The following is a 144,179-nucleotide window of genomic DNA, read 5'->3' as shown; positions in this document are numbered from 1 at the left end:
TGAAGGCGAAGAAACACACAAGCAACATGTCATCCAAAAAATGAACTTGTTGAAATGTCAGTGCTGCCTGGGGATGGAGGAGGAATAGAAATAAGCAAAATGAATAAATGAATCCCGTATGCGGCCGCCATCCGTTCCCCGAATACCTTTTGGCAATTAAAAGCAAACAGGCATGACTTTTTTTTCTCCTCCAAAGTTCTACACAGATCACGATCGCTACCTGATAAGTGGCGGATTTAATGCGCACTCGCTTCCCTCCTTAACAGAATATTAATGTAGGCTGCCATCCATGAGAATGACTCATTTACAAGCATGCAGAGGAAGCTGAGGACTCAAACCTGGATGAGGTTTGTCGCCCTGCTCGTTTGATAACAAGCACTCGAGTGTATTTACAAGGCAGAGTGAGCGAGATAAGTCTGCGGTGTAATGACACTAAGCAGGTCAGGAATGTCTCTGCCTCTCACTGTGTTGTTGCTCATCTCCTCCTGCGGTTATCCCTCTTTCTGTCAGCCAGCTAGACTTCCTCGTGCAGCCCGACGCCGCACAGCGCTGTCATCTGCACTGATGCAAAGCATGAATATCAAATGCTGCCATTCTTTAGTTCGACTTGTGAAGGATTTTTACCGCTCTCTCAACTTTCATCGCATTTGTGTGCTTAGAGCTAAAACCCAGTCCTGCCGGTGCACGCCCAACGGTTAAAGCATTGTGTTGCTTTCTGCCTCGGCAGAAAGCGCAAAACCACGCTGACATGGCACTCACATTGCGATATGTGACCCCACATGTGGTCTCCATTCTCGGAGTGTGTGGGAGTCAATCCGGAGGTGTGAGGTTAGATACAAATTGGCTTGTTCGTGTCAGCCCTGCAGAAATGGAAAGCAACACTCTAAAAAGTCGTGAAGGAGAAATAGCTGAAAGGAGTTTTTTTGTGCTACTACATGTTTTTGTGTTGGAGGCTGAAATAAATTTGTATTTTACTTTTATTTTCCCCATTTCAAGCCATTTCCCCCGCCTTTATAAGCCTGCCAACCTGTCCCCTTACATCCTGTTTATTCACCTCTCCCTGTATCCGTTCCTTACTTCACCTGCATCATGTCCTTTTCTGCTAAACAGCCCCCCTCTCCCCTCATCAAATAAAGCTGCCAGCTTCTGTGTGATCTTCCCCAGAAGTGTTTTATGCCTCACATTATGACACATATAATCAGGCTGGCTGTTTGCACTACTTTGTTCAGCACAAATTGCTGCACCGATGGTCGCGGCAAAGCACAGATGGGACGTGGACAGTTTTTCATCGGCTGTTCCATACCACAGAGCCCAACACATCTGGTATGCAGCGAGAAGCATCTTTGCACTAATTTGTTTGTCACTATACATTGAAGGGACTATCTGTCATCCTGCCATGCTTTGGTTGCGGCATGATGTTTGAAGAACATGGCTAGTCATAAGTTTCAGGCGGCCCGGCTGGCTGGCCGCTTGGGACTCACTCACAGGAGCCAGCTGACTGCTGGAATGAAGGCGAGAAGGGAGGAAGAAATGGGATGCAGGAGAGGAAAGGAAAATAGAAAGATGGGAGGGATGGGGGGGAGGGGGGGGGGGGGGGGGGGGGTATATTTTACTCTAAAGCAGCTCCTTAACCCTCAATATCCAAAGAGAAGTGAAGCCACAATCTATTTTCACTTCTAAGTGCATCACAGTGCATGAATTAAAAAATAAACTCTTCAAACGGTTACATTAGAAGTGCAAATTGTTTGTATAGAAGTCTATGAGAAAATGACCCTACTTCTCACTTGATTTATTATCTCAGTAAACATTTTGTTAATGAGTTAATTGCCTCAATTGCTCGTTTCAAGTCTTCTTCAATACAGCATGATGTCTATTTTATAAATTTTGGTCCTATTTAGAGTAAAACAGACAGTAAAGCAGGGTGTTGTTTCGGGTACAGCTACTTTGTGATGGACAGTTCACTACCGGGGTGTTGGTGGTCACTTAAAAATGGCTTGTTCAGCTTTTTAGTACTAAAAGACACTTGGACTGTTTAGTTTTGCATCTTGCTAACAGCTAGCACCAGCTAATCGGCAAAAACCATAATGGCTCCAGCTAAAACGCCAAACTTGAGGCTTATACAGAAGCAAAGTTGCTGCTAAAGATGATTGAGCCCATAAAGTCATTATAAGATTGTTAACTGAGGTAACAAATAAAGTGATATTTGTTGTCATTTTCTCATAGGTGTCTGTACAATTCTGATGGCATTTCGAATCAGCTTTTACACAATGGGGAAAAAAAACTACACAGTGAATGGGATATTTGTGTATTCCAACTTTATCTGTACAAAGGAGGAAGAAAGTTGGTTTGGGGCAGATGAAACACTGTTTAATCCATCATTACATTGTGCTTTAGTTGTGAAAAGGCTACAGACAGCAACACGTCCAGACCTGCCGTGCCGTTACGACTTCTAAGCTTCGGTTAGACGTTTGCTGTGTTTTCCTATGCCACAACATTTCACACTCAGACATGAACAGTTGTGGGATTCTCTGAGGTTTCTCAGCCAGTTTTTTCAAACCTTTCTACACAACCTCAGAGTAAAAAAAAGAAAGACGAATGTGATGAATGCAATCTGACAGCTCATAATATCCCCTTTCCCTTTCTATGCTCTACATTTAGTGTGATTCTAAGTCAATTAAAGAACTGTTTGATGTTGATGCATTCAGACCTGGAATTAAGCAGCAGTCTGCTAGTTTGTTAGTTGACAGCGTTGGTCTTCATGTCCCGCCTTTATACCAACAGTCTCCAACACGCCATATAGCTTTGCTGGGATGTCTCCTTTGCTATTTGCAGATAGGAAGGCATATTGTAAACCTAGCTTTGGATAAACACACTGGATGAGATGCAGACTTTTGAGTATATATTTTTATCCAAAATACAATAAAAAACAGGGGAAAGAAGACTGGAAGGGGGAAAGGAAAAGTGGGGCTTCTGAGTGAAATGCAAATGGATCGGTGCTTGCACAGAAATCTATTTTTCAGGGGAAAAAAACACTTTTATCTGACGACAAGCACTTTCCTTGGCTACTTAAGAATGACATTAATGTTGCAGGGGAGGATGACGCTGTGGTAATACTGGCTGCAAAGGGACTTGGAAAGTTCCAGGGCACTCATCTTAGAAATATCAGTTTGACTGTTAGGTAAATTGAAAAAGGAAAAGCTTCTGCATTTTCTTTAGAGCTGGTGTGAGCCCAATCTAGTCCTAAGTAACATAAAAACATTTTCCAATTTACCCAAATTCATGTAGAAAAGTACATAAAAGGGTAGAGCAGGAAAATGTGATTTCTTATAATTCAATGGCTTGAATTTGTCTGAAATTGAGGGTTTGGCACAATCAGGACAGACAGCATGTTCTCTGAAGGATTATTCACATTCATAGTGTTCTAAAATCTAAATTATACATTAAGAAAAATAAGGTAGAAAGCTCTCATGTACCTCGTATGCTAACACACATTGGTCACTGCTTTGACTCACTGAATAATTGTGCATTTAAAGTCCCCACAGAGAAACCTGTGGCCTCCGCTTGCGTGTTGCATTCAGGAGCACATCAGCGTACACCTGGGTTAAACCTTTGCATGAAACACATGTACAGTCAAGCAGAACGGGAGCGAAAAAGAGAAAAAGATATATTTAGTTCTCAAACTGTCACCAATTTCTGAGGAGTGTGCTGAATAATGGAGCGCTAGAATGTGGGCAGGCAGACACATTAAAAGGTTTTTGCTGTATTTCTTTGATTTGGTGCCACTGAGATGAAGGTGTGTGTTGTGCCATCATGTAGCAGTCTTTAATGTTTTCTGCCCCCATGTGCTGAAGCAGATCTTCTCTATCACCATGTTTTTAAAGCTTTAATTCCCTCTGGCAGATTAGCAGTGATATCCTATTGACCTGAGAGAAGAGGTCATGGTGGCAGTCAGTGGAAGGTCTTTGATTTACATTTTCAGAGTGTGGCAGGCTGGGAATCTGGAAGAAGTACAAAAAATATAGCACATTCACAGCTACCTGTTCTCTTATTCTAATATGTGTCGTGTAATGGCATCACATAATATTACAGTGGTAAATATCAATGTAAAGATTTTTCTTTTTTGTGCTCTATAAGTCAGCTATTCTCAACCTTGCGGTCGGGACCCCAATTGGGGTAGCGAGATGATTTCTGGGGGTCGCCAAATCATTTTGGAAGTCAGCTCTGTCTCCTCTGTGTTAAAGTGTTCATGTGTTAATGTGTTTTAGTCTTTTTGGTCAGTTCATGTCTTTTTTTTGGTCATTTTGTGTGTTATTTGGTCATTTTGTGTCTTTTTTTGTGTCATTTTTTGATAATTTTGTGGTCAATTTGTGTCTTTTTTGGTCATTTTGTCTTTTTTGATCATTTTGTGGTCAATTTGTGTCTTTTTTGGTCATTTTGTTTCCTTTTTTTGGTAATTTTGTGTCTTTTTTAGTCATTTTGTGTCTTTTTTTTAGTCATTTTGTGTTTTTTTTGGTAATTTTGTTTCTTTTTTTGGGTCGTGTGTGGCGGGGGTCGCGGACAATATGCATGTTAAATTGGGGGTCGCGACTCAAAAAGGTTGAGAACTACTGCTCTAAGTTATTGTATTGAATTTCCTTTCAAGTTCTGAGTGAATTTAAGTTCCCTCTGGTTAGCAGTTACTCAGCGTACACTCACTAGCCACTTTATTAGGTACACCTGTGCAATTGCTCATTAACATAAATATCTAATCAGCCAATCACATGGCAGCAACTCAATGACATGGTGAAGATGAGCTGCTGAAGTTCATCAGAATGGGGAAGAAAGGTGATTTAACCCTCCCGTTATGTTTCGGGTCAAATTGAATTTCGAAATCTAAAACAATATTGTTAAAATTATTTTTTCTTAAAAAAGAAAACATTTTAAAATGTGAAATAAAATTTAAAAAATCAATGTCATGTAAAACAATTTTATTTTATATTCTAGTGTTTATAAAAAATGTTTTAACATGCATTTTAACAAAAAAACAAGTGAATTATCCTCATTGAACCATGATCTGTGAGAGGTAAAGAACACCAGTGCACTGAATATTGATTGAGATGGTTAGTAATCCCATTGAGGATTGGGATTTTTTAATTTTTTGGATAATTAAACATGCCCTGGGTCAAATTGACCCATGAACATTATTGCTGTTCCGGAGAAACGAACATAACAGGAACAAGTATTTCACAAACTGCTGAGCAACCGGGATTTTCACACAACCTTTTCTAGGGTTTACAGAGAACGGTCCAAAACAGAAAATATCCAGTGAGCCTTGATGCCTTGTTGATGCCAGAGGTCAGAGGAGAATGGCCAGATTGGTTGGAGATGATAGAAAGACAACAGTAACCAAGGTCTGCAGGAGACCATCTGTGAAACACGTCCATCCTGGAAGCAGACGGGCTACAATAGCAAAAACTAGAAGTTTGGAAAAACGTTGAGTCTTGATTTCTGCTGCAACATTCAGAAGGTAGGGGCAGAATGTGGCAAGGTGCAGCAAGGTGTACCTAATAAAGTGGCCAGGAAGTGTTTATGTCTATGGCTAAATTATAGTGTAGATTTTGAATATGTCCTGGTTCTGAAAAAAAAATTCTGACGCTCTTCTGCTGTGTAATATTAGCATTCTTTGTGAAGACAAGAAGAAGACAAGTTTTCAACCTTTTTGAGTCGCGACCCCCAATTTAACATGCATGTTGTCCGCGATCCCCGCTCACTGAACAGAATCTCACACTCACAGTTCAGATCACCAAAAAAAGAAACAAAATGACCAAAAAAAGGAAACAAAATGACCAAAAAAGACACAAAATGACCCCAAAAAGAAACAAAATGACTAAAAAAGACACAAAATGACTAAAAAAGACACAAAATGACCAAAAAAGGAAACAAATTGACCAAAAAAGACACAAATTGACCACAAAATGATAAAAAAAAAAGACACAAAATGACCAAAAAAAAAGACACAAAATGACCAAAAAAGGCACAAAATGACCAAAAAAGACACAAAATGACCAAAAAAAGACATTAAGTGACCAAAAAGACTAAAACACATGAACACATGAACACTTTAACACAGTGGAGACAGAGCTGACTTCCAAAATGATTTGGCGACCCCCAGAAATCATCTCGCGACCCCAATTGGGGTCCCGACCCCAAGGTTGAGAACAGCTGACATAAACAATATATAATATATAACATAACAATATTGCAAGTTGATTTCTTTTGAAAATCTTTAGTGAAACTGCTGAATTGAATATGTTATGTACAGAAGTAGCTTCCCCCTAACTTTAACTAAGTCGTTTTTTTGTCTAAACATAACCAAGCAAACCAACCATAGTTTTTTTCAACTTCTAACTAACTTTTTGTGGAAAAACTATTTTGGCTTCTACAAGTCATGAAACCTGAGGCAATGTTTAAAAAGTAAATCAGCATCATGCATTGATGTAGTGGAGGGTGAACACACCCAAATTCAGCTGCATAAATAGACTTGATCTCCCTTTCAGGCCGACATAAAGCATTAGCAGTGACATTCAAAGTCTTATAGTCGGAGCATCAAATTGAAATAAGTATTGAGCAGCAATCACACAGTATTTCAACTAAAGATAAAAAGCAGCTGATGAAGCTAAACATAACAAGTTAAACGTCACATGGAAGTTAAGACTATTATTCTGAGGGGGCATCATGAATCACAACTACTCTTAAAATTGCTTTCATTCACACAGGCCTCCCACCCCCCATCACCTACTGCGAACCTCAAATCTACAAGCCAACACCACCTTCCCTCCACAGCAGCAGTGGCTGAATGAATGGTGAGTAATCGTGTAGGAGCATGAGGTCATTATCGAGATGTGGAACTTTGAATCGGCACACCGGAGGCTTCATTTGTGCCGCATTCATGACTCCTTTTGACTTTGAAGTGTGCGGCACACCTGACTCTTAGTGGGGAGACTGGTGTTTCTGCTCATTTCCGTTTCGTCTTTTTGAAGCTCCTGCAGGCTGATCTATTTTGAGTAGGGCCTCGACAATACTTCCCTAAATGCTGGATGGAAGTAAAACTTAACGTTAGGGTGTGTGTAGATGTCTTTCCTCCCTCATCACGGGGATATTAGAGAAACAGCAAGAGAGAAATGTGTGTTTTGTGTGGAATCATCATGTGTGTGAGTACAGTACAGGCCAAAAGTTTGGACACACACCTTCTCATTCAATGCGCATTCTTTATTTTCATGACTATTTACATTGTAGATTCTCACTGAAGGCATCAAAACTATGAATAAACACATATGGAATTATGTACTTAACAAAAAAGTGTGAAATAACTGAAAACGTGTCTTGTATTTTAGATTCCTCAAAGTAACCACCCTTTGCTTACTAGAATATAAGACATGTTTTCAGTTATTTCACACTTTTTTGTTAAGTACATAATTCCACATGTGTTCATTAATAGTTTTGATGAATCTACAATGTAAATAGTCATGAAAATAAAGGAAACGCATTGAATGAGAAGGTGTGTCCAAACTTTTGGCCTGTACTGTATATGGAGAAAGAAGAACGGTGTATCTTTTAATATTTTATGATTTTTCAAGATCATAACAGGTCAAAAATGTCAGTGTTCTCTGCCGCCATCTTGTGGACAGAGTAGTAATGATCGCCGGCGTTTAAATGAAGCCGTCGAACAAATGGCGGCCTTTCTAATAGGAGATCAGGGTTTGTGTCCCATGTCAAACTGTAAACTTACTTATCTTACGTGAATTACAATTTTTTTTAACGTAACTTAAGTTGTTTACTTAATTCAAGGTTTGCGAATCACATTTTTTTACACAACTTCTGTGCTTCACATCACCCTCGTAACTACTTCACTTCCAGCATTTACGTACATTTATTTACTGTTTAAACCAGGGGTGTCAAACTCAAATACACAATGAGCCACAATTTAAAACTTGAATAAAATCACGGGCCAACATTGAACAAATAAACCTTTTAATATATACCAAACATGTTTTGCTTTAACATTAAATATGGAACCAGCAACGCTTATAAACATACAATATATAACTAAATAGTGCAGACATGCAAAATCAAATTTCAAATAAAAAACACATCAATGTCATTAATTTACAATAATAATATAATAATTTGGTATTGCCGCGCGGGCCAAATAAAATTACACTGCGGGCCAAATTTGGCCTGTGGGCCAGAGTTTGACACCCCTGGTTTAAACTGTCTTCTATACCGCCTAACCAGGACGTTTTTTTTTACCACAAACCTAGGTCAGTGGTTTTCTAGCCTAAATTCACTGACACTGCAGCCTTTTTTACAACCGCGAAAACCGTACGTGAATGTATGATGGGTGTTATTTTTAGAACAATATGCGATACTGAAACTCATTTTGACATTCTCTCAAATCATTCATCTATTCTGTCATTTAGGTTGGAGATCTTGTTGATGACCTCTCAACATAGTAAGTAGGTTTCAATATAAACACATGTAATCTTAATAAATTTGAGTTTGGCGGCCATATTGGAGGTCCTCACAACTAAAACTCACATCTAAGACATATTTTTTGGTACTTTTTGCTCCTGTTACATTGTACTAACTCATCTCTGCCAGGTATAAGCCTGTCTGTCCTCAGATACTCACTCATACTACTGCACCAATCAGTTCTGTTTTCTATATTTATGACTGTATACTCAAGGACCTTCTTCAGGACCTGTGTCTGGGTGACTGCCCGTACAGTGCTACTACATCATCATGGACCCACAATAAACAGATTTTGTTGTGATTTAATTGAAACTGACAGAACTAAAACATGATGCCACATGCTATACAACCTAAACTTTTAACCTCTCCTCTCTGATCTGTGTAAACAGCCTGCATCCAGGAAGAACTGCATTTCTGTCATGTGAATGTTGGACTCAGGCAAGTCATTCATGGCTTCGCAGTTGCACTGAGGAGCACAGAATTATTTTTATTTTAATTTTTTTTTTACAGCAAACTAATATTTTTGGCTAAATTTTAAATGAGATGTTGAAACATCATTTTTAAAGCATAGATTAGTTGCTTTTACTGACAGAAGTAATCATCACACATGATTCATTCAAGGGCCATCACAAAGTTGAAAACCTGATGATAATACATGTTTTGACAGTTTCAGTCTATTATAAATGATGTCATTTGGGCCATAAGCGTTAATTAGCCTGCTATATAAAGTGAGCTACAACTTTGCATGTCTTGTAGAAGATCTACATATTTGTGTTGTGTAGTTTAACTTTTTACACGTGATTAAGGCTCTAATGAATCTTATTTTGGAAACATTTACGGCATCAATCTTTTGACGTTTACTTTCAGCGCTCCTCAGTTGACCTAAACCCACACTGAGACAACTGTTGCTAGGAAACCTGTGATGCAACTCCACAGTCTCAGCCCAATATTATTATTATTTCTAACAGAGGTGTTTTTGTGTGCGAAAAGACATCAAACTCACTCAGCAGCAGTGTGTGTGTGTGTGTTAGTGTGTCTCCTTCTGTTTCCTCCCTCAAATGTCTGAATCATTCCATGGTTTTATTTTCTTCTTTTGATCTCAAGTGGATATCTGCTATTTGTAGCTCGATACCACACATTTAGTCATTCCAAGGTTGTGCTTGTTTTTAAGCTATAAAGAAGTTAGTGTCGTCATACCCTCCGCGATGTAATCAGGTTAAAACAGATTTGTTTTTAAAGAAAAACTTCCCAAAAACACACACACACACACCTCAGAGGGAATGTGTAAGTCTTCCACAGAGTAAATAATGGGATCAGAGATGTTATCCGCTGTCTGTGTAGGCAAAGCATTTTGCTTCTGGTGCATGACCCAAAACAGACAAGCCCATGAAATGGAACACCAGCTTAGTATTGCTCTAGTAGACTCTGATGCGTGGAAACAAATGGAGTTTGGCACTGCTACCCAACATAGCTGTGTATGATACAGTGTGTCCTAAATGCTGTCTGACAGTAATACAAGCCTTTGTCTGTTTAGATCCATACAGCGATACGGATCAGAGGGAGGAGAGCGCTACGTCCTTACAGCCTCCATTCTAAGCGTTGTGAGGCCTTTTGCTTTGTTTTAATTCTTTTGTGTGCACCCGAGGAAATACAACTTCCTATCCTGCATGGACTGATCACTAAGCCCCTCCCTCTCCACTGATAGGCCAATCAGAGTTTAGTTTTCTCCACGTGTTAAAGTGGCGTGCACGGGGCTGTAGTAAGAACGTTATGAAATAGTTTGGAGAGTGGTGTCTTTGGGCCAGTGGTGGAACGTAACTAAGTACATTTACTCAAGTACTGTACTTAAGTACAATTTTGAGGTACTTGTACTTTACTTGAGTGTTTCTATTTTCTCTAAATATATACTTCTACTCCACTACATTTTGAGGCAAATATTGTACTTTTTACTCCACTACATTTAGCTGACAGCTTTAGTTACTTTTCAGGTCAAGATTCAACATAAAACATATGATCAATTTAAGGTGATTAGACTTTTTTTATTTAATCAAATCTTATAACAGTATATTAAGTACTTAAATGAGCCATATATTTACAAAATTAAAACCCTGCTTACATAAAATCATCAATACAAATAATGTAATAATATATTTAGAATATATAAAACAATCTGAGTGGGTCCATTCGGCATAACAAGTACTTTTACTTTTGATACTTTAAGTACATTTTGATGCTGATACTTTTGTACTTTTACTTAAGTAAGTTTTGAATGCAGGACTTTTACTTGTAGTGGAGTATTTCATAGTGTTGTATTAGTACTTTTACTTAAGTAAGGGATCTGAATACTTCTTCCACCACTGCTTTGGGCTAATGTTAGCATCTCCGTTAAGCTACACTCCATGGAATTTTGGTTCTTCAGAAACGTTTTGTTAGGATGGCAACCAGATCTGAGTCACATGATCATCTGTTCCTCTTTCAGAAACTCCAAATACTTACTGTTCATGACATCGATATTTCTCAAATATGTGTTTTTATTTTTAAGGTACATTCACATCATGAAAACTTTCCAAAGCACTTTAAGACTTATTTTAAATTTAATTCTCAGATTCACTCTTATTCAATGTGTCAATCTTTAGATCTTCATCCTCCAAGATTTCTGACATGCAGAGGTCAATTTATTGTTCAATTTAGGGACTAAATTATGGATAAATACCTTTTCCCATCTGGCAAAGGACTCCATCTCTGTAAAATGCTTCAAAATATGTCTAAAAGCTCATTTAACTGCTGTTTTAAAATTATAATTCACACACAAATACACTTTTTAACGTGTTCATTTTTGTTTTTGTTTTTGTTTTTGTCATTATAACTTGTTGATGTTATACATGTGTTTTTTCTATTATCAGTTTATTACTTTCTAATAATTATGAAATTTTAGGTGGAGGCTTTAAATAAGCCCATCTGGGTTTTCTGCCTCCCCCTGCACTTTACATTATGTTATCTTTGTCATTTTATGTAACTCTAACTGTGCAAATAAATAAAACCTAAACCTAAACCTAAGCTCTTTATTGGATTTGGGGAAGTTAACAGTCCTGCAATACAAGCAAATGTTGCACATGAAGCTGATTCTTTATATGCTTGATGCAGAGTTTTCGAACATCCCATGAAGCTAATGTTCAATCAGCTAGCTAGTTATGGTTGTCATCCCACCAGGCAAATACAATGAGCCTCAGGCACAGATAGTGTGTGCACACAATTTGATATTAAATTGTGCTTAAGAACAATATTAGAATTTAAGAACATACCAAAGCCTATTGGCACTTAATGCTGGGAAACAAATGTTCTAAATTGGAAAAAAATATTACACAAGATAATTAGGTGGAGGCCTCAGTTACAAGAAAATTAGACCAATATGCTGCACACACACACACACACACACACACACACACACACACACACACACACACAAACACACACACACACACATTCTTGTACTTCTATCTTTGTGAGGGCCCTCATTGGAATAGTGAATTCCCTTGCAAGGTTACAAGTTTTGGAATTTTCATTAGTTTTGGTTTTAATTTTGTTGTGAATTTTTGTTTTCGAGTTTTTAGAGTGAGTTTGCTCATTTTAGTTTAGTATTTATTTTATGAAATTCTTAGTTTTAGTCGAGTTTTTATTAGTTTTAGTGTTAGTTTTAGTTTTTTGTAATGGGGTATTTGTTGGGTGGTAGATTTAAAAAGGTCACAGTAAATTTTGCCTTTATTTCTCCCATCTTCAATACGTATGAAAAAATATGTATGAAGGACATTTTCACTATAATTTTAGTTAGTTTTGTAACGACACAATACAGTTTCAGTTCATTGTATTATCATGTAACCTTTAACCCTTAAAACAAAGTCTGAAATCTCAAAAAAGCCTTTAAAGAAGTGAGGACCGGCCGAAATGTCCTCACTTTGCAAAAATGTCCTCACTCTGTTGGTTAAAAACGTGTTCCGGTCCTCACAATGTAGGAAGTACAAGTACACACACACACACACACACACACACTCCTTCGTGCTGCACAACTGTTCAGTTGGGTTGTGATTGGTTGGCTTATTGGTCAGTTTTATTATTATATGATGGATTATTATTACTTTCAACATCAATCTAGCTAATTTAGGTGATTACCTCAACACTCACACAGTACATATTGTTATACCAAAGGTTGGGTTATACACCTGAGCAAAATACTCATGGCCTGCTGTGTTCTGCACCACCACCTGAAGATATGGAGGGTTCTTGAGTTGAAACCAGACAGCGGCTCATTTCACTTTTTTAACATGATAACAACGATCTCTTGTTAAGCTGTGTGAAATGACCTGCTACACTCAAGTCAGAAAAATATAATGGCATTTACAAAGGGTATTTACTTGTTGTTTTTTAAAGTTGAATTTATTTTTGGAGAGTGCCATTAATTTGTGAAAAAGAGGATGGCGTGTGTTGAAAAGCCTATTCTGCCTTACAAAACTTCATATTGAAAGTTTCTATCTCTGCAGAACAGTTTTTTTCTTATGTGGTTTAGGTGGCATTTCCTTCCTTGCCTACCTCTTAGTTTTCTCCTTTTGTGTGAGTTTTTACGTTGCTTATCAAATGTCAGTGGCTTGTTAGTTTGTGGTTTGCACACAGCACTTAGGCCTGCTGCCTTTATGTTGGTTTTTGGAGCATTTCCTTCTACCTACTGCAGACTGCCTGGCACACACGTCCAATATAAGATCAAATGTGATTCATCAACATAATCTTGTGGTTAAGAACAGACTCAGCTGTCAGCACGTTTCATGAATCACAGATAGGAATTTCTTATCCTCTTCTTAATGCTTTCTGAAGAAAATATATATGAATAAGAAAACATTCATGTATAAGGCCTATTCTCTCACAGAAGTTGTACCAGGAACAAACCATATAGCTCACAAATGGTGTTTTTAAACAGCAAATGTAAAAGATTTCTAAAACTGACTGCGTCCTGTTGTGATAAAATCTGAGAAATAAATAAAATAAAATGTGGTAACACTTTAGATTAGGGCAGTAGTTCTCAACCTTTTTGAGTCGCGACCCCCAATTTAACATGCATGATGTCCACGACCCCCACTCACTGAACAGACTCTCACACGCACAGTTCAGATCACACAAAAAAGAAAACAAAATGACCAAAAAAGGAAACAAAATGATCAAAAAAGACACAAAATGACCAGAAAAAAAGACACAAAATGACAAAAAAAAGACACAAAATTACCCAAAAAAAAGACAGAATTACCAAAAAAGACACAAAATTACCAAAAAAGACACAACTTGACCACAAAATGACCAAAAAAACCACACAAAATTACCAAAAGAAACAAAATTGCCAAAGGAAACAAAATTACCCCCAAAATTACAAAAAAAAAAAACAACTTAAAAAAAAAAGAAGACAAAATGACCAAAAAAAAGACATTAAATGACCAAAAAGACTAAAACACATTAACACAGTGGAGACAGAGCTGACTTCATAAATGATTTGGCGACCCCCCAGAAATCATCTCTCGACCCCAATTGGGGTCCCGACCCCAAGGTTGAGAATAGCTGGATTAGGGGACACATATTCAACATTAATTAGTTGCTTATTAACATGCAAATAAGTAACATATTGGCTCTTAATTAGTCATTATTAAGTAATTATTACTGCCTTATTCTGCATAGCCTTATTATACAACCAGTAAGACATTAACTAAGAGTTTTCCCTCAGTAACCTCAGAATTATTGCTCATTAGTGGTAAGTAAGGAAGTTGTTGTATATGAGTTGATTGTGACTGGTCACAGTCACATCAAAGGTCTGGAGAAGGTGCTATTTGCCGTTTCCATGGTTTCGTTTCGCTTGTAAAGTCCATACAAAGTAAAGCATATTAAGATCGTAACTCATATACAACAACTTCCTTACTTACTACTATTAAGCAATAATTCTGAGGTTATTGAGGGAAAACTCTTAGTTAATGTCTTACTGGTTGTATAATAAGGCCATGCAGAATAAGGCAGTAATAACTACTTAATAATGACTAATTAAGAGCCAATATGTTACTTATTTTCATGCTAATTATCCAATCCCCTTTATTTATATAGCACAATTTTAGCAAACACAAGGTTTCCAAAGTGCTACACAAACAATAAATACATAACACAATACAAAGAGATGTAGTAAACAATAGAACAGTTAGACACAATAAGATAAAATAAATTAAAAATGGGATAAAAATAAATAAAATAAAATGTAAAATGTACTGCCCGCACAAAATAAAACATGCATGAATACAATAAAAACAAAAAAATCATAAAATCGACATAAAATCAACACTCTACGTCAGGGGTGTCAAACTCTGGCCCGCGGGCCAAATTTGTCCCGCAGTGTAATTTTATTTGGCCCGCGAGGCAATACCAAATTATTATATTATTGTACTATAAAATCTGACCCGCCGGTATTATACGGCACATTTACCGCTAATACTAGATTTATTAGTTATTTCATTTATGTATTAACCTGTTGAAAAACTTTATTTTGATATTTAAATCAGAAGGATGCAAATAGAAAAGAGGCATGCGATTTTTATTTAATTTTTATTTAATAAATTAATGACATTGATGTGTTTTTTATTTGAAATTTGATTTTGCATGTCTGCACTATTTAGTTATATATTGTATGTTTATAAGCGTTGCTGGTTCCATATTTAATGTTAAAGCAAAACATGTTTGGTATATATTAAAAGGTTTATTTGTTCCATGTTGGCCCGCAATTTTATTCAAGTTTTAAATTTTGGCCCATTGTGTATTTCAGTTTGACACCCCTGCTCTACGTGGTGTTAAAAGCCAACGAGAAGAAGCAATATAATAAGCAACTAGTTAATGTTGAATATGTGTTCCCTAATCTTAAGTGTTACCTAAAATGTTTTTGATGATTCCAATTGTATTAATGAGGATCAAGTCAATATGGAGAGTGAGACTTGTAACCAGTGTCCTTGCAGCGTGTTATTGCCTCCCTGTGTCTACCTCCTCCCTGTGTGTGTGTGTGTGTGTGTGTGTGTTTCTGTAAGCCTCTCTACCTGGCTGCCTGTCGCCCTGCCTGTCAGAGCCACTATCTACCTATCAATCTGTGAGTGTGTCCGCCTGCGTGTGGTGATAAGGAGCCGTGGGTGTCTGTAGCCCTGACACCAGCTGATTTATGCCGGCCTCTTTCCCTTTAGGGGGCCGATTTGTGAGAAAATCCCCAACGAATCATGCTGACTTTGTGTGCGTGAGTGTGTGTATCTGTTTGTTTGGCTGTTTGCATGTGCGTGTGTGTGTGTTGGGCCAGGACCGTCTGTCAAAACAAAGATGACAGCGAGCTGTAACTCTTTTATTGCCATATTTCAACTCCTGTACATCACTCAAACCTGATTTAATATTTGAATTGTATTTTTAAAAAAAACAACCTAAAGGGTATTCATCTAGAGGAATATGCCAGACTGTCTGCCGTTCACGTGGCTGAAATCAATATGCAATAAAAGATAAATAAGTAAAAACACAATGTATTGCTAACTTAACTTAAAAGTTGATGACTTCCGCCTAAAACATGAACACAGTTTGATTTGCAGTTAAAAATTCATGTGAGAAACTGCCTGAAATGTGTTTCTCAGTGTGTGGGAGTGCATGTCTTTCATATTTTATGTTATTCAATCAATTTAGATTATTTTTGCCCAGCTTTACTCATTTGTTGCAAATGTAGAAAACTATCATTGGTAACTTTAAATCAAAAAATAAATATATTAAACATCCACTAAAGCTTCCACTCCACTGTAGAGACTAAAACAATACATTTGTGTGAGCAACGAGGAGATTTGTGTTTCTTAAATTAATACACTGAACAAACAGGAATGCTATATTTGTATAATGTTTTCTACATTGTTTTCCACTGTAAGAGGTTGATTAGTGTTTTTTCCATAATGTCATCTCATTGTATCGTCTTCTGGTTGAACCTGCTTTGCCTCAAGCACAAAACCGACCGTTTATCTTGAATCTCACAACTAGTGATTCATATGAAAGTAGCAAATAGAAATTCATATTAATTAGCATTTTCTTTTTCTCATTTCCTGGATATTTAGTGAAATGTTGCGCTACATTTTGAGGGACAACTGGCTAATTTTCCATGGCTCAGTCCAATACATCATTTCACCAATTGTTACAATCCTACAAGTTATATTTGCAAGTTATATATAAAGTTGGAATAAAATATTTTTTTTACCTCTTTCCATTAAATTATTGTGACAATGTGATTTATTCTTGACGAATAAAGTGTTTAAGTTCTGAAAACTTTATTAATTAATCTCTTCCAAACATGTCACAATGAAAATGAAATCACAATTAACAGGATTGTGTCATAAAAGTGAAATAAAATTAATCATTTTACTGTACTTGAAGTATAATGTGCAGTTGTTGTATTATTTAGGTAAAATTATGACTATTATTACACATGATTCAATGAAAACTACCTCACTAAAATGTCACAGTCCAACAGAAGTTCATATCTAAAGAAACCATGTGAGGCATGTTAACAGCTACATCAGTGAGAACGTTTTATGAATCACAATTCAGCCCCCAAAAATAATTAATTGTAATTCTCTATTTTGTCAGTATCATTACAACCACTAGCTTTTACCAATCTGTTAGAGAAAAACTTTTTGTACAGAACTGAATTTTATTTTAAAAGCTATTACAATGAGTTTAATCACACGTTGATTGGTATACGTTTTAGTAAGTATGAGTAATATTATATTATGTTCCTGAAGTTTTCTAGGGAGTATATGTTCTTTATCAAAACCAAAGGTCTAAGGGTGTCCTAACCTGTGCAGACTATAAAGACCTGTTTTCTGAACGGGAGGGAGGGTCTAAGCTAAGGGGACAGCTAAACTTCAAGGTCCACCGCACACGCAAAACCAAAAAGAGCTTTTGTATCAGCATTTCCGGCGTTAAATTGTGGAATAAGTTAAGTGTGGAAGTACAGAAAAGCCAAAACATAAGACAGTTTAAAAACAAATATAAAGACATCATCTTTACAAAGTAAATTGTATTGTGTTTGTACAAAGTAATTGTATTTATGTTTATAATATTTATATATATATATAGTAATTTACAATATATACATGTATAGGTATTCACAATGTAATATAAATTGTTTATAGTATATGTATATATATATAATTAATTGTCTGTTTGTTTTTTTGTTTTGTTTTTCATTTATTCATCTATTAATATTTAAACTTGTTTTTTTTATTGCCTGCATGTTCGAAATAAAGACAATCAATCAATCAAAAAAAACAACAACCTTTGAGGCAAATCTGTGATTACTGTCTGTGAAAATAAATGAACAGACGTGACTTCTGTACCACTGGAGAGAGAACGCTGGATCACCTATAGACCTGGTTGCAACACAACCAGTGTGGGAGTAAATGTAGAAATAGAAATATTGATGTACTCGCCTGTCAACTCAAACAAAGATCAGTATAATTGTTGTGGTTGGAGTCATGCTAACTGATCACTTCACCATGCACATGAATAAAATTAGCTTGGATGCTTCACATCAGGAAATATGGCTCTGACAGTGTTCTGCTTTCTGAACGTGACTGATCATGACGGGTCAAAGGAAGTGCCCTCGGTTCACTTGGGACTGACCTGATGTGAACTCAGTTCTGTATCCATCTGTCGGTTATCACAGGATGACTGTCCTCTAAGTGGCTCTGCCTCCATTCGCCAAAATCTACTCTCAGAAATCCAGAGCTCTTAGGCTTCTAGATTGACTTGGATCAAGTGTGCTAACGGTGAAGTGAAGAGGGGACTCTGGCCGAGGAATGGATGGACACTCTGGGTGCAATTGAGAGGCAGCGGCTGTGTTATTCAACACTCAATGATATTATCCCTACTTTATCGGTCTTCTTTTTACAGTTTTGTTCCCTTGTTCGCAGCGAGCGACTGCCTGGAACGACAGAGGAGTCAGAATGAAACAACATGTCTCTGTACTGGTTTGGCTTCAGTACAACTCTGTTGATAGAATGTATATTCAACACACCCAGAGCCTGTTTGCTGAGATAATTAAATTCTCAAAGGATGCGAGGAGACGCAACACGTAAATTAATTTGAGCTGCAGCAACAGACAGGATTTATGCCGCTTTGGCGGGAGCATTCACTTCCAGAACAAATAAATGGGATGTTTTTGAAATTAATTACTGTTCCAGTGCGCCATTAAAGAGTATCAGTTATCAGATGACTTTGAAATACACACTTGGCTCTTTTGATGTGTTAATGATGACAAAGTAAATCATCCTCCCTGCCATGGAGGAGTTAGACACACAGGAGAAGAGACAGGAATAGAAGAGCAAAGAGCATCAATGAGTGAAAGAAAGAAAGAAAGGGAGAAAAGTGTAAAAGGAATAAATGGCAGAGAGCAACAGTCAAAACTCATGTAATAATGTCTATTTTATATCAAACCTATTATAATGAAGGTTATGGCCTTCATGGTTCAGACACTAAAACATTTCTGCTCCTGTTTTTATTCCCCATTCACCATCCCTGAGAAGGTTTCAAGTGGAGGTTCAGATCATGCCTCAGGCTCGCTCAGACTACTCTACAAAATACAAGCTCCATTCACTTCAAATGAAGCAGCGTGTCTCTGAATGTAGGCCAGAATTACAGCAGATATGACTGATTGTGTTTCACTCTCTCCTCTGTTGTAATGTAGGGCTGGATTTAATAGTCCGGCTGTTAATCCGTGTCAAGGAAGGCAGAAAAGGCCCATTTGACATGGGCTAACTTCCCTCTGTAATTAGAAAACCTCATTAAGTTCATTAAGTCATTCCTTGTGTTGGGGGATTTGTTTTACATGCGCCGCCAACAGACTCAGGCCACCGCTAGTGGAATGTGGGCTAACAGGGGCTGGACTGACTGAATGAAATATAGTGCAAGAACCTTTTAGAACAGGGGTCTCAAACTCAAATTACCTGGGGGCCGCTGGAGGCAGTATCAAAATGACCAAAAAAAGACACAAAGTTACTAAAGAAAGACACAAAATGGCAAAAAAAAAAAAAAAAACAACTAAATTATTTAGAATAGACACAAAATGACTAAAAAAAGACACAAAATGACTGAAAAAACACAAAATTACTAAAGAAGACAAAAAATAATAAGAAAAGACACAAAATGACCAAAAAAAGACACAAAATGACCAAAAAAAGAAACAAAATGACAGAAAAAAAAATATACTCAAAAAATACACAAAATTACCAAAAAAGGACACAAAATTACCCCAAAAAAGACACAAAATGACCCAAAAAATACACAATATGACTAGAAAAAGACACAAAATTAGCCAAAAAATACACAAAATTACTAAAAAAGACACAAAATTATTAGAAAAAGACACAAAATTAAATGACAAAACATTTCCACTTCTTCCGGTAACAACAACACGGAAACTTTCATATCAAGGTGGGGGCCACAAAATATCGTCACGAGGGCCGCAATTGGCCCGCGGGCCGTGAGTTTGAGACCCCTGTTTTAGAATGACAAAAAAAGCATAAGGAAAACTTTGAGATGCTAGAAGAACCTCTAATATCTGTGAAAACCTTGAAAAAGAAAAAATTCTGATGGTTTGCTACAGCTTTTCTATCACCAACTTTACTTCTCTTGGCTGCAGCTATCAGTCTAACAACCACAAATGGAGAATATCATAGTAGCAGCAGTTTGATGGGGAGGGATATCAATGTGACACATTCCTGAAAGGCCCTTTGTTTTTCTATTTATCAGAGGCCTTGAGCACACAGAGGGGGGGAATACCTTGTGCGGCCTCGGAAAGCGTCACAGTAACAGATGACTAGACGCCACCGCCAGAGGCACGGCGTTTTTTTTCTTTTCTCAGTTTTGGCTCCCGGACCCAATGATTCCAATTTGGGTGTCAGTGAGAGCAGCGATTCATCATTGGCTGGATTACTTAGTGGGTCGAGAGCAGAGGGCTATTCATCTCTGTAGCTGACACAACCCGGGCCAGAGAGACGCCATGCTGCCAGCGCTACCACGGCTGCTGCAAAACTAAGTCCTGGAGACACACACACACGTGCACGCAAGTACAGTCTATCACAGGTGGAGGAAGGAATGTGCATTGTCTCTTGGGAGCAGAAACTCAGTCAACAGAGTTAACATTTCATACACAATTCGGGTTGATCTCTGACATTTTTTTTTTCCACACTTTAAAAAATATTTGTAGAAATTACAGTAAAACACTGTCAAATTGCATCAGGAATGGGGCGTAAAATTAAAAATTGTGTATCACCGTAGTGGACACTTTTAATTACCGTAAATCAAGGAATAGCACAATTTTTATTTAATTTTTACTTTTACTGTCATGAACTGTAGGAAACGCACAGTTTTGCTGTAAAAATAACATTTTCATGTAAAGTTAATGGAGATTTGCCATGATGTGTGAATGAATGACACAATTACCTTAAAAATAACGAGAATATTCAGTCTAAATTCGTTTTTGCTGATATTTAAATTTACAGTAGAAAACCCCCTCACTGTATTTTTTACGGTGAAGTTCTGGCAACCACAGCTGCCGGTAATTTACCGTAAATTTAACAGATTTTTTTTTTTTTTACAGTGCAGTGGTGTGAAATTGTAGCTTCAAATTGGTTAAGCGATGAAGAATTTTCCTCCATATTGATAACATGACGCAGTAGGTGTGTGGGGGTGTCTCTAGCTGTAGAGACCCTGCACTCTGACTATTTTCTCTCTTTTTGTTTTGCTGTGTTTCGGACATTTCTGGGCACAAAGCTACGGAAATTGCCTCACAGCACAAAAAAACCCCACAAAAATATCGAAGCAGAATGCCCAACGGACAAAGCTTGTTCCAAAATAAGAGTGAATTGGTGTTTGCTTTCACTTTTGTCGAGTTGAGGAGGAAGGGCCAAGCTTGAATGTTGTGTTTACAAACAGTATCCGGCAATTCCTGCATAGTATGCCTTTAACATTTTTATACTTAATGGAAATATGTAAACATATGACGGAGAGTGAAATGAGAAGACTGATACCACTCACATGTCTGTCTGCTAAGATAAAGGGTATAAGCATCAGTTGGTTAGCTCAGTTTGGCTCAAAGACTGGTTGTAAGAGGAAACCTCTGTCTAATGGGGATAAATTCCACCTATCTAGACTTCTAAAGTTTACTGATAAAAACACTGTATGTTGGTTGTTTAATCTGTAAAAAAATATAATTTGGCGTTTTCCTTAGGGTTATGTGAGGTCATATGTCTGAGCCATAGACTGTATACAGACTGTATATCATGAGGGTGGTGCCATGGAGAAGGAAGCCAAGTTATCAGCTAATGCTACTGCTAGCTAGTTAGCTTGGGTAGCAATGTGCATCCCTAATTCAAATTGAAAAGCATACTATTGAAGTGTCTTTTAGTCCAACAGAACGCTGAAAAATACATTTTGGGTGGCAAAATTCTTAGGTATCGGTAGCCATCAATCACAAGGTTGCCCCGCCTTAACGGTGGTACCATCATTTACAAAATGACTTGAAACTAGCGATTAAGACCATTACCTCATTAGGAAAATGTTTACTGAGGTAATAAATAAAGTGAGAAATAAGATACATTTCTTACAGACTTCTATACAATCTGACTTATTTTTTCAGCTAATGGAGTCGCCCCCTGCTGGCCATTAGGAAGAATGTAGATTTTAGACACTTTGGCATTGGTTTCACATTACTAACCCTGAGCTTGCCGCTAAGTCTGAGCAACTGCTTGGGAAACCAGTTAGTACTCCCAGCCGAGAAAAAGTCTAGACCATAGCCAGATTGTCAATAGAAAAAGTCTAGACCATAGTCAGATTGTCAATAGAAAAAGACCAGACCATAGCCAGATTTTCAATAGAAAAAGTCCAGACCATAGCCATATTCTCAATAGAAAAAGTCCAGACCATAGCCAGATTCTCAATAGAAAAAGTCCAGATCATAGCCAGATTCTCAATAGAAAAAGTCCAGATCATAGCCAGATTCTCAATAGAAAAAGTCCAGACCATAGCCAGATTCTCAATAGAAAAAGTCCAGACCATAGCCAGATTTTCAATAGAAAAAGTCCAGACCATAGCCATATTCTCAATAGAAAAAGTCCAGACCATAGCCATATTCTCAATAGAAAAAGTCCAGACCATAGCCAGATTCTTCTCAATAGAAAAAGTCCAGACCATAGCCATATTCTCAATAGAAAAAGTCCAGACCATAGCCATATTCTCAATAGAAAAAGTCCAGACCATAGCCAGATTCTCAATAGAAAAAGTCCAGACCATAGCCATATTCTCAATAGAAAAAGTCCAGACCATAGCCAGATTCTCAATAGAAAAAGTCCAGACCATAGCCAGGATCTCAATAGAAAAAGTCCAGACCATAGCCAGATTCTCAATAGAAAAACTCCAGACCATAGCCAGATTCTCAATAGAAAAACTCCAGACCATAGCCAGATTCTCAATAGAAAAAGTCCAGACCATAGTCAGGATCTCATCAGCAAACATGGTTCATGGTAGACACAGTCTGGCTAGCTGCTGCACATTGTTTCCAATCTTTATTGTGAGCTAAGCTACAGGCTGAAGTTTTGTATCTTATAAAAAGATACAAAAGTGGCATCAATGTTCAGTGAGTAAACATATTTCTATGCTCTCAAGTACATTCACAAGCATAGAAATAATTGCAACAAGTATGTATGAAAGATCAAATACATCTGTGGAGAAAAAAGATATGGACAGTACTGCTACAGCTCTGTGGAACCTCCACTTCACAAACACACACACACACACACACTCTCATAAACACACATCTTCCCCCCCTGCCAGGCCTAAACACCACTGTGTGCTGATAACACAGAGGAACCACTTGCTTCCCTGCAGGTGGAAAACAAGGTGGACATCCACATACTGCGCCTCACACAGTGTGCTGCATTTACAATGCACCTCTGTGGCATCAACATAAATCTGCAGTACGTGCTCGTCCAGGATACGCATGATTTAATGCCCTGGAATGAATGTCAGAGCCTCTGTTCGTTTTAGGGGCAACAATAGAACGAAACACATACGCACAGGGGGAATAAAAGGGTTACTTCAAGATGGTAAATGGGGCACCTCGAGGTAAAATAGAACATTTCTCCGTCTTGTGGTGGCACACTTTTACTTTGGCCAGGAGTTAGATAAAAAAGGAAGAGAACAAAAGGCAAAGGGCACATATTCTTTGAGCCATGCCAGGGGAGTGCAAGTGTGTGTCTCCATAAAAGCAAAAAACAAATCTTGTTTTGTTTCTTTTGTCTTTGACACTGCCCATGGAGGCCCAAAAGCACAAAAGTGTTTCCTCTGACTTCATTTAGCTGCACTTTTACCACAGGCCACCTCCACACCGGACAACAAAGCTGTCTACATGTCGTTTGTACTCTGCAGCGCCTGAGCAAACTCACACACACACACACACACACACACACACACACACACACACACACACACACACACACACACACACACACACACACACACACGTCGCCACCGAGCCTGCGCTGTGAACTGTGCACTCCATAAGCTGTATGACAAGTCAGGGAAATGGACTTCAGAGTCATGCCCAGCCATCTGAAATGCCACAACTAAATTATCAGCTATCACTGAGGACGGAGAAACACAGAGAGAGAGACAGAGACGGAGAAAAGAGAGATTCCATCTAGAGTCCGCTTATTCTTGTGAGTCGCATCAAAAGGAAAAGTAATTAAGTCGTCTGAGGATGTTATTGGAAACGAGAATTCTATCAGTGAGGCTGTGGGCTTGTGATGCCTGCAGCTTATCCAGCCTGTGTGTGTATGTGTGATAGAGAGAGAGAGAGAGAGAGAGAGAGAGTGTGTGTGTGTGTGTGTGTGTGTATTTCTGTGACTGACACGCCGCCGTGCAGTAGAAGATGAGACCTCTGTTGTGCATTTGTAACAGGCGCAGCCAGCCGCTCCTCATTAACCTTTTGGGAGATAAGCCTGTTTTAAGTCCATGTTTGAACAGCCTGTGTGAAGTATCTCCCACTGATATGTGGCTAGCCAACCACCCAAACCGTCCTTCCCTCCCCTTTCACATTCAATATTCCTCTTCCCTCACCTCCGCCAGATTACCAGAATTAAATTTCAATTTTAATCACAGGCCCGCAAATCTCCATAAATCTAGCACCTGAGCCACCCTTAATTACGGAACAAGCATTCTGGGGCGGCGTGCTGCCGTGCCCCGCTAACAAGGTTAAAAGGTGCAAAGTGTGTGTAATGGGAAGCAGAGGAACTCACTGAGCAATTGTTAACACCATGTTAGCTACTCCACTTCTTTGTCTCTTGCCATGTTCTCTTCCTATTTTCCCAGCTAGCGAAATACACAGTGCGCCTTGTTAGAGGCGCTAGGCTAGAAGTAATGTAATTTAGCTAAGTGGTGAATGTGGAGGTGCCAGATGTGTTTTTTGCAGAGGATGGTGCAGGCAGCGGTGATGGAGCAGGCACACAGAGGCAAAGCTGTTACATTATCTGCTGCTCGCTGGACTGCTGCAGAAAGGAGCTGATAATTGGCAAGGAGGGGGAGCAGTGTTCTGAAGGGACCGAGTTTTTTATTTATTTTTTTGTCAATACATTAAACAACATAAATAGTGATGTTTATAACAAATGCAATTTTTATTAGAAAAAAATCCTAGGGGAATTTGATTTTGATTTGATTTTGATTTGATTTAAGTTTATTTCGAATATGAAAACAAATAATAATAAATTTAAAAAAAAGAGTCAGACAAAACATTTAACATGACAGAATACATATTCGAAAAGGAGTGAGAAGAAGTAAAACTTATAAACTCCCACCCCCTCTCCTTAAATATGACAAGTTAACATCCTTGTCTAAACATGTCTTGTATTACAAAAACATAAATATAATTTACCTATACAGCGAAATTATACATACATACATACACGCGCCCACATTTGCATACATACCCAAACACACGCACACATACATATGAAAGGAAAAGAAACAACAACACAAGGAAAAGAAACAACAACAATAATTCATACAAAAAAAAAAAAAATGATGTGAGCATTGGTCCAAAGTTTTCTTTTGTGACTGTTGTATTTATCTACATGTCCTGTTCTATCAGTGCTCAATAAAAATAAATGTGAAAAAGAAAAAAATCCTATACAGTACAATATAAAGAAATCTTCAGTTTAGGGATGGGCGATATGCCCTTTATCACAGTACATATAATTCTATGTCATGCTAACAGTTTATATCACTCTAAAGTAATTGTTCTGTAAATACAAAATAATCATATGGTACTTCATTATATTTGTTTTTTATTTTGGAACTTTTTGGAACTTTCATACAAATAAAACAATATCCCTGACACAAGACATCAATTTTACATAAACGAAGGATCACAAGAATCTAATTAAAGGACTCCATCTGATTATCTAATTGTGAGGCTTTAATTTTTTTTTAATTTTCATGAAATTAAATACAATTGTTATACTACTTATGGACAGAGTGTGTTCTACAAATAGTTATTCAATGTATTTATATTTAGTTATTACCTCTCTAAATGGCTATTTTCATTGTATGTGGCCGCCATTCCCACACTGGTTTTACATTTTCTACCTAGAAACTTTTAAAGGGACAGTGCACCCCAAAATGAAAAACACATATTTCCCTCTAGCCTGTAGTGCTATTTATCAATCTGGACTGTTTTGGTGTGAGCTGCTTTTTTTTTAATACAGTACAACTAGATGGCACATCACTTGTATTGCTCAAAGAAAAAAGAAAGAAAACAATACAAAGAAACTTACATTTTAGTTTCAATGTCAGGCATGGATTTAGTGTGAATTCACTCGAAAAAGTGCATCAGTACAAAAGTACAAAATGCTCAGACAAGACCTCCAGATTTAAAATGCGAGACTCCATTGTTTCCTTTCTTTCTACAAGGTGATCGGATGGGTTTCAGCCTATCAAGGGAATAATCACTGAGTCTGCGCTGTCACAAAGCGAGTCAGAGAAACCAGTGAATCCCACATACGCTCAAGTCTTTGTTTCACAATTTGTAAGCCGCGGGCTGTGAATTAAAGCGGGACAATGTAATGCAGTCCATAATACAATTATGCGTGAGAGGACTGCATGTAGAAATTGTGAAAAGGGTTTTGTGACAGGATTTCATGAGTGCAAAAAGCGACTTTAATTAAGCAGTGGTGCATAATAGGAGTCTTTGAGCTTTCTACTGTGTGACATTGTATGCCAATTAGATAATCATCTGTGAAAACGTTGGACATGAAAGACAACTGCATGATAACAGTATGATAATATACAAATACACCATCACAGTAATTATGCATGTCATTCATTTTGTGTAAAAGTCTGTGTGATTATTACATTATCATTGCACAAAAATTCTCCCCACGCCCACACATTGTTTCCCAACACAGAAAGTTAAAAAATGGCCATTAAATTTGCTTTCTGTTTACTGTATTGTTAATATGTCTTCTCCTGTCTTACATATAAATAAATAAAGACTTGGAAGCTGTTAGAAAGAGACTAATTTACACAAGTTTCATCCTGACAGCTGGCCGACTAATACTGCATAGCCGCCTTGTTTTGTTTACACATTGGCTTGATTTTGATCACTGGTCTGCTCAGCTTTCCAGATGTCTTGCCCACATGTGTGTCTGCCATTTCTGAATGCGGGGACCGCGGTCACCGAACAAGCCTGCAGTACACTTCATGTTCCAGATGAAGTGCCTGTCTATCTGTCTGGAAAACTTGGAACTTTTTTTTCCGGAGGTTTCATTTTCTTTAGCACATATGCACACAGAATAATCAATATGATTCCAGCAAAAGTGAGCATTGACTGTGCCCAGGCAGGTGTGTGTATATCGCGCGTGTGTGTGTGTGCGCGTGTGCGTGTGTGTGTGTGTGTGTGTGTGTGTGTGTGTGTGAGTTGTCAGATAGCAGTGGGGGAAGCAGCTGTTCTCCCTCCCGTCCCCTGCCACTGATTTAACATATGGCTAACCTTTTGGAGATAGCGCTGCTGTTTACTTTCCTGCTCTGCACTGATAACATCCCAAATCATTACCCCAAACCTGTGTCACACTAAGCTTTTAGAAACGGACCGAGCCACAATAAATAGGTGCTAAGCTCATGTTTAAGAGAGGAAAACAAAAAGATGGCAACAATTTTCATACATCTGGTCGGACAATCAGAGAGAAGCAGGTTGGTTTTGTTTTGGGCATCAGGGGAAATGACGCCTCTCTGTAAGCCACGTCTTTAAATTAAACAAAGTCAGCATAAAAAATTATCATCGTCTTGGAATTATTCAATGCTGCTTCAATGTTTGCTATGGGACACTATGGGTATTGTACTTTCACACCTGCCCTGTTTGGTTTGGTTCCAATGAATGCAGGTGTTTTTGTTTTGGCTGGTGTAAAAGCTGTCAATCAAACTCTGGTGCAGACTAGAGCAGTAGTTCTCAACCTTTTTGAGTCGCGACCCCCAATTTAACATGCATGTTGTCCGCGACCCCCGCTCACTGAACAGAATCTCACACGCACAGTTCAGATCACCCTAAAAAGAAACAAAATGACCAAAAAAGACACAAAATGACCAAAAAAGAAACAAAATAACCCAAAAAAGAAAAATATACCAAAAAAAGGAAACAAAATGACCAAAAAAGACACAAGTTGACCACAAAATGACCAAAAAAAAGACACAAAATGACCAGAAAAGACACAAAATGACTAAAAAAAGGAAACAAAATGACCAGAAAAGACACAAAATGACTAAAAAAAGGAAACAAAATGACCAAAAAAGACACAAATTGACCACAAAATGACCAAAAAAAAAGACACAAAATGACCAGAAAAGACACAGTGGAGACAGAGCTGACTTCCAAAATTATTTGGCGACCCCCAGAAATCATCTCGCGACCCCAATTGGGGTCCCAACCCCAAGGTTGAGAACAGTTGGACTAAACAACCGGGCCGAGACCGCCTCTCGGTCCGCCTCCAAGCCAACTCATGATCGATTGACTTGATGGGGTTCAATTGTAGTGTGAATAGTTATGGAACAATAATAAAAATGTCATGTCAGTATTGTCCTGGCCAAAATAACAGTGATTCACAATATTATCATCGAAGTGTGCTTAAAACCGTCCTGTAGCCGTGGTGACTCTGGATTTTAGAATGACTAGAAAAATGTTGGCTCCATGGACTGTATGTTAGCGAGCTGGACAGCATTAACAAGTCACTCTTGAGGTCATTCATGATTATGGCTGGGCGATATAACCAAAATGATTAAAAAATATATTTTTGTGTATATTTTTCAATCTTTTTTCTATTGCGATAATATGCAGTTTCAGCTTACTGCATTATGGCAAAATTTACAGAATTTTGACGACTTCACATTTTGATCCTTGGATGGAACCATAGAGGCGCTGTTTTGCTAACATGGAGCGTGGAGTTAAAAAAAAGTATAATTTAATGTGAGTTCTTTCTTACAGACTACTTGTTGTTCAGAACCTGTATATAGCAACTGTTAGACTCAACACTAACAATAACAACATGTGTATACTAAAGTTGTTTTGACAGGCTGATCATGAACAGATACACTCTTATAATGCTTTAGGAGCCTTCGATGTACAAGAATAGCTGGCTCTGACTCACGACTATATAAGATCCTTCTGTCATATATTTTTCATTCATTCTGCAGCATTAAATATGTATTGAATGTCTCCGTTTCTTCTCCTCTGTCATCAAACCACATCAAAAATGCATCATATCACTTGTTTATTGATTTACCAGAAAACATGTTATATCGCACTATATATTGCTGTTGTGATATGAAATGACCTATGCCCGGATAGAAGTTTTAGGCCATATCGCCCAGCCCTAATTTATAATAAAATTGTATATTGTCCCATCGATGTCCAACCACAGCATTTTGTGTCAGCAGATACGTAATTTAACCAATGAAATGAAAGCTAAAATAATTATAAATCCATCTGCTGGTTGCTAACTGTGAAGAATCAGACAGGCCTCCTCACTGTCTCATTTTAAATCTCTTCTTAAAACCCACCTCTTCTCGTTGGCTTTTAACACGACGTAGAGTGTTGATTTTATGTTGATTTTATGATTTTTTGTTTTTATTGTATTCATGCATATTTTATTTTGTGCGGGCAGTACATTTTTAATTTCATTTCATTTATTTTTATCCCATTTTTTATTAATTTTATCTCATTGCATCTTACTGATCTATTGTTTACTACATCTCTTTGTATTGTGTTATGTATTTATTGTTTGTGCAGCACTTTGGAAACCTTGTGTTTGCTAAAATTGTGCTATATAAATAAAGAGGATTGGATTGGATTGGAAGAAAATAATCTGTATATTCATGCCATATCCGTTGGATATGTGCATACATGTCAGCATATGTAGTGTATGAAAAAGTAAAAAAGGATTGAAAAAACGTGCATGTTGAGCTTGTGTCCTACTCAGTTTGGTGACAATCTTAAAAAGAGGCAACCTAACAGTAACAAACTTTGATATATGGGTGAACATGTTATTTTCCCGCTCAAGTAGCAGGTCGTAAAAACAGCATTAAGTGTTGCATAAAGTATCCTCTGAAGTTTTCTTATACCCACAGTATATAAGTGTTTTCCCATACTTTTTTTTACACTATGTACCCTTGTTAAAGTGAATCGTGCTCTAGTGGTTGTTTGTTGTGGCGAAGCGTCATTGGAGTTACACACATTGCTAATGCCCAGGGACTCTTGCCTCTCTGCTTCCTAACAACATTAAATGAATGGTCCACTTAGAATTAATGACTTCCTCACTGTGGACAAATTTGATTGTGTTAAGCTAACGACCAATCCTCAGCGAGAACCGGGCCAACATTTAAGTAGAGCTACGATTGGTTCTGCCGCTGTTTGAGACCTTTATTGATGGTGCCCCACACACACACACACACATACAGAAGCACTCACAAAGGGGGTGAGCACACGCATGCACGCACACATACACACACCTTGAAATCAACACCTTCCCTCTGTTTCACAGTCAAGCAGGGGCAGCAAATCGCACTACTCCCCAGACAATATTATCTCATATGCACAGACAAATTACCTCTTTGTTTTAAGGACATGAGTATTTCTCAAAAAGAAAAAAAAAACCACACTCACACATTATGAAAATCCCTCCATAAATAGGAAAAAGAAAGCACTCAAAGGGAAGCTAAAGTGGCACTTATGGATACTGTTAGCGTTTTGCTTTGGCAAAAGAAATTCTCCTATTAAATGGGTCTCTCTCTCTCTCTCTCTCTCTCTCTCTCTCTCACCCAGCTCGCCGCAGAACAGATCAAATGAAGGTTACGCTGTCCTCTCTCATGGCCTACATCCTGATGCCAGAGCTAATTGCATAATTTGTTTCAGAATTAACAGCTAATAGCGGTCTCTTCTAGGCTCATGCCAGCCCCCTCCCTCCATATACTCACTTTCTATTTTCTTTTTTTCAACCTCTCATCCCATTATGCCTGTAAATGCAGAAGCTTTAGACAATATAGCAAAGAAAAAAAAATCATGCTGGAGTAAATTACATTCACACCCAAGAAGGCAGTCTGGTGATGAATTACAGGCTAATTCCCCCACTTGGCCCCTGCTGATTGAATCTAATAGCATTGTTAAAATCTACAATGGATATTTCTCACTGCATTGACTGTTTGTCAAAGCAACTGGCGATAGAAGAAAAAAAAAAAGCATTTATAATGAAAAAACCTGCTCATTTTGAAAGATTCATGAGCCACATTTTAGCTGTCAAACACACGAATGCACTCACTTTTCTCTGCAAGAGTGTTGATATTGTGCCCGTTCTGTTCAGCTGATGTTTTCTCGGGCTGACAGCTGGTCAGTTGGTTGGTTGATAAACCCTTGCCTGACCAAATCCTCATTGGTCAGACAATCGCTGGTGTAACTTTTAAAAGGGTGTGCATCTAACAAAGCATGTATTACTTACTGGAAGATCTACTTTGGGAGCTGGTATTTCTTCAGCTGAGAAAAAAAAACGGAATACTCACAAAAGAAAAAATCTCGGCACAAGGTAGAGTCGAGCACCCTGGAAGGGCATAATTTCTGGAGAACCTGGTCACACAGAAATCCGTGAAATAGCCACGGATTTCGCTTAACTCAAAATCCGTGGAATAGCCACGGAATCGCTCAAATTTCCGTGAAACTGACACGGATTTCGCTACAATGCAAGTTAATGACAGTCATATCCCGTGGCTATTGGTTTGTTCCAAGTCACGTGACTTTCAAGGTCCCGGCATTCAGAACAAAAAACATGGCGGACAGTTCTCTCATTTTAGTGAAAAAGTCAATATTTTTGAAAATGGATTTTGATCACATTTCTAGCGAGAAATATATGTTTTATTTTCTAAATATTCACTCAGTGAATGTACATAATCACTTTGTATGTTGGAATAGCCACGGAATATGACTGTCATTAACTTGCATTGTAGCGAAATCCGTGTCAGTTTCACGGAAATGTGAGCGATTCCGTGGCTATTCCATGGATTTTGAGTTAAGCGAAATCCGTGGCTATTTCACGGATTTCTGTGAGATCATGTTGTTTCTGGATCCATCACATGATGTCAAAGGGGCCAAGGATAATTTTTGGTAAAGAGCCATTAGTCGTCCTTAGATCAGTGGATACATTTATCCAAACGTCACAACCCCCGGAATGATTTCTTTCGCTAACAGAATTTGGTTAATTACGTCCAGTAACAAGTATCAAGTCTAGAAGAGGTCTACAATTAAATCATTTTATTCCCATTAGAGATAGCATACCACTGAACCGGAAGTAACTTGGGACCCATAGATGCCACAGAGCCACAGAAGATCCAGGATTGTTTATGCATAAAAGTCAAACTTATTTGACTTTATGCAGGACTGATCAACTTTCATGGGAATGAACAAGGCCAACACTGTATCCAGTTCTCATCATACATCCATGTTTAGTTATTGTTTAGAGCTGTGTGTGATGACTGGTCCTGCCCAGTGGTTGTTTTAACCAAATTGACAGATTTTTATAAATAATGTCGGAAAATTCAGAAGGCTGTCAGTCATTTTGACAGATTAGAAAACTGGGGTGATTGTCTACCATAATTAAAATAATTCACACTCCTGTCCAGTAGGTGGTGTGTGCATAATAATCATCTATTGTATAGTCTAGTCTGGATCTCACCAGCAAAACCTCATCGTCTAGCTAGCTTCAGCTAACACAGTACACCTGAGCACTGTTGGAACACACAGCTGTGATATTCAAAGCTCCACACTGTAACATCACTGTGACGGAAGCGCTGATAAACAACTGAAAGTGCAGCTAACTACCGTTAGCTAGTAGCATACAATAGCAAAATGTCCGAAGTTTCTTTAAAAGCACATTAATTGTGATGGTGTCGATAATCGAGGTGATAACAGAGGGATGAGTGAGGTGGACGATGGAGGACAAGCTTCTTTCACCTCTTTTCTGCTGAATATTTTTAGGCATTATGGTGTTGGCATTAAAATAGTGATCGCATGGTTGCTGTCTTTGTTCATTTTTCTTTATATTTATTAGATTTTTTTTTTAAATCAAACGCTATTAAATATGTCGTATAGTTAAAAATACAAATAAAAATGACAGATAATAGATTATGACAACATTTTATGAGCCTCTCCATCAAAATGACGGACACTGGAAAAGTCTAATGCAACCTCTGGTCCCGCCCTTCCTCCACTGTGATTGAATGCACACTGTAAAAAATGTTCGTAGAAATTACAGTAAAACACTGTCAAATTGCATCAGAAATAGGTTGTAAAATTAAACATTGTAAATGACCGTAGTGATACTTTTAATTACTGTAAATCAAAGAATAGTATAAAACTTTAAATTCTACTGCTATAAACTGTAGAAAACACACAGTTTTGCTGTAAAAATATAAAATTTTCATGCAAAGTTAATGGAGAAATACCACAATGAAACAATTATCCTAAAAGTAATGGGATTATTCAGTATAAATTACAGTTTTTGCTGATATTTACATTTACATACGCTCACTGTATTTTTTACAGTGATGTTCTGGCAACCACAGCTGCCGGTATTTTACCGTAAATTAAACAGATTTTTTACAGTGTACGGTCAACAGTGACAGTGGACATGGTGAACAGAAATAAATACATAAATACAAATATATACAGCGGCTCATCTTCTTGCTAGCGTTTGTGGTTGATTGTAAATATGCAGCACTCCCATTGTGAAAGATTTTTTAAAATATAGGTTAGCCTCAGGAAAACAGACACTCATCATTTCTAACTACAGTATGCTTTGGTTGACTACAGGCCTAATGTTTCCCACAGTGGGGATCTGCATAAAATAAGCCCACCTCCATGCATGGGCAGGGAGGCCAGCCTGCTAACAGACGACTGAGGATGCTAGAAGCTGAGAAAGACAGATGAGCTGCTCCGGAGGTGGCCACTATAAGTCAATGCCCCCTCGCACCAGGCAATAACCTTCTCTCCTCTCTGTGTAATAACCAGCCTGAATTTCAAAACTAAACCAAACAAACAGGAAGGGGAGCGAGGGAGGAGGAGGAGGCAGGAGAAAAAGAGAGAGAGACTGCAAAACAAAGAGACTCTGGATTCAATCAATACTGAGATCCAGCTGTCAATCATTGGCTATATTAACCTGCTGGTGGTTGGTGGGTGTGAATGTTTTATCTGTTTCTATGTCCTGGACGCATCAGCAATCATTAGGTGTGTCTTACAGCATGGAAATGAGGCTGCCAGGAAGTGAAGCAAAATGTGTTATTTGGCTGTGGTCAAGTTCTGATCACAGCAAGAAACAAATATTTCCCCAAGAAGTTGTTTCAATCAATAAATGTGTGAGCAGTGTTATTTTTCTGCCTTCACAGCGTGTGCCTTTTATACAAAAACAACATTCACGTCACCGCAAAGCTACCGAGCAACCTCTTCACATTTTTCAAATTAAAGGTCACTTTCACCTAAAACATTAAACCACAGTGACGCCATGGCAGGTAGTGAATGAGTTCACTCGCCTCCATCTGTCTTGAAAAAAACCAACAACAACATATTTGATTGCTAAGTCACACGTTCAACAGTGACATTGCCAGTAGCCATTATTGTGATGTACTTAACAGTATAACTGACGATTGAGACTGTCGATCACTATTTGGTAGAATTATATGTTCATCAGTATTCGACTGCTAACTGTGCTGCTAAGGCCTTGTTCAGAATGTGTTTTTTTCCCAGACTGGATTCAGATTGATTTTACGTAGCAAAAAAAACCAAACAAACACATGAAACCAGATTTTTGATATATATTTTTTTAACCTACGTAGTTACTAACACCATCTCCATTACAATGGCAACACATGCAGATAGGCTGGTGTTGCCTGGACACACAAGTCCTCATGATCACTTGCAAAAAAAAACAGTCCATCTTAAAGATCTAATTTGGGAAACAAATCAGATTTGCCTGCAGTGTGAACGTAGCAACAATCACTAACATTTTAAATTTCAAAATGACTCTACCTTAAAAACATCCTTGGCAGAGAGCTATGGTTGACTCACAAAACTCATGCTAATAAAATCTAAAAGTCAACTAACAGCATTTGATCTTGTTGAAGTTGTTTTTATATTGAACATTTGGATGTTTAAAGGTGTCACTGCTGCTATTGCGTGCTCCCACTCAAACCCTGTAATATAAGTCCAGTAACAGTGAGCAGGCTGTCAAACTCTCACTATAGTTGCACTGATCTACAGTATGTTAGTCAGGAATCATCCAATTGTTGCCCGTCAATAGTGGGTGTAAAGTGTGCTGGCCACTGTCTGTTATTGGCTGTGTGTGTGTGTGGATGTGTGTGAATGAGTGTGTGTCATAATTCTTTCACTTTCAGCAGTGCCCCCTGTAAGCCCCCCACAGCCGGAGCAATATCAGCAGCACCAGAGACAGCATGTGACCCAGCTTTACTCATCTCAGCTAAACCCATCTCTACCACACACACACACAGTCACACACACATACAAGCACGTGCACACACGTACACACACTGGTGAATGCACATGCACCTAGACACCTACACAGGCAGATGAACGTATACTGTGGAAAAGCACACAAGCTGAAAGGAGAGCTAATAACAGTCTTACCTGCTTCACCGAGTCAGCAGCAGCAGCAGCAGAGGCAGCGAGACAGAGGAGAGAAACAAAAGAAGTTGATGTGAATGGCAGCATGAAAAAAAATCATGCTTTATGAGACAGTATTGTGATAGATTCAATAACAGGTTATAAGCCCATAAGAAGAATAGATGAACGAGTCTGAGTGTGAACATCAGGAAATGACATCCACTATATACACTTCATGTTGCCTTTTTAAACATTGTTATAGTCATGTCTAATTAATCACCGCTCAATTAACATGGTTTAATTAGTGTAAACAAATGAAAGCATGGTTCCGATGACTATAGCCTTTATCTTGTTCCAGCGGTATCGTTAGCACTGCTGTGTCCACATTAACAGCACATTTAACAGCTATCCCTGTAGCAGAAGATTTGAGTTTTGGCTTCAGTGGAGAAAAAAACATGCTGGAGGTGATTTTTGTTTTATTCGCTTCTAATTTATTGCCCAAATCTGACCACTGGCTCATGAATACTCCCCTGTAGAAGCTGCAGATTGTCTGTTAAAGCAATTGTTGGACATTTTGCTTTCTTGCTGAGAGTTAAATGAAAAGATTGATATGTCTGTCTCATGTCCGTCTGTTTAGTATAAAGCTAGAGCTAGGAGGGGATTAGCTTAGCTTAGCATAAAGACTGGAAGCAGGGGAAAACTGCTAGCCAAGCTGGGCCAAGCGCCACAATGGGTTTTAAGGAGGCTCAGACCGACCAGACGTGTTGTTTGCCCCCTGTTTAGGTTTTATGTATCTTTTTGAAAATAGCAATAAAAAAGGAAGAAAAAAAGCCAAGAAATAAAAAACTCCTATGACTGCAGGAGGCTTGGTTCCTTTTTCAAAATAATAAAAAAAGTCAAACTAGTTAAAATGCCATTCTGAATCAAGGTATCACGTATTGTGGTGCTGCAGAGCTGTTTTTACCTACAAATAGAATTCTACAGACTGCAGAAAAAATATTTGTTTGGTACAGATCCTGGCAAAAAAAAAAAAGTCAAGGAACAAAAATGATGCATAGATGATCTTTGCTCCATTACTGTGAATCATATCACAATTACAACATCAGTCAAGTTGAGTATCCTTGAGTAGCGGGTTTATGTCTCGATGCAGAGCTGCTATATACTGAAACAAAGCGGAGGAGGTCTATCGACAGACAGACAGACAGAACACGTCACTTAGTTTGCAGCTGCTTGCTTTCCATGGTTGCAAATAGAACTAACTACGTTTTCAGACAGGGAAGATAAGAGACAGTCAACGAGACAGAGAAATAGAGGAAGAGCGGCAAGCAGTAAACAGCTGTTTCTACACGTCTCCCTGATTTTCAATGAATCGTTCATAAATAAAAATATTGCAATATGTCATTTGCTAGTGCGAGTGCTCTCACTAAAAATGTATTATTTCATTTTGAAACAGTAACTTTACATCATTAACCCTTTATAAGGCTATTTCATGATTAAAATCAATGACTTTTATGTTAAGAAAAATACCTCCCTGATCATTTTAGCAGCTCAGGATTTAAAATGCTGTGGTTTATGAAATCCGTAAAACAAGCTGAAAAGTTGTGAGCAGTGACTTCACTACAGCCAGAATCTGATGAGTTTAGATCAGCCATTAGACTCGAATGATGGGGAAACAGCCTGCAGGGACTTCCCAGACATTAAATTACAAATCCTGCTATGACAAAAGGATGACCCGCCTCTGACTGACTAGAACTTTTTGCTTTTGTTCGTTGGGTTGGTTAGGTTGAGGCACAATATGAGGCTCAGCCATGGGGAGTCATGCCTTCAGGTCCCCCTTTTCATATCTTCATGCTAAACTAAGCTAACCAGCTAACTCTGTAGCTTCATATTCCCTATGCAGACAGGAGATTGGTATTATTATTAGGGTATTATACACATTATAATAGTATATATATGATTAAAATTTTCCTCCAAAAGTAATTATACTCATGTCTTAAAATAAATATTGTAATGATAGCTTTAATATGATATTTATCTATATTTACTGGGCACAGATGTTCGTAAATAGCAGCCGGGTCACTCTCAATATGTGTACAAATAACACAACTTTTCACTTTCAAATTATGTGCAATACATATGCAAAAATACAATTTTGTGTGCATGATACACACAGGAGCGTTTCCAAAAATTGCGACCCCATCGGTTGCATCATTATACATAAACGTCAGCGTTGTGAGAAGGAGGAAATTTTGTTGTGTTTAGGTTGCAAAACTATGAAAAAGTTCCTGATTAGGCATGATAAAAGATAGTTTAAAGAGTAAATAAATAAATGCATGAAAATGCCGGAAGTGGTGTAGTTACGAGGACAGTGTGACTACTGGAATTAAGTGATAGTTACGTAAAAAAACATGATGTTTGGATCACATACTTTTGTTTTCACATGGGACTTTCGGGTAAAAGTCCAATTTTTTTCTACCCATCCCACCCTCACTGCAATTTTTGTGCTTTATATTCATTCATCAGTCATTGAGGTTGGGCTGGTAAATACACTCAATAGACTAAAGATGATGTAATACTGATGATTATTTTTCTCATAATATTTTTTAAATCTTCTCTTAAGTCATTTTTTCTCCCAGGCTTTCAAACCTGCGTGAGAAGAAAGTTGTTTCTGTGTGTTGTATTGTACATCTCATCTCATATATTATTAGATTAAATTGTCTTCTATTTTTATTTGTGAGTTTATTGTTATTCAACTATGTATCTTTTTGTTGTTATTCATTTATGTAAAGCACTTTGGTCAACCTTGGTTGTATATAAGGTGCTCTAGAAATAAACGTGACCTTGACCTCATGACATAATATGCTTAAAATGATATTTATGATCCTGTTTAAGCACCACTTTATTAAGACAAAGGGTATAATATGGTTTGATCTCACACATTCACCTCAACAGAATCCCTGTGAGCTGCACTACCTCCCCTCAGCTTTATGGTAAACAACAGATTGTTGCAAACCTGTCACATACACATTCCAAAGCAAACATCCATACCCTGAAAAGCAAGCATTAGGAAAGGGGGGGAGGGAGGGAAGAAGCAGGCATGCTGATTGGCTTTTTAGAGCGAGCAAAACCGAAAGAGAGATTTCAATCAAGATTTCTGACAGTCTATTAGGATTGGCATAGGTTATCATTACCTTGTGTGTCGGCATCCTAATGCATGTTTTCCTTATCGACGTTTAGCACATTGATAACGCCACAGAACACCAAAATGTCATTCTCTGGGTAAAGGTAGGCCTATATGTCTCCGGCAAACAATGCAGCTGTCTTTGAAATTATCAGGTTTATCTCGTGGGGACATATTTAGAGTGTCAACTTGGATAAAGACTGAAGTAATTTCCCCAATTTGCCTCTTACAAACATTACTGTACCTGTCAAATGTCATAACTAGAGCTCAGTTTTTTGTGCTTAGTGCAACAATATTTTCAGCAAATGCATTGATGTCAAGCACAACAATTATATGTGATTGAATTAAAGGACATTTCTTGTTATTTTTTAAATTGCTCGAAATACTCATGTTTTTGAAGCCATGAATCACTGAAATGATAAATTGATTTCTGGGTCTGTCTTAGCAGATTTCTGAAAAATTACAGTAAAGCTAACCTTCAGTCTTTTGTCAAGACATTTCAAAACATTTTAATGTTCTTTGGCACTCAGGGATTAGCGTGGCGTGATATGAAAATGTAATGTCACAGTTATCCTGGCTAAAATAACTTTCACAACTCTTTAACCTGATAATCATCAATATATACTTAAAACTCTTAAAATGGCACCAAAACCTACCAGGATCACATTACTATGTATTTTGTTAAGAAACAAATATTTTTATTGGACACACATTTTTGTGAAATAAGTCTGCAGTGTTGGTTGTAGGGTTGGGCAATGTCTAAACCCACTACAGAGGCTATATCAGAATCATAATGGTCCTATTAATTCTTTCACCAGAAATAACTGCATTACACAGACAGTAAAAATAAGTCTGTTAACGTTTGAATTCATCGTTCTTCTACTTTCGATCCATTGATGTGACAGCCTGAGTGTGCCCCTAGTGTTGCACTCGTGAAATCAGTCTGTGTGCCATTAAATAAATAAATGAATAAATAAATTGTTACTTTTTAAGCACTGCCTGCTGTTGGCTCAGTGAAATGGCCGATCGGCGAACGCATATACGTATCGGCCGATGCCGATACAAGTAAAAAACGCAAATATCGACCTCTCCTTCACATTGTCACAACAAGGGGTCAAAGTCCAAACTGCAGACAGGCAAACAAAAAACCAAGCAGCAACAAAACCAACAAAGACAAACTGACCAAAGTAACAAACTACAAACAAAAACCCTCCTCTAACGGTGCGTTCAGACCAGACGCGTAGCGAATATTTCGCGCGACAAGATTACATACAAAGTCAATGCAAACACGCGAATAGACGCAAATTTTTGCCGGCGGCGCGAATCGCGGGTTTCGCGCGACGCAAATGCCGCGATTGACGCGAATGTCGCGGCGCGAATGAAACAACGCAAATTCGCGTGAGTTCAATAAATTCAACTTTGGTGAAATACTCGTGTGACGCTGTGTCGGGACAGCCTATCAGCGTTGAGATTCTGGACGACAGTGTCCGAGATACATACATGAGAGAGAGGAGAAAAGAGGCAGGAAGGAGGAGTGGGTCGGCAGGAGGGAAAAAGGTGGAAGTACTCTGCGGTCCTCTCTCCGTGCTGAGTGCGCCTCCGGATGATGTCACTCACCCAGACACGACGGCGTGTTTTCCGACGTATCTCGGACTTCCAGAGTAGGTACAGGGACGCTATGCTTGTCATGGTTGATGACAGAATGAAATGGAGGCAATTATTTGGCGCTAAATAGTCTCTTGGGCGAAAATTCGCGAGTTCTTTACTCGCGCGAGTGACGCGAGTAAATTCAACTACTCGCGCGAGTAACGCGACGCGAAAATTCGCTACGCGTCCGGTCTGAACACACGGTAATGCCACCTGTATTGTTTACATCACAATTGGTCGATCTAGACGGTCCAAGTACTCTGGAATGTCCTCTAGTGGAATTTTCCAGTAACATGCATACTTTATAGGCATGTATGTGAATAATTCCATTCATGATGCAGGCGGTTTTCTATGAGATTGCGTGGGCTGAAAAACAAGTATATTTCAAACCTCAACTTCAAATCTAACCACGTGACTTTTGGTATCACACAAACACAAACACAGGTCTCCTGGGTCAAAGTCCTGCATTTTTTTTACCCAACCTCTGCCATCTGCCCTAAACGGCCTTTAACTGCCTTTATACTATGTTATTGTTCATATAACTCAACTAGTGAAACAGCCTGTTTTGAAAGCAGCAGGGCAGATTTGTTGATAAGTAACTATGCCTAGTTTCACTTCCCTTCGTAGTTCCAGACTGTTGTCTTACCAGCAATCTGCCTTCAACAGCACTAACCCGAGCAGAACTTTTTTTTATACATCTCTAGATGACATCTCTGCCAAGCCTTCTAGGCTCTTGGCGAAGAGAGCTACTTATCATTCAACCTTACAGAGTATGGTATTCAAGGAACATGAGCAAACAGACAAATGGATGAAAAGATACCAGACTCTGAGAGGATTTAAGGATGTGTACCTATGGATATGCAAATAGAGATTAGAGGGAAATGGGAATGAAGAGGGGAGAGACAAAGTGAGAGAACATGCCACAAGACACTGGGAGAACAGGCAGGTTTTATGGCTGAGACCACACACACACACACACACACACACACACACACACACACACACACACAGAAACAGTGAGTGTTGGCTGGCAGGCTTTGCTCCTGTCTATCATCCAGTTCTGGTCCGATGTGGATTACACCTGTACTACATGTGGTTTTGGATCCTGCATGTGCAGTGAAAGTGATGTATGAAACGCAGGCCAAGACTTTTGGTTTTGCCTCCTCTTACACAATCCAAACTTCACAACACACATATTTTCTGTACAAAAAGTGCCTTCACTACACAGTGAAACAACACTTGTTACAAATAACTATTTATTGTGGCCGAGCCAGGATCGTGAACCTCCGACAAGCTTATAAAGTTCAGATATTCAGAAAAGTTTTTGTCTTCTTTGCAGCAGTATGAAACATAACTAATTCAGATTTTCAGAATCAAAATCATGCTGATAATCAAAGCAGTAGAATATATAATTTTTGGTAGCCTCCATCCACAAAATATCAGTATTAACCTTCAATAACCCATTTTGGCGTCCCCTCGACTGCTCAACAGAGAAACAGCAATTGATGCTATTGTCCTCATTCTGCTGACATAGTTGCTAGCTTATCTCCGTGGTGAAACTGGAGCTCCTGAAATCTGTACTCAGAATCAGATACCCAGACCATTACTACACAGATGTTGCAGTGTTGTAGTGCATAACTCTCTCATGATTTGATTGGCAGGCCAAGCCAGACAGAGACACGGTGCTATAATTACTGATGGTGAAGCCGCATGTGCAAAACAAACACAAGTCGACACAGAAATCTACGTCGAGCCGAGCTGCACTATTCATCTCAACAGAGGCAACATCCTCAGAGTTGTGCTAACATCATTCAATCATGGAGGTAATTGATGTATTTTTTTTGCAGCTACAAGCAAGCTCGGGGGAAGAAGCTTTTGTCAGTGTGCTTTTTTCCCTCCTCACTCTTGCTTTTTCCTCTCACCACCTGCCACATGTTGCTCTGGCAGACAATCGACTGCAGACGAGGGGAAGAAAGCGACGAGAGGAAAGTCAGAGAATCGCAGAGATGCAATGAGAAAGGCAAGGCACTAGGAGAAATCCAGAAAGAAAAAAAACAGTGAGACAGAAACACAGGGACAGTGAGATGATTGAAGGCAGAGAAACTGGGAGTCAAAGTGGAGGAGGAGGAGGAGTGAAGGAATAAGTAATATACATCCAAACAGAGCAAAACACATGAGGGTGAAATGTGTGACAGAGTCGTGCTGGCAGCCATCCATCCACCACGGGGAGGCTGACACTAACACGTGTGTCAAGCAATTAAACCCCAGCCGCGGCGGTAAAGCCATAAATCATCAGCAGACGTAGGAAATACTCTTCTACTTAATTATGTACTTGTAAATATTGATGCCCAATGCAGCCCACAGAAAAGTTAAGGGTGGAAAAAAATAACTTTAAACATGGCTGAATGTATACAGGCCCAAGAAATACACCTGAATAAGGTGAGACAAGGGATCAATAAATTACATTTAACAACTCCCTGAACGCCTTAACTGAGGCTAATCTATAGGAATAACCTTACTGTACTGATGGAAATCACTTTTATGGCATGCCTGTTCCGCAGTGAGTCTTTTAAAAATAGACAGGGCACAATTAAACCCCGCCCCCACCAGAGGAGAAAACAATTCATCGCTCTCCAGTGACTTTGTATTGTGGGTGCCTCAACATAAAAGTTGCTGTGTTGGGATTCATTACCAAAAGGGTAAAGAAAAATGTTTTTATAAGCTGCCTAACCCAGAAACTGAGTTTGATACAGGAGAATGGGGAACTGTATGCATCAAGTCACTTACTAATATATCCAAATATCAGCGTTAGGCTGACTATATCAACCTAATCTCCAACCTAAATGACAGAACTGATCACTTGCAAATACCACATTATTTACTTTTTAAATTACAGCAAATAAAGGCAGTGAAGTAATTATGAGGGTGACGTGAGCCACGGATGTTATGTAACTTACGTAAAAAAAGGAAGTTACGTAAAAAGTTGTTTAATTTTTCTTTCTTTTTTTTTTACACAGGGCACGAACCCCGTACTCCTGGGTGACAATCTGCCATTGACCTCCACTACCTCCCGCCCCGAGTGTGACATTTAAATTCTGCATCCCAGTCAATCACTACTGCTACATCAGCAAGATGGCAGCGGAGGACAGTGTAAAACGTAAATATGAGTCATATTTTGCATTACAAAAGCAATGTATTAACGTTTTTGAGGGGAGACCGATGAAATAATCCTATGACGTGGTTAAATCTTTTAATCTTTTAAAATTTTTAAGCTTGCTACAGGCAGTTCATTAGCATTTCAGCCCTTGGTTGCATATTGTGGTGCTGATTGTATTCCCCTCTGGTGGCCATGGTCTTCCATGGAGCTCTGTCTCCATACACTTATTCACTCTCTTGACAAAAGTTAGATGAGAAGATTGATCCATTCTCATGTCTGTGCATTAAACATGTAACTCATTCTATGAGCTTAGCTTAGCTTAGCATGAAAACTGGAAACAGCTTGCTGGGCTCTGCTTTAAAATTGCCTTCCCGCACTTCTAAAGCTCACTTAATAACACATTGGAACTTGTTTGCCAGACTAGCTGGTTCACCTTGTTATTGCTGAACTTAGCGGGTGATTAGCTTAGCTTAGCTTAGCATGAAGACTGCGAACAGCTGGCATGGCTCTGTCCAAAGTTTACAAATTGCCCTCAAACTCTTCTAAAGCTCACTTAATAACACACAACATCTTGTTTGCCAAAATAGTAATTTCATTGCCTTGTATGTAGCGTATGAGGAGCGAGGTGATTAGCTTAGCATAGCATAAAGACTGAGGGGAAACAGCCAGCCTGGCAAACAGGATATAGCATGTAAATCACTAATCTTTAGAGATGCTGGTACACAGTTTATTTTAAATGACTGGTGCAGACTAGTTATGCCCCTATATTGTACAATATTTATGCTATATGCTAAGCTAATAGTGTCGACTACTTACTTTTATCTTCATGCCACAGAGACAGACAATTTATTCCTTTAGCAGACAACTGATTAAAGTTACTAACTTTGCTGGCAGCCACAGTGCAGTTGGTTTATTGCTGTGATTTTAACTCCTGTTTGGAGCAGTTGAGGGTTATGGTCTTGTTTGGATTGGAAAACCCCCTTGATAGTGTAAGTGGACTGGACACCAGCTGCCGCTGTTTGTATTTCAAGTTTTTATCATTCGATTAGTAATCAAACTCAATATCAGAGGGAAATATGTTTAAAGAGACCCAATTTCCCTTGTTGCACAACCCCACTACACCAGAGCCCTGGCTCCATGATATTATGTGACCAGTGATGAGAGTTGACCCATTTGTATGTTGCTGAGCGTGCCACAGAAGGAGGAAGAGCCATTCTTCTGCCATCTGCTCCACACAGAGCCACAGTTGCCCACTGCCCCCATTGATTTCAACTGGCTGGAGGTGCAACTGCTGAGCCAGTCAAGACACAAGGAGAAGCATTCAGGTCCTGCCAGCTCCGACTCTCAGCTCAGTTACACAAGCTCACTTGTACAAATTGGAGAGCCAAAAACTAAATAGATGACGGTAAAAACAAATGAAGGAATAATGAGCTGTTCAGAATGTGTGATAAATGGCAATACATCTGTTTGTCATTTTGCTGAACTTTCTGCCATCGTAAAAAAACAAAACCCAACTGACTAATTAGACATAGGTTACATGGTTAAATGTAAATGTGTCATTATTTTGTGGAGCCAGTGCATTCGCCAGCGAGGGCAAGCATTTCAGTGGTGGGGCCTAATTAAATCTGGGTTTATCTGCGCACAGCCAATGAACCTTGATGAGCAATGCCATCTCATTAAATAACAGTGATGAATAGATGGCTGCTTGGATGAATGGATGGATGGATAGATGGATAGATGGATGGATGGACGGTGACATAAAGAGTCAGAAGACATGCAAGCGCTCAATGTCGCTGTCAAAACAACCCTGAGACGAACACGAATAAAAATAAACAGACACATAGACACAGTCAGTCTAGCAAACAGCTGGCTACTGACAGGAGTGTCAACCTGACCCGCACCGTAGCTCTTTATTGGACACTTCATGCGTGACCGTCGTGTTGCTGCTAAGTTTGGAGCGCCCACAGACAAACAACAGGGGAAAGAAAGTTGTTGCTGTCAGTGAGTCACAGGCTGACAGAATGAGACAGGGCTGAGACGGCCACTGCTGTCTCTTACGGGGAGATTGTTGCCAGTTTGGTGGAGAGACACAAGCCGAAGCCGTTAGAGTACCAGTCATTAGAGCGACTTAGGTGTCACGACTTAGCAGCCTCGTTAATACTTCTAAACGCATTAATAATTCAATGCATTGTTTAGAAAGTAATAAAACCCATTTAACTCAGCGCATACTGTTGAGCTTATTATCAATTTATTTAAGAGTATGACAGCATAAAGTGTGGCTGCCAGTGCCTGCCAGCACTCATACAATGTTGGCACAGGTATGCTTTCACAGAATATTTTCAGACTTCTTTTTTTGCACATGATCTGTCTTTAAGGCTAAATATGCACTAAGAGTAGGCGCATGGCAGCCATTCAGATGTGACTCAAGAAATAACAACTAATTGGCCGACCATGACTAAAAACAATTTTTAATATCGCTTCTTGGAGCAATACCTCGTTCTAAATCTGCAGAGTTGAGTCTCACCCAAGATAAGCGGGCCATCCCACAGTTCTCTCTTCCCTCCATTGTTAGTGTTCTTCCTGGCAGGCTTTTCCCTGTCTCATGTTTTCATAGCCTCTCGCCTCAAGCTACGCTACATATGTGTGTGTTTGCGTTGTGTCCGGTAGTTCACACATATCATGTGTTTATCAGTATGTGCGTTAACCTGTCACATATACTTTTACTGCTGCTGTGCATGCATGTGTAAGCGCTTGACTAATATGCTTTTATTGGTTCTCTCGGGTTATCCTGCTGCTGAGACATCAGCATAACAGTGCTAAAGCGGCAGTGCCACCAATATGCAACCAGTAATACACTCAGGAGCGTGTTGTTTAATGCCTTCCTTACCATTAACTCTCAGGGTGTGTGCTTGTGTGTAAAAGCATGCATACGTGTGTGTGTGTGTGTGTGTGGTTGTGTGTGTGTGAAAGAGGGAAGCATTTCCTCCGGGGGCCCTCTGGAAGACAACAAACACTTCAAAGGATCCCTCCGCGATACTGAGCATGATATCTGCCCGAAGACACGAGGTTTAAGCGCTGATCCGCCACTGTTTTCTTTACGATTAGCCAGGCGGCAGAGCAAAATGTCATTTAGTCTAACACTGTTCTGGTGGATTTGCAGCGCTGTTTGTCTTCTTAAATCTACAACAGAGGACTTGGCAAATGAACCCGAGCCCTATGAATAAAACAACAGGGGAGGAGAGAGGTGGCAAGAGAAAAGCCTCGCTGGGTCTGAGCGTTTGAGGAACAGCGTGGTACAGAAGGCGGCGTGATTGGAGCCGACAGCAGCAGCCGGGAGTCACCTGCGCGGGAGAAAAACTCCCGTCTGGCTTTGCTTCGAGGGGCTTTTAGTGTTCCATCAACGAGGGAGCGTTTTGTCAGGTGTATTAACACGTAAGGCCTGTGTGGCTTTTAACTCGCTGCAGTGGTGTCGGCAAGGACAAGTTGTTGCCATGTTGCATTCTGTTCTATCATGACCGCTTTTAACTGCTGTGACCCAGAACACAAACTTGATCATTAGAGTTATTCATCACGGCTCCTGACACTTCATAACCTGGACTATTTGCAAATGCTGTTTCCATGGCACAGCCAGGCTCCTGGAGACCTAGGACAACAGAACTCCAGCTCTGACTCCAATAATTAATGCTGTATATGGCTGTTATTAGTGTAAAAAAAAAACTGCAGCTACGCTGGAAATATTCAGGTCAACGTACAGTTGGTCATTACAAGGTGAACATGTGGGTTTCTTCTGTCAGCTCTGATATTTCCTGTTTGTAATAAATGTTATTAGAGCTGAAACTGATGATTATGTTTTCATTTTTCCTGTTTTTCTTGCAGAAAATGCTCATTTTAAAAACTCAAACAACTAATGGTTTGGCATTTTTTCAATGGCTCTCATGTTATTGAGTCTCCAGAGGATGAATCCTAGTCACTTCACCGTCTCTCACCATTCCTTCTAGCCCCTAGAGTTTGAAATTATTTTTTGCGCTATTTCATAGTCAGGACAACTATATTGTTGCATTCTCATTTTCTAACCACAATCAGATAGATATTAATAACAACAACTAAAGTGGCCAGGCTCACATCCAGATATCAGCTTTTTGTTGCTGAAACTTAAAATAAAGTTGCCATTTTAGTCACCTTATATTTTACGTAATAAAGACCCTATGTGGTTATACATCAGCTTTATAATGAAAATGAGACACAAAAGAATAATATTTTTATTGCAGTAACTATAAATTCTTTATAGTTTGTGTTTTACCACATTTTTGCCATTTTCTCCACAACAGACGGCCGTTCGTGCGGCTAAATACATACAAACATACAGCATTGTCTGGTTCCTGCAACCTGGCAACCATTACTGTTGAGCCCTGAGTGACTTCTCATGCAGTCATCAGGAAGACAGTCAGTATTTATTACATTTAACTGAATGGAATCTTATTTGATCTGTGAGACGCACAAGTGACTGAAGTGAGGTTTGTTATGTCATTAAGCATATTATTAGTTGTTTGTATTAACCCATTGAAGCCTGGAAAGCGTTTACGTCGTTTTGTAGTATTTGTATAAGCTCTCAAATACTTTTTGAATTTCATTTCTATCTGCTACAGAGGCTGAAAAATCTATTATTTAGTAGAAGAGTTCACACTTTTTTTTCCAGAATTTTTCCAGAATTTCCAGAAAATTAGAGGCTTATTTTAAAATCGCCCAGCGTTTTTTCAGGCCTCAATGGGTTAAAAGCACAAAAGCAAACTAACTACTAGTAACCAACATATTCACATCATAGACCATACTATTTACTATCCCTGTTAGAGGTTGACCAAAACATCGGCCGGCCTATATATCAGGCCGATATTTGCATTATTTACTTGTATCGGCATTGGGAAATATGTGCGTGCGTTTCTAGCTTTGACACGTTCAAGTTCAAGTGCGAGCAAAGCCCCTGCGGACTGAAGCTGATTATTACAAGGTTTAAACGCAATTTCTGCCCAGTGGGAAAGGCAGACTCAGAGTGGTGCAGAGTGGCTATCACATCGCTGTGTGTGTGTGTGTGTGTGTGTGTGTGTCTCTCTCTCTCTCTCTTGTGTAACATTTGTTATCTTTGTGTCATTTTTATCATGTAAATGGAGTGAGAAAAGGCAATATCGGCTTCAAGAATCGGCTCCAAAAAATCGGCAGCACATATCAGGGATCGGTTAAGACTTACGTCAAAATAATCGTTATCGGTATCGGCCTTAAAAAAAACATATCAGTCGACCTCTAATTCCTATAACAAATTGCCAACAAAATCGCAAAAGTCTTTTTTTTCTACATGATGCATTCGCAAAAAGTTTTGAACGTTTGTTCCTTGACCTTTGCTCTTGTGTCACCATGACGTTGACATTTGTGGTTTGGAGTGAAATATCTGAACTACTCCTGGATCAATCAGGTACCAGCAGCTCATACTGTACCTATAGGTCATGTGGTTGGAAAGAGAGCCAACATTTCCAGATCATTACAACTCCATCTAACAGACACGGGGGTCATTAGTCCAGGGAGACGGTTTGGCCCAGTGACATTTCCAGCAGCCCAGTCAGTCATTGCTCACTAATGAATATGTTAGTGTCTGGCCAAAGAGAGCCTGTGTAATTTTTCCCTCCTTTTATCACAAGGATGCAGGCCGACACAGCCATGGCATACGTTCAACACTCTGCGGGGACAGACAAACAGGCTCTGCCAACAAGATGGAGTGTTTATGTATTTCCCACCTCTCTGTTAATATTCAAATACCTCTGCCCACTGGCACGCTGTCTGGGCCTGTGGTACATGAGGCGCTGCTTTAGCATGATATCCTATCTCTCCGGTATTGATGACAATTCAATGGGCCCTCCTGACCCACTGGTTCTAATCACCATCATAATCCACCCACTCACTATCGCTCGCCTCCTCCATAACAGAGCGCTAGTGGCTGCGTCACCAACAGGCTCATTAACTCATTGTGTCAAGGGAAGCCTATTTTATAGCGAAGGTAGGTTGGTGGACATTAATTAGTCCAACACTTGTCCATATGCATTATTCAATTGTGTAGGAGGTATTTTGGCCAAGAAAAAGCCCGAAAGAAAAATGTGATTGCTTCACTCATCGCCTCCATATGAAGTGATTTGCAGCTAATCATACCATTTACATATTCACATCTGAAAGCTTTCCTTTCCTTTCTGTGAAAAGCACCAACTTCTTGACTACTGTTACTGCCTTAGTAACAGTTTGCTTTCTTTTTAATGTTTCGTTAGCACTCAGGTTAATAAAGCTTGTTTTTCTACTGAGTCAGACAATGATCAACACTAAAAGACAAGACAAGAGATGCTTGAGAAACACATCCAAGCATTAATGGATCATTAGAGGCAACTTTTGGCTGACAAAAATGTCTTGGATGACATCTCAGTGTTATAAACTGCCCCAGCGACGTTTTAGATGAAGCTCTGAGGCCGACTGCCAGCAACGATGCTGGCACACTCAGGCTAAACAAGAATATTGAAAAGATCAGTTATGATAGGCATGTGACAGTGATTCAAATATGAGTGACTGAGGTAGGGCAGATGTTAGTGGCCATAGTCATCTGATATTTGTTTGTCCTTTATCTACTTCAAATGTTGAAACGAATATTGTAAAAACATTTGGTAACACTTTACTTGAAGGTATCGTCATAATAGTGACATGATACTGTCATAACTGTGACATGACACAGTCATGAACGTGTCATAAACATTATGTCAGTGTCATAAACGTTTATGACTGCTGTCATTAAGTGTCATTCGGTTTTTGTCATGACAACTTGACATTAAATTTGTTTGGGATGTCCTTATTATGACAACTTCAAATTACTCAAAATGACATTACCAGAAAATTTCTTTGTCATGGCAACTTGACATTAGCAAAATATGCATCTATTTTTGTGTTTATGTCAAGTTGCCATGACAAAGACATGTTGTGGTAATGTCACTTTGATTAATGTGAAGTTGTCATAATCAAGACAACCCAAAGAATGTCAACTTGTCATGACAAAAACCGAATGACACTTAATGACAGCAGTCATAAACGTTTATGACACTGACATAATGTTTATGACACGTTCATGACTGTGTCATGTCACAGTTATGACAGTATCATGTCACTATTATGACCTTCAAGTAAAGTGTTACCAAACATTTTTTTTGTAAGCCCTGCGCTGGTGAACTGACTGTATGTCAGCTGGAACCAAAGTGATTTTGTGTCTTTGTAGTTGTTTGTTGACTGTATGTTGTTGTTTTGCATCCATATTATATGTCTTTGTAATCATACACCTCTTTGTAGTTGTTTTGTGTTATGTTGTAGACAGTGTGAATGTCGTGTAGATGTTTTGTGTCTATTTTAAGTTACTTTACATTTCTTCGTAGTTGCTTTGTGTTCCTTTGCAGTTTCTTTACTTTTCTATGTAGCTGTTTTGAGTCTCTTTGTAGCTACTTTACACTTATTTGAAGTTGTTTGTCTCTTTTATAGTTACTTTAGATTAATTGTATCTCTTTAGTCATTCTGCATTGCCTTGTAGTTTTTTTTGAGTCACTTTGTGTTGCTGCTGGTAGTTAAAAACTCAAAAACTTAATCATTACCAACACGTCAGATAGAACCAGAAACTAATACCCCATGGAAAACAGTAATATTTTAAATGCTTTCATGGCCCTTTTCTGTTTTTTAAACTGAAAATGATATATTTTCTGCAATAATTTATTTTATAATTTTGACCAAATAAGGATTCTAGTCAAACCAACTACTAAAATACATAAGAATTTTAAATTCAGTTGGACTTTAACATTTAACTGCAGTTTGATGGTTAGCCCAAATACTACATTAGTCCTGCGACAACCATCTGCCAAACCAGAGATGAGGGGGAAGTGGAAGGCAATCATCGCTACATTTTATTAACAACTCCATTTAAATGGCTTAGTGGCAGCAGCAATCAGCAGAGGGCACCTTCAGCAATCAACAGCGTTTGAGCACAGCTGCCATGTGAGGTGCACTATGGGTAGTGGGGAAAGCTGAACAATGCGATTAATCCCTCTGGATAAGAGAAAAAGAAGAAATTCTACAGACAATCGCAGTGCCAGGACCTATTTGCTATACACAGGTCTGTTTGAATAAGTGCTTCATTTAATAATAATTGATTGAGGAAAATTCTGAACAGTGGATGTGAGGTAGTGCACCGGCGACACACTCCCTCCCTTTCTCTCTTCTGCCCGCTTTTCCTCCTCTCTCCAGAAATGTATTTTGTGCTTGAGTGAATTAGGTGATCATTTTTTATCTTACATGCCGCGCTGGCTTCTGGAGTTTCTAGCTCCAAGGAAATTGGAAGGGAAGAAGAAGTCGAACATTTATCGCATGCCGAGGTTAATCTCCTGAAATGGTGGGATTTGGTCAGAGAGGAAGTACAAAATCCACGCTTTGCCACTGTTATTTTTTTCTCTCCCTCCCTCGCTCTCTCCATCTTGCCTTCCTCATGGTGGAAGTAAAATCCTTCGAGCTGAACAGCGGTGACAAGACGGAGTACCAATGCATAAATTAAGCCAGTGACTGTACTCATCACTCACTGTCTGATGCGCTGATAATAATGTGTTCTGTGTGATCATCTTTCATCGCCGTTGTTAATGCCTCAAATGCGACACCTGCACTGTTGTGTTTTGTCTATCAACAACGCGTGTGAAATGTTTCCTACGACATGAACGCAGACGGCTAACGAGTCAACAGGAGTGCTGATCATTGCTCAACTGCAGACGGGCGGCTCATTGACAAATAGAAACTGAATGCAGGTGTCGTTCTCAATTGAACTGATGCAGAACAACTACAAGTAGTCAACGACCATCAAATGATGATTGTTTTGTTTTGGGTCTTGTTGGGAATGTCCAATCTCTAGTCATCTAGTCACAGCCACGTCTCTTAGAAGGCAAATCCTAGTCAAGTCACAAGTCATGGCAAGCTGGTTGCAAGTCAAGATGCAAGTCTCTTAGTAGTTTTTCTATTAGCTTTTGGAGCCGTTGATCATAATACATGATCTCCATCAACAGATTGAGTTTCCTCAGTGCTATGGCATTGCAGATTTTCAAATTCCATATTTTTATCCATGTTGGCATAAAATTTGAGTTACAAATATCATTCTTGACCCTGGTGGCTGTGGCTCAGTTGGGAGAGTTGGTTGGCCCCCAACCGAAGGGTTGGTGGTTCGATCCCTGACCATCGCAGCCTACATGTCGAAGTATGTAAGATACTGAACCCCAAATCGCTCCCGGTGTGCTGTGTTCATCGGTATGTGAATGAATTCCCGATGGTGGCAGGTGGCACCGTTTAGGGTAGCCTCTGCCACCAGTATGAATGTGTGTGTGAAAGGGTGAATGAGCGCAGTCTGTAGTGTAAAGCGCTTTGAGTGGTCGCAAAAGTGACTAGAAAAGCACTATATAAGTGCAGGTCCATTTACCATTTACCCTCAAAGCAGCAGCTGACAATTTTTTTTAAAAAGACAAAAGAAGAACTGAAACTGTTGGAGATCATTTGACATGATCTCAAGAACACATACACATGGATCTTGAGGTGAAAGTATTTTGTCAACTTCATTACAGAGTTTACAGGTTGATTCAATGGGCTCAAAATGGGAACATTTCAAGATCTGATGCTGATGAAGACAATGTGGTAGGTTCACTTTAATAGACCTGAAGGTGAGATAGTTTTCTCAACAGGTGTTTCCAAGATCAAGAATGAACTTTAGATTTTATTTCTTACCGTTCAAGGATTTTACCAGGTCAAAACATTTTGCTGTCAACTTTTTTTTTTTTTTTTGCCAAGTCTTCTCCACATGTACATGAGGATTTTTCAAGACAGGATTGTCCACATAATCACTACTGAAAAAAAATCTCCAACAAGAATGCGCAAAAACATAGCTGAAGTTCTGTGAAAAAAACATGCCAAACCAACAGGTTTAACCGGTTTCTTAATATCATATAGGCCAGTCACGCAAACAAAAAGATGATGTTGATCAGAAAAAAATAAGCTATTATCGGAAGGCTACCTGGTTGCAATGTCACATCAATGACTAGAATAACTGTACATTTATGTATATGTGTCTCCTCTGTGATGCCACACAAAGAAGATAATATCTCTGAAAACTATGTTTTCCCTGTCCACACCCCAACACTGAAAAGTTTTTGAAAGTCTTCACCATGAAAGGAGTTCTATGAGCGTTCCATTTTCAGTGAACTAAGATGCAGCTTTAAGTGGATAAAATGCCAAAATATAAAGAAAAAGCACCACTTTAAAAAATACCCAAGTACATGTGGACAAGGCTCGGATGTTTCATGGCAAATGCTCATTGTTGTGACTTGCAGGAAGTCTGCCTCAAGTCCAAATCTCAACTCTACAAGTGAATGCCATTTACCCAAAATAAAATTTTTTCCATAACTTTCTTCTAAATATTGTCTAAAATCACTGAGTGCTGCATGATGAATGTATTTTCTCTTGTAATAGTTTGAGTTGCCTGCCTGCCTTCTATAGAAGTCCTGTGAAAGGTCCTTGCAATGATTGCAGGACATCTGTCAAAATCATCTTGCAGCCTGCAAAGCGCTCGAACCGTTTTGTGGCATCAACGGAAAAGCATCAGTCCCCCCCGTGTACCAACCACTTACATCACTACTGTACAATACTTTTTTTTTTAACAAAGAACTAGAGAAGCCTTTTACTGTAAACACACGCTTGACAAGACAGCTGCTGCTGAAGAGCCCAGAAGCCTCAGATTAAGTGGATTGGGGTTGGAGATTTATACCTGCACTTTATGGCATTTGCAAATGACTGCCTCAGTAGTGGCAGAGTAATTCCATCCTGTCATATTTGTCTTTAGAAACTGTAACAAATTGCAGTGAGTTTGCGGCAGGAGAAACTCTTCACTACCATTTTCTAGCTTCCTTCTCTTCTTTTAGTTCGCCCTTTTTCCACTTTCGGGGCCGCAGAGATAAGTTGCTGATGGCAAGATTGCGGGGGCCATCCATTTACAGTGTGCGGCAGGTGACAGGGAGACATGTTTCATTCTGCCTCTCGCTGTGTGATGTGATTCCCCCTTTCCCCTCTCTGTCTATTCTCCCTCTTCTATTCTCCTCCCCTCTCTGAACTCCCCCAGCTTTCACCCTTCCATCACTTTTCTTCCTCTCCTCTCCATCCTTTCCTCCCACTTTTGACTTTCTCCCCCCCACTTTCTAGAGGGGTGCCTGTCAGCATAACTCAACCCGTCAGCTCAAGGGACAGGATAGGGGTAATTGGGGTAGAAGTGTGTGTGTGTGTCAATATGTGTGTGTTTGTGTGTGAGACGGTGCTTTCATGGCAGACATAACTGCCGTTCTCTTCTCCACTACCTACTAATGAGGTGTGACTTGTGTCTTGTGGAGAGTTGGACAGACAATCATACCCTCCCTCCCCTGACTCACACCTCCCAGTGACCCTCTCCTTCCTCCTCTCCCCTCTTCTTCTCCAGTCAATAGATGCTGGAGATTCATCAGTCACCCAGACAACGACTGAGGCCTGACCAGAGCACATCCAGCAGGGTGTCAACACACTGCACATGGCTGCACCAGCCACAGCCAACACTCTCTCCCCAGAGTCATTCCTCACTCTATCAATACTTTCTGTAAAGACTGGCTTGATTGCAAGAGTGGCAAGCAATAGGGTGCTACAGGAGTGAGTTCTCAAACCAAAATGTAAGTTAGCATTTAGCGCCCTGGGGTCTCTCCTCTCAAACTCAATGAGGATTTTGAATTGGTTGGTGGTTAGACGGCTGAAATAAGGTCTTAAAAGCGTACAAGTGGTGTTGATTTGCGGAGATTATATTGCTGAACCAAAAGCATAAGAAACATGTGTTTGCCACAGACTGCTTATTTTCTGCAAAGTTCCAAAATTCATTTGTGCATTCATTCATTATCATTACCACTAGGGGTGTGCCATATCGTATCGTTCACGATAATATCGGTATATTTTTTTTATGGTTAAAAAAAATGCATATCATGATATTGGCAACATTCCTAGTGGTTAAAGTTGTTTTAATCACAAAAAGCTACTTACTCTCTGTAGCTAAACACATGCAGCTTTCAAAATAAGAGCACAGTGTGTTAACAGAATCCACCACAGAACTTACAAGAAGACTGTCAAAATAAGATGCCTTAAATTAAACATACAAGAACCTTTATTCTCCTTTACAAAATGTCATTAAAATATGCCCTCGGAACCCCTAAATGGTTATTTTTTATGATTTTTTCATACTCAAGAGTCAAGAGTAAATTTTTTTGTATTTGGCAACTGTTGAGATTTGCACTTCACACTACATTTTAGATTTTTATTTATTTATACAGACTAAAAAATCATATTGTCTATATATTTTTAAGTATTTGGTAATACCGTCAAGAATATCGTTATCGCAAATAGCCTGAAATATCGTGATATTCTTTTAGGGCCATATCGCCCACCCCTAATTACCGTTTATTTGAACTCGGGCGCAGGGGGCTGGAGCCAATCCCAGCTGATATTGGATGAGAGGCGGGGCAAACCCTGGGCAGGTCTCCAGACTATCACAGGGCTGACACATAGAGACAGATAATCACACTCTAATTCACACCAACAGGCAATTTAGAGTCCTCAATTAAACCTGAGTGCATGTTTTCAGACTGTGGGAGGAAGCTGGAGGACCCGATGCAGGCTGGAGTTGAACCGGCGACCCTCTTGCTGATCCAGAATCCAATGCAAAAATCCCATAGGCGATCTCTCAATAGTCCCCATGGTGATACTAACTTCTGGGTTGGCCTACAAAAATACGTCATTTCCTTTGCTCTTTATAACAATACTCTTTATGTTGTGTCACTATTTCCCATCTTCACAATGCTACATGTACAGAAGGGGGACAAACTAAATAAACTAGAAAAGACTGCTTTTTCTGAAAGAAAAGAAAGTGTACTCGATCACACTGAAAATTGGTTAAAATGTCAAAACTTTTCCTGTGAAATATTGTAGGTTGAAGCACCGACAGGAGCTGAAGTGTTCGCTGTCATTAACCCATTGAAGCCTGGAAAGCGGATACGTCGTTTTGTAGTATTTGTATAAGCTCTCAAATACTTTTTGAATTTCATTTCTATCTGCTACAGAGGCTGAAAAATCTATTATTTAGTAGAAGAGTTGACACTTCTGTTGAATTTCCAGAAAAACTTCAGGTTTTAGGGGCTTATTTTAAAATCCCCAGAGGTTTTACAGGAAGTTTAGGCGTCAATGGGTTAAACCACTGAAATAGTTTGGTGTGGCAGTTGAAGTGTAAGCACTGAAAGTAGTTGAGGTCTCAGGTTGACTTTAAGGCTGCACTCATTCCAAATCAAGCGTCTATATCAAGCGGCATACCAGCAGTCCTCCTTTTTATTTCAATTTAGGTAGTTTGTTAAGGCTACAGTGATGGGGACCGAAGGGGATGCTGTTGATCAGACCATGGAACAAAGACGTCTTCATCTGGTTTTTAGTCTATGCTGCATAATAACAAAACCAAAAAACTGTCTTTGTTTGTGTCCCTTTGTCTGAGTTTGCAGACAGGAAATGGAGGAAAAGGTTGGGGTCAGGAGTTAGAGTTCTTTTTCTTTATGTCTCTTGTTGTTTAATGGTGGTTGGCAAACTGCTTCCGGATGAATTACTGTCACCTTTTGGATTGGGGGGGTTAAAGTTCACAACATGATGTCACACATCACTGCATTAATTACAGCAACACCAAGCTAAACTAATTCCCAGCCTCAGTGATATATTATATTTAGGGTTGTCACGATACTAAAATTTTCAACTCGATCGAAAATATTCGATACTCGATACCATTTTCGATACCACAAGGATAAAAACAAAGACCCCAAAATTTAACAGAAATATTTTTATTAACAAGAAAAATGCAACATGTAAAAATTCCCAGAACCACAGGTTAAATATTTATAATAAAAAACAGTTGTTCAAAAAGAAACTGCAACTATGATAACAAGCTTCAGATTACTCAATACTTTTGAAAATGAGTATTGTATCCGGATACAACGTTTTAGTATCGATACTTTTTTGAGTATCGATACTTTTGACAACCCTAATTACATACATGTTCTACATGTCCCAAGGAATTATTAAAAAAAAACATAATTACAAAATATGGCGCCCCTTCTTGGTATTTTATGAGAAACCTTCAACAATAATTTCTGAGTAGCCCCCCCCCCCTTCCTTTTTTTTTATTTTTTCATTTTTTATTTTTTTTTACAGATTTATTTTTAGTATTATTATTTATTTATTCTCCTCAATTACTATTTTTTATTAATCCTTTATATATTTCTTCTTTCTCTCTAAGCATTGTTGTTAATTAATTTGTTATCTTTATTCTGTTTATTTACAATCTTTTACCAGTGGCTGTATATGTATGTCTATGTTCGGATGTTTGGTCAAGTTGTGTCATGGGTATATGTTGTACAAAAAAAACAAAAATCTTCTCCCTGTACAGTGATTGTTTTATACATACTTTGTCATCAATAAAAAGACCATTGAAAGAAAGAAAAAAAAAACATAATTTCCAAGCTTTATATCCACATATAAATACTCTCAGTGCTTAAAGAGAGCAGGTATCATGTCTTGTAGACAGCGATGTCACTGGTCCTGTTAACCTTGAATCCTCTCCAGACACACGCTAAGGATTTCTATTCTTCCAATTTTTCTGGATATATGTGACCTGTTCTCACCCCAACACCTTGGTGACAGCAATGAGCATTTAGCCAGTGCACTCCCTGTTGCTCAACCTGTCAGCCACTTTAACAAACCACTTGCTTGCTGTGGTGGCTTGTACCTCAGCAGCAAGGCCGGCGGTCTCATCGCTCAACTACAAAAGTGCCTGTGTACAATATCTCCTCTCATTAAGTCAGCTATAATGTGTCCCCCAGGCAGGAGTCACACGTAATGTGAAGCCGTCTCATTAGCGATGTCACGTCACTTTCATTTAAGAGCTATCCGACAGCATTACGCGCCTCTTTGAGTGTTCTGGCCCTCCCGGCCTAGTTCAGCATGTCCAATGACTTATTCCTGCTTAGCACTTCACATTTCCTTAACTTTCACTCATTACGGGTGTATTATAAAAACATATTCCCCACAGAGTTCAGCCAATTTAATCTTTTGTTAAACGTGTGCGGTAGAGTTGTAATCTATTAAACCTCATTAGTTGAAAATAAGGCTTGATGAAGACGAGGGGATTTTTCGAGTGAACTGTTAAACGCCCTGATTTGGCCCTGAAAGAAATTACTAATCAATGACCAGCCCACAACTAATTGCTTAAATAGCTTGCAAAGACATTCCCGGGAAAGATTATGGAAATACGGCCATCACTTTGTTCCCTTCAACTCAAAACTGAGGGTAAATTAAATGCAATTGGGACTGAAATGCATAACGGCAACTTAAGACTAGACAAAACAAAAAATGTGTAATAATGCAATTCATATTGAGCTGTTCTTGTTGTCAAATAGCGCAGTTTTAATTAATTTACAACTGCAGTTTGTGCTAAAGAGGTTTACTGTAATGGAATACAACAGTACTTTAAGCAAATTAGTTTTGACTGCCTTTAGAAGCTGTAAAATGAATAAAACAATATTACTATTGAGCTAAAGTGATTAGAAGAAGAAGAAGAAGAAGAGAATATTGCACCCTCATAACACAAAACAACCCCCAGGCTTGAATGGTAATATGAGCATTTGCTGCAGTGTGTCTGGTTCTATTCATTTCGACATTTAGCCGCTTATTTAGACAGTTGCTGGTGTTTTTACATACTTCCAATAGAACTCCTGAAAAATAAAAGGACTTCAAGGAAACTGCTGTTTGTTCAGTAGTGTTGTCAGCCAGATGAGAGGGGAAGTGGCCCTGAGTGACGGGCTGGAAGCGTTCATCCAAATAAAGAGGAAATTTGAGATGAAAATGGTCACCTGGGTGGTGACGGCGGGCTGGTTATTGATTTGTCCTCGCAGGTGTTCGTCATTGAGATAAACTAAAGGGAAATCCCTGGAGGTGATCAGTACTGAACACATGTCACTGGATCCATGGAGGAGTGTGGCTGGCCCCGACTCAAACCAGAATCAGACGGTAAAATACTGTTCTCACTGATCCTTATGGACAAAGCACAGGAGGAACCTGGTCTCACAGGAATCCGTGAAATAGCCACGGATTTGCTTAACTCAAAATCCGTGGAATAGCCACGGAATCACTCAAATTTCCGTGAAACTGACACGGATTTTGCTACAATGCAAGTTAATGACAGCCATATCCCGTGGCTACTCCATGGATATTTGTTCCTATTGGTTTGTTCCAAGTCACGTGACTTTCAAGGTCCCGGCGATCAGAACAAAAAACATGGCGGACAGTTCTCTCATTTTTTGTGAAAAAATCAATATTTTTACTTAGTTTCTGCATAAAAATGGATTTTGATCACATTTCTAGTGAGAAATATATGTTTTATTTTCTAAATATTCACTCAGTGAATGTACATAATCACTTAGTATGTTGGAATAGCCACGGGATATGACTGTCATTAACTTGCATTGTAGCGAAATCCGTGTCAGTTTCACTGAAATTTGAGTGATTCCGTGGCTATTCCACGGATTCCTGTGAGACCATGTTGCACAGGAGACATCCACAAAGAGATCCTCACTAAGGGACTGTATAAAAATTATAAGGAGGTGGGAGGTCAGATAAGGTAGATGGAGGGTTCTATCTCTTTTTATAACTTTGATATTTCTAAATTGCTAAATTATTAGACTTTTTGGCGGTTTCATTTTCACTTTAAACGAAAGAGATACCATTTTACCACTACAATCACATGTTGTAATGCGTCCTGCATCCTTGTAAAAAGTAAAATTTAACAAATTAAAGTTAAAAAAATAACTTAGATAGTTGCTGCCTGTCTGTCTTACGGTTTTCTTGACCGTTCGTCTGATCGTCTTCACACCCAAGGAAGTGCAGTGCTGAGTGCTAGCTCTTGAGATCTACATGGTATATTTATTAGTAATGTGTTATGTTCACCCTTTGCCGTGTATTGAGAGGAGGGTCCTATTTACTAATACACAGACGAATAGCATGCTGGGTAAAGCTCACTGTGTTTCACTCGCTACAAGAACAGATGAAGAAAGAGAGACCGGAGATGTTACTTTGCAGCAAACTCAAATATTTTTTATGTTAGTTTTGAAATACTTTTGTTACTGGAAATGTTGTTGAAAATCTTTAAAGAAAAACACTTGACGACCAGATGAATTCGAATAATAGCCTTGTGCGGGATTTTAATTGGCAGATATTAAAAACAGATGGCAACACATCCAACGTTCAGAACAACTCTGACCTGACAACGCCTTGTCTTGGCTATTTCACTTCTGTTCGCGCGTCATTGTTTCTTTGTAACTAAGGTTTTAATGTCTTGTACTTTCCTGTTATGACAATCATTTGATATGCGAGTACACTTGGGAGATTGCGTTCCTATTCTAATGTTATCGTATCAACCAGAGCATCCGCTTAGGATACGCTATGCTGACTTTTGTCCAAGAAGTTTTCCTTTCCCATGATCTCATATTTCACCTGTGTACCTAGGTTATATATATTTTCAATGTAGATGTATCTATGGATTTATCCTACAGAAACAGTCTGGTCCCAGATAGTTAGCTGTTAGTAAATGGCAGGTGGACTAATAGAAGCACAGCGTGGAGTGTAAAGTTGTTTGGAGTTGCAAGCATCAGCAATGGAGGACAGGCAACCTGCATGTTCTGAGCAGGAATGTTTTAAACGGACAATAGACTGGTAAACATAAAGTTAGTTTATATCATATTTAAAGTTTAGACCATTCTTCATCTCTTCAGTCTAAAATAAAGAGAAGCTGGAATAATCCCAAAGTTGTTTGGAGAAGGGAATATATTTGTAGATTTCTTCAGTAATTGTACTTCAAAAGTGTGCATAGGTGGCTGTGGATGTGTTATTAAATTTCCAAAGAAAATATGAATAATATTTTTTGGAAGATTTCCTGAGGAGGGTCTCGCTTATAAAATAATAAATAAATAAAATAGAAATAGAAATATGTAACCTCTAACCATTAACAATTTTCGCACCATCCCTAAATTGCCCCAGAAGCATGACATTAACACCTCAGAATAGTTTAATAGTGTGTGTATGCATGTATGTATCTGTAAAAATAATTTTTGTTCCAAAAACATAAATATCATGGGACCATTTGTAATATTTGGAGGACAAGTCCCTTGGACTCATTCCCAACACATTATGTGCAGTTCACTTAACACCATTTTTGATTGACAACAAGCCAGGCAGACCTTCATAGGGAACAGCAGGCTGTGTGTGATACTGCTGACTACACAAACCGCGTTTAACTTCTGCTCTCGCTCGCCAGGTCGGCCACTTTTTCAGCTACTTTTGTCCTTTCGGCTCTCCTCTCCTCCCTCAATCCCTGTCGTCCCACCTCATTTGATCCCACTTTCAATCCCTCTTCTTTTTCCCCCCTCTTCCGTTCGTCCGTCCCCTCGCTCCGTCCAAAGCGGAGACAAATTAAACGAGTCCCCCCATAATGGTGGAAACATAACACTGATCCTGATGGACAAAGCACAGGAGGAACCTGGTCTCACAGGAATCCGTGAAATAGCCACGGATTTGCTTAACTCAAAATCCATGGAATAGCCACGGAATCACTCAAATTTCCGTGAAACTGACACGGATTTTGCTACAATGCAAGTTAATGACAGTCATATCCCGTGGCTATTCCATGGATATTTGTTCCTATTGGTTTGTTCCAAGTCACGTGACTTTTAAGGTTCCCGGCGATCAGAACAAAAAACATGGCGGACAGTTCTCTCTCAGCTACTTTTGTCCTTTCGGCTCTCCTCTTCTCCCTCAATCCCTGTCGTCCCACCTCATTTGATCCCACTTTCAATCCCTCTTCTTTTTCCCCCCTCTTCCGTTCGTCCGTCCCCTCGCTCCGTCCAAAGCGGAGACAAATTAAACGAGTCCCCCCATAATGGTGGAAACATAAGCCTCTGGCAGTGCTCTATTAGCCTGGCTGCTTATTTGTTAACGGACTGGATTAATGTGCTGTACTTGGTATGGGAGGCCACCTGCTCAGGCAGTGAAGGGTATTCACAGGCTCACCGGTCCGCTCACTAATCTGCCTCCAAGGATGATTGCAGGTTTCTGTGGCATGATAAGGCAGCTAACCCCCTCCCCTCCCCCCCTCCCCCTCTCTCCAGGAACATCAGTGAATGGTTAATTTCATCACTTGAGGGACTCTTGACCCCTCAGGTGCCTTGACTCCTCTGGTCTAGCAGGCCCAGCAGCATGCTAATGGAACAGATGTGTCTCTGTCCTCAGCATTGAACAATGCCATACCAAGCAACATCTAAAGGGGACGTGGATATGTACAAGTAGGTTGCTCACTTTAGAGTTCAACGATGCTTCAAATGAGACGTCTTCAAGGGTCCACCTGGTTCAACATGGTCTCACAGAAATCCGTGAAATAGCCACGGATTTCGCTTAACTCAAAATCCGTGGAATAGCCACAGATTCGCTCAAATTTCCGTGAAACTGACATGGGTTTCGCTACAATGCAAGTTAATGACAGTCATATCCCGTGGCTATTGGTTTGTTCCAAGTCACGTGACTTTCAAGGTCCCAGCGGTCAGAACAAAAAACATGGCGGACAGTTCTCTCATTTTTAGTGAAAAATCAATATTTTGACTTAGTTTCTGCATAAAAATGGATTTTGATCACATTTGTAGCGAGAAATATATGTTTTATTTTCTAAATATTCACTCAGTGAATGTACATGATCACTTTGTATGTTGGAATAGCCACGGGATATGACTGTCATTAACTTGCTTTGTAGCGAAATCCGTGTCAGTTTCACGGAAATTTGAGCGAATCCGTGGCTATTCCACAGATTTTGAGTTAAGCGAAATCCGTGGCTATTTCACGGATTTCTGTGAGATCATGTTGACCTGGTTCCTTTACTAAGAAAGTTTACTAACCCTCCTGTTGTGTTGCGGGTCAAATTGACCCATTTCAAAGTTTAAAAATCTAAAAATAAAAAAAAGGTAATTTTTTTTGGCCTGGTTTAATAAGTGTAATCAACATTTAAAATGAAAATGGTTCATTTCACATTTTTGCATTTATATATTACATAAATGAGGTGATTTGTGGTAATTTAACAACATCACTCCATAAAAGAAAAAATGTAAAAATGTAAAATACATTTTTAAAAAACTCAATGTCATGGAAAAGTATAATTTTTTACATGTAGGTCTTTCCAATGTACATTAAAAAGTTTTAACGTGCACTTTTTATGAAAAACAAGCAAATCATCCTCATTGAACCATGATCTGTGAGAGGTAAAAAAAAACCCAAAACACAACACTACACTAAATATTGATTGAAATGGTTAGTAATGGAGTTAATGATGAAATATAATCAATGTTTATTGGCATTTTTTGGTTTCTGACACTTTTGGATAATTAAACATTATGCTGTTCCTTAGAAATGAACATAACAGGAGGGCTAAGAAATCCACTTGAAAGAGCAGAATGACTCAATATTGTCTCAATTTGGCTTATTTTCATCCAGTCTTAATGCTCTTGCAGAAGTTTGGGATGAGGACACATGTCATTTTTTTCTTAAGCTGAAGCATCAAGTGGGTACGTTTTTGCCTCACTGCCTAGCAAATCCGAGCATGCTCTTTTTTTAAATCTCTAGACTGAGTTTGTAAGCATTTACTTCACCTTGAAGTTTTGCTTCATGTTTGGTCTCCCATCCCTTGTCAAAGTGTGTCTACTGCAATGATGTTTTCTCTCTGTAGATGCATGGCTGGCTGGGCACCACATACTGTACCGCCCTCTGTGGAATGTCTAGAAACTCTGTTGCCTCCAATTCCCCTTATAGTCAGGCGGCTTAGCTAAATAAAGGGGACACGCTGGACAAAAGCACCAAATTTTTTCCACGTGCTCTCTATCACCATAGGTTTCAATTTTTGGTAGGAGCCACTTTATCAAGATGGCCGATCCGAGATGGCACCCATATAAAGTCTATGAGAACCAATACATCTTCCAAGCCCACAGAAGGTCAATCTTGGTGTCAAAATCTACATTTTCTGGGTCCAGGAATCATTTAAAGCTGTTGAGAATATCACTAGATGATTATTTGATCAAATAAAAAATGTTCATTTTCACCCAGACTGGTAGGCAACTCGCTTCAAGTGCTGCAACAGAGAATCCTGAGCTGAAAATGTTTGGAATCTAATAATTATGTAAATACATGGCCAAAATGAACATATCTATTTGATCATCTAGTGATATTCTCAGTAGCTTTAATTTATTCTTTGACCCAGAAAATGTATATTTTGACACTAAGATTGACCTTAGAAGATATACTGGTTCTCATAGATTTCATATGGCTGCCATCTCCGATCTGCAATCTTGATGAAGTGGCTCCTACCAAAAATTGAAACCTATAGTGATAGAGAGCATGTGGAAAAAATTTGGTGCTTTTGTCCGACGTGTCCCCTTTCTTCCCAAATCTGGTCCTAAACCGCCGGACTATTAGGACCAGTGTCACCAGTAGTCCTATGCTGGACTAATTCTCAATGTATATCAACTCTATTATACATATGCATAATAGTCCAACACTATTTAAATTTTTTTCGTTTATTTTGGTTGTAAGGACGCTACTCTTTATAGAAGCGATGTTTGCCTGGATTCATGATGTCCAGGATTACAATCAATGACACTGGTTAAAGCTGTATTGTTTTTTTGTATTTTATTTGTTTTCTGATCAAATGCATTTGACCAATTATTCCTAAACATTTAATCCAAATGGCTATAATTCAATGGTTTGATTCTACAAACTGTCTTTTAAACTTGTGCTGCATTTTGTAATGAACTTTTGTGCTGCACTTTTCTAATGTATTTTGGAATGTATTTTTACTGTTACAGTTGTTGTAGGACTGTTGAGTATTACTTGTTGGAATGTTTTGACCCCAGGAAGACTAGCGAACTGCCACGGCACAAGCTAATGGGGATCCTTTAATAAAACATAAAACACGTCCTATTTTCTACAGTAAATGATAGAATAAATAATTAGCCACTGACCCCAAAATGACTGTTCTATTGAACTTTGTGAAACAGTCGTACTGTGGTCCTTTTTGATTTGTGATAATCAAAGTAACAGTATAAAACAGCTGCATTTTTAAACACAGTTCACATTGTAAAATGTTTGCAGTTTGGCAGTTTAAGTAACAAAACACATGGTTTGGTTTAGGAACAGAGCCTGACTGACATATCAGCAGGCCAACACTGTCAGCCAATATTAGCCTAACTAGAGCTACTAGAGGTTGCTGCAACAACAAGCACAAATATGGGTTATAATAATAACTTGCTAGCACAGAGGACCTGTAATATGGTTGGCATTTTTGGTGACACAATACATGATTCTTCTTTGTGAATAAGCTCTTATAACTAAATTTTGAAAAAAATGGGTTCTTCCACAAGACGTCCATAAAATAAGATAATGATGAGAATAATGCCTTTGTTGATATTGTGCTTTAGTGCTGCTAATTCCCAGACAAATGTTCACTTAATTAACCTACCGAACCTAATTGACATGCATTGAACCTGCAGAGTCTGAGGCCATTTGCTGGCTTTGCCCATTCTCATGTAGTGGATCTCTTTCCGCACTTTTGTTTCATTATTGTAGAGAAACTAAATATCATATGAATAATTTCCTGATCAGATTGCATTTGCTTCAAAAAAAACACCAACAGGACACAGGCTGTTTTTGAACACAAAGGCTTTCATGAATCACCAGTGTATTTTATAAATCAGAGGCAGAGAAGAGCAAAGCAGCTATTTATTACAGATTAAGTTCGACTCCGAGGCAGATAAAAACAACACATGGCTGACAGTTTGACTATTTCAAAGAAGGAGATTTTCAGCAGGCAGCAGTAATAGTGAGCTGAACGGAGCTGCAGAGAAGACCAGCATTGATTTCCAGCAATTTGTCAATAAATTGACTACTTTCAAATGGATTTAAATGAATACCACACAGCGTTCTGTAAATGAGCTGACTTGCAACGTGATGAATTACCTGTGATTCAAAGAACTCACATCTCCCCAGAACAATAAAAACACATTTAATTGACTGGCAGAAAAGTAAATAATGAGTCAACCTTGTGTTACATTGACTTACAATCTACACAGCTGCAGGGAAATGCGATTAAATTAAGTCTTAAGGCAGAGTTTGTAGTAATGATTTGATAGTGTCCATGACAACCTTGTGAAAATGTGGTTTGCATTTATCTACAGTATCATACAACATGTTAACAGAGTGAGGCTGCTAACTGGAATGGCAGGGGGCCCTGAGGGTTTGCAGTCTGCAGGAGGTGCTGATGGGTTGATGTTCTGGCCCCTTTGCAACACACATATACACTCACACACACACAGGGGCGATGTCACGCGCTGTCAGACACCCCAGGGCAGTGCTGCATGTACTATGTCAGGGAAGAGAAATGATCTGTGAATCCTGGGGGAGCAGTCAACTAATGTGCACTGAGCTCTGTGTCCCCGTACAACCTGGATAAGTGACATAAAAGGTTCCCTACTCTGTTCACAAATCTCTTTTTCTTCCTAGACAGTCTCATTGTCCAATGAAGTCAGAGATGTCAGGCTTTTTTTTTTTTTTTTTTTGCAGAGGATGTTTAAAATGGTCAGAGTGTTAAAAGATGACAGAGTTTATATCCTGAATTTATCATGAAGGAAGTTTAAAACCTCACTATGTCTGAAAGTCACTTTGGTAATTGGCCACTTGCTAAGCCCCTCCCTCAACCAGGGATTGTCCAATCATACTTCAGCAACAGTAACTAGGCATAGCAGGCAAGCTTTGTTTTTGTGCAAAAGTGTAAGGAATTAGTTGTGTTTGTCTGCTTTAACAGAAGCTGTTTTAATGTAGCGACACTTCTAAAGCCGAGCACAATATGTGTGATCTTAACAGTTTCCCCGTATGGAATCAATAGCAAACTAACAACACTAACTTAATTGAACTACACATATAATTAGCTATTTATTCAGCTTATGTTAGAAACAGGCCAGGGTCATACTGGACACAAAATCACTACAAACACAGTTCAGTGTAATTTGGGAAATATTACACTCCAGCAACCTCAGTGCCACTGTGACTTTCTCATGTATTGGTAAAAGTAGGGATGTCATGACAACCAGTACTTTGGCACCAAGTTGATGCCTAAATTATGAAAACATGACAGTACTCCCTCGTAACTAACCCTACGCTAAAAGTCTGCCGGATGACATGACCTTCATGCACTGCAGCATGGAGCGAGACCAGGTTGAGTTCCCTTTTGATTCTGACAGAACACCACAGTTAAATCTCAGCCCGCATGCATGTTTTTTCAGCCAAATATTGTTGCAACAGAGCAGCTAATATTGATAGAGAGAGCAGCGGACTGTTGAGTCCACATTTCTTTCTGCTCTGGGTATTTCAGCTGTCTCTGGCATTCAGATAGAATAAAATGGGATTTATTGTTTCCTTTTTACCGTGGCATTGTGTTTGGAGAATCACTACTACATTTATAGCATTGTGGCATTACTAGTTAGGAGTAAAACGTACTCTTTGAAAATAAGAAAAATTAAGCATTAAAGTGGACATATTATGCTAATTTCCATACTTATACTCATATACCTCTAATCACCTTCCGTCTGAAATGCTCGGTTTTAACGCCTGTCTCTTTAAGCTCCACTGACAAAAAAGCCCAGTGTCCTGTGACTGGGCCATGTTTCTGGGTCTTCTGAATTTGCGCTCTTTGCACCATCATTGCAGCCGGGGAATGACTGTATTGGTAATGTATCTGCACATTCTACCTACACATTGTATAGTTGTGACGTCAGAACCTTACGGACAGCTTGTTTAAAGGCACAGTTTCTAAATATGGGCTGTACGGATTGGACGTTTTGTTACTTTCACAGTATTTACAGATCACCTAAACCTGCTCCAGAATAAAAGAAGACATAAAAAAAATCTCACTTTTACAATTTGGGGTTTTTAAACCCGTAACATAACACCCTCAGCCTGCTTGTGTAAGTATGTTTTGTTCTTTAAGCTAGGCATCTGAACAGGGTTATGTCAGAATAGCTTCTTCTCATCATACCGTACTGTTGTACTGTAATACTGTAATACTGGGGCTAACAAGTTTTACCCTGCAGGATAAAAACAGTGCTGTTCCTTCATTCCCATGTCTTCCATATTGATAATCAACTGATGAGAATGCTGCATTTTGAGTCTAGCGTCAGTCCTTTAGGACACAGTTTAACTAATTTTGTTTGTGTGACATCAAGGAACTACTATTTTAAAAAAAACTTGTTAAATCTGCCGCTGTCACTGTCGTAACTGTTTTATGCCGCTGGCTTAAAGCAGTAACAAGGGAGTCCCTGTGAACAGTCAATTATACTTACTGCACTAAAGATATTCTGTAGAGATGCTTTTCACAACACAAGCCAAACATCTTGAATTTAACTCTGACCAAACAATCATTTGTTCTCTCTAAATATGAAATGAAGCCTTTTTCATACCTCAATTAATCTGTGACCAAAGAGAAGCAGCGAGACTACAAGCAAGAGGAGGCAGGGAAAGGTTCAGAGAAACAGAAAGCATCACAGGGAGAGAGAGAGATGAATATGATGAGAGGGAGAGAGACATACATGGGTGCCACCACTCTCTGTGTAGTGGGGTGACAAAGCGCCCCGCCCGAGGCTACAGCCGTCATAAAAGCAGTAATAGAGTGAACACACATTTTCATTAGCTATTGATTCATTTCCAATTCTCCATTAATTTCGGGGGGCCATCACCGCACAGTGGCCTTTCTCCTCCCCAGGCTACGTTCCTCAGCTCCGCCTGACATAACCGTGGTAATTACTGCGCTCCCGCCCCGCAAGCTGTTCACAGTCTCATACAGCAGTAAAAATTGAATGAGTATTCTAGAGGAAAAAAAGCAGACGAAAGGAAGAGAGGGAAGAAAAAAGAACTGAGTGAAAGGGAGAAATCAAAGCAGCAAGGCTATCACCTACAGGCGTGCAGTTTGACAAAACAGAATTACAATGGGCGTGAACAATTGCCATTGTGCTATTTCAGCCTTAATTGTCAAAGTGCTCGATCTGTTCAAAGCTCCGGGTGTGCGCTGCAGCTGTGGCTGCTACAGTAGGCACAAACTTTTTCCTCAGAAAGTGAGGTGAGAGAGGAGGCATGTAATAACAAGCACCAGTGACTGAGAGGATGATTCAACGTCAAATGAGACCAACCTTGAGGATAATGCTTGAGTCAGAAAGCACAAGCTAACTGTGCATTATACACTTCTCGCTGGCGATGATACATCCCCCCCCAGACGCTGTGTACTTTATGGCTATATGATTCTGAGCAGCTGACAAACACATCAGGATGCATATGATGTATGGCAGCATGCAGCTGACCTGTGCCTCAGACTGCAGAGAGGTTTATGTCAGGGTGATTGTGTGCACAGGTGCCTTGGCCTGTTAGTGAGAGGTCAGAGACTGACTCAAGTGTCAGACATGATGAAACACATGTAATGAAATGTGTACAGTACACACACACACACACACACACAAGTAAGAGGAGGAGAATTCCTACCTGATTGAGATAACACCAAGGGAGGCATGAAAAAGAAAGAAAAAGGGACATAGTTAGTAAAAAACACAACATATAATATACATTTATATATTTATATCTATATATCAATATACATTTACGTCATTGGCGAATCATCACATAAGCACAGGTCTATAATTTTGCTTTTTTCACAAATATACAGCATTCACGGTGCAATATAATTGACACAAAGTGAAAATATTGAAACAAATTGTCATCTTAAAGATACGCCTTTATTTTGAAAATCCACAAAATGGATTGATTTTCAGTTAAATGTCTTGAAGAGCTCAGGAAAATGTCAAATCAGTTGCTTGTGTTAAGTGTGATATGAATGTAACTGATTGTGATGAATAGGACAGTCTCATATGGATCACAGGACCCAGAGGTAAATCAAAGCAACATCGTATCGTATGATAATAACATATGGTGATGAAACTTGTGATTTACCCTACAATTAATCCAAGTAATGTGTTAATGTGTTAATGTGTTAATGTGTTAATATTATATATATGAAGAAAATATGCCTTCATCCAAGTTTCTTTTTTAATTTTCCGAAATAAAACAGTGTCCTCCATTGTTTGCTCGAGGGTGCAATCTTTGAGTTACCCCAATGTACTTTTATTCGTAAGGTGTTTATTTTCGTCTAAAAACTTCGAGACTAAAAACACGTAAACAAAGCTGATTCAAGCTGATATGAGCAGCCTTGACCGGCCGCCATAGCCAGTCTACGGGAGATCACTGACATTTACTATATTCCCTCTGCTTCCTTTTTTATGGGGAACTGAAGCCATTACATTGCTCTCTTCAAAGCAACCAGACTTAGTTAGTTAGTTTTATTTTGTGACTTTTGATCCAAACTAAGCAGCGTCCACAGCAGAACACTGCTTAGCTTCTGTTCTGTTATATCCACAGTTGGATCGTTCACATTATTCATAACCTTACGGATTATCTTACTGTGAAAACCTACGTCATTGCTGTTTGCTAACGGCTAAATGCGACTTTTCCATTTTAAAAACTCGGAAAAGACTAGAAATCCACATCTAGTGGGAGACACATGTTTAGTAAGTGAGGAACATTACTATTCTGCCATAACCTGCACCGGAAAGCACCCGTGTTCATTGCACTGGAGGCTACCCAGCAGTGTGGAGAGGGAAAAATGAACTCCACCAGGTTCATCTATCACACTAGCTGCCTCCTATGCTCCACAAAAGATGAAAAAAGGGGGAAACAAATGGCAAAGCAAATCAATTACATGAAAAAGAATCATGTCACCTGTCACATATACACTCTGTTCTATGTCGCAGGTTTTTTTTGGTCTTCCAACAGCGCACATTTTCGAAATTGAATTTTGAAAACCTTATACATTATTAACACCCTTCATGCTTCATCAATTTACTGAAGTAGATTCTTTTTTTTTTGCGCTCGCTTTCTCTTCTCCTTCGATGAGACAAAATCTAATAAACACAGTGTTTGTTCGTGGCATTTATGCTCCTTTTAATCCCACGTAGTAAAAGCCAACGCGACATATGAAATTCACCAGGGAGCGCCTTCAAACTCACGATGGGTGGGAGGAGAGAATCAGAACCGGAGAAAGAGAGAGTGAGAGCCAAGTTGATCATCAACCACACTTCACATTTAAGTCACTCAAAAAGGAACCACATGATGTGGGCTTAAGAGGCTGGACAGACAGCACTAGTGTGGCTAACTGGGGGGAAAAAATACACATGAAGACTTTTCATATCCGCTCAGATTAAGGGCACTTGGAAGAAGGGTGAAATAACGATGGCGTTGTCAAGGAAACAAGTGCCACGGCGACACCTTAATCTGGAGAAATATAATTGGAAAAGGAGTGATAAACATCTTTCTATCTGAGTGTGTGATGTACTGAACGGTATTCGAAAGGAAGCCGCCTGAGTACTCATTACCGGAGTTATTGTAAGAATAACACTAATGAATACATAGGAGAGATGTCCTGAGGGGCTTAAAAGAAGGAACGTTGATGTATAAGCAGCCTTCTAGGGCTTCCTTACAGGCTAAAGTAATGCTTTAAAAGGCTTGTTGCACACTTGAGGGCCGCATACAAATGTGATGAGCGGCGGTGGAAAAAGCACTTCTACAGAAAATGATTCTGGATAAACTCCACAAAACAAATATTAGATCTTGCGAGTGTACAGGTGCACACCACACATGCTGCTTCCCTTCTCTCTTTTTCGGCTGCAAGCGCTCAGTTTGAATCCACAACACGAGGCAGTCGCACCGTAGGACACAGTATCATTAGCGGCTCAACCTTCACAGATGAAAAAAGAAGTCATAAAGAACTCTGTAGCAAAATGACATGCAAATAAGGAAGAACTCAAGAAATCTTTGCCATCTCTCACCAATTATCTTGTTAATTACAAGCCATTGTGAAGGGCTCCCACTGTCGACGGGCTCTCTGATTATACAGTGCATTTGTCCCCACTTTCCACAGCCTAATCAGTAATTACTACCTGCAGCTGCAGCTTTACAGAACAGGCTCGGCCATCTTGGGACAACAGGGAACACTGGGCAATTTGAGAGATTCTGGGCCTGTCAGTGGCGTACATATTTAGTTCACTCAGTAGGAGTTTGTTGCTGGAAAAGAGTCAGGTCTTCTGGGAACTCGCTGAGTTGCCCGTGAGTCACAAAACAGTCAACACTTCTCGCTTTCACACCTCTGAGCATCCTTTAAAAGTGCAATATGTAATATTTGAATCACTCCAGTTCTTAATTTGGCAGTTGGGTTGACTATCGTAAATAATGAGATCATCTACAAGAGATCTCGTAGCCTCTAAATGTCTCTATACGGCGTTTTACACTGTGTGCATTACAAAAGGCAGAGAATCTGTTTATGAGCTTTAATTAGTCACATGAAATTATTCATTGACAGGGGTGTAAAGTCATTATCTAACATGGCTGTATGAGGTTTCTCCTGTGAAGCTAACATCACGCCCTAGAGCTCTGTAACTTGTAATTAAGCAGCTGAAAAGGTTATAAACTTTACCAGACACCCTAACAATGTAACAAATGTATGTTATCTTGGATAAAAGTTAAAATTGTCAACCATGCTGAGTCATTTTTTAAATCTTATTTGAACTTGAAATGCTGAGTTTTTACCGTTAGCTACTATGGTTAATATTAGCATGCTAATTTGCACATTTACACAGCTCATACAGCATATTATCAATTGTTAATATAAAGAATATTGTTTTTAATGGCACCTGAAAGTGACTACCTTAGAGATGACAATATGGGCAGATCTTTATGGTGCATGGATCTGAGAGAATCTGATGTTGCTGTAAAGCAAGTAGCTGAACACGGTGATCTGATGCTAACGCTACAGTGCTCCAGTGGGTTGTTGTTTGTTTAGCTTGGACATTTTGACACACAATGATGACAGTTACTACATTTAGAGGCCAGACACTGAAAGTTATATCCAGGAAAAAAAGAAGTAAATTCGTCAGCAGAAAGAACACATACAGAGCACAGAAAAAAACCCACACAACGTCAAAGGAACAGTCGGAACCTTGGTTTGCTTTATGACAGAAACCAAAATATTAAGGTTGAGAGAACAGGTTTCAAAAACAGTACAGAACGAAAATGATCGCACACCACTCCAGCTGTTTAGCGGTAGAAATAATATCATAAAGCAGTAGTAAAACACAAGCCATGCTCCCTTTGTGCTCATGGCAGTGACAATGCCCCATTTGCTGTTGCTGCACAAATTTAAACAACTACTACCGCACTGTATGATCCCTCCGGGCGATTATGTTGGGGGAGCACCTCGGGCTGTATTTAGCTGCCATCTTCTTGCCGTATCCCTTGGGCAAACTACAGTCTGCCTGTGATAACATAGTGGTTAACCCACTGCTGCATTCCTTATAATACATGATGGTGCCCTATAAATGCCATTTAGGAAGTCACTTTGTCACTTTTTTCACCTTGAAAAGCAATTTTTTCCCGTTTCTGTGAAACCTTAATTTGTGTTAATTGAAGACATTTGGGCTAATGGAGAACACCAGCTGCACAGAGGTTAGAGCAGTAGGTCTGAGGGGCGTCACCATTCTCCTAATCCATGATTTGATTAGACTTTCAATTCCAAGGTCACAGTTCGCTTGAGTCTTGATTGGTAAAGATCAACAGATCATTGGTTTTATGCCCTGACAACTGTCAGATGACAAACAGACAACATGCTATCAAATGTGCTAGAACTGCCATTGTATCACACTAAAGGTCACATGGCCATATATCGGATTTTGCCAATGCTGCTTTTGATTTTGAAGATTGAAATTAAAATCTTATTTTGATCGTTTTTTTTTTTTTTTTTAATCTAGATTTGAAAACAGGACAGCCCTAGTAAGTTTGTAAGAGAAGTTGGTTGGTAAGTAATCAGGTACAGATACTCCAGATACTCACACCTTTCTGTGTGCGAAGGCTTTTTTCACCATTTTGTTCCTGGCCTTAGGGGGTCTTGACCCACACCACTCCACCCACCAGCACCTAGAGAGGAAGACTTGCACTCTGGTGAAAAGTAATGCATATCAATGCGGCAGATCTATTAAGGAGGTGGTAAGAGAGAGGATCACCATCGATATCGAAAGGTGGGTGGGGGTAGGACGTGTTCCATTTGACTGCCACCAAGGCCAGGGAAGGTTGAGCAGGGCATTAGGCCTGATGACTCAGACCAGATGGCTCCACGGAAATGACTTATAGGGAAAGAAAGCCTGGCCTTCATCTTTCTCATCTTTTCTCAACAGAAGAGGACGTGGATGTGCAACAATTAACGACTGTCTGTAAAATACAGCACAAGCTTCAGTTTCAAGTACACCATGGGGGTTATTTATGATCTCGACTTGGTCACATGCCATTTGGCAGGGGTAGTATTATGACGCCGTGACATGCTAATGAAAGTCGAGGCATCTTATCACACCAGTAAACCTGAGATATTCAAAGCCTTTCAGTGGCCAGTAAATACACAGGATATTGTCTCGCTGGAATTGGTGCAGAGGCAGTGGTGCGTTAGACTGCTTGTGTGTGCGCTCTTGTATACGGTTATGAATAAGTGTGTGTGTGTGTGTGTGTGTGTGGCTAGTCAAACAGGAAACAACCTGGCGACCTTCAGAGGTCAGGGCTCCACCGTCAGCCTATTAATCACAGCCGTGTCTCGCTCCTGTGCTGCCATGAAGAGCGACTGGCAGAGCTCTCTGTGTTTAGCGCTGATGTCTGAGTGTCAGGTTAGACATCCACCACTCAGGCCCACATGTCAGCTCCAACGAAGAACAAATCCCCAAACAGGTCATTAAATGGAACATCAGCTGCTGAGTAGCCTATTATTAGCCTAGAATTGTTGCTAATCAGTGGACATATTCACTGTCCAAGTGAAGTGGCAAGTGGAAAAAAAAAACTGAAGTGTTTTCATTGTTGGTTAGCCGTATTTGTCTTACACCCCATTCACACTTGAATGCATCTTGGGCAAGTACGATAGCAATCCAATATCATGACAGCTAAGTGTAAATGCAAAAAAAGAAGCACTGGAAATCAATCACAGCCCATTTGACCCTTCACTAAGCTACGCCCCATTGTTGTCAGTCAAGCTGTCGAGCTGGCATGGGGCCTACATTGTCGCTAGCTGCACTCCTGCATCTATTTTGACAGTAACAGCAGTTACGGCGTCATTTTCTGTACTAATGCTAGCATCAACGTTGGTTGCTCCGAAAGTAGCCGTTACTCTTTGGCCCGGGTACATTTTAATTTCTTGAAATGGGGGAAAAAAGAATCCCTAAAGATATACCAGGATGTATTCATTCACTATACCTTTAGTTTCTAGCGTAGCATAGAAGTGCTAGTAAATGATTGATGTGCTGTGTTCTGCTAATGTTAGCTCCACATCTTTTTACCCCCATCTGATCAGGATCATGTCTTCTTCCAACCTCTCTGGGTGACAGGTATCACTCAACACGTGCCCCAGGCACAGCATTTAACCATGACAAAATCCACAAAACTAGCCTGAAAATGAACAAAATCTGAAACTAGTGCATTAGAGCCTATGGAGTAGAACCGTAGTAGTTGTGAGACCCTGGTCAGAGATGGACGACAGGCTGCATTCAAGGGTTCAAAACTAATTCTGGAATCGGTTTGAGAATTACCGAACTACTCCTCCCTGTGGTCCCTTTGCCTGACACCATTGCTGAGACTGCTTTGGTAGGAACGAGTGGAATTCACGGAGTTAGCTGCTGTAGCAAATCAAATTCAGCCAGCCAAGACAGCAGGCTAGACGAAAGCCTGGCGGTCCGTCCCATGGAGTCGCCCTGTAAGTATCCTCCAACCCTGCTGCCACAAAGAGCCGCCAAGTGGCATCCTCATTATTACTCTATCATAAATGAAGGACTCAGTTATGTCTGATGGGGGTATGTAGTAGTGATGCACCCAGTGTTTTGTGATTACGATATGATCACTGTTCTAATTGCAGAATGAAGTGAGGTAGTTCAGTCCCATTTCTGCCCACAACAGCACATCATGTACTAGGCCACTGCAATCCTTTAGCACATTTTCAATGCACCTCTGTGTTAACTAGATTTCTCTTATGACCGCAAGACATTTCTGGCTTAACCACAACTTTTGTTAAGAGTTATTACATGTGAGTGAGTGCCCGATGACTAAGGTGCTTACTCACCTCGCGCTGCCAGTGGGGCATGAAAAAGGTTATTATCGAGGCAGAATGAGAGTTTTCCTTCTGTCCACTGTATCAAACTGCTTCTTTTTTTATTACATGCAGGACTTTTCTGTCACTTTGACATACCATACATCTAATAGCTTTTGGGAGCAAGCAGTTGAATGTGATGAAAATAAGTTTATAAGTATATTATTTTAATAAATATATACACAGGGACAAATACAGTACATTATCATTATTAGAAACCTGGATTTAATTCAAACTCAGCTGTAAATGGCTAGGTAGTACATCTTGTATGTGGACATGATGTCTTCTAGATATCTTCAATGTATCTGTGTGGGAGGATGGAAAGCTTTAAAAAAAAAAGGGGAGAGATGAAGTGATGGGAGAGGCATGGATAGATGGATGGACAAATGAAGGGGAATGATGAAGGGGAGGGAGATGACTTCTGCAGCCCTGATGGGTGTACAGGTATAGGAAATGTGGGGGATGGGGTACATCAGGCGAAGAAGCTCGCCAGGAAGGGAGAGACTGGATGTTGAGATGGAGGGATGGATGGATGGAAGTGGAGAGGAGAAGAGGGAGAATGCTTCAGTGGCTCCACTTGACAGCTGAGTGAGAGGGGAAGCGGAGTGGCTACTCTATGTAATTTGTTAGCGGGTCCATGATGCATGCAGGCATGATACCACACCAAGCCTGGCGAACACAGCCCAGACTAGAAAAAGGGAAACAGACAGCTGAGAGGAAGGAGGGAGGAAAGACAAGGGAGTGTTTTGACAGATCAGGGTGCATCAAGGGAAAGATCAGGTGGGGGAAGAGGGAGGGGGGGTGGAGAAGAAGGGGGAGCCTTTATTATGCTATGCTCAGGGTTCCCCTAGGCCAGGAAACATAACAAATTGTGGGCTCATCCGAGATTTGAACCTAGGACCTCTCGCGGCCCGCCCACTTTCCACTGCGGGGTTTAACCAGCGTCCCTATCTTCTCTATTATACAAAAGGCAGGGGATTGTTTAGCATAACAACATCTGCAGCCGAGCTTTGAAATCATTGTCTCCTCGCTATCTCGACAGCTCCTTCTGCTTTGCTCTACGGCAGGTGTATCTCATCTTGGTACAAGCCACTCTGGATGCACCGCAGACACAATTTGCCCGGGCTTGTCTAAGACGCTGAATAAAATGATACAAATCTGGGCATCAGCCCGCTAATAATGATGCCACGTTGATGTGGGACCTATTTTGCGTGTGTACGTCAAAGTGTGTGTTTGTGGCTTGTTGACGTGGGACTGATCCAGGATGCCATGGCAGCTGTCTGCTATAATTACCTGGGAGCCCGATCACACACACAAATGCACCCATACACACACACACATCTTTCCTGATTACCTCATAAGGCGAGGTTTGTCTGATTAGCTTCCATATTTACACCAAAGACTTGTTATTAATGAACATGTGTTCGACGTTTCGCTCCGCTATACTTTGTAACTCTCTGAACATTTGGAAGGCAATCTTTGACAATGGTTGAGGAGCATCACTGATTAGATGCCACATTCGAAATACCAAGGCCCGTTTTGATTGGAAAACAGTTTGCTGCATGTGTATAATTTCCAATTTGAGAATAGGACTTTATGGCTGTTTGTTGTGCAGGAAATGGAAAAGAGGGCGCCTGGCATCTAACCGCAGACACCTTGGAAGAGCCCAGACATTACCAGACGGTATTTCTGGGGGGCATGTCTACGAGACGGAATGGCTCCATCAACCAAACACAGTCTGCTGACACACATTCACACACACTCCCACACTCACAACACAAGGCGCAATCCCACCCACGGCTCACAGCCCACACCTTTTTCTGCCAAACATTAGCATAATGAAAAGCACTGTTACTTATGTGTCATCAGACTCTGCAGGACCTGAAAATGAAGTGCTCATTAGCTGTATGGATGTCTTAATAGATCATCAGGTGTCCAATATAGGAGCAGACACACGACAATGACTCTTACATCTTCGGCACTCTCCAGCATTTTTCTTACCTCACTAAACGCCACTCACTTGAAGTATAAAAGGATGCATTCATTCACTGTGTATATGCAAGCATGCATGGGATTCTAGTGCAGGATCATTTTCATTTGCTAATGTTAGAGAGTAAAAGAAGAGAGCAGGGAATATACAAGTGAAAAGAAAATCAAACTGACAGGAAAGTGACATGAAAAAGAGGGAATGGACAAATGAGGGCAGCAAAGGAGGGGAGAAAAGAGCAAAGAGGAAAGGAAAGTGCAACAGGGCAGAGCAGAAAAGAGTGGAGCATCAGTAAAGTGTTGGTCAGAGGGAAGGAGGGAGGGATTGTGGGTAGTGGATGTGGATGGTGGGCTGCTCTTTTTTCTCTCCACTCATGCCTGTCCATGTTACCTGGAGAGCCTGTTTCCCATTTATCAGGGCGTCAGGTGTTGAATGCAAATGGTGGCAGCAGCTACCTGCATGTACTCTGAGCGGCTGAGAGACCTCGAGGGCGGCCACTTAATGAGCTCACTTTAAACAGTTAATATATCAGGGAAAGACGATGGTTGTGTGATTAGCCACAAACTGCTAGATGTGTGCTGGCGAGAGAGGAGGAGGAGAGGCAGGATGTGTGGGTGAAATAAAATGTTAGGTAAGGTGGGAGGAAGAGTCAGCACAGGTGCAGAACAGAAGAAAACAAAAACGCATTACAACTGAAAATAGGTTGCTAATGATTTATGAACCAACAAAGGGCTTAATCAATAGTAATATTAAAAAGGATTGGAGGGGTTAGTTTAAAACTAAGTATTAAAACTAAGAGTCTACAGCCAGTAATGCTTGGAGGTTGTACCTAATATCACTGAGCTAATCAAACAGATACACAGAGTTTCTGCAGTTTAAAAAAATGTTGAATTTAAGACCTTTTTAAAATCATTATTAATGCATCTCACCAATGGCAATGTTAGCATACTACTATGTTCATAATATCAGTTTATAAGCGTGTTAGCATGTTAACATTAGCTATCTAGCACTAAAAACAATGTACACCAAAGGGTGACAAGAATGCTAATACAGGTGAAACTAAAAAAATAAAATAAAAAGGAATTAGTCCAATACTTATGACCAATCATAAACCAAATAATGGGCACACTGTATTTTGATTGGCCTCTATCTATCTATCTATCTATCTATCTATCTATCTATCTATCTATCTATCTATCTATCTATCTATCTATCTATCTATCTAGCCATCTATCTAGCCATCTATCCATCCATCTGATACTATACACCAATACCAACACATGTTCAGCTCCGACAGTCCTTCATGCTGAACTTTAGATTATAAAACTGGTCACATATTTGCTAATATGTAGGTGTAAGGTTATCACAAGCAGCAGATCTACACAATTCAGCATATTCTCACCTCAAGTGTTGACAGAAGATTTAAGGGGACACATACTCAGATTCAGGTTCATATTTGCAACATCTTACCATGTTTCAATGTCTACAAACTGTCTGAAAGGCCTCATTTCAGCACCTGTCTCTTTAAGCCTCCCTGTGGAAAAAAGCCCAGTCTGCTCTGATTGGTCAGTGTTTCCGGGTCTTCTGTATCTGTACTCTTGGCGTTTCTGCGCTATCAGTGTTTTGATAATTTAATAGTATTTATGTAGCATCTAGACCTGCTTTATAACAAATAAACACACCAAAAACTTACAGTATGGGACTTCTAACTGACGAATGAATGGATTTGGAACACGTCCTTGTTGCTGAGGTCAATAGAATGGGATGGAATGAATAGTTCCTAACTCCTATTGCACTCGGATGATCACACCGTGGACTTGAAGCTAGAGGACTACAGGTACAGAAAAAGGGTGTAAACACGGGGCTTTGTCTCTGTGGGCACGCCTACACAAGGAGAGGAGGATTTCTTTCCCTCTAATCCTCCCGTTTACAAGAGCAGCCACTTTCCAGGGCCATTGTGGACGGTCGTCTCCCTCCATTTACTCCCGGCATGGCACTCATTCCAGCTAGTTTAACGCTGCCTGGCTTCCAGGGGGAAGGATTAGGACGTGACGCGCGCCGGCTAGTGTGGAAACAACATTGACTACGGAGCCCTGTGTCACTCCTCTCCTCTCCCTGAAGGGCGCACTTGTGGACTTTGTGAAATTCTCCACATGGATTTATGCTGATTATTGGTGCAAGCGTGCATTCTTAAACCAATCAGGAGGGTTTGAGTTGCAGCAGGAGGGAAGCAGTGGAGCACTTTGCTACATTTAGAGGACTCTTCTTAGTCTATTTACTCTTATTAGTTAGGCTTTTTCCCCACATACTGAGACTTGAATGCAGATTTGGGGAATTAATCTTGTCTTGTTTGTCTGGCAACCCTCAGACTCTTCAGTGAATGAAGGAATGCAGAATGCAATTATTATCTGAGCAGCCGTCCACATGTTAACATTTCAGCATTGTAAGTGAAGACATTTAATTACAATAAGGCTTTCATTTCATTCAAAGTCACTCCAATGGGAGAAGTGAGGGTGAGCACAGATTAGGACCAATTCTATCGGCCCAGAGTAAATATTGGACACAAGCCACACATCTTCACAACATTAAATTACACTAAAATGGCATTTTTCAGGGCAACAAGTCAGGAGAAAGTTTACTTTGATACCTCTCTGTCTCTGCAACACACCCACGAGATCCAGCAACACAAATTGCGTTGATGTTATCCAAACTGTGTCAAAATTTTTAAATGACGTAAACTAACTTTTGCAAACCCTACCTAACAAATGTTGGTCATGCTAAGTTTGTCTGTTAGCTGTGAATTAAAAAAAAAAAGTTTTAATATTTTTGGGGCATTTCTAAGGCTTTATTGTGACAGACAATACAGGGTGAAAGGGGGAGACAGAGGGGAAGACATGCAGGAAAGGGCTCCGAGTCAGATTCAAAAGCCTCTCATTCATAAGGTCAATGTTGACTTCACCTTCGACCACAACAAGTTTAATCAGTTCACCCATAAGTCCAAGTCCTCAAGGTGTTCCTGAACACAGCATTCAGAAGAACGGGACGGACCTACATACAGTACAGGCCAAACACACCTTCTCATTCAATGCGTTTCCTTTATTTTCATGACTATTGACATTGTAAATTCATCAAAACTATTAATGAACACATGTGGAATTATGTACTTAACAAAAAAGTGTGAAATAACTGAAAACATGTCTTATATTCTAGTAAGCAAAGGGTGGCTACTTTGAGGAATCTAAAATACAAGACATGTTTTCTGTTATTTCACACTTTTTTTGTTAAGTACATAATTCCATATGTGTTCATTCATAGTTTTGATGCCTTCAGTGAGAATCTACAATGTAAATAGTCATGAAAATAAAGAAAACGCATTGAATGAGAAGGTGTGTGTCCAAACTTTTGGCCTGTACTGTACGTATGGACTGTTCGACTACATAATGCTTGCAATCGGTGCTAAAAAGCTGAGGTATATTTACTGTTGCCAAAGTAGAGTCTATGGGTGGAAAACTTAGAGCAAGCCCCATTAGCACATGTTGGTGATGTCAGCAACTTTGTAATTTGCCAGAACATGTCATGATGAGGGTTACACAGTGGTGCAGTGGTTAGGTGCAACTTAGGTTTAATGATGACTCTAGATTGCCCATAGGAGTGAATGGTTGTCTGTCTCCATGTGCCTGCAATAGTCTGGCAACTGGAAATAAAAAGGAAATCGGCCATAGTCTTGGTGTGAGAGGGCATCGTGCCCACCAGTTTACACCATTTGGCACAGCTTGTAATGCTTAACTTTTATAAAACATCTTTGCCTATAACCCTAATAACTTGAACATCTTTCTTTTGTTTCTACCCTCAGCTGAAGAACCAGCTTACTGTCTCACCATGATTTACATTTGGCACATTTGTTCAGAAGTGTACATAATGATAAAGGCAAAACATAATGGGCTGACTCCATATCCATAGATGAACTTGATCCCCCCCAAAATTCTCTGAGCTCTTCAACCATATGGTGGAAAAGAGTCGTGTTGCGATAATGGTGATGAAATGAGAGTTTAACGGGGAAATCTCCTCCCCCAGCGCTCACTGATGGGCAGCAAAGTGAGTCAGTGGATTACCCGATTTCACAGAGCTCACAGTGGAGGGCAAGGCTAATGGCACGTCACTTATTGAAATGGAGCAGCATAGGTTAACCCCACACGTGGGCCGACATCTTTTCATTTAGTTTGCGCGGCTAACCAAAAAGGCGATTACCACAGGGAGCAGAGCCATTAAAATGCTGACCTTTTCCCTTTGTGAGGATAGCTCTGTGTGTGTGTGTGTGTGTGTGTTGTCAAAATGCCATAATAACTTGCATTAACTTGGTTAGCATGATGGAGTATTTGCAGTGTAGTGAGGTAAAGGGCAATATGTCATTTTAGGGAATGAGTACAAGTGTATGCACACACACACACACATCTACACCATCTCAATCCTTTTACAGTGTTTATTATATGAACCGTATAGAAGAAAATGACAGGTCTGGAATCACAGCAACCTTTCCTTTGTACCGTTGCCGGTTCTCACAGTTGTGTTTTTCCCACAAACCTCAGACTTCATTACAGTTATTAAAGAATATTGTAAAACCCATAAGATACAAACCAACAGGTTGCAGTTCGTCTAAAGACTGAATTCATTTCTGATAAATCACTGCTCAGCGGCTTGATTGCTTATTTTTCTCCAACACGCCATTAGCAATTTCTGGAAGGCATTGTCCTCTTCTATCCAAAATGAATTGGTCAGAGGTACAGCCAGTGTCCTTTTGTGAATAAATCACTCAAAAATGTCCTAATTAAGTTTGCCCATTGGTGAGCGAGGCAAGTCAGGCGCCGACATGGGGAGAAAAACCACTGAGAAAAGAAAAAAAAAAATCCAATTCCTTCTCTAAAAAGCGGAACAATGGCAGAGATGGCCGGGCCCTGACTGACAAAAGGAGAATTCACAACAGCTGAGGCGCGAAGGCATTCTTTTTGACTTCCTATTATGTTTGTACCTTGGAGATGTTGGGATCTGATTTTCCAGCACGCTGTTCTGTTCCAATCTCCCTCCATTCACTCGCACATCAGTCCATTATCATTAAATACGTGTTTGATTTCCTCACAATACACTCACTCCTTACAATGAACAGAGACGTAGAGAGGGAGAGGAGAGAGAGCGAAACACATTAAATAAATGGCCTATGAGTGAATGACAACAATAAACATATTTGCGCTGGGAGCAATGAGCAATGTTTATAGTGATAAATGATGTGTAGAGGTGGATCGGCCGAGATGCACTGCAGGAATACCTGACTGTGGGAAAGAGAGATGAGTGGAGAGGGAAGGCAGCTAATGGAAGAAGAGAGTGAGAAGTATACAGGTCATGGAACAAAACTACATTGAATGGTGCAGTGGTGCCATGTGACAGTTTAGGCTAATTTCGCACATTTCTGCAAAAATAATTACAAATCAGCTACATTTGTGTGAATGAACTCACAAGAGTGTAACTAGATAATATAACAAAATTAATTGCGTACCACTAACTGATTCATAATGGCATGTTATTGCTACCTCCCACTGAAGATGGCATTTGTGTTTTGTTTTTTATTGTAAATAAATGTCTTTTCTGATCTGTGTGTATTTTGCATTTGAACCGAGGATGTTGCGCGAAGGGAAAGCTTTATCAACAGCCGGAGAAGAAAGGTACAGCAACACTGATGTGTATTACAGACTATAGCCATGCTAGCAGCTCTGTGAGGCTGCATTTAGTCCAGGCGGCAATCTCCGTGTCTGAGCATGGAGGCCACCAGGAAGTGCATAAAGCCTGCAATTCAGCAAAAATTCCAGTAGGGGGTGCTAAGTTTGGCTTCAAAAGAAATCTGCCAATTCATTTCAGTGCCAAATTTGAAAACTTCTCACTTGATTTATTACCTCAGAACATTTTTTCAGGGACAACATTATGGTCTCAATCGCTAGTAAAAGGTGTAGAGAGGCTGTAGTCAGTGTCGTCAGATCCCTCGCGCTCCGCCACAGTCCAATTATGGTCTGCTCCGCGTATCGGAAACAAGATGGCGACGCAAGATGGCGACGAGTATAACGCTGAACTCGAGGCTTCCAACGGGCAGTCCACAAACCAATGGGTGACGTAACGGTGACTACGTCCATTATTTATATACAGTCTATGATATTGTCACAGCAGTGATGTGAGCTAAATGCTAACATTGGTATGCTAACATGCTGATGTTCAGCAGATAACATGTAGGTAAGTCTAGTCTGTGAGCGTTGCTAGTTACCTTTTAACACAAAGTAGAACTGAGACTGATGTCAAAGTAAATTAAAATTCTAGCCTGATGATGACGCTTGATAAAAGCTCATAGAATTACCTCGGACCTTGAATAACTTAGGCACATTTCACAGCCAATAGTTGTCAATATATTTTTATTTAAACCCTGAAATGTAAACCTCATGGTGATGCTAGATGATAGGTCAAGGGATCAGGGAGTCAGATTTCAGATTTATCCTCTGGGGGCTATGAATGTCTTCGTAAGATCTTATTTATACCAATTCCATTCTCATTTCTGCTTATATAGGTCCGATTATTATTATAGGTCTGTCTTCTGTATTGACTAAATTATTTAATTTTGTGTGTGAAAAGTACCACACAGGTTTCCAGCATCAATGCAACAGCTATAACTGTGTTAATGTGTCATTTTCTCTGGGTCTAAATAATGTGGATGAAATTGGAAAATATTTGTATAGCATTCATTAAATTTAGGTGTGTAGGTGTGGAATCTAAGTTCATAGTGCATATAGAAAGAAAATATTTCAGCATATTATTTGAGTTCCCACCCTTACTTGAAATTATTATTTTACAGACATTACCAGAAACACTGTTGCATTCTTTCTTTATGAAATTAAGCCACACTTTGGACAGTTTCTTCCTCCCTACCATGATTCATTCTTGTTACAAATTTTTAGTGTAAACATGAGTTTGACATCATAGTTTTGCAATGCAAAACATGCCCAAATAAATAAAAAGGTAGTTTGGTGGTAAACGATTTTGATGGATCGAATAATTATTGTTTTTGTTATTGTCATTATAACTTGTTGATGTTATACATGTGTTTTTTCTATTATCAGTTTATTACTTTCTAATAACTATGACATTTTAGGTGGAGGCTTTAAATAAGCCCATCTGGGTTTTCTGCCTCTCCCTGCACTTTACATTATATGTTATCTTTGTCATTTTATGTAATTCTAACTGCAAATAAAATAAAACCTATATAAAACCTATATTAGGAACCAGTACTCAACTGTAACCAGCTCTTGATTCTCATCTTCATTAATGTTTGTAAAAAAAAATCATAGCAATCTGTAAAATAGTGGATATATTTCAGTCTGGACTCTGGATCAAAATAATATGTGTTAAGATCAATTACTTTTATATTCAAACGGCATTAACTCTGCTACATCATGATGTTTCAATACTATTCTCCACCAAAGATGGCACCTCTGTTTTTTTTTAATTAATGAATGTGTCTCTACTGATCCATGTGTACCCTGTGCTGTTTATTATTAGCTGCTATGGTGATCTAACATGTAACAAGGGCCAGCCCAGGCATGACTTACGCCCCTAACATCCTCACTGTGTTTATTCCTCATTGTGGGGCTTTGGAGTGGAGGCATGATGTGAAAGCTTAATCTACAGTAGAAGAAGCCTCAGCATCGCCCGTGTTCACTTAAAAAACTGCTTTACAACACTGGCAGATTCCTTTTTTTTCTGTGAATATTCCTTTGTGGATATTTGGTCACACATAGAGAACATGACACCATGATGAGAAGCTTCTAACAGAGCCACAATGGAGTCTGCTATCAAAATGTTTCAGTGATCACAAAACATCAGCAGTGAATGTCAAATGTTGGTGTCAGTCACTTGACATCAAAGAACAGCAACGTCTTTTTACTGTTTAGCTCTGACAAACAATGACTAGTGGGGGATAGATCTATTATGGAAAAGGATGTCAAGTTTTCCAGTGACAGTGGCCTCTTTAGACCAGAACTCAGTGCAGCTAGAAGACAGGTTGTTCTGAGTAAGAGGGCTGACAAAAAGAAAAACTATATCTTATTATATATACAGTTGAAACCAGAAGTTTTATACACTATATAAAAAGACACATATGCTTTTTTTCTCACTGTCTGACATGAAATCAGACAATTACTTTTCCTGTTTTAGGTCCGTTAGGATTAACAAAATTATTTCTATTTACTAAATGCCAGAATAATGAGAGAAGGATTTTTTTAGACAATTTTTTATTACTTTCTTCAAAGTCAGGAGTTTACATACACTAACATTATTATGTCTTGAAACAATTTGGGAAAGCCCAGATGATGCTGTCATGTCTTTGGAAGCTTCTGATAGGTTCATTGACAACATTAGAGTTAATTAGAGACACACCTGTTGATGTATTTTAAGGCACACCTGAAACACACTGCTTCTTTGTGTAACATCATGGGAAAGTCAAAAGAAATCAACCAAGATATCAGGAAGAGAATTGTGGACTTGCACAAGTCTGGTTCATCCTTGGGTGCAATTTCCAGATGTCTGAAGGTTCCACATTCATCTGTTCAAATAATTATAGCCAAGTATAAACACCATGGGAATGTCCAGCCATCATGGCGCTCAGGAAGGAGACGGGCTCTGTGTCCCAGAGATGAACGTTCTTTGGTCCAAAATGTGCATATCAACCCAAGAACAAAAGCAAAAGACCTTGTGAAGATGCTGGCTGAAGCTGGTAAGAAAGATCTTGTGAAGATGCTGGCTGAAGCTGGTAAGAGTGTGTCATTATCCACAGTGAAACGAGTCCTGAGACATGGGCTGAAAGGCCACTCTGCTAGGAAGAAGCCATTACTCCAAAAGAAACATAAAAACGACAGATTACAGACAGTGAGAAAAAAAGCATATGTGTCTTTTTATATAGTGTATGTAAACTTCTGGTTTCAACTGTAACTCTTCAAAATCTGGCATTTGAATGGAATGGAACTTCCGCGAGTCATCTGAGGTTGCTGAAATGCACCCTGGGAAATGTAGGAAAACACTACATGAAGTAAACAAGGCACACTGGGGGATGGTACTTACACAGCAAAAAAAAAATCCCCACCCTCATTGTTTCAGTTTAGATCCCCTTCAGGTCACAAATCTCCCATGTTACTCAAACCTCCAGGCAACCATCGGCCCATTAAACCCATCCAGAGACATGCATTGTGGGAAAACAGATCAACGCATGCAGCAGCACTGGGCCACTTATCCAGATTAGGAAGCAATGCCTGTCTGCTACTCCAAGATACTATGGACCTCTGGGGGCCTATAAGTGTGTTTATGTGTGTGAGAGAACAGAGAAGACACAGGTGGAGGAGTAAAATACAAGAAAAAAAATTAAATATAATGTAATATAAGAACTAGAGAGACCACACAGACATACACACAGCATGCTGGCATGGCTGAGGATCAAGAGGGGAGGCTCATCATCACCCCGCACCGTGAGATAACTGTGAAGAAAAGCCAGGGCACTATGGGTAATGCTGCTGATAAATAGCATTCAGCAGACATTAAGGCGCTATGATTATCTCTCCCGCACTGCGCCTCTCTCTCCCGCTATGCTAATTATTGTGGTGTCGCTCCGAGGGGTATTTCTTTTTCTTCTTTTTCTTTTTTCCTAACATCTCTCTTCGACACGAGTTTCTCCCTCCTTGGATCTGATATCACTTGTTATCAAATCATCACAACTCGCTTTTATCAGCTAAATCACTGATGATTAAGTAAAGCAATGGCTGATGACTGACGAGATACTGCTAGATGCAGAAATTATTACCCGGAATCAGAAATCTTTGTTTAGATGTTTCCTGCAAACAGATCCCTGGTGATTTGTACTTGATGTTTCCAACAGTGTGATGCATATAATGATGAATTGGATTTGCTTTGACTTACAAGTGTTGAATGGCCAACTGAGAGCTGATCACACAGGTGTCAGATGTGCAGAGAAGTATACTGAGAGAAAAATACTGAGTGTAATGTCACAAAAGACATCTAGAGTCTCGTAGCTATTAGACAAGTTATTATTCTTTCATCGCAGCAAATGTTGTCCCTGTTTCATGTTGTCTCTTAGAGTGGAGCACAGAAATGGCTCCGACAATACTCTTTCACCACAGCTAATGGCAACAGAGCCATGACAGGTCGATTATACCTGCAGCAACAGCATGAAGGACAACCCTGTGAAGGCTGTCATGGAGAGATGTTTTATGGACAAACATTACTTCATCAGTATTTACGCACAACAAATACATTTCGCTTTTAATTTCCATACATTTCCATCCGTCCACAGCAACTAAAAATGTGTTTGTAATATTAAAGGATTGATTTAAAATGTTTCCAACTTACTTTAAAGTAAGTCCATGGTTTAAGACAACGGCTGTTACCAGTACCAACAGTACTTTTTTTTAGTATTTTAATCTGTAATCTGCATTAAAAAAACAAACGTAATTTTACTTCTAAAATATAAATCAAACAAAGTCGAAACTTTCTTGGAATCTGTGTTGTTTCATTAGTATTATAAAGATAAGTGTAAGACTCGATTTTGGGCTGCTTGCATTATCAAGAAAAATTTTAGTTTTTGGCTTTTAATATTCCTAGAGAAAAGACTATTAGGATGATGACAAATCAATGTGTTTAGTGGATGTAGAATCATCTTGAATTTTAAGTTTGGCTGTGGCTGCTGGGCAGTCAACATCACCAGATCTAATAAAGAGTAGAAGAGGGCGGCTAATGTTAGTCTCAACTCTGATAGCAGCATCTAGCTGATTACTATACTGCATAGTGGATGTGTGAACCTGAAACCCACAAAGTATGGGTATGAAATTGAATACACAATTGAAAACAGTAAAAACAGTCAATTAAAACAGGGAAATAGAAATAAAAATACAAATAAGATAAAATAAGACACAGCAGGATAAGAAATGCAGTAAGCTAGTTAGCTGCACAGGCCAATGTTTGCAGTTTCTATTAGAGCAGTTTGCTCTTACTCTTTTATTTTTGGCTAGACTGACAATATTTACAGAGAACTGCTCTCACTTTAGCCGAGTTAATAAAAATTGTATTGATATCGCAATACGGATGAGCGCAATATTCAAATCCCAGTATTTTTAATTGAATTTTTGAATTGAGGATTGTGGTGCTGCGTTGGCCAAAAAAAAAAGTATTTTACAGTTTGTCAATTTGCTTAAAATGATACAAAATAATAATTCCCTCTGCTATCGTAAATCAAATCACAATTGCAATATCAGTTAAAATAATCAGTGAAAATTATCACATTGAGACATTTCTTTGCAGCCCTACTACAGCCCCATGCACTCAAGCCATAACAATATAATGAATGACTTTATACACCAGCATGTGGTATAAAAGAAATACAGTCATTAAATCAGGTCATCAAAATTTCAATCGCAGATTCCACTGAGCACTGAGAACATGTTGTAATGTCATTCATACAAAAGTTATGGGCCAGTGCTCAAATAAACAGACATACGAGAAAAGTTACTGAATTGGAAAAGAGAAAAAGTGGATAGAAATACACAAACGTGTGTGCGTCTGTGTGTGTTTGTGTGTTAGGCATAAGCGTTTGGAAATTGGATGCCAGGCTTTGTAGATCCCCATACTGTGATAACACACACTCCATCCACACGTCATAAACACATGCTCACAAGTTGTGACTGTTCAAAATGAGAAAACACTGAACTCTAACTTAGACCAAAACAAACCAGCCAGAAACAGAAAATGATTTGGATTTAAAGCTGCGAAAACTCGATGCTTAAATCTGATGACTGGCAGGACCTGTGAAACACTCGACAGCCTTATTGACTTCTCCTGAGTCTGCATGTGACAACGCTGCTGTCAGTGCGAGACAAGGCAACATTTTATATTCCACCAGAGGCGAGCCTGATCTGTGCTGCTAACGCTGGATGCCAAACGTCTTGAAATGAGCTCAGGCGACAAGCGAGCACACCCCCTGGTTGTTTCAATCACAGTTCCAGGCACAGATTCCTCTCTCCCAGGGCCTCTTCTGCCTCGCTGTTTGAAAATAAAGACGATTTACGTGGAGGCTACTGGCGCTGCTTTCTGACGGAGGTAGTAAATGAACGGCGGCGGTGCTGGGAGTGCTGGCAAGGATTTCTTTCTGGGCCAGTTCGGCGGTTCTGATCCGGCCCTGAGGGAGTAGTAGCTCCAGGCAGGATGGCTCGGTGGAGCTGACACTTAACATGGACAGGGGCAGGATGGGGCAGACAGGGAAGGTCACAAGGTCCCCCTGGAAGTGTGTGTGTGTGTGTGTGTGTGTTCTTGTTCTTCCTACATAGTGAGGACCAGAACACGTAGTGAGGACATTTTTGCAAAGTGAGGACATTTTGGCCGGTCCTCACTTCTTTAAAGGCTTTTTTGAGATTTCAGACTTTGTTTTGAGGGTAAAAGGTTACATGATAATGATAATTAACTGAAACTGTATTGTGTGGTTACAAATCTAACTAAAACTAACTAAAATTATAGTGAAAATGTCCTTTATTTTCGTCTTTGTCAACTTTTTTCATACATAATGAAGATGGATAAGACAAAGAAAATAAAGGCAAAATTCACTGTGACCTCTTTTAATCTCCAAATACCCCATTAGAAAAAACTAAAACTAACACTAAAACTAATAAAAACGAAACTAAAACTCACTCTAAAAACTCATTAAAACTAACTGAATTTGAAAACAAAAAATCACAACGCAATTAAAACTAAAACTAATGAAAAATCCCAAACTATTATAACCTTGCAAGGGAATTCACTGTTCCAATGAGGGTCCTCACAAAGATAGAAGTACAAGAATGTGTGTGTGTGTGTGTGTGTGTGTGTGTGTGTCTGTGTGTGTTCTTGTACTTCCTACACAGTGAGGACCGGAACCCGGAACACATTTTTTTAACCAACAGAGTGAGGACATTTCGGATCCTCACTTCTTTAAAGGCTTGTCTGACAGTTCAGACTTTGTTTTAGGGTTATGGTTACAATTAGGTTTATGTTAGGGTTAGGGTTGGGCATTTAGTTGTGATGGTGAAGGTTAGGTTCAGGGTTAGGGTAAGGGGCTAGGGAATTCACTATTCCAATGAGGGCCCTCACAAAGATAGAAGTACAAGGGTGTGCTGTGTGTGTGTGTGTGTGTGTGTGTGTGTGTGTGTGTGTGTGTGTGTGAGAGAGAGAGAGAGAAAGAGAGAGAGAGAGAGAGAAAGAGAGAGAGAGAGAGATGATTGTAAATATTGCTTTCTTTTATTGTTATTAGTTTTTCTTTTCTTTTAAAATGAATAATAGAATTATAATAATTTATTGTAAATATTGCTTTCAATATTCCTTACTGTTATCTTTTTTTCTGATGCTTGCTTTGGCAATATATACAATGTTACGTCATGCCAATTGAATTGAATTCAGAGAGAGAGAGAGAGAGAGAGAGAGAGAGAGAGAGAGATAGAAAGAGCTAGAGCCACTAGCAAGTAGCCACAGGAGAGTGCCAGAGATTTCTCTGTGTGTTTGTGTGCATTTTTAAAGCCCATACTGTATTGTGCATGGTATGGAGAGGGGAGACAGTGTGTGTGTGTCTGTGTGTATGTGAAGAGGTAATAGAAGCTGACAATAGCGAGGTGCGTCCCCTAACTCTGAGTGGACTGACAAGGACATGTGACAGCATCCAGGCCAGCTCAACTGTCAGCGCCACTCACTGAAGAGCCACACTGATGACAGCAGACAGCAGCCAAACACCACCTCTCATGGAACCACTAAACACACACGCACACTCTTATGTTTTTTATATTTACAGCCTCCCATCAGGACACTAAAAGTAAAAATATCTATGAAGACAAAACGCCTGTTTGCTACTGCCTGTCACTTCTTCCTGTGCTTCAAACCAGAACCAGTTTTAAAGCTTTTCAATATGCTGTCGCTCAGGTGAACAGACATCTTCTCACACACAGGAAGGGATGCGTTTAACAGTGCTCGCAGCTGTAATGTGCATTGTTTAGCATAAACAGAGGGATGACAGGGCAAATAGTATTAGCAAGTGATAGCTAGCACGGCTGAGCAGACAGAGAAATCAACAGACAGACTCTTTAACTTTGACAGAAAAAACACAGTGCTGCAAATGGGAGCCAAAAAAGTGATTGACTTAGAGGTCTGTGAAATAAATATGCCAAAAATGTGCTGGATTCTATCTTATCTCCTTAAATGTGAGGTTTCAGTTTGAGAACATTGGAAATTGAATATGATTAGGTTTGGATCTTTTGGACAAAAACATGAAGATCACATGGTCTATCAGAGCAATTTATAGACTTGGTATTATTACCTAAAAACCAGACGTCACATGTGACAATACAGTATAGTGGCAAATGTGATGATATAATTTAACAGTAGCAAAAGTAGAAAGGAGTCACAAAGTCAGCAAACTGACTAAGCAATGTCCACGAGTTGGGCATTTGGGCCATCACTATTTTGGCTTTTTGGAGCCAGAAGTATTTGGACAAGAGTGATTAGCAGCACAAGCTAGCTTGATTAGCAAGGTGCAAAAATGAAGAGATGACTCAGAGTATCTTTTAGTACAGCCAAGGGCTTAAAAGGACATTTATAGTTGGGCAAATGTTAGTTACTTTTCATAAACTGAAAACACTGTAAAAGGGTCCAAGGCAAAATCATAAGACAATGCACAAAAACTGGGCAACACCATAGTGGCTTGTCAATTCCAAGATAGCCATTCCCTAAAGCATACCCTGCTCTATCTTTAATAACTTACAAAATGAACATCATGATATAGAACCGTCAAAACTAGCAAAGTACACCATGAGCTTATGTTCTTGTTTTCTCATAGACTTCTATACTTTTTAATAGAACCAGTGGAGATGCCTCCTGCTGGCCATTAGAAAGAATGCAGGTTTAAGGAACTTCCACATTTGCTTCTCTTGTCATGCCTGAAGGTTGCTTCTTGGCCGTACCAGAACGTGGAAGAAGAAGTGTGGTTCCATTGGTAGAGCGGTCGCCCACTGATCGGAAGGTCGGTGGTTCGATACCTGACCATGGCAGCCTACTAGAGGTGGGAATCACCAGAGGCCCCACGATACGATTTTATCGCGATACTTGAGTCACGATACGATATTATTGCGATTTTAAGCATTTCGCGATATGGTGAGTATTGTGATACAATATATTGCGATTTTATTGTTTAAAATTACTTATTTAACTGCATTTTGTGTCCACAAAATTAAATTAAATCAATAATTGTTTTGTCAAATAAGACAGTCTTGCTAAAAAAAAAATCCAAAATAAATCCACACGCTTGACATTAATGCGGACGGGGCTCTCCTTATTTATTATCTCCGGTGCCGCCATCTTTGTTGTACCAACTTCTTCTGTCACGCTGACCATCACCTCTACTGACCTCACCAGAATAATATTCAACAGCACCATCTAGTGGATCAAAAAAGCAATTGATTTCATTTTAAGTACCAAAGAATTCACTTCATTTTTTCCATTAATAATGACAAAAAAGTATCGATACTTGGTGGCCATGAATCGATATTATATTGCCACGCAAAATATCGCGATACTATGCTGTATCGATTTTTCCCCCCACCTCTACAGCCTACATGTCAAAGTATCCTTGGGCAAGATACTGAACCCCCAATGGCCCACCGGTGCTGAGTTCATCGGTAGGTGGCGTTGTGGGATAGCCTCTGCCACCAGTATGAATGTGTGGGTGAACGGGTCTGTAGTGTAAAGTGCTTTGGATAAAAGTGCTATATAATTACAGTGCAGTCTATTTTACCGTGTACTGAATTAAAGTATATTCAGTTTTATTTCTTGTGGATTCAACTTTCCATTTGTCAGAGAAATAATGTGTAATTCTCCTTTCAAACGTTACATAACACGGCTTTAAATTTAGAACCCAAATCTCTTCTGAGTCCCAGGTAACCAAGCTGAAAATCAGCATCAAGCCACTTGGTTTACTCACCTTAGAGAACAAACAAGAAAACAGCAATAGCTCTCTGACAGAAACTGTTTCATACGAGTCTATTCTCTTTGCATTTCTACCTTTGCTGCCGTCGGCATTCTCTTTCCCTTCCTCTCAGTGAAGGCAGTAGAGCCAGTAGCATAACCCCCCCTTCCCACTCTGTGTGTGTGTGTTGTGTGGGGGCTAGCCGCTGGGTATAGCTGTGTACTACGAGGTCAATACACATGCTGACAGTCAGTAATTGTACCAGAGGGAGGTGTGGGAGGGTGCCATGATGCAGGGTGACATCTCACAAGACTTTCAGGCAGCCAAATGCTAGGAGGGTGGAGAAGGAGAATACAGAGAGTGGCACTTGAAAACACTATTGACAGATGTGGAAACCTATGACTTGAGCACTGACCCACTGTTTGGACTTCAGTCATTAGTCTAAAGAGGATGTGTGAGATACTGTAGAAAACTGTAGAAAACTGTAGTCATTACAGTGAAGAAGCTGCTCCCCTCCCTGGCAATCCTCCACAGAATTTTAAATGTTAATGTACCAAGTATTTAACAGCCTCCTGTGTCTCCATGCACCAGAAATCTGTTTATTTCACATCATCCACCCCTCCTCCTCTCAAGAGAAAAAAATATACAATTTAGCTGCCACTTTGTTATGATTGCATTTTCCAATCTGATGGGATTCTTAACGAAAGGAAAGCCAGTTGGGTGTTTTTCAGATGTCTTCAGGCGCTCAGCAGGGGATCTCCAGCTGAGAGATGGTATCGGATGACACAGCGCGCACACAGACAAGCAGACGCACACATGTTCATACACATGGTACGAGTGTAGATACCCACGCCAGAACAGGAACAGGAGTGGTAATCAAGACTGGAATAACAGAGCCTTTTCTGGGGTCTTTCGGAGATGCAGGGTTAATTTTGCCACTGCCACTTGAAAGTCAGCAGGTTGCTGTGCTAATTAATGGAGCATGACTGCTGTCCTCAGGCAAATCCTCACACACACACACACACACACACACACACACACACATGAAGGCACATTCACTTTACACACAAAAAAGCATACACACAAGCACAGGCAAACAGATTCACTCACAAAAGCAGATAAAGACAAATATGATAACTTTTTGTGTGTGTGTGTGTGTGTGTGTGTGTGGTAATCAAGTGACATGCAGCTGCACACTCAATCAGACCAGCCGCAAATGGAACCCACCCACACCCACAGACACAGACACAGACAGACACACACACACACACACACACACACACACACAGTCACACCCCAAAAAGCACAAATTCACGGCATTTCCAATTAGTGTAAATGTGCATGCAGCAGTGAGTCCTGTGGTTACAAACTTTTTTCGTCTGACATTCTGTACCCATTTATTAATTTAACTATTGTACTGTACCTTTATCATTTTTTCCCACTAACTATTTCTACCGTTTATCCATTAACGCGCTCACTGAACAGAATCTCACATGCACAGTTCGGATCACCCAAAAAAAAACCAAAATGACCAAAAAAGACACAAAATGACCAGAAAAGACAGAAAATGACCAGAAAAGACAGAAAATGACCAAAAAAGGAAACAAAATGACCAAAAAAGACAGAAAATGACCAGAAAAGACAGAAAATGACCAAAAAAGACACAAATTTACCACAAAATGATAAAAAAAAGACACAAAATGATCAAAAAAAGACACAAAATGACCAAAAAAAGACATTAAGTGACCAAAAACACATTACCACATGAACACTTTAACACAGTGGAGACAGAGCTGACTTCCAAAATGATTTGGCGACCCCCAGAAATCATCTCGCGACCCCAATTGGGGTCCCGACCCCAAGGTTGAGAATAGCTGCTCTAGGGTATTAGTGCCGCTATTTAGGAATCTTCAGGCTACAATAAAGCTACTTCAAAGTAACTGAACTAATACAGCTCCTGTATTGACACTAAACGACAAAAATCAAGTCTTATGGTTGAAGCTCCCAGCCAAGAATGTGCAGAGTTCAGCAGGCACCCTACATAAGCTCACGAGGCTTCATAGAGGCAGCACGTGTCTCCACGTTCCTTGAACCAAGTCACCTTTAGTCATCTGAGGGGCACTTATGGTAATAAGGTCTCACTGGTTTAATTCCAACGCCCTCGGGTCCATTAAAGAACACACATTTGCACTGAGATACAGTATAATAACCCTGGCAGCATATATATGTTTATCTGAATGTGTGTGTGCTGAGAGGGAGGGGGGGGGGGGGTCAATGTCAGAGGCTGGTATCCTTGTGCTATGATGAGCGGGTGGGCTGCTGACAAGACCATGATTATACAGGACCAGCTTGACCTGGAACAGCACCGCTAAAAACAACAGACGCACACACACACACACACACTTACACACAAACGAACACACACACTGGCACATGGCTGTTTCACTGCGAGAGGTATAAAACGGGACAAATAGCAGGTTGGGAAATATACCAAGGCCAGATGGGACAAGCAGCACATACACCTGTTCAAAATCACACAATGTGTCGGCAGACAAAAGCCTGCGGTGCCTGACATGAATAGCACTCTTGTTTTTCATCATCAGGACTGCACACACTGTCATTATGAATCACTGCAAATGAGCATTAACAGGGAAGTCTCTGTGATGCCTATTAGCACAATATCAGATGTTCTATCCATGCTGATTAGGGAAGAAAACTGTATGAAAATTTGCTGACTGCATAATGTCTCTTCTGGAGCTCCGTGTCTGGGCCTGACTTTGCCATGTTTGAAAAGGCCCACTTCATTCTACATCTGGCTAAATGAAGATGAATTTGTCTCTTAAAACAGTGGTTCCTGCCTTTCAAGAAGCTCACGGGTGGGGAGGGGGCTTTCCCTCCAGCGAAGTGACTATCTGACACCAACCCAGTTTCCAAATGACTATAATTTTGCTTTTAAGCTGAATCCTGACCCAGAATCATAATTCATTATCAGCGACGCAGAGAGAGAATGAATCGGGGACTCCGAAAAATTACTTATAAAAGCCATCAGTGGTCTGACAAGGGTAGTAAATCTTGGCTTGCACTCAGGTGTGACTGCATTGTGCGAATCAGGTGTTAAATTTGGAATTAGCTGCTTGCTGGCTAACAACACATACATCACACTAATGCAGTTCTGTCATTGCCGCGCTCGCCCTTAATCAGGGCGCATCTGTGTTCTGATGAGGCGCCTCGGCTCTCTATGATGATAATACACACACAAACACACATAGAGGAAGTCCCCAGAAACCTGATGTTTGCATTGGACTCTGCTGTATCACTGGGTTTTCACAGTGTCAGGTAGCAGATCAGTGCAACAGACAGTCAGTTTTTTGTCGTGCAGGTTTTTGATGCTCCATGCCCTCAAATGGAGAATCACAGCTGGATCTGTGTATGTTTCCTGCACTTCAGATACCTTTTTATCATTTAATTGCACAGATTGCCGTTACTGTTAATGCTGAGAGGGCAGAGGGAGTGTAATATTCTGATGAGATTGAGAGATACCACAGATTAGAGGTGCTTGATTATGGCAAAAATGCTGATCATGATTATTTTGGTCAATACTGATATCAGGGTTATTTAATACAATTACTCTATAACTCTATAACTGTTGAATTTGGAAATATCATGCATATATTAAACTTAAAAAAAATGTAACAAGTAATTTCCATGAACTGTACATATAAATCAACTGATAAAAAAAATTGAATGTAAAAAAAAATAGATACATCTAAATAATTATACATTCTAAAATAAATCCATCCATCCACGTCCGCTTATCTGGGGCCGGGTCGCGGGGGCACTAGGCTAAAATAAAGATACATGTATTTAATATCATCAAAATAATGAATTAAAAATAAACTAAAAATAGGGGGGGGGGGGGGGGGGGGGCCTACATATGGGGCTAGATAGGAAGATATTGAGATGTCTTTAGTGGACATACCTATACAGTCAACACTGGGATGCCCCAGCAGATTTAACATGCCCTCCAACTTCAAGATCCATTTGTTGTTTTTTCTATGAAGGTATGGTTGGAGGTGGTGAAGGGATTTTGGCTACACAGGGAGGTAAGGTTGTTGAGCTGGCCGGCATATGATCCACAGTTCTTTCCAGCATCACAGGACCACAGGTATAGACAGATATAAGGGAGGCATTACTGCCTTCTGCCGAATAATAACTAATGGCAGACTTAATGGTTTTGAGGACTTATGTGAGGTGTATGAGTTAGGCAAAGAGAACTTCTATCAGTACTTACAGATACGCCACTTTTTTTTAAAGGAGATAAAATCCTCTGATCTGACAGAGCCCTCGGGAATTATTCAGATATTTGTTGATGCTTATAATTCAAAGAACAGGAAAGGTGTTATAGGCAAATTAAACAGAGGGTTCTCCTTAATGAATAAAGGCTCAACCAACTATATCAGGGAGCGCTGAGGAAAGGAAACTAGTACAACAATCTCAGAGGATATGTAGCTTCAAATATGGGAAACCCAGTCTACATCTACAAATTCTTTGTTCTGGAGGGAATTCTGTTGGAAAAATCATATTCGTTTTTTTATTACACCTAACCAAAAATCCAAATTCAATAGCTCAGCTCAACGCTCCTGCTGGAGGGAGTGTGGATCTGTTCCAGCAGACCACGCTCACATTTTCTGGCCATGCCCAGTTGTTCTACCTTTCTGGAGAAAAGTGAGCTGATGAGTCTTAGAGATCCTGGATCTGAGACTTGACTTTTCTTTCACCTCACTGTATCTTGGACATATTCTGAGGGATCTCAATAGGAGCCACTCAGACCTTCTGAAGATCTTCCTGGCCGCCAGCAAAAAGACAATTACAAAATGCTGCCTCCAAAGGAACAGCCATCTCCCTTTTTATCAACATAATCAACTCAATACATGTCATGGAGAAAATGACTTTCACTATTTGTTTGCAAAAAAGAGAGGGGAGATAATTATTGGGAAAAATGGGACTGTTATAACCATGTAGATCTGTAACATGTGTGTATACATGTTTTTTATTTTTCTAACTGGAGCCCAGGGGGTCACGACCCTGTACCTGTTGTTTTCCTTATGGCTCATTCTTATTTTATATGTGTAAATACTCCAGACCTCACCCTTTATATGCTTGTACTTAAGGAAAAATAAAAGTTAAAAAAAATAAAAAAAATAAATAATGTCAACTATGTTGTGCCGTTAGTGTGTTGCAACAACTTACTGAAACTACTAAACATATATTCAACATTTTGATGAACAATATCCAACACATTTCAGTCAGAAAAAAGGGGAAAATGCCCCGCTATAAAGGAAGGGTGTGACTCTGGGTGTGTGAGATTTATAACAAGATAAGACAAAAGGAGAGTGTCATTCTCCAACATAATGAGGCACAATAATCATTTGATTTCTATTAACTTGTTTTCATTTTCTTTGGTAGCCAAAATCGTGATTGAAATAAAATTCGATTAGCTGCTCAGCGCTACAGTAGATCCTGTGCAGGAGCTACAGCTGCAAAGGCCGACGCTCTATCTCTCGCCTCCTTTTTGTCTTACTGTAAACAAATGACTGAAAATTGAAATCATGGCAAGACAACAAATCATCCAGTTAAGCATCCTGTTAATGAGTGCCACAGCTGCTGTCTATTTTTGGAACCAAAAACTATTTTGATGTACTTATTAAATCAAGAAAAATAAAGAAATAAAATATGAAAAAGATATGAGTATGGAAAAAGTACAGACCCACCTACTGCTTTCTCAAAACAACCACACTACCCTCCCTTGCAAACAGGAAAATATAAATCTTGCTCTTTTCTGGCCAGTCTACTAGCACTAATAATTTACAAACAGTCCCTAATGCAAGTCAAAGACTTTCAAGGAGAGGACAAAATCTCTAATATTCAGACCTTTATCGCCTCCGAAAATCCCCTCATACTGTCGTTTGTTCAGCAACTCAAAACAGGTCTTTTTCACCTCATCAGGGGTATAACAGTTTGAAGAGGTGTTGAAACGGTTTTTATCACAAGTACTTCTCCCAAACGACATTTTCTATTGATGTTTGGTACTTGACTTTTCTCTGAAGTACAGCTTTGTGATTCATGTCTGACAAAAAAACATCAATGAACACATTTTTATTTTGTTGCTGCAGGCGCTGTGACACAAAATGTATTCTGACAAAAGCTTGTTGCTTCTTTGGTACATCACGCTTGTACACCTCACCTCTGATTTAGTCTATCTGTTGCAGTAATGCAAGGACCCATGTTCTGTTCAAAGGTAATGGAAAGACCAGAAAGGAATATGTCTTCCACTAATGGAAACATGGACTCTTGGGTTATTCCATCCAAGAGTGTCTCCTGCCCAGGGATACAGACATGCTTCAACAAGGAGAGCAAGCCAGCTCTCTGTCCTGGGTGGCAGACTGTTAGCTGTGACCTGGATATCCTTCATTTTCAGTGACAGAAGGTGGCAACATATCACAATGGCAGTGACGGCAACAGAAGCAGAAATAACTGGTGTCAAAATGTGTTTTGCTTGGCTCTGCTATAGCTTGTTTAAAATGTATTCAGTGTACACTCGATTGTATCCAGGGTGCAAAATGACAACCTTCAATGACAAACAGTCCTTCATTTCATAGAAATGATCCTACCCCAATAGATAGGAGCCTGGCAAATAGCCTAAACTGAGGCATATGATGCAAATGAGGCCAATCAGTTGGGCAATTACTTTCAGAGTCATATTACAGCACACAACCACTTTTACGTAGAGATGGTCCCATCCATGGGACTGCCCATTGTTCCGACGTCCCATTGTTCTAACATCCAATTTTCCCAATGTACCAAGATCTGATTAGTCAGATGGCCCAATATACCAAAAACTAAAAGCCATTGCTCTGCAGGCCAAAAACACACACTGGTGTTGTTGAGCTATCACGTGACAATGACGCGGTTATGGATAGTCGCCATGTTTCTCAGCTCAGCTGCCTAGAGACTGCCCTCTGGTGGCAACTGCGGTGCATTACATGCAATGCAAGAGCAGTCTGTATTTTTGACACAATTGAAAATTGGAAAAAATGCATGTAACACGAAACGCTTTCTGTTATTGGTTGACAGTTGTTGGTGGTAAAGTTTCAACTAACATAGACGGAAGTTAGTAAACAAACACTAATGTAAATAATGCACAATTTTAAATTAAACAAATAAAATTAGCATATTCTAAAATGAAAGAAATCCACTCAAAATGCTTTTTAGACCTGAAATATACATTCTGAATGTAAACAAAACTTTTTATCACTTTTAAGTTAAAATTACTGGAGTACATTTACTAAACTTTTCTTCTAGTATGCAGACCTCCCCTGTTCTTCAAAGTTGTTGAATATTTGGGAACATCTAATACTACATCCAAATCCTGTCAAGGAAATTAAAGTTAAAAACTAATATTGCCTTTCAGTTCAAATTAAATTATTTTACAGAATTTTATTGATCCTCATACAGGTGATAACAGTGATAGACCATCTTTCAGCAAGGTGGGGGCTGTCTGACACATTAGCGTCTTCCAAACACTCTAACTCAGGCTGAACTCAACAGCTATATCACAGGATAACCCACTCCCCTTCAACTTTAATTTAAACCATAACAATCTTTCCCCAACATTATAATTTGCCACATGTCCATGCTGCACATCCCTATGCAGAACTACTAGCAGTTGGTGTCACACCTGACCATGGGACGGCTCCATCTGTGACCGGTTTGTCCCGGTTCATCCCGGGGATTATCAGCTATCAGCCGCTGACTCTTCCGCCGGGGCCGGCTCTCAACTCATCTGCTCCTGAGCAGCGGTCCACTGCCCGTCATAATTGAGGCCGATACCGTTCCCCCATGGCTGCCATTTTACAGTGCTTCCATCCCAACCACCAACCCCCCCACACTTTCCCTCCTCCCGTCTCTCTGTCTTCCTGTGTGCCTTATCTCCCCAAAAACCTTCTCCCTGGGCCAGACTGGGAGAAAGCACTATACCTGAGTTTGGGGGACAGTTTTTAGTTTCTTTTTTGACCTAGAGCCTAATCATAAACACTAAAGGCTTGGAATACCATTCTTACTGTCCGACATTAAGCTACTGATAGTAGGCTTGGGTGGGATCAGGGCATTACAGTTTACCAGGGTTTTTAGACATTCAGACAGTATGATTTTCATTACCATCAAAAATACGAACACTCCTCTTTGATTGTGAGGTGCTGTACTTCCATGTGATGAGTGCCTCAATACAGCGTCAATGGCTTACCATCTACTGGCTAGTTAGCTAGTTTGTCCACCTCCGTGATGAAATATTCTCCTAGCAACGGACATTAGAGGGACCTTTAGACCCAGCACTGCTTTATGGCCAACACCACGCTGCTGGGGTCTTTTCCTGTCACAGCAGGGTTTCTCCTAGTGTATTGCAAGCCTGGTGGCCCACATGGCCTACGTTGAACCCCCACAAGGGTTAAGCATCAGGAATAAAATAAATATATATCCATTTGAAGATGTTTTTTTAAACTATAGCTATAGGTGGCTTGGTTGGAAACATAGATATAATGGTTGAAAGGCTTACCAGCGAGATGCTTCCCACGATCACAAGAGAACGTGACCTAGCAACCAGTTAGCTAGCCAAACTTATGTTAGACGATTCCATTTGTGATTCTGAAAATGGAGTAATACCAATCCTGGGGGGCAATGAAGCAAATAGTTCAAGCGAAATACAAACATGGGACATGATGAAAGACATATTAGTGGAAAAATAATATATTTTTGCTAACTGCAAATAAGCAAAACAGCATTGTTGCTACTATGAATTCTATCAGGACTAGCTCACCCGGTCGTCAGTCGGAACAGGCAAACTCATCCAAAGGGGGCAGGCAGAGAATGACCAAACAGTGGATCAGGCAGTTAGTCAGGCAGGCAGAACAAAAGCTGCAAAGCTAGGGTGGATGAAAACTGTATAACCTGGCGAAGCGTGGGTATATATGGACTGGTATATATATATAATGCAAGATAAAATGCGGACCAGGCAGATGGGGAAGGCCAGATGATGGGAATGATGGAAAGAGTTTACTACAGGCCAGGAGGGAGTGACTAGAGGTGGAAGTCAGGTGACTTGGAGAGGTGGGAAAGTGCGAGGACATCTGGTGGACAGGTAGAGAATGACACTCAACAGGCCTGCTGTGGAAGCAGGAATGTGGCTGAAAGGAGGGACATGCAGAATAGGCAAGAATAAACAGCTGAGGCAGACACAGTGACATCCATTTAATGTGTCTGGCAATATTATTAAATTAGTGAGACTTTTTGTCAAATCACTGCAAAGAATTTTGCCCCTTCTTTAACCGAAATCAAAGTCATCTTCTTATGTCGGAGAGAAGGAGGAAGCGAGTTGAACTTTCAAAGGCTCAGACTGCAGGTTGACAGTGTTTTTCCTCCTTTGATCGGCGGCGATGTCAGACAGAAGACTCGCTCTTTGAGGCGCAAGGGAAGGTGAGAACAGCTGACGAGCTGGAACAGCGTCCTCGCTCTCATCTATTAGCGAAAAACCTATCTGCTAACGATAAATCCTCGCCATTTACGCACACAGGCAAGACAAGGCGGAAACTGCTTTGGGCTTTGGCTCTGATGACCTCCGTGGTGTCAACAAACAGAACAGAAGATCTGAAGTAAAAAAGGCTTTTCACTGAGAACAACAGATAAGGACAGTAAAGTAAAGGCATTCACTTTCCTTTCATTCAAAGGGGCTGATAAAACACATGAGCCCATAACCATAGCATTTTACTTTTATGCCCTAACAGCATATTATGTCCATGCGTCATTGCGACCTTCAGATTGAAAAGCGTGTGCTCTCAGGAGTAAAAAGGTAACTAGGTCATCTGTGCAGAACAGACCTCTATTCAAATGTTAAATCACCTTGCAAAAGGAATGAGCCGTTTCTGCATGTATTGCTGAAATGATGGCGGCAATAATACCTGGCGGTTAAAATGAACCATCCGAACAAGAAGCTCTGACCCAGAATCTGCAGCCAAGATGAGACATCACAAAATCACAGAAAGAAAAAGGAACAGACCTATGCAGCGTTGTATAACAGCGACTTTTCTCTTTTATATATATAACATTTCTGCATGCAAATTCAGACACATTGTCGTGTAAATTTAATAAGTTGAACCAATAGACATCCAAACAAGACTGACTCACAACACACACAAGCACACTGTTGCCGCTGACGCTCATTATTGACCCAATTCTTCAACAAGTAATTCAATGTCATCTTCCTGGCAGGGGAATACAGCTTAGTCTGCTCGTAACAATACCCAGACTAAGTAATGATGTTCGCCCCGCAAACTAACAAAGCCATTCAGCTCAACAAACTTCTTAGACGAGACAGCATCATTATGTACAAATCAGCCATGAAATGTGATCTAACAGCACTTGATCCATACGGCTACATGACAGAGACATGAGGGAATGGAGTTCAGGGTCAGTGATTAAGTTCACAGTCAGAGGGAGAAGAGATGAGAGGTTGCTGCTATTTTCACACTATTTTAAACTGGTAATTTCTATTTCTAGTTTTGGTTTCTACTCTTTTAAAGGCCAATAATAAGGGAGAAATACTGACATATTTCTGGACTTCCTTTGCCAGTCCAGTTATTGCAGCTGTTGCTGTTAATACCAATTACACAGTTCTTCCTTGACTGTTTCATATTAAGCATGATATTAAGCAGTTACATTTAAACCATTTACTTGTCTCTCAAATTCTGAAATAGTGTTTTCACTGAGCCCATGCACACTAATTTATGCTCTTTTCAGTTTTTTTCACTGAAAATTCTAACATTACTTAAGATGGAGATGGACAGAGCACAATTTTAAGGGGCAGAGGAAAAATAATAATTTTAGAGTCTTCTGTGCTTATTTAGCAACCTCATGATGACCACAAGGTAGGGCTTGGCGATATATTGCTAAAAAACTATATATTTTTAAATGTGATATTGAATTAGGCGTTATCGCATATATCAATATAGTTAATTTTTTTTCTTTCTTTATATATAAATGCTGCCCTTACTGGGGTTTGTCATATTCAGTTCTTTTGTCATGTTCATTTTTCTTTTCTCATACAAATATATTTATATCAGAGAAAGAACTATTTTATTTCATAGGCTATTTTTATTTAAGATATTTTTTTAATTTAAATGTGCACTTTATGGAGCTTTGATTTTAATAAAAGGTATTTATGTTCACTTAAATAAACAGTTTCAATAAAACCACTTGTGACATGTCATATTTGGCTTTGATGTTGTCTGAACATTTGCTCTCACTTTGCGATAACAATATCGGGATATATATCGTATATCGATATTCAGCCTAAATATATCGGAATATGACTTTTGGTCCATATCGTCTAGCCTTAGCACAAGGCTCCAGAAAGTTACTTCACCTTGCAAAGACAGAGTGTGGCATGTTCCACAACTGGTGCCAAGCAGCAATAGTGGTTTCAGCAATGGCTGATAATGGCTGAAAGATATGGCGATGCTGGTGTCTCATGTGAGTAAAGTCAATAAACAAATGGCCAGTGTACAGTAAGGTGTGGCAAAAATGAAACAATTAAATAAGCCAATTCCACATTAGTCACTTTTGTTTTTTGGTAACACTGATCAACAAAAAATGAATTTCTGCAACTACTAGAAAAGCAGGATTTGTTTGACTGGTGACGTCTGATCCGATAGTGTCGTCATTAACAGCTAATTTGAAATTGTACCCTAACTGCAATAGATTAGATCACTGTTGTGTTGCATTAGCTGGTTACAGATAGTAGCAAATGGTTCATTCATTTATATGGAAATGTTGGCGATTATTACTTTATAATGCCATAGATAGCAATAATCCCATTTAAGCCTTATGTGGAATCTCCATGGCTAAGTCACAGAGGATTTTATCTCTATTCACATAAGAGATCATTGGAGTGCTAACTTTCTTTAAGGAAACCCGGCTTGGCCTCGTGGGGTCAGGGATCACGTTGCATAACAGCGCTTGCGGCATCTCACTGTGCGCCACAGAGGTAGAAGAAGTGGGGAAGGGTGGGCGTTTCTGGTGGGAGGCAGGAGGCTGATCCACCACCAGAATGCTTCGCTGCTTCTCGGCGGCATCAGCGCACCAGTCAGTGGGCGCCGGGGAAGACAAATTACCAGAGGAATGACTGGAGAGTAAGGCGAGCTTCCCATTCCCAGCCTCCTCCAGATGGACATAATTAAACCATTAGCCGGCGAGTGGGGGCTGATGACTCCATCAGGACCCATTTTGGGCTTAAATAAATGGTGGAAAATAAAGCTGCGTTCAAAATTGCAGCCCGCTTGTTCACGCGCTGTTTACCAGCAGTGTGCAAGAAACCGAAGGGAAAAAAGACGGGGTGGGCTGTTTTTCCATATTCATCTGTTGTTGTTTTGCTTTTTCTGCCTACTTCCCTTTTTAATTCGATGACAGAAGGACTTTTATCTTTGTGGAACTTAAGCAGCACTTCTGGGATCGGCTGTAAAAGTGTCTTGCGGGCAATCTTACTGTCCTAAACGAGGGTGATGATTTAAGATGAAACATCCGGGGATGAGATCTGAAGGGGCTTTCTCCCTCCCTCTCGGGTCTAGTTTATCTGTCTTCACCTCAGCTGTCCCATATATCTGCGCACAGAGAGGCTGGTGGTGTGAATCAGGCCAGCCATCATTCACTCTGTCCGAGTCTCTTGGAGCCTCTGCGACGATCCCCACAAGTGCTGCGGCAAGCAATCACGGCCACAATGGCACCGCATTTACTCCCTCTATCTGCTGCTTTTAGTGGCTGTTTGAGTGATAAGACGTCGATCCGTCGCCGGCGTCTTTTTTCCAACTGAAGAACATGATTCCACAAAGACAGCAAAAGTGAGATTATCCTGCAATGGCTGCAAAGAGAGTGGGTTTTGTCCAAGCGGTGACCTGAGTTGTTGCACTCTCCCTTGCTATCCTTACCATCTGACTTCAGGGGCATTACTCAGACACTTCACCTTGACGGATAACAGAAATAAACATGAAATAGCTAACATGAAAAGAGCCTGACCCCACGGTGACTTCAGCAACATTTATCACACGGTAAGGATGAAATAATGGCTGATCGTAAATTCTTCCACATCACAGCAAATGTTATATAACTCAGAAAGGCTATTTTTTTTTGTGAGGTGGCAAGCAAAACTGTCAAGCTGATCTTATAGATGTCAGCACCGCCTTACACACAGTTGCAGCTGAATCATGGGAAATGTTGTTTTCCTCTCTACCAGTCTAAATGACAGGGTGCATTCTCCAGGTCACCCTGCAATTGAACCAGGCATCAGTTCTGCTGTGTGTGGAGCCAGTTGCCTCTGTTTACCTGCCCCCCCGACTGCCAACACAGGGTCCTTTTTTCTTCTTCACCATGAGGTAATACAGGAGCAGCTGCTCCAGGGTCTATCTTTCTTTATACTTTCATTTTTTCTGCCTTACTCCAATCCTTCTCTGTACATCACAACGTCTCTAGCGCTTCCCTCCCTTTCTTCTCCCTGACAATGAAATAAAGTGACACCAATCTCGGGGGTCCCTCGACGCCAAAACACAGCTGTGTGGCTGTCCCACTTTCCTGCCATCGAACACCCCGCCTGCCAACACTTCTTCCACTTAGTTCCACCAACAACGCCGCTTTTCCTTTTTCCTCCTCGTTGTTTCCCTTTCACTCATCTCCTCCTCCCTCTCTTTATTCTCTCCTCTTCCGTCACTCACTTTACCGGAGGATGGCAGCGTCAAAGATAAGGGCCAAACAAAAAGTCAACATTCCTGCGAACATCTGTTCTGTATCGCTGCTCGCTCGCTCTGGTGCTCCATTTTACGTTTGATTTCTCTGTCAGCGTCAGGGGAACGCCACTTCGAGCTGCTATCGTATGGCATGCTACAAGGCTTCCAAAACGCCCTTGTTGAATTAAAAAATACAGCATCTGCTGCAGACAGCACTTTGTGATGTTACAAAGAGCAGACATACCCTCTTTTTAGGAAGTGGAGCACACGCCTGACATGAACAGCAAGGTGTTTACTGATATAACAGCTTACTTAGATAGGAGGAGAAGGGCAACAGTGTTAAGTCTGCACACAGGGGGCATGACTGTATTTAGCTGGAAATTATCATGAAGCCACGGATTCTTTATTGATGCCTGGGGGGTAGAGGTTAGAGGTTGGCATCAACCAAAGAACAACATCCTTGTAGCTGGGATTAAGTATTATATTTTACATGATGCCAGGATCACATTACACATTATCACTGTGATATTTACCCAATCCAACAGACATGGAGTCTTTAAAACAAATATGAACATCAGGCATGATAATATGTCCTTTTATCCAGCTTAGTTTCTCTTCTCTTCCCTAGTCTGAAAATATCTACAACTTGTACACATTCAATATGGAAAATTGTAACTTTTATTTACCGCTTGTTCAACATGGTCTCACAGAAATCCGTGAAATAGCCACGGATTTCGCTTAACTCAAAATCCGTGGAATAGCCACGGAATCGCTCAAATTCCCGTGAAACTGACACGGATTTCGCTACAATGCAAGTTAATGACAGTCATATTTTTCTGGCAAGATCTTCACCACAAAGTGATTATGTACATTCACTGAGTGAATATTTAGAAAATAAAACATATATTTCTCGCTAGAAATGTGATCAAAATCCATTTTTATGCAGAAACAAAGTCAAAATATTAATTTTTTCACTAAAAATGAGAGAACTGTCCGCCATGTTTTTTGTTCTGACCGCTGGGACCTTGAAAGTCACTTGACTTTGAACAAACCAATAGCCACGGGATATGACTGTTATTAACTTGCATTGTAGCGAAATCCGTGTCAGTTTCACGGAAATTTGAGCAATTCCGTGGCTATTCCACGGATTTCTGTGAGACCAGGTTGGCTTGTTTGGGGTAAATAAACGTAAAAAAGCAATACCTGGTCTTTTGCCATGTTCTTGTAAAAAGTATTACTCATGCACTGCATTCAACAACTCTCCATGCACAGTGCATGACTGGCAACACTACTGCACTGTCTGATCCCGTCCTGAACTCTGGAGTGCTTCGTTTGTGGAGATCCATCCTCGTTTTGAGCTACAGCTCAATGGATCCTCTAGCCAGGTGTGCTTTGCATTACAGCATGGGTGGTAGTATTGATCGCTGGCCAGACAATTGCATAGAAATGTCTCGCTCACAGAAATATGGCTGGGGCCAGATGATAAGCCAAGATTTGGGTCTCACAAGCTGGTTGTGGTTCAGCATTGACACTGAATGGTTAAAGTCAGGGTAGGTTGTCGTGCAGCAAGTCTTGAGAGTTTTCGCAAATTTAGATATAACCCAGAAACATTCACTAGTCCAGAACACAGGACTTTCCTCCTGTGTCTACTTTCTTCTCTTCCTGCCTAAGACACATAAAAACTAAACATTCCACATGGTTTTGCTTCGCTTTTCTGTACGGAAAGATATAGAGCCAAGTTAGTGTTCAAACTCATCAAGTGATTTGGACCAGATCAACAGACATGCTCTAATGCCATTAGTGCTTCACGTCTTGGATCAAAGAAACTCTTGCAGTTACTCATCTAGTTTAACTTGTTTGGACTGGTGTGTAGGCTTGATCAATTAAATTTTGGTGCCGTTGAAAGAAATGGATAAACCCGTTTTGTTTGTGAAGTGAAAAGCAAAATTAATCAACTATGAGATTGTATGGTAGGAGACTAAATTACTGTTGAAATGAAACTATTTGGAGTTACTGTTTCAGTGAATTCCCTTTATTTTGTTCATTTTTTGAATGTAACACACCTTCACATCTTGGACACAAGCTGTATCCCCCAGAAATAAAATAGATAACAGAGGCAAGCCACCAGCAAAATGTTCTGAGCTCAGTGTTTTGTTTCCCACATGTTCAGCAGTTACAGTTGCGGCTGAGTGTTAATTTTGACACACTGTCACAACAGCAGCCGCGGCACACTTTCCACAAGGGGACCACAGGCATCGCCCAAGACCCAGAACACCCAGCCTGCAGCCAGCCAGCAGCCAGGCAGAGCGTGTGTGTGGGGGAGATTGTGTCTGTCATGTTCAAGCTGAGACCCAGCAAGAAGAAGCTTTAGTCTTCTCCCTCCATCGCCCTCCCAACCCTCTAATAATCACTGACACTCACATCTCTTTGACATCCCCTCCTCCTCTCTCATCTGACGCTCCGGCGAAACCAGCAATTGGCCTCAAATCAGCCAAACATAATCCCGCCATCCTCCTTGTTTCCTGGCCGCAGCGCCGACTCGTACGGGAGAGACAACAGGGGAAGAACAAAAGGAGCTGGTAGAGGCTTCGCATCTTGATCCGGCTCAGCCAGTGTGCCTCCTCTCGTGTCAGAGAGGAGCAGTGTTTAGCACAGTCAACTAGCACCATGCTGTCTCTATTGTTCTGTGTAATTGCACTCAATGGACCTTGAGAAGTACACAGGCTGCAGACGCTCTTCCTCTCTGTTATGACTGCTGTCTTCATGGACGCTGCAAAGGTGAGCACATCAAGAGCACGCCACAGCCCAGCTGCTTTAAAAAACTAAACAAAAACAATCTGTTGGCCTTTTCATATGCGCTCAATCAGCCCGACTCTTCTCCTTCCCTTCTGTTCCCATCTCTGCATCCATCAAACTGTCGCTCTCTTAACCGGGAGAGCTCGTCACCCCGGTGCTTAACCCCTCTTCTCATCCTCTGCTCAATCATCCACCCATCTCTCCATTGCTTCCCCTCACACCTGTGCTGGATCGTTTGCATGTGCTTGCTGCGTTTACCCTCGGGGTGCTCAGGTGCGATACCTGCCGCTGACCCCTGGAGTTGGGGGACGCCGGCCCTGGCAGCTGTCCCGACTGTCAGACACTCGTAGACACGCACACACTGCCATGTGCTCATTTCCTCTCCTCTGTCTCACTGTCTTCTACACATGACCAGGGACACACACACACACTTCCCTGGGAATCACCCTCATTTTCCATCTATCATCCAGTCCCACTCCCCCCTCCGCTACCGCCATGTGCGACCCAACACTGCTCCACTTTCCTCCTGCCTCCCGGTAGACTCTCTCTGGACTCTTTTTGTGCTTCTTAGCAGGAGTCCTCGACACGGAGGCAGCACACCCAGGTACCCAGCGGTCGGTGCTGCAGGGTACATGCTCACAGACATGGATGGCTGACCACTTGAAAGGCAGGTGGGATTATCAAGACAATGGCTTGGTTTTATGGGACATTTGTGGGCTTTCTGGCTTGTCTGGTAGAGAGTAGAGAAATCCAAGCTCCCCTCTGTGTTGCCAAGCGTCCTTGAACAAAACACAGCAACAGTACCAGGTCTGGGGATGTTGTTTTGTAGCTGGCGCTGACCTCTGACCTCCCTGTGGAGGAGGTGGAACAGGAGAGATTCCTTATGGGAATGCAGTGTTATTATAACTTAAAGTAGGATCCGGCAGCTTTGACAAAACCTCATGCTGAATAGGTGCTGTGCTGAGCACCTTAAGCAACATAATTATTATGATGCATTACAAAAACAACTACTGCAAGCGAGCCAGCACTTTGACATACCGGTAGGGTTTGGCAGGTGTAATGGTATTGCTGTGTATCACTAAGAGAAAGATGGTGCAGTCCTTCACGTTAAGAGGAAGTTGATTTTTTTGTTTCTGACAATGCCTATTACAGTGAGAAGAGACAGGAGGGGGCACATTCTGTTGGAGGTAGTAAGTGAAAGAAGGGGGTTATGGAAAATGTCAAAATTTTGTCTAAAACGACGGCAAAATATAAAATTTACCCAGACTCAAGCTCTTTCGCTGACGTTGTCATTGTAGAAAATGCTTTTTTGTTCAAAATTGGCTGCAAGGCTGAGTGGCGGTGACATATCTATAATCTGACATATCATATAATACACTACCCACAAACCATGGCCATGATAGTTGCCACTCTGATATGCTATTTTTGCTATGTTCATGAGAATCACCCGGTTGCATAACTAACCAGAGCGGGGCGGCTGTGGCTCAGTTGGTAGAGTCGGTTGGCCCCCAACCGAAGGGTTGGTGGTTCGATCCCTGACCGTCGCAGCCTACATGTCGAAGTATCCTTGAGCAAGGTACTGAACCCCAAATTGCTGAATTCCCGATGGTGGCAGGTGGGACCGTTTAGGGTAGCCTCTGCCACCAGTATGAATGTGTGTGTGAAAGGGTGAATGAGCGCAGTCTGTAGTGTAAAGCGCTTTGAGTGGTCACAAAGCGACTAGAAAAGCACTATTTAAGTGCAGGTCCATTTACCATTACCATTACCACTCTGCAATTGGCAGAGACTGAGCATGCATGGGAGAGTGGCGCTCTCTCCCCCCAGGTCACTGTGGTGAATTTGAGCTAACCTCATTGCTAGGTGTGTCAGCACAGCGGCTGTTGTGATGCCGTTCCACCCAGTGGTAAGGTACTGCCCAGCATAGACACTGAATGGTGCATATAGCACCTTTAAAAAACAACTGGATATCTAGGGTCAAAGTATCAGAAACAAATTGAGACATCCATGCAAAGACAGGTAAAAGAGAACAAATCAAAATAAATACAAGTATTATAAAAACCAAAACAGCTATGTTTCATATCACCTATGCCCTCCAGTATATCACTTATTTGTGCTGTGGCCTTAACCTCCTGAGACCCAATCTTTAGTTTGGTAAGTTTTGGTAAGTTTCTCCTGGATATTTAGGATTAGTAGGACATGATAAGTACAAAAACTAAGAATTATTAAAAACTAAGCGTTATTCTACTGTAGAACATAATTAATTCACCAGTGTGTAAAACTTTTTATTTCATTTACAGCCTCTCTTTGAAAGAACGATAGTAAAATCTATTCGTTGTCAAATGCGAACTTCCTGATTAGCAGTTGTAGCTTGTTGCTATTGCTAAAAATAGTCAAATTTGTACAGAATCTCAAACAACAAACATTATTAAGCAGAAATAAACAAGTTTTAACCATAAAATCTGATCAGGTTTTGTACCTGGTCCACTTTTTTTCTGGGGATAAGCTGTTGAGTGACTTTACCAAGATGCTGCCATCTGATTTTTACACTCCTTGATGTATTTTCTAGAGTGTGTACTACTGAGGACAACATGTCATAGTTAAGCAGAATGAAGTATAAAGTCCAGCAAACCTAAAACGTAATGTCCACATATGAGGACGCAGGTTCTCAGGAGGTTAAGTCAGCAGTACTGTATAAGGTAAGTTTGTTTGACAGATTAAAACAGCTATTAACTTCTATGAGCATTGAATAATGCACTGGTGTTTTTCCTCCCTGACAGAACAGTGAATATAGCCTGAACAGGGAACATAGGGGAGATAATAAGAGATCATCACTATGTAAGAAACTATCATGATCACTGAGATGATGGCAATAAAGACGGCATATTAGTTCATAACGACTTGCAGGGGGAGAGAAGGAGGGTGTGTGTGTGGTGAGGTGGAGGGGGGGGGGGGGGGGGCTCAGAGCAAAACAATGCCGGCTCCCATTTTCTCAAGTTCAATTAAATGGCTTGTGACAGCGCGCATGTGAGGGCATATCTGCCGCGCGCCACTTGACTCCCGTCATTAGGGTGTGATGGTACCAGGCTACACCAGTTTTATAAGCGTATTTTTAGCAATAATAACCAGCTGGTGAACACGGATGGCTGTGAAGGCGCTGGGGGGTCATGCAATCACGTCAAGTAGAGTCTGAGGCTCCGGTGGATGATGAGTGACAAAGAAGTCTTTGTGCTGTTGTTAAGGCATACAGTGAAAGAACTGCCTGAATATAGATGTCATATAATTGATCATATATAATAAAGCCTTGGGCTGTAATTTTTAGAAGTGTATGTATGCAGGCACATGTGAGTGTAAGTGTGATTATGACACAGGCCTGCAACACCTCATCTATCACAAAGCAATCTGTCGATTAGCTTTAACAAAGAGGTAAGAAAAGTAAAAACGTGAAAGTAACTGCCTACCAAGTCTCCTGCCAATTGTCAGTCTAATTAAAAAAACGCTAATTATAACGTGCGTTCGTCTCAAACAGCCACTCAGGTATAACGCCCTGGCTGTCAGGTGTAAACAAGGCTCACAGTTGCACAGGAAGGAAAATCAATCGACATCTGTTAATTTATCTCAGGCAGGAGACCAAATTGAAAAATGGATTGCTCGACGTGCGCCCGGCGCAAATCTGCATTGTGATCAAGGAGCGATACGTCTCGGCACCTGCTTAGAGCGCGATAATGGCCATCAGTGCAGTTGGGCCAAGTGCGCAGCCAATAAGGATCAGATAACCATCTTGGCAAGAGAGCTGGTCGACAACCAAGCAGGTGTGTGGAGGACTTGAGCCTGGAAGCTGGAGCTTGTTTTGATGAGGAGCAGAGAGAGAAAAAAAAAGTTAGATGATTCCAGATTAGTTCCTGGGACGACTTTCACAACTATAAAATCCTGCTGCAGTGATTTCTTATCGAGCACATGGAAGCTGACGAAACCTAAAACTGCTTATGAATTCTTCAATGGATAAATGGTTTATATCACACTATAGTATAGCTATAAACGGATGTAATGACATGTTATGTAAATGTAGATATACTGATATATTGTTAAGGCTCTACTTCATATTTATGTTTACATATACATATATGGTTGCATATTAAGTTAATAACACTAATAATCAATTATACCTGATTACAACTACTGTATATTGCAATGTTTTATGATTCAGTTTATATTTTTGTATACACACACACACACACATATATATATGTGTGTGTGTGTGTGTGTGTGTGTGTGTGTGTATATACATATATATATACACACATATATACACACATATATATACATATATGTGTGTGTATATATATACATATACATATATATACACACATATATATATATATACACATATACACACACACACACACACACACACACACATATATATATATATATATATATATATAGCTAATGCATTCTCCACAGAGGTTACTACTATAATTTAGCATGCATTTTATTTGGTAGACACAGCATATTTTTTATTTGGTGTTTTATTTGCTTCCCATGATAATATAATCATTAACCATGTTTTATAATTGTATTTATCTATGCCTATTTAACATGTTTCATGTTGAATTGCTGGTCTGGGCTCATTTAAAACTCCCCACTTGGATGTATTCTTATGATAATCCTATTTTTCTTCAGTATATTCTTTATTACAAGCTGCAGCTGCAACACTCCGATTTCCCCACAGGGATCATTAAAGTTTCATGTTATTTTATCTTATCTGAGCAGGTGATGTTAGTGGCTGAGTTAAGTGTCTCCTGTTACAAAGGTAAATTCTTGCTAGCAGCAAACCAGTCTTCATTAAAGGAGTCTAATGAGTGGAAATGAAAGACAATGAATCTATTCGCCATTCAGGGTTGGCTGGCTCTTTACTGTAGCCAGACTAATGATAATGCATTCTCTGGTTTTAACAAAGAGCCGATCCATATGCCCTCGGACTCATTACATAACACTGCTCCAACTCACAGCCAGGAGGTCTGTGGGTGATGCTAAAAGCTAATCTGTTTATGCTCCTTCATATTCTCATTAGTGCAGTCAGCTTATTATTGTAAATCCCTTTGTAACAACAGTGTTTGAAAAAAAATATTGTTCCTATTACAGCTCGGGACTTGGATGTTTCTCAGTGCTACTGATAGTTAAAGGTGGAGCAGAATCTATAATGATCATAACCAATGATGCTGGCTGTGAATGAGTGGGTTTGACAGTGTAATGATGTTTGTTGACTGTTGTGTGTTGTCTGATAGCTTCTGCTACAACTCTCCTCCTCTTCCTCCCTGTAATGACAGTGTACCGTCGTCCAGACAACAATAATGTACAACAGAGCTGTTACAGTGACGACTGAACAGCGTCTTTAAGGAGATAGGTGCCTGAGCCCGAGGCTACATTATTACAGTAATCTCATATGGCTAATTGACACATACTAAATGTTCTTTGTTGATTCAGGATTGTTAATATGAAGACATCAGTGGCATCTATGCAAACTTTTGATAATGCACAGTAATGGATGAGGAACCTTAATATGTTGGAATTAATTTACCGTCTTTGTTGATGTAACATGCAGCAACTAGTTTATTTCCTTAAAGAATTTGTTCAACATTTTGGAAAATACACTTTCTTTTCAACAGTGAAATAAACAGGTTGATACCATTCTTATATTAGCCAGTTAGCCTACCTCTGAAGATTACTAATTATCATGTAATATTCTTTCTGTTTAACGTGTACAAAAAAAGTGTAAGAACGTCTAAGAGCCATCAATCAGTCGAGCAGTCACTTCCTGCAGTCTTGTCAAGCTGTTACCTGTTTCAAGTTTTTATGCTAAGCTAAGCTAAGCTAACTAGCTACTGTTAGCTGTATATATGCTGGACAGATGTGAGATTGGTATCGATCTTTTCAGGTAAATCTCAGCAAAAAAAAGTGAATGAACCTATTCATCAAAATCCCAAATTCAAAGTTTTACTTGATTACTAATTGACATGCTATATCTAATATGTTTTATGTGGATAGAAGAGTGATGACAGTTTAGCTACTGGGTCAATATTTCTGGGGTTCCAGATAACGGATATCCTGGCCAAGACTTTGTTCACAGTCTGATTAGCAACTAGAGATGTGAGAATGAAGTTGGAGTTGGGGAACAACCACTACAAATGGATTTTTTTTTTTTTTTTTACAAGTAGCCAGTTTATCATGAATAAACTCCCATGTTAAATTAGTTTTTTGCTCCTTTTTCGCCATGAAAATGCTTTTATTTTGTAATTTGTTTCAAGTTGAAACCACCTTTGGTCTCTGCCTCGACTTGTGTCTTGGTGAAAATATGTCGCCTCTAAAACCTGAAAGCTGAGTGAACTCTCATTCAAAGGAACAGAAAACATGGTGCATATACAGCAAAGCAGCCAAGGAAGTATTGGAAATGTAAAATCCTCAACAAAGACCATCACTTTTTTTTTCATTTTCAAACAGGTTTCAGAGCCACACTGTGCTCATGTTTTTTTATTTTACTTTGTTGCCTTTTTTTCTCTCGGTATCACTGTCAGAATGTCAGTTTAAATTGATAAATTGAAAAAAAGCTTTTGAAAAGATAAACCGTTGTCAGATGACGGCCATTGGGTTCCGAGATTGCATTTACGCCAATACCTTCCTCTTCTTTTACTCGCTACAGGGACTGTTTCTCTGCATGCAACAACAACCACTAAAAGGGGATTGGTCAATACAATCCGGACTACAAATGGAAACCACAAAGCTTTTAATACCAAAATCTTGTCCCATTGTGTACACATTCTACAATCATATGCATATGTCTGTTTATAAAGATTACAGGTGATTAAATATATATGAATGGAAGCATAATTATGAATATTGTATACTATTTCTGCCAATATAGTCCCATAAATCCTACACACTGGCCCTTTAACTGCCACAAAACATTAAGGACAGCATAGGGGTGTGCCATATCGTATCGTTCACAATAATACCGGTATATTTTTTTTATGGTTAAAAAAAATGCATATCATGATATTGGAAACGTTCCTACTTCTTGATGTAGTGGTTAAAGTTGTTTTAATCACAAAAAGCTACTTACTCCCTGTCGCTAAACACATGCAGTTTTCAAAATAAGAGCACAGTGTGTTAAGAGAATCCACCACAGAATTTACAAGAAGACTGTCAAAATAAGATGCCTTAAATAAAACATACAAGAACCTTTATTCTCCTTTACAAAATTTCATTAAAATATGCCCCCAAAACCCCTAAATGGTTATTTTTATTATTTGCTCATACTCAAGAGTCAAGAGTAAAAAATGTTGTGTTTGGCAACTGTTGAGATTTGCACTTCAACTACATTTTAGATTTTTAATTATTTAAACAGACTAAAAAAAAAATCACATTTTCTATATCTTTTTAAGTATTTCCTAATATCGTCAAGAATATCGTTATCGCAAAAATAGCCTGAAATATCATGATATTCTTTTAGGGCCATATCGCCCAGCCCTAGGACAGCACAACTGAGAAATTATCAAATGACTACAAAATGTGTGAACATGACTTAGAAAATAACGTGGCAACATAAAAAATAAAGTAAAATAATGAAATGCATGCAGGATTTGGAGTCCTCAGGTGAGTGGCTATGAGTGGGAGCATGTGTGTGTTTGTGAGTGTGTGTGCAGCAGAAGGCTTAACCAGACAGGCCTACTTGCCGGAAGACAAATAGCCCTTTGACCTTTGTATGAACCAGCAGCCCCTGGTGGGTGATAACTCATGACCTGGTGGACTGGTGGGGCATCCATCTCTCACCCCAGTAAGGATGAATGTGATGATGAACGCGCCCGCTTGCTGCTATTTAGATAGCCCTGAAGTCACGGCTATGACAAACTACCCACACAGAGAGAGCCAGGGCTGAGCCTTGTTTATACTGTCTGCCCGTTCAGCAGCAGGCTACCACTGTACAAACTCTCACTGTGCCACAGGGAACTAGTACAAACTCAGGGTCAACTAAAAACACATACTGCCTCAGTGAGGAACGGAAGGGTTTTACAGCGCATACTAAATACACTTTATACAATACACTACATATTCCTGCAGTAGCTGTGTACATTCCAGAAATGAAGTTCAGAACCAAACGTTTGCAAAGTTTCAATTTTGTGCAGATGTTCAGTCCCATCTGTTCAATCAAATCTCCTCAGAAAGAGATCAGGTCTTTGATGAAAATAAATATCACAAATAGGGGTGTGCCATATCGTATCGTTCACGATATCGGTATTTTTTACGATGGTTAAAAAAATGCATATCATGATATTGGCAATATTCCCACTTCTTGATGTAGTGGCGTAAGGCTAACAATTAAAGTTGTTTTAATCACAAAAAGCTACTCTTTCGCTAAACACATGCAGCTTTCAAAATAAGAGCACGGTGTGTTAACAGAATCCACCACAGAACTTACAAGAAGACTGTCAAAATAAGATGCCTTAAATAAAACATAGAAGAACCTTTATTCTCCTTTACAAAATGTCATTAAGATTAGCCCCCCAAGACCCCTAAATGGTTATTTTTATTATTTGGTCATACTCAAGAGTAATTTTTTTCCTATTTGGCAACTGTTGAGATTTGCACTTCACACTACATTTTAGATTTTTATTTATTTATACAGACTAAAAAAATCATATTTTCTATATATTTTTAAGTATTTCGTAATATTGTGAAGAATAACTGTTATCGCAAAAATAGCCTGAAATATCGTGATATTCTTTTAGGGCCATATTGCCCACCCCTAATCACAAAGCATAAGAGAAGTGACACCAGCCAAGACAAAACTTTACATCAAAAACAGTTTGATGGAAAGCTTTTTATTCAGGAAAACATCCTATAGTGTACCTACACACTTATGAAATCTCCTCACTCTCTCCACAACAACATCTATCCATGTCTGAGGCCACTGACTGGATTCCCAGTCAAGTCTTGTAGTCCAGCAGCGTGCAGGCCTCCAGCTGGCTCACTACTCTCCCACTTGTCTGCACCAGGCTGCATGCTACTCCCTTTCTCTTCCAACAGGAGGTTTTCAAAGCCGAGTCAGAGAACCACAGGTCCCGCACAAGTTCTTTGAGGAGGTTCCCAGCCAAAATTGGGAATTAAATCAAAATTGTACTGATTAAGACATGAAAAACGACTATGCTGGAGACACATTCTAGTCCTTCATTTGAGACTATATTGCAAATCATGCTGTCCACGTAGCTTGGTTTACTGTTATACCACCCAAACCACAGCAGCCGCCACAAATTTCTAGGCAGAGAAACATGGCCACCTAAAGCTCTGTTTACACACAAACACATCAAATCAAATCAAATCAATCAAATCAAAATTTCTTTATTTTTCCCAGAGGGGAAATTCAGTTAGTCTGGTAGAATCTCTGTTTGAATGAGACAGCCTGATGGCTGTAGGAGAGAAGGATTTTTTGTATCTCTCCATCCTGCAACGGAGAGAGAGGAGCCGTCCACTGCTGTTTTTTTGGTCCATAAAGGTTTTGTGTAGCGGATGATCCGGGTATTTTAAGATACCATCTACACAAACCCTGGTGAAATGTTGAAATTTTATGATGGTATGAAAAGGTCCCTAATAACTGCCGGTAAACAGCAACCCTTTATTTGTAGGTTTATAAAATTTACCGGAATTCACAAATATGTAGGATATTAGGGGTGTGCCATATTGTATCGTTCACAATAATATCGGTATATTTTTTTTATGGTTAAAAAAAATGCATATCATGATATTGGTAACATTCCTACTTCTTGATGTAGTGGCGTAAGGCTAACAATTAAAGTTGTTTTAATCACAAAAAGCTACTTACTCTCTGTTGCTAAACACATGCAGCTTTCAAAATAAGAGCACGGTGTGTTAACAGAATCCAACACAGAACTTACAAGAAGACTGTCAAAATAAGATGCCTTAAATAAAACATACAAGATACCACCATACTTTACAAAATGTCATTAAAATATGCCCCCGAAACCCCTAAATGGTTATTTTTATTATTTGCTCATACTCAAGAGTCAAGAGTAAATTTTTTTGTATTTGGCAACTGTTGAGATTTGCACTTCACACTACATTTTAGATTTTTATTTATTTATACAGACGAAAAAAAAAGTCATATTTTCTATATCTTTTGAAGTATTTCGTAATATCGTGAAGAATAATCGTTATCGCAAAGATAGCCTGAAATTTTGTGATATTATTTTAGGGCCATATCGCCCAGCCCTATAGGATATTATGACGATATATGTGTAATCTTGAATCGAAACATCTGCTGTTGCTCCTTATTGTTCTGACCAGATAGAAGCAAACAATCCTGATGTAGCCTGAACAGCTACTTTTACTGAAATGATCCGTCATAAAGATGGCCGACAATATCGCAGAATCTGTTAACATTTCTTGGGTGGAAAATGTTCCGCCACTGATCCAGTTATTTACTGCTTGTGGTATCAAACAATCAGGGGCCACCAGGAAAGCATGAAACACACACACACACACACACATTCTTGTACTTCTATCTTTGTGAGGACCCTTATTGTAATAGTGAATTCCCTTGCAAGGTTATAATAGTTTTGGATTTTTCATCAGTTTTAGTTTTAATTTCGTTGTGAATTTTTGTTTTCAAATTCAATTAGTTTTAATGAGTTTTTAGAGTGAGTTTGCTAGTTTTAATTTAATATTTATTAGTTTTAGTTTTTTGTAATGGGGTATTTGTTGGGTGGGAGATTTAAAGAGGTCACAGTAATTTTTGCCTGTATTTCCTTTGTCTGATCCATCTTCATTCATGTATAAAACAAGTTGACAAAGACGTAAACGAAGGGCATTTTCACTATAATTTTAGTTAGTTTTGTAACCACACAATACAGTTTCAGTTGATTATCATTATCATGTAACCTTTAACCCTTAAAACAAAGTCTGAAATCTCAAAAAAGCCTTTCAAGAAGTGAGGACTGGCCGAAATGACCTCACTTGCAAAAATGTCCTCATTCTGTTGGTTAAAAACGTGTTCTGGTCCTCACTGTGTAGGAAGTACAAGAACAAACACACACACACACACACACACACACACACACACACACACACACACACACACACACACATACCACCTTTGGGTGGGGAAAAGTATCTTCAGCACACAAAGCCTGTAGGCAGTGCTTCTTCATTAGTCATTGTACGTTTCTGTAACTTATGATTTATGTGAGGAACAACCGACATTTTTACACACAGACGAAGACACACACATACACACAATAACAAAAATATTTTTTATCAAAAAGTGCATTTCACAATTGGAATTGCAGGAGGAGCGGTGCCTTTAATTGACCACACTCCACTGCTGCAGATGTAATCTCGCTTTCATTTCAGGCTTTGACGATTCGTTAGCAGACTGAACACCATTCAGTCTCACAGGTTAGTTGTGATTTCACTTCTTCAAAAGTAAGAAAACACTTTCATGACAAGTTTGATTGGCTTTAAGACTATGTAGTCCAAAGAAATGCAAAAGTGTGTTTATAAACTGACTTTTGTAGCTTTTTTGTCTTTACATGATCTAGTGAGCATGTTAAAATTACTTTTTACAACAATTCAAGGTATTTTTAGTAAGAAGGCAGGAGTCGTTGTCTTCTCACAATATCCTCTTGTCATTTTGGGCACTACTCTTTGTTGGGGCTCGAAATCCAGGGTCAAATCAAATCAAATAGTCTTTATTGTCATTATATAGTTCACTATACAACGAAATTGAAAGTGCCACTGCATAAGGTGCATAGTTATGACAATCATAACACAAAACAACATGAGTAAAAACATTTTAAAAAATACCGAGCTAAACAAGGACAAAAACAAGAACAAGGACATGTGATGTAATAAATAAGTATAAAAATAAATAAATGGCTACTTAAAATGCTATAATTTATACATGAGGTAGATTGAGTGTTTTGCACATATCAATTGTATTGCACATGTCCGTTTTATTGCACCTTTTAATTAATTTATCCTGTGTGGGTGTTGAGAGTTCTGAGTGTTAAGAGTTCTGACAGCCCAGGGAAAGAAGAAGATGAAGAACCACGAGCTAAACCTCTGTCTACTTTTAGGGTCAAATTAACCCAAAATTAAGCTCAAAATAACACAAACAGTAGACATCCTAATAGTCAGGTGGCTTAGCTAAATAAAGGGGACACGCTGGACAAAAGCACCAAATTTTTTCCACGTGCTCTCTATCACCATAGGTTTCAATTTTTGGTAGGAGCCACTTCATCAAGATGGCCGATCCGAGATGGCACCCATATAAAGTCTATGAGAACCAATACATCTTCCAAGCCACACAGAAGGTCAATCTTGGTGTCAAAATCTACATTTTCTGGGTCAAGGAATCATTTAAAGCTGTTGAGAATATCACGAGATGATTATTTGATCAAATAGAAATGTTCATTTTCACTCAGACTGGTAGGCAACTCGCTTCAAGTGCTGCAGCAGGGAATCCTGAGCTGAAAATGTTTGGAATCTAATAATTATGTAAATACATGGCGAAAATGAACATATCTATTTGATCATCTAGTGATATTCTCAGTAGCTTTAAATTATTCTTTGACCCAGAAAATTTAGATTTTGACACTAAGATTGACCTTCTAAGTGGCTTAGAAGATATATTGGTTCTCATAGATTTCATATGGCTGCCATCTCCGATCTGCAATCTTGATGAAGTGGCTCCTACCAAAAATTGAAACCTATAGTGATAGAGAGCATGTGGAAAAAATTTGGTGCTTTTGTCCGACGTGTCCCCTTTCTTCCCAAATCTGGTCCTAAGCCGCTGGACTATAATGATACAGTCTCTCTTATCTGGTTAACTGTCTGACATCCATAATGATTCTTCCACTTGCAGCTGAAACAAACAAACAGCATCTAAAGAGCAACACGGCTGCTGGAGTAATTTCATCTTTAAGCCTCAGTTGTGGCTGACGGTGAGGAAACAGGTGACAAGAAGATAATAACACCTGCATCACGGAGAGGTCACCGCTCTGACCTGCAGCCACTTCTCTATTGTTGTTTCTTTGTCTGAGACAGTGTGTGTCCCGCGTGTGTTTGTGTACATACATGCATGTGCCTGCACTCGTTCATGCGCACGTTTTTTCTCTCCATGCTCGATTTCTCTTCCACACGAGTCTGCACACGTACACGGGCGAGCACCTCTCTCCTTATCCAACTGATGGTCCATTCAAATTAAAATGAAGCTCCATCACGCTAATAGGGGGAGCGGAGAACAAAGCGTGGGCTCTCTGCAGTCAGCAGGAATAGCAGGAGGATTATCATTGCTATCGTCGGGGCTATTATCATTAAACCCAGTTGCCACTCTCCCCTTCCGCTGCGAAGCAAACGCGCCACGCTGAGTTTACTGCAGCACAAGTTGGATGTGGGCTCAGAGCCGGGCTGGTGTTCTAGTGAGGGGAACCCTGGTGTGCTGCGAACACTACGACACATGATTAGTTTGATTTCCATTATTGTTTCTGGACATTTAGGAAATTTTGTGTATTTTGGAGAATAATAACCCTAATCTGAAGTTAATGATACGTTTAACTCAGTGTTACACACATACAGTATATATGCAGCAGTTCAAATACAAAACTCTGTCGGCATCCTCTCGTAGTTCATTCAAATACATTGGACATCAAATACATTGGACATCACTCAAATATTTCAGTCTTATTTCAACATGGTGATAAATATTCTACAGCAATATTTCAACCAATAAGCCCTGAAACAAAGAGGAACAAAAAAGAAACTGGAAATTGGTTTGGCCCAATTATGTCCAACATGCCACACAGGCAAATAAAAGGGCAGCATTCACTGTCCTTTCACCAACCAGGAAGTACTGCGGGCGGTAAGAAAATATTGCATAACAAATGTACATAAACTGTAAGTGTTCATGACCACTATTTCTAGCTCTAACCCTAGTGTGTGCACCCACCAGGCTATAGCTAAAAAATAGCAGGCTACTCCTAACTGCACACTTATGATTTTGTGATATAGGCAGGGTGATCTGCCACAATCTGTAATGGCAGCATTTCTTAGTGTGTATTTAATCTTAAACTGTATTAAAAATTACAATATATTAAAAAAGCTCTACCTGGCTCAGTGTACTGTACAGCTGATCGCCTAGATTGCTTCATTGTCTGTGTTTAACTGTTCTCTACTGCCATTTATACTCCTTTATGTGCATAAAGAAGTTTAGTTGCAAAGAAAATATGCCAAGCACATACTATTTTAACCATTTAGCTAATTTACTCAAATAATAAAATGTGCAGTCATTGCATCCACATTAAAAAAAAAAAACTGAGACTAGCTGTGTAAGTGCTGAACCTCCAATATCTGATTTTTTTTGGCCACTTGGGGGCAGCAGAGACAAACTGAGCACAACATTGACATATCACACCTTTGAAGTTGATATGGGACATATGTTCTCTAAGTGTAAGTGTAAAATAAATGAGCAGGTTATCTAGAAAAGCCTGGGAGACAAATAGACAAGTAATTGTTCCTCGATGTGAACAGTTAATTTTGGATATTGTTTTTGTGTTTCGTTTCTTTTTCTTTCTCCACGTATTTTAAATATGCAATACCGTAAGCTGAATGTGAAATAGTGGTGTCCATATTGGATGGGGCAAATATTTAATGCAAATGTCCAGTCCAATATTGACTGCATTAGCTCTATATTTGGTCTCTGGCAAGTCCTGAGGAAACTATCTGGCTCTTTATCTGCTAAATGCGCCACTATTGCTACGTTTTAAGAACCTGGTACCAAAAGTGAATCCAGGCCTTTGGTACCAGGTTCTTAAAAATCATGAGTTGAGATGTGCAGGACGTCCCATGTCACACTAGTGAAAGTTCTCTCTGACCAATCAGTAATCTAGTATCAGAACAGCTTGCTTGGAACATCAGATGAGGCGGTACCAAAAACATACAAGGTACAATCTATATTTGCCAATGGTAAACCAGTAAAACAGTCAAGTTGAGTAGAGCCGGGCTGTACCATGAAGTGGGAATGCAGCTGAAAATCATCAGATAGTTGGTAACTGTGTTTGTCTGCTCTTTGGTGCTGAGCTGAGCAGGTAGTGTACAGTGGGTTTTAAGAGCTTTTCTCTTAAAAAAAAAAAAAAAAGCTGCCTGCTGCAGCCAAGAACGACACTAGAGAGTCATGAGAGTGAATCAAAAACAGTAAAGTTGTGGACAGCTGAAGCTGAAACTCGATATAAAGCTTGGAAAAAAGCCAAGAGATGCTGCAAATTCAGGTGATGGTTCTCTGTAGGTTTATCACTAAGAGTGACAGCTTTCATAATGTTATTTTATTGTTGTTATAGAAATGTGTTTTATGTAAATAAAGAACACACACAGAGGGAGCGTAATTTAATTCTCTGCTCAGTACACCATTAGTCCACTATATCTTTACATAGTAAATAGTTTACTGCTATATATATATATATAACTTTTTCTGAATGACGTGTACAGCCCCTTCAACAACAGTACAATATATGTCACAACTGCATTTGGCCATATTGTATGATTCTGTTTTCTAAACTGGAGGCTGTCTATGTGCAAAAGTGTCTGTGGTTAAAAAGTGAGACAAATATTGAAGAAAAAAGTACCCTAATAGCATAATGCGTCACATTGCTTATTGAAACAGGGGGTGTGCACAGTGGGAGGTCCAGATGAAAATAAAGTTAGTTTGGAGACTGTGATGAAAAATTACAAAGCTATTAACAAACCCTGAAAAGCTCACTTGGCATTCTGCTTCATGTTTCCCATTCCTGTCAAGTCGTAAAAGGAGCCAGGCTTCATTAAAAAAGACCGTGAGGTAAAAGTGGCACCTGTAAAACATCAGTTAAGCTTTAACCACTGAAACGTTGGGAGGATTAACCTTGTTTAATGTCATAATATGTATCTTAAAGTACTAAATCTGATGCTGTTAGTACAGTTTAGCATACCTTGTTTTTATCTAAATAATCAAATTTGGTTACATCCTGAGCAGGTATATGACATTTTGAAGCTGTTTGTGTTGTTTATCATTATTCGGAGAAAAGAAGACAGCTGCAAGATGAACTGAAGCAAAGCTGTTTGAGAAGCTGATAAGACTGCTTCTCTTCTGATGTGCAGCAGTTTTTTCCACACGCAACACCCAAATTGGGATATTTTTACTGGAGGCATACCTCTTCTGGGGACTTAAACAACATACCTAGTGTCTAAATCTGGAATCGTGGTTATGTAGGTTCATCTGTGCCAGCATTTCATCCTCCCTCTTTGTCCTTTACGCTAAGCTACACTGGTAGCCTGCGGTCCTACGCACCCTTCACCCTTCACCGACAGCTCCAGCCCCACAGCACCACTGTGGGATTGTCAGTGAGGTAGAGGAGGGGGAGGTGGGGGGTTGGGGTTGAAATTCTCCATCATGCCAAAGCCAATCCAAGCAGACCAATGCCAAAGCACCATGTGTGTACAAACAATTCAACTGAATCCGACTCGATGTATACTCAGGCCTTATCTGGGCGAGGCCAAATAGGCTCTGAGCTATCAAAGGCAATGGATGAGCGATTGGAACTCTCAGTTTTTCGGGCAAATGCAAACACATCTATTACGCTCCACCACTTCAAGCTGTACAAATCAAAAATCAGGGCAGCAAGGGGGAAAAATAAACACCACGCTGTGTGACTGTTAAGAAACTTGGAAAACAGGACTTCACATATCGCGCGGATCGGCCCAGAGGTATATAAAACTCCAGCTCGCCCATCGCCGGCCGACTCTGTGGTGATACGCAGAACATCAGACGGAGTTAATGCAGGCAAAGATTTTTTTTTTTTAAATACCTTTTAAAGGATTTGCAAGATAAGCCTGTCGGTCTCTCCTAGAAGGAGCCCCTAAAGGATGCTGGAATCGATGGATGAGAGAGGATTTACTGTAGGGCGAAGAGGGGGAAAACTGTTATTTAATGCTGGCGTGTGAGCAGAATAATGAAGCAGCCAGGACGCTCACATGTGTGCTCATCATTATCAATCCACTAATCTTCCATTAAGCAATTCCATCAGCCACATGGATCTAATATGCACTGGATGAAACGTGTATTTACTTTTACTACGGAGCAACAGCCGTCAGATATATTTACATAGTGAAGAAGAAGAGTTAGATTGTTCTTGACCCTCATACAGAGAGGGTGGATGTATCAGAGCTAGAAAGCATTCTGTACACAGGCGTAGTAATGGAGCTCATGACACACACCTCTTCACTGCACTGAGATAATGCATTGCTACCCATAATGCTTACCACTTATCATATGCTGCTATAATCATCATGAGGTTATTATCACATAGATCATGGGTCTCAAACTGGCGGCCCGTGGGCCAATTGCGGCCCTCGTGACAGTTTTTGTGGCCCCCACCTTGATATGAAAGTTTAATGTGAGTTGTATATGAATGGCACTTTACCGTGTTGTGTGTGGGAGGTCCCTTTAATTACTTTTTTTGGTAATTTTGTGTCTTTTTTTGGTAATTCTGTGTCTTTTTAAAATAGTTTTGTGTCTTTTTTTAATAATTTTGTGTCTTTTTGTGGTAATTTTGTGTCTTTTTTTAGTAACTATGTGTCTTTTTTGGTAATTTTGTGCCTTTTTTTAATCATTTTGTGTCTTTTTTTAAATAATTGTGTCTTTTTTGGCAATTCTGTGTCTTTTTGTGGTAATTTTGTGTCTTTTTTTAGTAACTATGTGTCTTTTTTGGTAATTTTGTGCCTTTTTTTAATCATTTTGTGTCTTTTTTAATCATTTTGTGTTGTTTTTTGGTAATTCTTTGTCTTTTTTTGGTCAATTTGTTTCTCCTTTAAGTAATTTAGCTTTTTCTGTCATTTTGTGTCTTTGTATAAATAATTGTCTGTCTTTTTTGGTCATTTTGTGTCTTTTTTTGGTCATTTTGATACTGCTTCCAGCGGCCCCCAGGTAATTTGAGTTTGAGACCCCTGACATAGATAAAGACACAAGTGATCTAATCAGCGTTTGGCCAATCAAAGCTGAGAAACTGGAACCAGACACACCTCAACTGTCAAGCTTTGGGTAATTCCACATGCTGGACTGTTCTGCCCAGAGTTGTAGTAAGAGTGACTCTCTGTATGTGAGCAGTTTGGTGGTTCGTGTCTATTTTCAGCTAGTCAAAAGCCAAAAACACAAGAGCAAATGTGTAAAAAAAATAATGAATAAACAGCGTTAATCTGAAGCTGTAAACTTTAGCTGTAAACCAGCTAAAAAACTTACTTACATGCAAGCAAAGCAGGTTCCTGTATGTTGTTACTGCGTCAGTTTACAGTGTTCTTGTTTAACACTTGTGCATCCCCTTAAAAACAAAGTGTCGCTGATGTCCTGCCAGCTTGTTTACATAATGCCACGGCTGTGGAAAGAAATAAAACCTATTTCCTGTTTACTAATGCTAACAGGGTTTTTTTTCACTGTTTGGAATGTGATTATTTGTGCAGTGTTAGAAAAAAGTTATACTTGTTACCTTCTAGGAAAAAAATGTTCCCTTCCAAAAAACTCCTACAAATCGTCACATATATAGTAAAATATTTAAATGTTTTTCTTTTTTTATTCATGTTTTGTTTTTTTCTTTACAGTTTTGGATATGTCAATGATCATCAATAATATTGCTTTTTATTCATTGTCCGACAAACTACAGTGCTCCATATTACAGCAGCAATAACCCTAGTGAGACATGTAATTTATGACAAACATGGGGAAAAAAATGCAATGTTAATACCAAAAGACTAGACTAAAAGCCTGATATAATAGAGATTATGGATTTAATGCTGTAATGGCTGCGGGATCAAAAATGGTGGACTTGACTTGGTGGCTTTGAAACTGGACATTTTTGTCCTTAAGGGTCTTTTTTTTAGATGCACAGTTTATTATCGACTTTTAAGAGCTTAGTTTTTAAATACAAAATAAAATACACACACCTCACAGCCTTGCCAAAAGTTAGCAAATGCATTCACACAGCCAGAATTATCAAAATAACAACAATAAATTAAAAGCCAAAAGCCCTAATGTGGCACAGAGGTTACAAAACAAGCTGGAAACAATAAAAAAAAGCCTACGGAAACTGTGTTTTCCATACACTCACTAGCTAGCATAATTAGCTATTATCCACAGTTGGTGTATAGCAGGGGTGTCAAACTCTGGCCCGCGGGCCAAATTTGGCCCCCAGTGTAATTTTATTTGGCCCGCGAGGCAATACCAAATTATTATATTATTATTGTAAATTAATGACATTGATGTGTTTTTTACTTTAAATTTGACTTTGCATGTCTGCACTATTTAGTTATATATTGTATGTTTATAAGCGTTGCTGGTTCCATATTTAATGTTAAAGCAAAACATGTTTGGTATTTATTAAAAGGTTAATTGGTTCAATGTTGGCCCGCAATTTTATTCAAGTTTTAAATTTTGGCCCATTGTGTATTTGAGTTTGTATAGATATAAAAAAGCCTACTTTTGTCTATTGCTGTCTGAAATCAAGGCAGTTATTTAAATATTCCAGTAGGTTACCTGCTACAGTCCCGGTCCTCCAAGAATAAAACATACTCTAGTGCTGACAGAGCAAAGGTACCAGCTACTCAGATTCATATTAATGACCTAAAAAACATACATCAAGGATGGACAGCAGTGATTATAATGATTGAGTGTCTACTTTAGCCTTAAGTTGTGTGAAGCCACATCAAGGTTAAGACAAGTTTCTCTGCGCGGAGACTCGCTGCAGCGTGCTCCGCCCGGCAGAATGAACTGGTTGGGAGCGTGTTAAGGTGTAGGATTCTCTGCGACCTCCGGAGAGAGGCCTCAGGAGAGGCCCTCTTGTAAAACGCTCCATCTTATTAATGGAAATAAATGCTGTTAGCGCCCCACCCCCTCCTCGTCGCCCGCCCCCCCCTCCGGCAATAAGACGTGTCTATTCTTGGCTAAAGTCCCCTTCATTAACGTTATCTCAAATAGGCACCCAGTCTGATGGCGAGAGAAGGGACGGCGCGCGGTTAAGCTGCTTCATCCAATTTCATTATTCCATATGAGGCGGGGTATCGGTGTTAACTTTGCTATGTCAGCATAGCAGACGGGGCAGTTGTGCTGTCGTGTGGCTCAAGCATGACATCGCTGCAAAGCTTTAAGTCACCCACAGTCAGCAGGGCAGCTTTCCAGCTGATCAGATGGTGTCACAGGGTATTCATGTGTTTGTGACTTTTAATTTTCAAATGCACTCAAATGGCAGCTGAACACATTTCATGGCTGACTCCCTGGATTTTGGACTGAGTTTGTGAAACAGCATAAAAAAAATATTTTTTTTGGTGCTCAAATTCTAACACCTTCTTTAGCTATTTTCTGCTTATGAAATATGTCCCTTTTCACAGTAGCAGCTACCGTGCTGTGAATACGCACGAGCAAGCCGGAGGACAACAAACAACAGAGTGTGTGCTGCTGAAACCAGAGACGGGAAGAAAATGAAAGAGGAAAAGAGAGGAAGAAAGAGAGGAGAGGGATAAAGAAAGAGTGAAACTGCGGACCGTCAAATGATCTGGCCTCTCTCCAGGCATGATGACTCAGGGATGATGGCACAGTTAGAGCTAATTAGGATCATAAACTGGAGAAATGTTTTGCCACCATGATGTGGGGGGTGCTTCCACGCTGTTGGCAGGACTTCAGATTAGATGGTAGAGCTTGTTCGGATAGCATGCTAAAATAGTAAAAAATAAATAAATAAACAAATAAATATATATCTTGATGCAAGATCAGTCATGAAAAGGAGAAAAGGATGCCCCCCTTTTAAAAACAACAGTTTTATATTTACAGTTTCAGCTGAATGTTATGCTGAAATTGTTCAAGACAAAGTTCTCATTGTAGGTCAGCTCTCATAATTAGAGTCTGATTTTGGATATTTGGGAAAATATTGGAATTTCACAGATCACCGATATGACTTTAAAAAAATGACTAAGTATATTTAACATTATTACACATTATACATAACATTTATTACATTGTCAACCAATTCTATAAATGAAAACAAATAAAATAATAATACATTTAAAAAAAATGTCCAAATAAACATCAGCACTGTGTGATCAGTATCAGTCAATTCAAATAAATAAAAATAAAAAACAGCCAAATAAACATCAGCACTGTGTGATCAGTATCAGTCAATTTAAATAAATAATAAATAAAAATAAAATAAACAGCCAAATAAACATCAGCACTGTGTGATCAGTATCAGTCAATTTAAATAAATAATAAATACAAATTAAAAAAACAGCCAAATAAACACCAGCACTGTGTGATCAGTATCAGTCAATTTAAATAAATAATAAATAAAAATAAAATAAAATAAACATCAGCACTGTGATCAGTATCAGTCGATTTAAATAAATAATAAATACAAATAAATAAAAAACAGCCAAATAAACACCAGCACTGTGTGATCAGTATCAGTCCATTTAAATAAATAATAAATAAAAATTAAAAAACAGCCAAATAAACATCAGCACTGTGTGATCAGTATCAGTCAATTTAAATAAATAATAAATAAAAATAAAATAAAATAAACATCAGCACTGTGATCAGTATCAGTCAATTTAAATAAATAATAAATAATAATAAATTGTTGGAGGTTGTTGGGATGTTTTGCGGTCTGAGAGAAAGACTGTGGATACAACTCAGTAGTGGCATCAAGAACCGGTTCCAAATGGTCAAATCCATAAGAATAATATACCCAAGAGCAATTCCTTTTATCAATACCACTACCACCGTTTTCCTTACAGTTACACATTACAAAACAATGACATCACACTCAAGCCTCTATGCGATGAGAAACTTGTAACAAGAAGGAGTTTTGGCGGAAAAGGAGAAAGGGTCCAAAGCACGGCTTCATTTCACAAAGAACGATGGCGACTGCTGCTTGTAATGTCTATAAAATGATCATTTATGTAAGGATGGAAACATTAGCCATATGCTGAAACGTCTTTCTATGCAACATAAGCTTCAATTCCAAGAATGTCCTGTATAACCGACACTTTCTTCTGCTTCCCAACTGAGCAGCGCGTCGCTTACTGAGGCTAAATATCCTGTTAGAGGAACATTAGTGCCACACAGGCTTAGAAAACCTCAATTCAAACGAATGGTGTACAAATATTCTCTCATTTCATCTGTGCAGTGTTCAAACTCAGAGATTCAAAAGCTGTGTGGACATTCTTTGTTTCCACACAGAAAATTGATCAGGAATCAATCAGGGAATCTATAGAGAGTCAAACTGATAAGCAAAACATTATCATTATGAACAAAATCTTAACATTTCCCATCCCTAAGAGCCAGGGATGAAAAATCATGTAACAAGAATAGTATTAAACATCAAAGATAAGACAGCAGTGAAGATGTAAATACAACATTATCTACCATCAGGTATTTATTTTCCTTTTTTTATTCCCTTGATAAAAATTTACACAGCTTTTCATTCAATAACTCCTGACTTCCTTATGACATTCAGCTATAAATTATATTTACATTTCAACCATTTCTGTCTCTCATTGTTCATTGTACACAGCCTCTTCAAACAGTTCTCTGCAACAGTGTGAGAAGGAAAAATCCCTTTTTGATTGAACAGCTGTCAACTCACACATGCACCATGTGACGTGAATCAGAAGACGCCATTTATTCAAAGTAGAGCTGAAAGCATTGTCGATTAATCCATTTGGCGATTGACAAAATAAATGAGCAACCATTTCATTTTTCAAGCAAGAATTTAATTATTTATTTATTTTATATTTTGGACTGCATTTGAGACATTTATGTCAAAATGTGGTGAACATTTTGAACTATTTCTGACATGTTATAGACTGAATGATTGGTTATAAAAATAATTGTTAATTACAGAACTGTAAATTTAAGGGGTCAGCAGCACAAAAGAGGGTGAGGAGCTGCCACTGCAACTGTAAACAAACAAAGAACCTGCGTAAAGAAACCACATAACACTTGTTCCATGCTGCCATGATGCGTTCACTGACACAACACGTGTAACACTAAGTCATATATCATTTGAGCTGTGATTCAAAGAGCTTGGCTTTGACTCTACTTCCCTTACATCCAACTCCAGCTCAGAATCTCTTGAGAGTGGCTGCGGGGCAGCTCCAGTCTCTCTTTTACACCATCCACTCTCATGTTGTGTTGTCTCGCCGACTGCAGACACACAAACACTGACAGGAAGCGATAATGCTGCTGACTTGCTGCGCCGCGTCTCCGCTTATGAGGACTGACAGCTCGCTGCGAACGCCGGCGCACCACCTCGCACTGTACACATACGGGGAGAACACACACAACGCCCAGACCGACGTGTGCCGACTCACACGTGCACGCAAACAAATTAACCAACATCTGATCCACAATTCCCTCTGCACTCGCACATACATTAGTGCTGTTTAGACTATATTGCACTTCTCAAATGTCTCTCCTAAAGTAGTTAATGTTTTCAAAGCGGTTGTGGGCAGACTGATGGAGCACAACACATGACTAACTCAATTAAATGTCTGCGTTGTCGTCATAGCAACAATTGCAACAAGTTGTTTGTGATGTGAGTAATACCCTTATCTCTCCAACTGTGGGAGTCATCAAACAAAAGACTAATTAACTTAAGTGTCACCTTCTGAATTTTTTAAATCTGCATCTGTGCTTTTTGATACTTGTGATTCATTTTCTCAACAACCTGACTGAGGCGCCTCTTGCTGTGTGTTACTGAGACACTCTGGCATGGAATTTGTTTTCTGCGCCTGAACTTTAAGTACAATTTCTCACTGCCGAGCTCCAAAAAGCCAAGAGGGACTATTACGAGATAATTACTAATTATGCTAATGTGCTAAAGTTGTGCTATTCCTTTTCCTTGGTCATTTTATCAGCTGTCCTCAAGAGAGCACAGTCAGTAGTAATAACCTTTTTTTTCTTCTCTCCCTCAGCTAAACGTTCAGTCAGTTAGAGGACGCCGTGTCCTAAACCGCCGACTCCTCCACCGCTAGCCTTAATCAGGAAGCGCCTGTAAATTCACAAAGCCATGCATGCGCACACAGTGGAGCGCCGCGCCGTCTCCATCGGCGCTGACCTTCATTAACCTCATAAATGCCAGCGGTGTTATTGTCGCGGCTCTTAATGCGGTTATCAGCACAAACACAAACAAATGTGACAGAAGTGTTCTCAGGGCTGGAACTGCACTTTACATCTGTGAAATACATCTCTACCACACTCACACTGCACACACGGACTGTAGGCAGCGTGACATTGGGCTGTCCCAACATGGAAACCAGCACAGGTAACTACACAGGCACAAACTTTCACCCTGCTGTCAATGCACCTGCAGTAGGACAATTGCTAAGGGGGAATTTACAAGCCAGAGCAAAGACTACTTGCACAAGGATCCTATTTATGAATGGATTGTGAATGTAAATGTAAATGTAGGCCATGGAAGAGAAAATACTGCACGTACACAATGCATATGTGCAGCTTTCTGTTACACTGAGACACTAAAATCACCAAAAATAATCTTGAGAATGAATGAAATAACAGCCTGTTCTCATTTTCATCTGAACTGCAAAATGAGCAACAGACTCCACATGCAGTGTTTGGACTGTTTATATCAGTGCAGCTTGAGTGTAACTGTTTCTCATTGCAGTATGATGTGGCAGTGAGAAGACTATTTTTTATTTTCTTTCTTTTATTACACACATCCAGTTTTTATTGACGCCTGATTTCAGGCTCTAGCAGACACCGTGCGGAAATTGTACTGTGTATAAAAAAGACGGATTCCCTAAATTTGGGTTTTTGGTTTTTGCTTAGAAAATAGTATCTGCAAAAAACTTTAATTCTTAGGAGGTTGACAAAACACCTCATAATAAAAGGGCTTTAATGTAACCTCATTACAAGTGCAAACTCTACCGCAACAACTGATTCCAAAAAAGTTGTAAAAAACAGAATAAAAACAGAATGTAATGATCCTTAGATGCCATTTTAAGCAGCATTTGAGGTTTAAATCAGTACAAGTTGACAAAAAAACCCTGCAAGAGACCAAGTTATAGTTAAGAAACAAACTAATTTTCCCATCTGTGATGATTACAATGCAACTGCAGTGTACCTGGATATCTAACTGTATTTTGAAGAGGATATTAGTTAAACTGCTAGCACTATGATTCAGCCACTTTATATGTCAGGCTGCTCTAAAGGCTGAAAAAAGCTCATGAAATGCATCAAACTAAAAGCTATTTTTGTCATTTCTAAAAACATTACAACACATGACATTTTGGAGATACAAGGTTTGTATCTTACACTGACAATAACAGTTTTGTTTCATGTGCAGGAACCGATAATAAATAAATCTTAGATGCAGAGAAATTACCTGCCTGCTTAAATCAACACAGATTTTGTTAAAAACAGTAAAATCATCATTTGAGTTGATTTTGCTCTTGTCATCAATGTTATCACCCCATGATAAGGTTCTGTTTGCAGAAGAAAACATGGATGAAGGAAGGTTTACATGGGGCAGATAAACTCACTATTATTAAGGCTGTTATTATGATTTTCGAATTACCATTATTATCTTTATTTTTTTTTTCTTTCTGATTTTCAAGTTGCCTATCAATTTAGGTATAAGTATGTCTTTGTAAGAGTATTGTGATAGAGTTTAAATGCTTTTGCAAGGATGTGATTTTGATTTTATTTATATTATGTTGTTTATTTTTTAAAACCATTTCTTTCTTTGTATGTTTTGATGAAAAGACTTGACACGTTTACAAGATGTAGAGCAACATGTATGTGCTGTTTTGTTTTTCTTCAAATAAAAAGTTTAAGAACAAAAAACAGTAAAATCATAACGGAGGTTCTGTGTTGCTCGGCCCGGGCTCTCCACCCTGACCTTTGACCTTTGCCCTCGCCTCCATACAGCCTGTCTCAGCGTCAGCGGATGGTTGTGAACAGCCACAGCGTCCTCTCACTCTGCTCTCTCAGCTGCATGTCACACAGTGAGAGCAGCTCAGAGAGCACCGAGAGGCTCCACGCCCATCGACTCGTCCGCCACCGTAACGTCTCCGACTTCTCTCCGGTGGCCCCCGAGATCAGGTGCTGACCCTGGTCCTCTGCCCCCGCCCCCCCTCAGCTCTCACCGCCACCCTTACGGCCCACGCTCCACCCTTCTGCCGCCACCTCGCTCGGAACGAGAGCGCAAAACAGTAATTGCTACATAAATTATGTTTCACTCTTGTGTTTTCCACATTCCCCCCTCGGCGCTCTTGATGATACGCTGATATACTGTACTGTCCGCTGAGAGTACGGGGTGATAAGTGTGGTTGTAAAAAATAATGCTGCTCAATAAATCTCTGCTCTGCTTATTTTTTGTTCATAAAAAAACACATTGTGGGTAAAACACAGGAATACGTCTCACATATGGCCCAGTTTAAAGGGAGCAGAGAGATGAAAAAAGGTCAGTTGTAGTCATGATTGACAGGTAGGATTTTACACACAGTGGACTGGGATGTGCTGCATTCACCAGATGCTGCCCACAAAAGGATTCATCCTTAAGGGACATAACCGTAAATCACAAGGCTGTGATTAATTAAGAAGCAGATACACAGCATGTCCATGAATCCTCGGAGGGGCGCTGACACTGGTCAAACACTGTGCTTAAGGGAGAGCAAACAAATGCAGAGTGAGGTGTACATCCGCACAATGGTGACACGAGCTCTGTAACCTGAACAACACGAGAAGGCGGCACAGGTTGGCAAACTGTGAGTATAAAGCTGCAGAGTTAAAAACAAAACACAGCTGAGGAATTTAGCAAGTAAGTGTGTGATTTTCTAGGAATTCTGAGCCTGCGTGACATCAAATAAAAGCAAATAAATCTCTGAATTGTAATCTTCATTCATTCTGTGTTTGTTTTGCAGCCAAACAGCTGCAAAGAGAAGTTTGGAAAAAAAATAATAATAATAATAGAAGTTGCGCTTAGCAATCTGCTTACAACCTTTTGAATACACATAGGTTTTAGTGGGTGCAGCTACAAATAATCTGCAGCCTTTTCAAGGGATTAAGCTCCAAATGCCATGCAATAATCCTTCTGTGACTTTTGCCTTAAGGTTATAAAAATAATTGTGTGGAATCTCAAGATGATCAGTTGGCATTTCAGATGAAGGATAATAAATATACAAAAACGATAAGACCGGCTTTGCTCAATTTGTGGTCAAGTTTGAAGTAGGAAAAAAAATCCTTGAGTCACGAAAACGTTTAGAAAATCTGTATTTCTGAGAGCTCCTTGAATCTTTCCACACAAAAAAAGGAAAAACAGTCAGTGTTTGAGCTGCTGGAGCACAGTGAGTCCACCTCCTGCAGCTTTGGAGGAGTCAGCGGCCATCAGCACTTCCCAAAAGACACAGTTCATTTACAGCCGGTCCCTGAACTGGCCCCTAATGTCCCGTGTTATCAGAATGAATCAGCAGCGGCTGATAAATTAGCCGTTCGGAAACACGCTGCGAAAGGCCTGTCAGCTAATGTGCGCGCGTTTGTGTCATACTCATATGCAATGCTTAATGTTGTGGAACCAATTCTGTCGTTTCCATTATGTAAATACATTTGCCTCAGCACTATATTTTATGTATTGTCTCCCTTGTCTCAATTACTTGGGCTATTAAAAATCAAGAGGTTATGGAAATGAGGTGCAGTTGTCTGTTTGTAGTTTGATGACAAGTGCAAAGTGTTTATGAAAAGCTCGTTATGCATTCAATTGCAGTGGGATACGTCAACACGCTCCGAGCGTTCATCCATATTCCACAATGCAATGGGGTGGCACGTCAGTATCTCCAAGCATGAACAACACATACACTTCTCATCTCTTATATATATTTATAAATAAATAATTAAATAAAAGTGTGTTTTAATATTTTATTTAGATCTTATTTGCTCTCTTGTGAAGGTGGCAGAATATTGATATTCCTGTGAGTGTTTGTGGCCTGTACCAGAGCCAGTAAGAGTTTAATGCTTCAGTTTAGTAAGTAGCTTAAATAATAAAGAAAACTTTAAGATTTAAACTATTTACGCTTTTACTGACATATTGAAATTTTTTCCCAATCTTTTTTAAATGTCATTTTCTCAGTGATGCTCGGTGTTAAATAAGTCGGTGTAGAATTGCTCAGCAATCACAGATACATTTTTAACAAACACTCTAAAGGTAAATTTGTGAGCATTTTAAAATGAGCAAAAAGCAAAATTGACAGGTGGTGATGGAAATGTGTGATCACTCAAAGTGCTTCAAATTATTAGTTTGTTCCATATAAAAAAAGCAGAAATGGTAGAAATGTGTGGCTGTGATAGGCAGAGAAAGTGTCCACCTTCCTGCAGGTTGCAGGGCAGAAAAGCACACAGGGGATTTGTTTACCATGAGCTCCGGTCAGCATCTATTACAGCACGGCTAAAGAGAAAAATTTGCAGTCGTATTATGTTTGTGTCGCTGAAGATCTGCATGCTTTTCCATTTTGATTACAGGTTTAATTAATTTTTCTACAGTGTGTCTTTTAGACTTGAAACACATTTCTTCATTGGGGTCTCTTCTACTCTACTCAGCCAGTTCCTTTATTTAAAAATACACCCAAATAAGACACAGTGATGTGAAATTAAATATTATTCTAGGCAACTACTGATATTTTCTTTTTCTTTTTCTCTCCCTGCTGAAGGCCCACACTTGTTTCTCAAACTTGAGACTTTTAAGTGTTCAGTATAGTTGTATTAAGCACAGCAGAACTCTGGGGCCTCTAATTAGGGAAAAAATGTTTTATACGAGTCAGAAACAGAAAAATAAAGAAGGTGAGAAATTATTAGGAATATCACTACTGGATTTCAGGATGTTATGGTTCAGTATGTGGCAGTAACATTTAAGTGCTTATAAAAAAATCTTTCAGTTTTATTAGTCCTACAGTTTTACACTGCACGTGGAGCATGGCGCATGAGCTTGAAGGTAAATATTTAAAGTCACTAATAAAATACGAGTTAGTAATGTTATTAATATCGTAGAAGAATTGAGTTGTGTTCATTTGAAGTTACACGGGGTTCGGTGTCAACATCGTGTCTTTTTCGGGTGCGTCAAAAATCTGGATTTAAATAAGAAAACAAGCCGATTTTGCTCCCAAACGCATAACTAAACTTATACGAAAACAAATGAGTGGTTTAATTTTGTCGTTTTTTGACACGATGTTCGACACGATGGAGGCTTTATAAGCACAATAAACGCCGCAGCAACTCAACTTTGAAAGGGGGAAAACAATGCGTCATTTTAAAGCCGACGGCACATGTGAACAGGAATCATTTCTTCATGTTGATTGTTTGAGGATTTGACGGTGCGAAGCGGCGGCGGCGGAGGAGCGAGGGAGCAGGCTGGAAGCAGCGCGAGGTGGACCGGGCTGCCGCGCGCTCCGATACCCCGCCAAGGTGCGCACGACCTCTGCTCACACTGGGAGGAAAAAGACAGCAAAAGGAAACAAGTGGCGTAAAAAGTTGTACCTTTCCTCTTCGATCGCCTCCTCCTTCTCCTCTTCAGCTTGCATTTGACCTGTCCGCTCTGAGCCCCAGACGCGCGGCTGTTGTTTCCAAGTACGGATGCCATCAGCGCAGGCTTTGGAGCGGAGCGCAGGAATAACTTGGACTCGGCGGCTCGACTCTCCTTTGTACTTGTCTCGCTTCAGCCTCCGTTGCTCTCTGATAACGCAGCGTCCTCTGGTTTGACGTAGACTCGGACTATATTTTCAGCTCTTTTTTTTATCCCTCCAAACCAGGGGGGAGCGCGTCTTGCCGTTCCTGTATCACCTCTGAAACTCCAGCTCGCCTCCCGCTCACGGAGAGACTGTTTGCAGCGCAGCGTGGCAGCTCTCAGCACCACTGATACCGGCCCCCGTCTGCTCCGCTCCTCTCCGACAGTTTTCCGCGCCTCTGCAGAAATTTGGGCATCAGCCACTTTGAATTCAATCATGCAGGACGCCTATCTATTTGCTGCCGAGCTTTCTAATTAGGGTCCAATCGTGGCTGTCTGGGAGGTGTGACATCACCAGCGACACCCACCAGCTACACCCCTTATTCACCCGCTGCTTTTTTAAAAATCTTTCTTACATTTTCATTTATTCCTGTTTTTTTTTTTGTTTTTTTTTACTTCACACTGCAGGGGATGTCTGTTCTCTTCCGCCATCCACAGGGGGGTCAGAGGTCAGTCTGGTAGGGATTCTTGCTCAAGGGTACTACAGCAGGTCTGGTGTTTAGCCACATGAGGGACTTGGATATGGTTATTCCTGCTGGCGAAATGACTGCAAACTCACCACAAACTCCAGGCTAGAACAGGGTGATGTGGAATTAAGGCGTTAGAGGAGGAAAAACAAACTCTCCACTCCACCGAGTCCTCTATCTGTCTCCTTGTTTGTCTACTGAGATTTGGAATTTTTAATTTTCTTGCAGGATTATGGATCTAAAATAAAATCCCTCTCATTCCAACCCTCTGTTCCAAAGTCAATGACAAGTCCACACAAGGAGATTACTCTAAGATGCATAATGTTCAATTAACACACACTTAACTTCAAATACTGTTTGAGAAAAAAAAACGGTTAAATTTTCCAGCTAACAGACTCCTAATTACAAACTGTATGAGCAAATATGTTTTTCTTTTATTTTGAAAATCCTGTTTGGAGGTTGCAGGTGACCTTCAGCGCAGGAGGCAAAAACTCTACTGACAGTGTGTTGCAGACGCAAAGTTTGAAGCTTGTGACATTTTGGCATTTTTGTGTGAAAATGCAGTGTCGAGGCTTTCAGAAAGCATTTGTGGTTTTTCTAGCTGGAGGTTATTGTTTTATTCCCCCGGCCTCGACATTACTGTGGAGGTCAGGTATGTGTTGGACACATTCAGGGCCTGAACAGTGAGAACAAAAAAAGATTTGTTTGGGCCTAATCAAACACACATTTTCCTTTGTTTTGTGTGGCTGCTTAGCTGTTACAGTCTCTTTAACTTTGTGTTTTTTTGCAATTACTGAAATAAAGACATAACTATGTCGGAAAAAATGGCAAAAAATTGGTCTTCTATCGCCTGTAAATGCTGTAATTTCCCCATAAAAACATCTATTTACCCTCACCAGCTCTCATCCTTTTTATTTTTGATGTTCAGAAAAAGAAAAACAATGCATTTGCAGAACCACCACAATGACCCGTTTGCTGATGTCAAATTGAAAAGTCACTTTGAGGCGCTGTTGTTGGGTGGAAACATTTCCTCCCGGCCCGAGGGCCAGAGAGAGGAAAAGGAGAGGAGAGGAAAAGAGGAGAGGAAGGAGACAGAGAGAGAGAGACAGACAGAGAGAGAGAGAGAGAGAGAGAGAGAGAGGGTGCCGGGGCGCAGCCTGCCCTTAGGACGCCCACAAATATCCATGTAAATTGCAGTTTAAGAGAAATCAATACAAGTGACAAGTTGCCAATGCCACTATCTGGGGCAGTAATGAAGGTGTGCTTGCGGGGGGCTGGAGCGTACATAGATAACAGCAAACAGGCTGGGTGGGGCAGAGGTACAGGTTAGACACACACACACACACACACACACACACACAGGTCATTAGTTGTTAGATGCAAAATGCCACTAAAGTCTTAGATTCATGCTTATATTAGCATGTTTACGTCACGTTTGGTATTGTTCTCTTACATATTATTATTTATAATTATCAGAGGCACTACATGACATGTGACCAATGGCTTTACATCCTGTGTTCTTTAAACACAATGGTGCACTATTTGCTTTGATGCAACGCTTCGCTACACAGCCTTATAATAGTGTTCTACAACTCAGATTCCAAAAAAAAGCAGATATGACAAAAAACAAAAGTTTCAGTTTTAAGCATCTAAAAAAGCCATATTTATGTGTATTGTTCTGCATTGTCATCTAGTGGCGATAGTAAATTTATGACAGAAGCCGAGCTAAAAGTCAGGTTATAGAGTATAAAGAACGATACGGTCCACTTCGGGTGGACGGGAGGATTTTTGGATGGATCAAACAAGCACAGGATATTCACGTAATGTTCATGTCCCATATAGCTACGTCA

This window comes from Centropristis striata, chromosome 23 (genome assembly GCF_030273125.1).
Source record: "Centropristis striata isolate RG_2023a ecotype Rhode Island chromosome 23, C.striata_1.0, whole genome shotgun sequence".
In the NCBI taxonomy this organism is placed as follows: domain Eukaryota; kingdom Metazoa; phylum Chordata; class Actinopteri; order Perciformes; family Serranidae; genus Centropristis; species Centropristis striata.
The sequence above is the reverse complement of the archived record's forward strand: the minus strand, read 5'-3'. Positions refer to the sequence as shown.